The sequence below is a fragment of the Rhodamnia argentea genome, chromosome 5 (assembly GCF_020921035.1).
Source record: "Rhodamnia argentea isolate NSW1041297 chromosome 5, ASM2092103v1, whole genome shotgun sequence".
Lineage (NCBI taxonomy): Eukaryota > Viridiplantae > Streptophyta > Magnoliopsida > Myrtales > Myrtaceae > Rhodamnia > Rhodamnia argentea.
In genome coordinates, this window is record NC_063154.1 from 6,656,563 (window position 1) to 6,793,885 (window position 137,323).

Consider the following 137,323-nt stretch of genomic DNA (forward strand, 5'->3'; position numbering starts at 1 on the left):
TGGAGGGTCTTCCCACCCTCCTGTTTGGGATCTAGACAGCTTGTGGCCAGCGACTTGTCCAGGTTCATAATCGCCCTCTTGTTTGCCGTAGTAGACCCAAGTGATCAAGATGACAATCTCCTGGTTGGCGGGATCGAATCCGGTGGCACAGAACCGCTTGAACAAATCCTCCGTATACTGGAACCAAGTGCGCAAAGGTTGGGAACTCTCTAGGATAGGTAATGGAGAGGATCTTGCAAGTAAGAGTGGTCGGGTTGAATAACGTTGTGTGGTGGTTGTTATCGTCGCCGTCGATGTCATGGTGGTGGTTGAGATAGTAGAAGATCAGGCGCTCCACGCTCTGGGTACACTCATTTTCGCACAATCTATCAAAGGAGCGCACCCAATAGGTTTGGCCAGCTACATCCAACAAGGCAAGGTAATAGTAGTCAGAACCGTAGTATTCGCCGTCCGCCAGATTTTTATCCAGAAATTCGTTGTCGAAACGGAAGCATTCGCCATTCTCAAAAATTTCGCCGACCTCGAAAGGGAGGAGGAAAGCGGATGCGAGGTATAAAGCAAAGCTTTGAACCCCTAGTGAACTCTGCGCCGTCGATGTGGGAGGCGCGCCAGAAATGACCGAGGCGATCGAGCGGCATTTTGAGAAGAATTCTAGAGAAAAGGATGCTATCATCCAAGGGGAAAGTATTTCCTCTCCGGCCATGGTGAAACAATGCAGCCTTCGGTAGCACCTTAGTCAAGGGATCAGCCACAGCTTTGCTGGCCAATAATGTACATCCTTTTCTTGGCGGACGTCCCAAGTACACTACTTAGTGTTGCTAAACTTAGGTTGTGTTTCTTCGTCGCAGCACTGTTTGCAAGTCATGAACATGGGCAATAGCGAACGGTCGCTGCTCCAAGAATACGATTTCAATTGTCCATATCGGCTCGCTGGGATCGGCACAGCTAAAAGAAGTTGAATTTATTTCAGATGGAGATTTCCGTTAGAAAAGTTCACGTAGCTTGTTCAATATGTACTGAGATTATCGAGCAGCTTTATCGTCGATACATGTAGCGACAAGACGTAGTAGCCTTTTGTTTATCCATGAATCTTTACGCATTTTTATATTGACTAATCGCGTACATGTCCAAATCAAAGCGCAACGCAACTAAGCAGCTCTCCGAGCCGACTCCAATTTTGTGTGAATGTCCAAAGCTACAACGAGGGGGCATCCTCGCGGCTGGGACGGACGAGTTGTTCGACAACATGATCGTGTATACCGCAAATAAGATTGAGGCTGGTGGAGACGAGAACTTGACCGTGTCAATTCCATCTAGGGACACTTTAATCTTACTCTTCTCCTTCTCAACTGCCCTAGCTTCCCCAACCCCATCCTCACATTCCCTGGCCACCAATTTCTTAATCGCCCTGCGTCCTCTTACCCAGCTTCCCCATTTCTTGATTCCCCTTGCCTTGCTTGGTCGTGACCGAGCAAGAAGAGAACTTGGAAGACTCAAAGTCTGCAGGCCCTGGCTGCGAGCCTCTGGCCGGCAAGGTCGCCATCCTTCGCCGAGGGGCTTGCCGATGCCCCACCAATGGTGGGGCAGCAGCCACAGGCCGAGAGCTCCACTCCCGCCTTCGTGTGTGTGTGTGTGTTTTTTTTTTTTTGTGAATTCTTAAAAAACAGAAAAGGAAAAAAAAATTAAACAAATAGAAATGATAAAAATGCCCTTGAGACTATATCTTTTTTTTAGACTTCATAGCAACTTCAGGCCCTTATTCGAAATAATATTAACTTCAAGCTCTTGTTTGAGAAAATAAGAGTACTTCGGACTCTTATTATGAATAAGGTGCACTTTATGCTCTTATTGAAGAAAATCAAAATATTTCAGGTTCTTATTTGAAATTTTCTATTAATGTGATTCATTAATTGCTCTGATGGCCCCGTTTCATGCGCTTAGAATTAGTCCCATTCACGTTTGGCTAAGTGTTTTATGAATGGATGGTCTTCTACTAGTCAAGGGCAGTTTTGTTTCTTCTTCTCATAGGCAAGATGATGAGGAGGATAAGGGAAGGATTCAGACTCATCGGTATGAGAAATTACTAAACCACACTGCTATACGTGCTAAAATGAATTTATCAAGTGGAACTTGCCATGTTCAACGAGCCAAATTTAATACAGCTTAAATGATGTGCTCACGTAATAATTTCTCGGGTGAGTACACATTATATTCGAAGGAGGAGGGGGTAACATATACCGCCGCGGACATGATTTTCTGAAGCTCATTAAAACTCCGTCTACTTATTCCATAATCGAATTATTTCCAACATTTCATATTGATTAAAACTCAAAGGCCGAATTTTGCTACTTGTTTTGTTTTGAAGTTATCTCGGATGTATTTTGATTGCAGATAAATTGTGATATTTTTCTTTTGTATCATGAGGAGGTGAATGACATGAAATATTACTTTTGACAAAACAAGAAAGAATTGCTGCTTAAAATCGGCAACAAAGGATTGGCCTACCTCATATCGTTGGAATACCGCCAAAATCAGTTGGATATTTTTGCCTTTGGAATATCTCTCTCTCTCTCTCTCTCTCTCTCTCTCTGCGCCTATCTTATCCTGGTAATAGTCTGATGAGCACTTAATCGCACGCCGTTCCTTTGATCTTTTTGCACCAATCTGAACCGAATCAAGACCATGGCGCGTTCCCCGACACCAATCTCTGCACTCTCCTTCAATACCCGGAGTCCTCCGAACTTGCCATCCTCGTACACAAGCCCAGCATCGACTCCCAAAGCCGCTGCCAAAGAGCTCTACTTCAACCGAGATGGTTCCGCCACCAAGAGACTCCTGGTTCGGACTCTCAACTCTTGAAATTTCATTCAACACACCCCGAAATCGAGAAAACCCATTTCCTTTTCTCCTCCTCTTTTCGCCTTGTCTGAGCCCACAATGCGTGATTAGCTTTGAAGTTCTTTCTTTTATTCCCCTCTTTTGGGTGCAGGCTGGCGTCAACTTGGTGGCAGAGCTGGTGGGGTTGACATTGGGACCGAGAGGACGGAATGTGATCTTGCAGAACAAGTATGGGCCTCCCAAGATTGTCAATGATGGCGAGACTGTTCTCAAAGAGGTATTGCCTTGTTCTACCTGTTGCTTGTCTTCCTCATGTTTGCTTTGAATCCTGTTTTGTTTTGGCAATTGTCAGACTCCGCGCATGATGTTGTCTTAATTCGACCGTGCGTTGGGATCGGTTCGATCCTGTGTGCTTATTGGTGCCTTCAAATAAATCGAGGGAAAAAAATTCTTGCTTCTTCTAACGGAGGATGAATGTGCAAGAAAAGTCACTGGTGTGGCGGTGCTTAAAGGGATTTCTTAGGAGTTAGTTGACAGATGTTATAAATTAATTGATCAGACTCGTGTTTTCATAGTTCAACTTTGATAAATTTAGCTTCACTGGTGGTACGGTTCCTTGTGTGGTGATGGATCACGCGATTTGTAGAAGCTTTCAATTGTGTTTGGATGCTTATAGGATTATCCCTGATGTGATATGAAAATGTAGATAGAGTTGGAGGATCCTCTGGAGAATGTCGGGGTGAAATTGGTGAGGCAAGCTGGCGCAAGAACAAATGAACTTGCTGGTGATGGGTCCACTACCTCCGTGGTTCTTGCTCATGGCCTGATCTCCGAGGGTGTGAAGGTATGTTTCATCCATTCTTTTGGATAGCCTATTGACTCCCTTTTGCTTGGAGAGAAACATACCTTTCATCAGTGGCCAATTATCTTTGGATGGCCCATGCTTTTCTCCTCTCATTTTAGATCTTTTAGTGAACTCTTTGACTCGATCAAGCCTCACTAATTGGGACTCATGCAAATTCTCGTTGCATTGCACCAACTTCTTCGATTTAACTTTAAACTCGCAAAGGTTGTTGCAGCTGGCGTTAATCCTGTTCAAGTTTCTCGTGGGATTGTAAAGACTGCAAAGGCCCTTGTCACAGAGCTGAAGAAGATGTCCAGAGAGGTAATAGATTTTTTTCTCCTTCTCCGAGTTATTATCAGAGTTAGCCAACGTAATACAGTAAATGATGACATACAGCGAAGGCTTTGAGCAGGGAGTGATGATAAATCTTGCAAACTAGCTGAAGAGTTTGCATAATCTTGGTGCTTACTTCTCATGAAGTACAGAAATGTCCACGATACAGGTCGAGGACGATGAACTCGTACATGTTGCTGCAGTTAGCGCGGGGAATGATCATGTGGTGGGAAGCATGATAGCTGACGCACTTCGGCAAGTGGGTCGGAGAGGCGTTGTCACAATAGAGAAGGGGAAGTGTCGCCAAAGCAGCCTACAAATCGTTGAAGGCATGCAATTTGACCGTGGATATCTGTCTTCTTACTTTGTGAACGACAGAAAGAAGATGACAGTGGAATTTCACAATTGCAAGGTAGAAATCTATAATTTTACCTCCATCTGTTATTTGGTTGAATGATAAGGGGTACGGATTTTCTTTACAGTTACTTTTGGTTGACAAGAAAATCACAAACCCGAAGGACATGTTTAAGATTATGGATAGTGCTGTTAAAGAGAAGTATCCAATCCTCGTAGTCGCGGAAGGTATTGAGCAGGAAGCTCTGGCTCCTCTAATAAGGAACAAGCTCAGAGGCGTGCTGAAGGTAGCAGCTATTAAGGCTCCTGCATTTGGTGAACGCAAGAGCCATTGCTTAGATGATATTGCCATATTAACAGGAGGTACCATATCCCGCATCATACTAAAATCTTCAGTCTCATTGCGTGTTGTACTTCAGAGCTCAGACTAATTCTTTCACTTTTGAATGTTTCCTTTACTCGTCTTACAGGCACTGTCATCAGAGACGATGTGGGGTTGACTCTGGAAAAAGCCACAAAGGAAGTACTGGGAACAGCTGCGAAGGTTGTGATAACCAAAAATTCAACATTGATAGTTACAGATGGAAGCACAAGAAAGGCTGTTGAGGAGAGAGTTTCTCAAATCCGAGGCCTTGTCAAGGTGCTTCTCCGTCCTAACAAGAATAATTAGCTGATGACTTTTGCTTCTTTGCATATTTTTTTCCTCGACACAGAGAAATTCATTGCAAAAATCTGGGGTAAAAAATCATTATATGTGAAATAGAACTCGGCGTTCAGCTCAGACTAGAAAATATTGAACTTTGAGGTTAAATTTGGGCGAAATATTACAAGATGATGACAGCCCACAGTCATGCATTTTCTAGTGACTTAACACTTTTGACATGGCCCTAACTCCTAATAGTAGCTACTCTGATACACCTAATGCGTTACCTTTTTTCTTTTGGCAGAACACTGATGAAAATTTTCAACAGAAGATACTGTATGAAAGAATAGCAAGGTTATCGGGAGGAATTGCTATTCTTCAAGTAATTTGAGTATATCTCCTTGTTGGCTTCTTGGTTTAATATAAATTCTGAGACCACTAACTTCCATTCAAACTGATGAATTATATGGGTTATATTAAAGGTGGGAGCTCAAACGCAAGTGGAGTTGAAGGATAAACAGCTGAGAGTTGAAGATGCCTTGAATGCAACGAAGGTATATAATCATATCCTTAGATCTCTGACCAACTCCAGTTTTCTAGTACCAATGTCACAGCCAGTAAATTAGCGTATTGCAGGCAGCAATTGAGGAAGGTGTTGTAGTTGGTGGTGGCTGTAGTCTTTTGAGACTGTCTACAAAGGTTGATTGCATCAAAGAATATCTAGATAATGAAGAGCAGAAGGTAAGTTTTTTCTTAGATATCTAATTGAATACCTGTATTTGTATAAAAGGATAACGTGATACTTTAAGAGGATTTTTGGACAATAAATGTCCTATGAAGATCATATTGATGCTCTACACGTGTTCTTTATTCCTTATTGTCCAAAAAAATATAATAAAGAGAACCAGTCGCTCAAAATGAAATGAACAATAGTGTTCACTATCCAAGTAAAATAAGATCCCTTCTTCTTTCCAGATTTTTTTTCTCCTTACAATTATTCAAACTAAACATCTTAACTTGTTTAGCCTGTAAACTTAAATGCAGATAGGAGCAGAGATTTTCAAGAAAGCTCTAAGCTACCCTGCAAGGCAGATAGCCAAGAATGCTGGTGTCAATGGAAGTGTGGTAGTGGAGAAGGTACTTCCTTAGAGATGCATCATTTTGTTACCAGTATTTTAATTGCAAATCATGCCTTCTAGTGCTTTGTCAACTAATTTTGCTTGACGTTGTGTTTTGACCACAATTCTCCACACGGTCCGCATTTTTGCAGGTCCTATCGAGTAACATCATGAACTACGGATATAATGCTGCAAGGTACTGCTATGAGGATTTACTGGCAGCTGGAATAATGGATCCGACGAAGGTACATAATCTTATAGATGTAACTTGTGTGCAAAGCATGATCTCTCCAGTTTTAAGCAAGGCTGATCAGCAAGTGATATGTAGGAGGTTAAATTGTAGTAGCTTGAGGTGTTAAATGTTGAATTGGCTGACTACCAGAAAAGTTATTCTTCAATCTGCCTGAGTATCAGGACACTCTTGACACTGATTTGATACTATTGATATTGAACTCAGAAGAAGTGTTTGTAGACAATCCTGAAGCAAATGGTTGGAAACAGTTTTCCTTCTTTAAATGAAAATATTCCCTCACAGCTAGATATAGCTGATGCATGTGCCCTTTGGCATTCTACTCTGTATCCAAATATACACGTAATATTCGTCTTGCTTATTTTGCTTAGGTTTGATTAGGCTTATGGTTCAAAGTGTAAATGACATGCAGGTGGTAAGATGTTCTTTGGAGCACGCGGCATCTGTGGCAACAACTTTTCTAAGCTCCGATGCAGTTGTCGTCGACATTAAGGAAGTAGAGCTGCCTGTACGGATGCCGATGCCGATAAGAAAGCCTCTTAGAAAGCCAGGTAATGTTTCTTTTTCTCTGTCTTCACCTGATCGTTCACACAAATATAATCACTTTCTGCTATGATTCACTGGATACTAGTTTATCATTCTGCAGGTATTCCCCAAGCAGGCATGCCACTTATTGTGTAGAGATAAAAGCCGTTCCGGACTCGGATTACTCGTAAATGCTCGAAGTACCGCACCTCTAAAAGGAGATGCCCGTTTTCCTTGTAGCACTTCAGTGGCTGTAACATACTAGACTTACTAGTCATACAACTGCTCTTGGTTTTGCTCGAGTTAGAAGCTAACACAGGAAACTTGTCAACAAAAATTTGTATCTACAGCGGAACAGATATCAATGGAGAGATGGTCAGTACACGGCTTCTTACCTCGGAAGAGAGTGATCAAATGCCTACATATAACTGGAAGCATAGATGTCAACTTCAAACACTACTTTTACGGGGTCAGAATTCATCTGTTGGGACCATCTCGACTCTTTTCAATGGAAGCTCGCTCTCATCTCACAATTTACACGAATAAACACTTGCTTACAAGCACATTCTATGCGCTGCTAAAGTTCGGAAAGAAGAAACTGGGGTAGATAAAGGCTTGATGAAGTACTCAGATTCATTCACAATCTCCGTTCTTTTGCCTCACAGCATGCCTGTCTGCGGTCCTTACATCTGTTGGCATTGGAGCAATGCTGTGATTATTCTGAATGGACATAGTAATCTGTTGGAGGGTTCATGGGACACTGATGTATCATGACCATTTGTTTTTGTGGGTCCTATGTAGGATCCAGATCGATCTAACGGTTGTCATGCACTACGCCGACATGAGCCCTTTGCACCCAATAATTACTATCATAAAACCAGATGTGCCGACAATGCCAAGACAATTCTGCTATTATCTCTGCGAGCCTTCTTTCGTCTGCTTTAAAGTTTGCGCCTTTCCTTATCTTCTGCTGTTCTTTTGGATACTCTGTTCTTCCTCGAGCTTATCATGTATGGACATGACAGTAACGCCACAACACACCGCACTAGAAAAAGCTCGAGAACCGTGTCCCCGGAATGAAGTATCCTTAAGAAAGAAACAAGCTTCCTGTATGACTTTTAAGACACAGATTCGTGTAGTTGAGAGAGATTCCACAAAAAACTTGAGCAGAGCAGCAAAAGGAAAATGCTGGGCTTGAGACGGATGATGGGGTTCAGCGTGAGAGGCGCTTTGGATGTGATCGTCGCCGGGGTTTCTCTGGTGATCGGGTTAGGGTTCTGGGTTCTCGTCACCTCCATTCTCTGCTCTGTTGCTTTCATTCGATGCGCCAAGCTTCCTTCTTGATCAATGGTACGTCATGATCCAACTCTCCACTCTATTCTTCCTCAGCTTGGCTTGCGTTTCAAAGCAACTTACGTTTATCCCTTTCCAGGGTCTCTGTCTTTGATTGGGATATGAACTTGGTAAAGATTTTCTTGGTCACGTATCTTACTAATTTCGTGTTTTTATTCTCGTTTCTCTTTTTCTGGTCCACCGGCTATACGCTTGGAGAAGAGCTGTCATAAGTCGCGGGATTAGCGTCCCGGGTATGTCATCGGCTCGTGCCGGCAGCCTACTTCGATCCAAGCCCAGAGGGATTACTTCGGAGCTCGTACTTGTGAGATGATCGATATGCCGGGTGGTCTGAGATTGCCGGGAGGTCCAAAATTTAGGATCATGCTATGATTTGTGCATTTTCTGCAGAAGGATAATCAGATTTTGGATTGATGTTTATATTAAAGAGGAGAGAGCAGTGTGCATGTATGATCTTTCCATTAAGCGCTGAAGCTAGCTAGATGCATTTAAGTTTTACAGGTTTGGAACTTGAAAAAAGCCTAAAAAGTCCGTAACTTTCTTCTAACTATCATGGCTCGGCGCAGTGCGGTTCATCGATTCGGATCGAATGCTTAATTTCAATCAGAACTACTACATTTGACGTGGCGGCCTTCCTAACATCGAATGATGTGATGTCACAGGCGAATCGGGCATTTTCAGTGCTTGAGGAGTCTAGCTTGTTCTCTCTCACTGCATAGAAGTCATGCGTGTCGCTCGACAAAACTTAGATTTCGCAGACCACGGAAATTCAAATCGAATGATCTAGTAATGTTGCGGCCGAGGTTCGCCCTCCCCTCAAAGGGGCGAGGCGGGACCTTCTTCTGCTTACGAACAGGAAGGAGCAAGTGGAGAAGAAATGAGTAACCATCTCACCCTTCCTCTGCCCCGTTTTCTAAACACCCCAGAAGTTCTCTCCGCCATGGTTGCAGGAACTGCAAGGAGAGAGACAGAGGAAGTACATTCAACCGAAACATAAGCTCCAATGTATCTTCTTCTGTTTTTTGGGTCTGAGCTCCAATGTACTTCAAAGCGTCCACCCTGATTAACTAATCAACCACTGACATAATATAAAAATAAAAATTATAATGTAATACATCAGGGACAACATTGTCACTCTGCGTTAAGAATCCACCTTAAAACATTGAAGAAACATCAAGCACGTCACGGGACATTAAATATGAGTCGCTTATTAAGTGTTCTTTGTAATTCATAACATCATTTAATATGTTTAATATTGCCTATTTTTTTTTAAGTTTGCTTCAGTATCGATTTATCTTTCGTGTAAAAAATCTACTCGTGATTACATAATTTTCTTAATTTTTTACGTAACGAAAGTACGGTGAGTTACAAATTTCTCGAGAGAAAGAATATCGATAAGGTTTTCATGCAACTCATGTTTGATTATTTTCCAAAGCCATGCATGTAAATTCTTCACGAAACGACTTAAATTTACGCTTTTTCCCCGAAACTAGAAAATCGAACGACCTTATTTTTCCCGAAAGGAGAGGGGAGAGAGAGAGAGAGAAGCAGAGTTCATCGTGGCAGTATTGTAGCGTCGGCACGGCGTTGACCAAATAAAAAGCGTTTTCCCTGCTCTTCTTCTACGTCTTATTTTTTCTGTTCTTGCCTCTTGGACGCACAATTATATATAATTCCATTCCAGGTCGACATCGATCTCGAACTCATCCACTCGTTCTTGAGCCTATCGAGGATCCGGGTCCTCTCAGTTCCAGGAGGCATCCCCACTGCGTGCGTCTGTTCGACGAACCTCCCACGGTGCAGCATCGCTCGCTATGATCGTCTTGTTCCACTTCCAGAATCAGGAGCTTGGAATCTGGTCGTGAGTAATTTGTTCGAGAAAAGTCATGGGGTTGATCCAAGAAGCTCTGTCCGTGGAATGGGAGCGAGAATCTTATCCGGAGTACGCGGATTTCGCTCTCCTCCCTCTCTTCGCCCTCTTCTTCCCTTCCGTCCGGTTCGTCCTCGACCGATTCGTGTTCGAGGTATCGCATGTCGCTGCACCGTGCCGTGATTTGGCTTCTTCATCGATGCCTCCTTCTCTTTTTTGTGAATGGGGATCTTCCCTTCCTTTTCTGAGCTGATTAGTGGTCGGACTCCCTTCGCTGTTTCGGTAGTAACTGTGTCCGTGAGTTAGTTGATTTTCTATTTAGCTGGAAAGGTGCAGAGAGAGATGTCGTCTTATGATGCTTGCAATAGTCTGATGGTGTTTGTCCAATGGGACAAGAGAGAGAAGTGTCGTGTCGATTACTATGAGATGTGCAGTTGCATGGATGCTCTAATGGTGTGGTATTGCAGAAGCTAGATTGCAAAGTTTGGGACTGTGTATTAGATGCTTGTTTGCCATTTACAATTCCTCGGGAAAATGTTCTCCTTGGTGCTATTGCGAAATTTCCGAGCATTTTACGGCACTGAAAGTGGAGAATTTGTCTTGTAAAAGTCTGACATCTCTTGCAAAAAAATGGGAAATAAAATGCGATCATGAGCTCTATGGTCTCATGGATTGGGAAATGATCAATTGAAGGTCTTTATGAATCTCAAATGTATGTGGCATTCATGTAACTTATGCATGTCTCCAGCCGATTACTTACGTATTCCCTATTCAGAATTCCAGAAATGTACTTTGTTAGTTCTGGATTATGTTTTAGCAGCTGGTTGTGTGAGTATGTTTGCACTCAATCAACTTGCAAGAACTTTCTTCTTTAATCTCTTCTGTCATCCCTTTTACCCGTGAGATGAATATACTGCAAGGAAGTACTACCATTAAATCTGGGAAGCTTCAGTCATCTTCTTTTCTTTTTCTTTTTTCATAATACAAGAAACTTAGAATTATGTGTCATCTGTAAGATATCTATTTTGCTCCCTTTCTACATGGATGCTGCATCCTTTTTGTCACCACCATTTGCTCTTCTGTCATCCCTTTCATCCGTGAGGTGAATATACTGCAAGGAAGTACTACCATTAAATCTGGGAAGCTTCAGTCATCTTCTTTTCTTTTTTATTTTTTCATAATACAAGAAACTTAGAATTATGTGTCATCTGTAAGATATCTGTTATGCTCCCTTTCTACGTGGATGGTGCATCCTTTCTGTCACCACCATTTGCTCTTGATATATACTTCTTTGGGGTTTCTCCTTGAATTCCTCATAACGTCTGCATCCAACTTTGCAGAAAGCAGGCAGAAGGTTAATCTTTGGAAAGGGGTATCAGAGAATGGATCTTGAGACAGATGACAGAAAGAGGAGGATAAGGAAATTCAAAGAATCAGCATGGAAATGTATTTACTATCTTTCAGCTGAAGTGTTGGCTCTCTTTGTCACTTATGATGAGCCTTGGTTCTCTAATACGATGAACTTTTGGGTAGGACCAGGAAACCAGGCTTGGCCTGACCAGAAAATTAAGTGAGATTCTGAACATCATGTCTGGCTGTTTCATTTCATGAAGGCAATTTCCTGACTGGTTTTTGCACCTCAGGTTCAAACTGAAGGGATTGTACATGTATGTAGCTGGATTTTATGCATATTCCATATTTGCTTTGATCTTTTGGGAAACAAGGCGATCTGACTTTGGGGTGTCAATGAGTCATCATGTAGCAACTCTCACTCTTATAGTGTTGTCTTACATATTAAGGTAACTTTCTACTTATTTCCGGATTCCTTTTCTTCTCTTAATAGTTATTCTAGTATATGTTACCACTATAGAGTGCAAAGTCGTATAGTACCTTGAATATTCACTATTAGCGAGTTTTATGTCCAAATGAGGTAACAAAAATAAATTAACCAAGAAGGCCTCTACAGTAGACTTGAACAAACAAGCAAACAAAAGATGAAAAATGGAACTTGATAAATTGAGAGAGATCTTTCAACAAAATTCAGGATGGAAATTCCGGAATAAAGCACACTATATATGCTTCCAATTAGTTTGAAGGTGCCTTTTTGTCTGGGAAAGGTGTGCTCAGGGTCCTTACGAGAATCGCTGTTCAAGATGTCTAATTAATAGTTCCATATCAAACTTTGGCATAACTGGACCTGGGAAACCAATCGTATGTTCAATATTTTCTTTTAAGCAACTTCAGCATTTTCCCCGGAAAGCTTTTTCCTTTTTTGTGATGTATTTTGTCTTAATTGCATGTATGCGGATTGAATGTATAAAGTTCTACAAGATCTGGCTGTTCACCTTCATTCACTATCTTCAATAAGCAAAATCAAAATTTTTCTAAAAGTGTTATGAGGAAAGCTAATGACAATGTAGCCGCTTTACTATCCTTCACAGTGAACCCTAGGAATTATAAACAGTGAACCTAGGCATTATAAACAGTAATTCATAGGATCAGATCCTTAAGAGTTGAGTAGGGAATGCTAGAAACTTCAGTCTGCATTTATCAGCCGTTTCATCTGTTTGTGTGTGCTTTTTTGTCTTAATTAATTTGGATGCGTAAGACAATGGTAAGGTCGCAACAGTGCATTATTCCATCGGTCGGATTTGTTTGTGTTTGCTATCCCTTCGTTGTTAATCTAGATGCATAAGATAATTTTAGCGGCCTAGCATGATCAGTGGAGAATTTTTTCTGAAGATTAGGTGTAAATGGTCTCCTAAAACACTTATTGTTATGTTCTCCTTTAATCTTTACTGGCAGGTTTGCTCGAGTTGGGTCAGTTGTTTTGGCTCTTCATGACGCCAGTGATGTCTTTTTGGAGGTAGGGAAGATGTCCAAATACGGTGGTGCTGAGAACTTAGCAAGCTTCTCTTTTGTACTCTTTGTCTTGTCTTGGATAATATTGCGCCTCATTTACTACCCTTTCTGGATCCTTTGGAGTACAAGGTGAGTCTCAGTTCCAAGATGGCTTGTACATGGATTTGGCAGATTCTTTCTGAAATTGTGGTTTTAAAAACCTGTTTTCAAAATGAAAAGAAAACCAATTCTGGGTTATCTCTTGGTGCAAATTTTGTTTGGCTGCTTGCTAGAACAGATTTGGGACATGACTAAAAGTCTGTGTCCGGAATTCCTAATGTTCGCTCCACATAGTACATAAGAAAATGCGAGCTTCACCAAATGATTGCTCTTGAAACCTACATGTTCAACTGCAAATCTAGGACAAAGTATGTTTGCATCGTGGATATGCCTATGTAAGTCCATATAGACAAAAGGTGGTAGGGAAATTTGTCCAGAAATCATTCTGGCTGTTGGCACGTACACATGCACCTGGGGGAGAGAGAGAGAGAGACTGGTTGTAAGAGTTTGTGTTTTTCTCAGTCATAAGCCAGAGCAGATACCCCACGTTTCTTTCTGGTTCATAAGAAACAAACCTTTCAGAAAAACAAAGTCTTTCTAGTTGCCTAAAACTGGTTTTTGCTGATGCCAAAGCTCCACTCTCAAACGAGCTTCCAAAAGACGCCAACTTTTATTTCTCCCAATGAAGCACTTCCATTTTAGTAAACTTTTGGCTCAGTCCCAGGTTTCATAAATTCTGCCAATAAGTTTTGCAATTGAATAAGTAAAGAGTCCAGAGCTTCTTACAGAAAAATCATCCTTCATGACTCTTCTTGCTAGTTTGTGAGCAAAGAGTCTGTGATTTTCACCCTTGTTTTATAATAGTTATTTTCTCATATTCTTAATACTGTTGTTCATGGAGTTCTTATTTCCTTTTTTTTTCTAATAATTTTGTGGACAAGTAGTTGCTGTCCATTCTTTGACCCTGAATATCCTTATTCTTCATGCAGCTATGAGGCTCTTCTTACATTGGACAAGGAAAAACACCGAGTAGATGGACCGCTCTACTACTATATTTTCAACTCTCTGTTGTACTGCTTGCTTGTCCTTCATATATATTGGTGGGTCTTGATGTATAGAATGCTCGTTAAGCAAATTCAAGCAAGAGGGAAAGTCAGTGATGACGTTAGATCTGGTGAGTATATCATTAGTTTCCCAGATATCAGTCTTTGATACCTGCAATCATCATGTGAAGACAAGAATTCTGTAAAGTGTACCCTGCCATGGATTCTTGATGGTAGTCAAGGAGGCTAAAACATTTTCCACTTCTTCTTCCCTCACTTCGTCCTATTAACTTGCATGGCACTTCTGTAAACTTGACCTGATCAACATTTTACTCAGTGGATGGACCTTTTTTCCTTTGAAACATGAAAAGAAAACCGTAACTGAAACAAAAAGGAGGCAATTAGATAATGTGCTTTGTCCACTCTGTCATTCGTGTTATGATGTACACCAGACTTTTCTAATTAGTCATTGTGTTTATGAATTATTTTCCCCATACACAGATTCTGAAGGTGAAGATGATCATGAAGATTGAGCAGCGAGAGAAAATTTATGGAGATACTGCCACAAGGAGGTAAAAAGAGATTTTGAAAATTTACCTGGACATTTAGGCTGCTTAAAAGCTTTTGTTTCTTATTTTGCTTTAAACCACCCAGAACAGGAAGCACCTTTTAAAGGGAAGGCTGCATGAATAATTTGTTCTCGACAAGACACGCGTGAATAGAAAACTTCCCTACTGTTTAATTGTTCTACTGTAGTCAAACAGCTCAAAAAAATAGCCCGAGCATGTTGCCTTCTGCATATCTCCTACATTAAGCATTAGTGAATATTCTAAACCGAGCCTTTTACTTTTGGCATTCAGCCTGATAGATCGCTTTTCGTCGTGCAGGCTGTGATGTACTAAAATGTACATTGCTGAGAGGTTGCTGCACTACTGTTCTTTCGAAGCTAATACCCAATTGCTGGGATTTGTCTGTCATTCAATCATGTGTTACAGTAATTAGAAGATGTGATGATTAGGTGGACATGGTGGTTATTATGAGACTTTGGCATTATGATTCGGTACCTTGATTAGATCACCATCTCATATGGAATTGTTCGTGGAACTCTCCCGGAAGCACATCCTCGGAATGGGCAGGTCTTTGAATGGCTGGGTGTCTGAAAGTGTTAGAACTCAGATATGATTCTTATTCTCCCGAGAAACATGTTACTTATGAACATTGGGGTGTTACTAGATTTTGGTTAGAGAAGATGTAGTTCTTCTGGAAGATAAGATGACTGTGTTTTGGTTGCTTGTGTACAATAAGAAAGCCAATTTGTTTCGTATAAACTTGCTGTTTCCCCTAAAATAGAAAAGATCATTCATGCATAGCATAGTTCGAGGAGAGCCTTTCCAAATTAGTTAATCATCTTAATCCGCACTCGTTGCTAATGGATAGAGGTGATTATCAGGTAGGCTCGGGCCAAGGCAGGCTTGAAAGTCAGGCTTAATGTACTGCCGAAGCATGCCCGTTATGCAAAATTTATTTAGTACTTTCCAGGCTCGGCCGAAGATGGGCGGGCCTGTTCTTGTAAGAGCATTGTCGAAACCCGCCCGTTTACGTCTCGGCGCCTCGGCGGGCTTGGGCGGCCACCTACCCTTGATCAACCCTGCTAATAAATTTGTTGCTTAAGAGACTTACACATGTTTTGTGAACCAAAACGTGAGAAACTCTGTTCAACACGAGAAGCTAAAACAATTTTCTCCACTAATGGCAGCTGTAATGCGTTTGGTTTGGTGACTTGCCCAAATCTAAAACATTAAAACTCTTGAGCCACAGCCACATGTGCACGTCTCTCTCTCTCTCTCTCTCAAGAAGAAGAAGAAGAAGTCTTGGTAATTTTAGTCTGATGTTACCCACCAAACGGAACAGCATTGGTTGCATCCCCTCTTGACTTTTTGAGAAAACTTCACGCAAAATATTCAAGCAGCCATGCAGGAACTCAAGTGGACCTTCTCCATGTATGCTCGTGTATATGTATCTGCACAGTTCCAGGAAGTGCATGTCAGCCAAAGAACCAAAAATGGCAGCTTCGATTCATCTGAGAGTCCTCGCGATGCAGTTCTTGGGCGCGATCGCCTTCGTTTCTGGTGTTATCCAGTCTGGCGCAAGCGACCCTCCGCTGACGCTTGATTATTATGCATCTTCGTGCCCGACCGTGTTCGACGTCACCCACAAAGAAATGGAATGTGCAGTGCTTTCAGATCCGCGCAACGCTGCGTTAGTAGTCCGGCTGCACTTTCATGACTGCTTCGTTCAGGTGCATTGTCTATATCGTGATTCTATGCAACTTTCCATTCTCTCGCCGTTAAACTGAACATGGTACTTGGGAATGAAGCGTTTGGCAGTGGTGACATTAATCATGAAGCATAGATCAAACTGCAAAGGGAGAATTGTTTCCTTATCTTTTGGTTGCGATTTTTACCAGGGATGCGACGGTTCGGTTCTGCTAGACGATACTATCACTCTGCAAGGAGAGAAGACAGCGTCCCCCAGTATAAACTCTCTACAAGGTTTTGAAATCATCGATAGGATCAAGAACAAGGTTGAATCCGACTGCCCCGGAATCGTCTCGTGTGCTGATATATTGACGATTGCTGCTAGGGATGCTGTCATTCTGGTAGATAGATTGTCCTGTCTCTCTGAAGTCCTCATTTCCTCAGTCAGATAATGTTCTGAATCATAACCTATGTGGTTGTACTTCTTAACCAAGGAGGAATATCAGAACATCAATGTCATTAATATCGATTGTGTTTCGTACTTTATAGGTGGGCGGACCGTATTGGGATGTTCAGGTGGGGAGGAAGGACTCAAGAAGTGCAAGCTACGAGCTCGCAAACACCGACATACCAACCGCGAACGAAGGTCTCGTTTCCATCATTTCCAAGTTCCTTAACCTCGGCCTCTCTGTCACCGACACCATTGCGCTTTCTGGTAATTATTTAAGTTCCTATTCCTCTTAAGCGGTTGATCAAATTACTCACCCAAGGTGAGCTCATTGCCACAGAGAAAAGAGCGCAATGATTCAGGCCTGTATATGGTAAATTAACGTCAGATTTTCCTTAATTGTGTGCACATACGAATCGCTAGGGGCTCACACAATCGGCATGGCACGCTGTGAGAACTACCGCGCGAGAATATACGGGGACTACGAATCGACATCGGGTGGTAGTCCGTCATCCGAAGCGCGCCTCAGCAAATTGAAGTCCACGTGCCCCGCAGCAGGAGGGGGAGAGGACAACATTGCACCGATGGACTACGAGACGCCCAATGTTTTCGACAACTCCTACTACCATCTGCTCCTGAACGGAGAGGGATTACTCAACTCTGATCAGGAACTGTACTCGAGTGTATTGGCCATCCAGACCAAGAAGCTTGCAGAACAGTACGCGCACGACATGGCGGCTTTCTTTCAGCAGTTCTCCGAGTCCATGGTGAAGATGGGGAACATCACGAATTCGGACAGCTTCGTCAATGGAGAAGTGAGGAAGAATTGCAGATTTATCAATACATGATCATTGGAAAAACTTCAGGGCAAACCTATCATAATGTGCAATAAAGAAGTGTACCTACCTGCCTGGTAGCTGAATTTCTACGCCGTATGAGCTTTTGTACATCTTTGTCTGTAATGAGCAAAGAGTTGCTCCCGATTATGGACTTCTTCTTACACAAATCCTCTTCATAATTATGGGAAAACATAGCAGAAATCGAGATTATTTTGATGTAGTTAATCCGTTACGACGTGGCCGAAGTTTTTTTTTTTTTTTTTTAATAGCTCATGCAACCAATTGAAGGAAGAAACATTTAAGGTCTGGAAATTGCGGTGCACTAATGCATGACATACATCCTTGATTTTAAGGCCACGTAAAGTGTGAAACAAGAATCGAATGTATAGCAAACTTAGAAAAGATGACCGAATTACAGAGAAGACGAAGTTCGCGATGGAAAAGGAAATGTCCACGGTCCATGAACTTCCCGTGCCGAGATGGACCGTAAACCAGGCCATGAACCAGGCAGCCGGGAGTACGGACAGGCATGACCCCTAGCGTTCTGAAACACTCCAAGCTCATCCTAGCCCCTAGGGGCGGCCGAAGTAATGATCTAACCTTTCCTAGAGAATCCTATAAAATGAGGGACGTGAAAGTCTCACGAGGGACAATCTAGGTAAGACAAAACATAGGAATCCAAACATGCAAGACAAGACATGCAAAACAAAGGAGGAAAAGGCAAGGGTTCGGAAAACAAGGGGTCTCTCACATGAGTATATAAAGGGGTGCGCTGGCCTTGTTTGTAATGACCCAACAATAGTAGTACATTATCTCCCTACTTTCTTTCTCTTCGGTTCGAGTGAGCCAGTGAATGATCAATCCCGGGGAAGGCTTGGCTTAGGCGATCGATCGATCCAAAGAGCCAAAGTCGTTGCCCGGTCTCGATCCAAAGCATCAGCCCATGACACATGCATGCGAGAATGTCGTGCAAGGAACAAAATTAGGGTTTTGGTGGAGATGAAAGGCATGCCTGGGCGGCGTAGGAGGCACGGAAAACTCCCTCCACCCGAGGCCAGACCCTTCCATACATTTTCACATTCTTTTTCTTCTGGTACACTTCAAGAATCAGTGACAAGGAACGTTGCTTTTCTAGTTGATGACTCAAACTTTTGAGGATGCGTACAATGCAGCAACTGTGATGGAAATTCTAGTCTGTTTGGAGTGGGATAAGTGTCAAAAAAGTCCTAAACCTATTGCATTAGTGCCAATTCAGTCCTAAATCTTTTTTTGGTATCAATTCAGTCCTAAACCTTTTGCATTTGTGCCAATTAAGTCCTAAACTTTTTATTGGTGCGAATTTAGTCCTAAACCTTCTATATTGTTGCCAATTCAATCCTAAATCTTTTATATTTATACCAATTGAGTTAATTCAGCAATTTTGATCGAAAATCGCTGACATAGACATCGATTATCCTACATGGCACTGCTAGCGCTAACTTGGACATTTTTTAATGTTATTTTAATATTTTAAATAATTTTTTAAGCATTTTTTTGGTTTTTTTCAAAATTATTTTTAAAAATTATTTAAATTATCAAAAAAATATTTAAAAAATCCACATTAGTGCCAACCGTGCCACGTAGGATAATTGGCGTCCATGCCGGTGGTTTCCAATCAAAATTGACCGAATTGACTCAATTAGCATAAATGCAAAATTTTTAGGACTAAATCGGCATTATTGTAAAAGGTTTAGGACCGAATTGGCACTAATAAAAGGTTTAGGACTTAAATGGCACCAATACAAAAGGTTTATGACTGAATTGGCACCAAAAAAAGGTTTAAGACTGAATTGACACTAATGCAATAGATTTAAGACTTTTTTGACACTTTTCCTATTTGGAATAAAGGTTGGTTGTTCAATAAATCCCACGCTGAAGAGCTGCTTAAATCAATTAGTTATCTCAACCCATACCAGCTACTATTGAATAGAGTCGATCATCAGATTGGGGTCGGGTCAGGCCAGGTCGAGCCCTAACGTTGGGGCTTAATATGTCGCCGGAGCCTGCCCATCACATAAAATTCATGCAGCAACTTTCGGGCCCGCCAGATGTGCGCGGGTCGGGCCTTCTCATATAAGAGCATTCTCCAAGCCCGCCCATTTACCTCTCTGGTCTAGGCGGGGCTTGGGCGGCCATCCCGCCGGTAGAGAACACTTTTCAGGCTTGACCTGGCCGGAGCCTGACCATCCCACAAAATTCATGCAGCAACTTTCGGGCCAACAAGTATGGGCTGGTCGGGCCTTCTCATGTAAGAGCATTCCCCAAGCCCGCCCATTTACCTCTCGGGTCTAGGCGGGCTAGGGTGGCCACCCCGCCCGCAGAAAACTCTGTACAAAACAAGAAGGCTAAAACGATTACACTGATAGCAGCTATAATCGCGATTGGTTTGGTGACTTCCCAAAGCTAAAACAATTACAAACATGTGCACGTCTCTCCCTCTTATCTCTCACAGAAGTCACAACACTTAAAAGTAATTTAGTCTCGGTATTACCCACCAAACAGAACAACATTAGTTGCATCCCCTCTTGACTATAAGGAAACTTCATGCAAGAATCCTCGATCAGCCATGCAAGAACTGAAGTTGTACTTGTCTACGTTTGTACTTCTCTCCTCCGTTCGTTCCTTTATAAATTGCACACAGTTTCAGGAAATGATGTGAGGCAAAGAACCAAGAATGGCAGCTCCGATTCGTCCGAGAATCCCCGCGACTCAGTTCTTGGCCGCGATCGCCTTCGTTTCTGCTATACTACGTTCCGGCGCAAGTGACCCTCCGCTGACACTTGATCACTATGCATCCTCATGCCCGACAGTATTTGAAAACATCCGCAAAGAAATGGAACGCGAGGTGCTCTCGGATCCGCGCAGCGCTGCTTTAGTAGTCCGCCTACACTTTCATGACTGCTTCGTTCAGGTGCTTCGCGAATGTCGTAATTCTATGCAATTTTCCATTCCGTCATAGTTAAATTGAACATGTACTTTGGAATGAAGGCCATGTGTTAGTAGTGACAAACATCATGAAGACAGCTTCCCCAAATGTTTGTTTCTAAATGTTTTGGTTGCGATGTTTTATTAGGGATGCGACGGCTCGGTTCTGTTGGACGATACAGTCATGCTACAAGGGGAGAAGACGGCTTCCCCAAATATAAACTCTCTAAAAGGTTTCGAAATCATCGATAGGATCAAGAGCAAGATTGAATCCGACTGCCCCAGAATTGTCTCATGCGCTGATATATTGACCATTGCTGCTAGAGATGCTGTCATTCTGGTATAGATTAGATTGTCTCCTCTCTCTAATTCTCTGAATTCCTCATTTACATGTCAAATGATGTTCTGAATTATAACCTCTGTAGTTCTTACTTGCTTACCAAGGAGAAATTTCAGAAAATCAATGTGATTAGTGTCGATCCTCTTTCGTACTTCCTAGGTCGGCGGACCATATTGGGATGTTCCGGTGGGGAGGAAGGACTCGAGAAGTGCAAGCTACGAGCTTGCAAACACCAACATACCTACGCCGAATCAAGGTCTCATTTCCGTCATTTCCAAGTTCCTTTACCTCGGCCTCTCTATCACCGACACCGTTGCGCTTTCCGGTAAGTATTAAGTTCCTACTCCTCTTAAGTGATTGATCAATTTACTCACCCAAGGTGAGCTTATTGCCACAGAAGAAAGCGCACTGATTAAGACGTGTATATAGTAAATTGCACGAGATTTTCCCTAACTATATGCGCATTCGAAACTAGGAGCTCACACAATCGGCATGGCACGCTGCGAGAACTTCCGTGCGAGAATATATGGGGACTACGAATTGACATCAGGCGGCAGTCCATTATCTGAGGTGCACCTCAGCAAATTAAAGTCCGCATGCCCGGCTGCCGGAGGGGGAGAGGACAACATCGAGCCGTTGGACTATGCAACGCCCTACACATTCGACAACTCCTACTACCATTTGCTCCTGAACGGAGAGGGATTGCTGAACTCTGACCAGGAACTGTATTCCAGTATATTGGCCATTCAGACCAAGAAGCTTGTGGAACAGTATGCTTTTGACACGGGGGCTTTCTTTCGGCAGTTCTCCGATTCCATGGTAAAGATGGGAAACCTCACGAATCCGGATAGCTTTCTCCAAGGAGAAGTGAGGAAGAATTGCAGACTCATCAATGCATGATCGATATGATGTCCAGACTTGTTCGATTTCTTAGTTTCTGTTGGTTATCTTGTAGGAGTCGGCCACAGGCAATCTAATTATGATTACCGAATTCATTCGGAAGTCAGAAACTCCTCTTGTAACGGAGACGTGGATTTGTCTCCCCACAGCCATTAGTAATGGTGTGCCTGTTCCCAAATATTGTGTGCGATTATTATGAAGTTAAGATTGACAAGCATGACGCATACAGAACAGTCTGAGATGTCGCCTTGCGCCGAGCTGCAGAAAGGCGAAAAAATTGTAGGACTACATTGAACGATACAGAACCAGAACATTGAACACTCACACTTGTTTGGCCAAACCAGAAAAGGAATCAACGCCCAACAGAAGCCTTAATACGCCTTGAACTTACCCACATAAGGCATCGTCACAGACCCGATCCACAGTGTGCCCGCGAACTCTTCGACCTCGCTCACCGCCTCGAACGTCCTCCCAAACCCCCCGTCCAGCACTTCCACAACTCTCCCTTGTTCGCTGAATTTGATTGCCACAGGGTCTTTGGTGAACCAAGGAATCTCATTGCCATCACGATCACCGTGAGCTCGGCCCCGCACTGATGAGCCCCGATGAGGACCCTCCTCCGTCTTGGGAAAAACCAGTCCTCTTCCACTGTTGAGGGCAACCCAGAACTCGCCCTTGTCGTTCCTCTTGATGTTGTCCGGGTACCTTGAGAGCTGAGGGTAGAAAACCTGCGCAGGAGTCGCATGGCGTCCTGTCCCTGAGGGCGAGAGAGGGATCCTAAGCAGCTGGAGGTTGCCAGTTTCGGCCACCACAAGGAAAGAGCCGTCCTTGCTTAGGGCCAGTCCGTTGGGGAAGGACAGCCCGTTGAGCAGGACCGTCACTCTCTTCGTGCGGGGGTCGTACTTGAGTACTCTCCCTGTCTTGTCTCCATTCTCTATGGACAACATGTAGTTCCTGATTACGATCATGCACAAACCCAGATGAGCCATTCATGCGAAGGGTTTCCTTTATCAAGTTCAGACGTCATTGCTTCCAAAAATGGAGCCTCAATCATCACAATGACAAACTCATTCATAGAAACACATGAACGGGTCTTAATTTAGGCACGTTGGACATTAACGTGAACTCATTTTTGTATGGCCGGGCGAGTGCAAGTAACGGTATATGTAGAAGCCATCAGCGTGAGTTTCGAGTCACTTCATTATCAGAGCATTTCCCTAGTTCGAAGGATTTTCTCATCGCAAAAAGGACGTAAATGACACATGTATAGACATACATGAGAACTTATATAAGAGACAGAGTCATGCTAGCATGACAGTATGATATGATGGTGGAATGTTAGGCATAAGATTAGAGATGAATTATGAACTTCCGCCATGATTGCTAAATATTTTTTTGTCATCCATAACACTTGCGTTTGAGGTTACACCGTTATTCTGTTATACCATGAGCTTCTCAAATCCGTAAGTGATAGAACTAGCTGGGCTCTTTAACGAGGAGCGTAGAGATTTCCCCACTTAGGCAATTATCGGAGAACATGGCATGGGGCAGCAACCCGCGCGCGAGCTGCAACTCCAAAGAGTAAAGAGATGCTGACAAATGTGGTTGCAACTCAGAATGCAGGGGCCATTTCCTATCTGTCGTAGCGCAAGTTGCAAGTCCAAAGAGTAAAGAGACGCTGACAAATGTGGTCGCAACTCAGAATGCAGCGGACAATTCCTGTCTGTCGTTCATGTCAATGTCGCCCCAAAAGAGATGGCCCGTAATCTTAGAAACTACACATATTCTCCCTCGTGGCTGCACTTTAATCTTGCACCGTGAGATCTTAGAAACTAATCTTTGCAAAGTTGCCGGTCAAAATGATAGATCCACGGACTTAGCCTAGACACCCGATACAGATTCGATTTTCCCATATCATTGTCGCCAGTCGAGTAGCGTCGTGCCGGATCTACCCATTTGGGGTTTTCAAACTCCGCCTCTATTGCGATCCACAAGATTAACCAAATAGGTATGTCGGGGATTCTGAGTTTAGATTCAGAAAATAGGAGCGGACACAAAAGGGCCTAATCATGTTGAGAAATGAATATGATGAATGTACCTTCTTTGGTAGAAAATGGAGCTGTCCGTGAAGTAAACGGCCCCCGTCCGAGCGTCAATGTCGAGCGCGTTGGTGAGGTTGAACCGGACCCCGCCGCCGGAAGTCGCGAGCTGCTCCGCGACACCGCCGCGTGGCCCGACCTTCAGGAGGCCGTAATAGGCGTCCGCCACATAGAGATCGCATGTCGCGCCGTTGAACTTGAGCCCCAGCGGCCTGCCACATATCTGCTCCTTGTTAGGGTCCTTCGAGCCATCGCACAATTTCCTGTCCCTGATGACGAACGAGAGGAACTTGTCTCAGATTGTCACCATCATGCCTTCGAGATCGTCCATGATCTTATACTCATCTTTCACTCACATAGGAATGTGGGAAGAAAATGCCACGATATGAAACTTATATCAGTATAATTTAGCAGTTAGTTATGGACACACACATCTGGAATTGCCAACTATATCTCAGAAAATAGAGAATATTTGCAGATGAACAGCTTTCGGACATCCTCGACATTGACCTCGACTCGAACCGGACAGATCGCCGTGACTATTTGCGTTCGTCGTCGTCGGAAAACTTCAGGACATGTCCATCATGACGTGCATTAGATAGAGTACCTAAAAACTGCAGAAAGAAGACGAGAAGGAAGAAGAAGAAGTGTACCTACCCTCTCGGTAACTGAAGTTCTACCCAGTATGAGACTTTGGTAAACGTCACATGCGTGACAAGTAAAAGAGTTTTAATCCATGAATTTGAACTTTTTACCAATAAAACAGAAATTGAGATCATTAAGTACAATCCCTCCACGCTCGGAGGCGCTCTCTCTCTCTCTCTCTCTCTCTCTCTCTCTCTCTCTCTAGAATTTTCCTTCTATTTATTTACTTCACAAGAAACAGTTCAACGACATATTCCATCGGTTTTAAGCTCTCGTAAGACGTCGAACCGAAATCCGGATGCATGTATGGTGGGAGAAGATGAAGCTCATGAAGGGAAAGGACGTGCCTAAAGCACCATGCCAGCATGCAAGAACGTTGTGCATGGAGCTAAAATTTAGGGTTTGCTTTTGTTTCCCCGGAGATGGAAAGACTTAAGACATGCCTGTGCGCAGTGGGCACGGAGAACTCCCTCCACCTGCGGCGTGGCCCTTCCCACTTGAGGATCCTCCCGTCCGAGACGCCGACGTACGGGCCTCGCCCTCTGCAGTCGAAGGCGACGCTCTCGGGCCCGGTGGCCTCCGCGAGAGCCAGCTGGTGGTACTTGCTCCCGACCCGGCCCATGGACACCATCTCAAACGGCGAAACCAGACCAAGGGAGGCGACGAACAACACGGAGAAGATCAAGAGAGGGAGAGAGAGAGGAGTGCGTTTGAGGAGTGGGCTCATGGTGTGTGGTCTCTCTTTTGCGAGGATACTTTGCTGTCGAGATATATTCATGATGGGGATTCAGACGCTCTTCTCTGATTTATAAGCTCCCTCCAACTGGCTGGCCGCGACGGAACTGCGCCATCTTAAATGATCGCCGTTAATGGCATTGGAAGCCATAGCCCCTCCCTCTACTCGTATGTATTCTTTTTTGGCCGGAGAATAATATCTACTATTTTAAACGTTGTAACTTATTATTTGAATATTATCAATTGGATATTTTCCTCTTATAATTTTGTTTTTTAATTTTAACTTACAATTAAAAAAAAAGAATTGGAAGTTGACAAGGGTGAAAAACTTTTGTGGACAGAATTAGACCGTCCCATTGTCAGAAATGATGGTAATTCACCATCATACCGTTATACTGCTATGCTAGCAAGACCCGTCTTTCTTCATTTGGCTTTCACATTGAAAGCGAGAGATGAGCCTTTCGAAAGAAGTTCACATCAAGAGCGGAGGAAAATGTTTCCATTATATCCGTATCAATTTACTTCTCGGACGTCGTTCATTTCTGTATGTATGCGAGCGTTCGTTCCGAAGAGAATGCCTTCCACGACGATGCACGAAGTTGGGGTTTCCCCTACGCATTTATGTCTCTTTGCTCTCCTCAACCATTTCTCATTTATGTGTCGTTGCTCCCCTCAACCATTTCTTTTTGTCCTTCTTTTCATCGGATTGTTATCTCCCTTTGCTTTGACGTTGTGGAGGGAGGCCACAGAATGGCTGTCAGTGCTTGGCCCTGTTTGGCCCCCTCTGTAACTGCAAAGCATACCTAAATTCAAAGAGGGGATGAGTGAACAAAAAAAAAAAAAAAAACCACGTTCTAAATATTTTGCTTTTGTATAAATTTCGCCGATCTGGCCAATTTTGGCTGGAAATCGCTGACGAGGACGCTAGTCATCATATGTGGCACGATCGGCGCTGACTTGGATTTTTTTTTTTAACTTCTTTTAGAATGAATTAAATTTATTTTCTTTTTCTTTACTTCCTTTTTCCTTTCACCCGAGGGTCGTGGCCCTCATCGACCACAAAAGAGAAAATATTAACATATTATTAAAAATGTCAACGTTGGCGCCGGTCATGCCACGGAAGATGTTGGCCCCATATGAATGATTTTCGACCAAAATTAGCCGGATGTAGATAATTGGTTAAAATGTAAAAGTTTAGGACTAAATGGATTCGATTGAAAGTTTTAAGGCTAAATTGATATCGATGCAATAAGTTTAGAACTTTTTATGTACTCTTCCAACGGAGGAGGGACACTAGCCGGAATGAACCTTTTCTTTCTTTGCATTATTTTTCCCTTCATTGCTCTGTTCCATCCTGCGATTAACTTGCAGCCCAACGTGGTATTGAACTATCTTGTTGCACTAATAATTTTCCACCTTCAGTGAAAAAGTTGTCGAATTCCCATGTCAAACCTTGTTGAGGCCCTGTTCTTTTTTCCTTTGTTTGGCTTTCACAATTTTTATTTAAATGCCAACGGTACATGTTCTCATATCTACCAAAAATTTAATAAATGAGCGACTCACCTAGATCTTTGCGTACATATTATGGTCATCTAGGCAAATTTCCTATCCAAACAAATATCGGATTCCGCATCTCTGATATTTACACATATTGTGGTAATAAATTTACAATTGGGTCCACTTTTGGAATAGTTATAGGCCGAAACTTTTAGTCGATGGAACAAATTTTTTGCATTTACGTTATAGAAAAGAACTAATATTGTATGACTGTGCATATACTGCATTTACAATCATTAGCATTATGATTTTCCAAGTTGATGAGAACAAAGTCTTGCATCTAAGTTATACACATGCTGCATTTTAAAGTCACTATAAGAAAATGTGGAACAATTCCCTACATATAAGTACAGAAAGAAAAATTAAAAACTTTGAAAGTTAGATCTCGTGACAAAAGTTATACCCCATAATTGCGCATATTCTGCAACTACGGGCATTGCAACAGTATTCGAAATCGACTCTTATGCATAATTTGTAAATTTAAGTTCCTATTTTGCATTTGGGTAATAAGAGATAGGCATCGCTCTGGAGTAGGTTGAATTAGAAAATGGGCACTAAATGTCAACTACTTTTCGAGTTATTCAAAGGATTTCGAGAGACGTAACAATAGGCAAAGCTCTATCAAGCTACCCTACGGTGTTAAAAATAAGGGAAAACACCATAAAAAAAAATCATAAACTATGCTCACTGTGACACATTTATCTTAAAAAAATTTTTGTGACATCAAAAATCTCAAACTTGTATTCGTGTGACATATTTACTCCAAATATTTTTTTATGACACAAAAAAATTCAAACTTATATTAATGTCACACATTTACCTCAATTTTTTTTGTGACACAAAAAACTCCAAACTTATAAGCTTGTGACATATTTGCTCGAAATTTTGAGGTAAATGTATCATACGGATACAAGTTTAGGATTTTTAGTGTCACAATAAAAAGTTTTGGATAAATATATCACATTAGTATAAGTTTGGGGTAAATATGTCACATGGATAAAAGTTTAAGGTTTTTTGTGACACACAGAAAAGTTTAGGGTAAATGTGTCATAATGGATATAATTTGGAATTTTTTGTGGCTTTTTCCCTAAAAAAATCCATCAAGCTTATTAAGACTTGCTAGTTACCGCATCAAATTGGATGAGACCCTTTCCCATTCCCACGTGTTTTAATTGGTGCATTGTTCAGCGATCACGACTAGAAATTCAAGAGATTTATTACCATTTTGATAGGATAGATGTCACATCACAGTGATAATTCAGCGATCGCCACTAGAAATTTAAAAAAGTTATTACCATTTTGATAGGATAGATGTCACATCATGTCGATGATTCAGTGATCGCCATTAGAAATTTAAGAGAGTTATTACCATTTTGGTAGGGTAGATGTCACATCACGATACAACAAATATCTACCCTATTGAAATGGTAATAATTCTCTTGCATTTCTAGTCGTGATCGCTGAACAGTGCATCAAGACCCAGTCGAAGGACAACTTGCTCTTGAGCACGTCCCCAGCCCATTTCTTGCTCATCGCAGAGTGATGGCATTCATTGCGACCTCTTTTGGAATAATTAATGAAACAGTTGGATATAGAACGAGCTTTTTATTTTTATTTTTATTTTTTTGGGGGGTCAGAGATATAGAACGAGTTGAAATGACACATAGTCACCCCACATCCGACAGTGTCTTTTCCCTCTCCCCCACGTGACAGGGTGGAAGAATTGCAGAAGAGGGGCCATTTTGAGGGGGGGAAAATCTACAAAATATAAGGCTAAATCCCCCAAAATGAAGCTTCAACTTTTGCAAATGATCATAACCTTTTTAAACAACTAAAAAGTGCTTACGGAAAGTTTACTCGAGAGCGACCAAAGTACCCATCACAAATTTGCTTGGATCGGAAAAAAAAACTCCGTTGGTACTCTAACCATGTAAATCCAAATCAAAGGAATTAGAAACAACGACGAGGTAGAGGAGAAAATATTGCATACTCCCTTAATACCCCGTATGGATCACCTGCCATAAGTGACGTACCCCACCCTCCATAATACTTTTCCTCATGTAAAAAGAGGATGGAGGGTGGGGATTCAATGTTTTTACCCATATCCATTCATTGAATGACACGTGTTTGATGGGCCCACCTTTCAGCTTTTCAGAAATCTCTTTCTCCCTCACTTTCTATCTTCCGTAAACGCCCCTCCACCTCTCTCTTCTGCAACGCTCCTCCCCCTTTCTTCTTCCTCTGTCTTCACTCGTCCTCTCTCTCTCTCTCTCAACCTTCAAATTCAACAAGCATACAGTGAGTGAGAAATGGGTCACTTAAAATATCTAGACCTATCAAAATGGGTCTAAAACCCACTTATCAATCCAAATTTATTGACATGTGTAATAAATGGGTCACTTAAAATATGCAGGCCAATCATAAATGGGTGTTAAATGGGTTCATAACAAAACCCATTTACAACCTATTTAATTCTTAACCAATTTACAATTAAAAGCCTTACTCTCACATTTCACTCCGTTCCCATGCACGGCTTCTTCTTCTTCTTCTTCTTCTTCTTCTTCTTCTTCTTCTTCACCTCACTCTTCATTCAACACGGATCTCATTCACTGTCGCCCCACCGCATTCATCGCTGCCAACCACCGTTGCAGAGATTGTTTCCGATTGGTCATTAAAGAAATCCCAAAACTTGTCAAGGAATGGTCCATTCATCTCTCTCTCGTCAAGGAAGTCCCGAGCCTCAAGATCGGCCGAAAGCTAGAGAGCTCGAGGCTCGACCGATCCAAGCAAGCTCGAGCTTGCCCTAGGCAGGCGAGCCTAGGGGAGCTCGAAGTTGGCTTGGATCTAACCTCGAGCTTATCAAGCGGGAACTGTCGAGCCCCGAGATTGTGAGCCTCGGGTGAGCTCGAGACTTGCCAGGACGCGACTGATTGCCGAGCTCCCCGCTGTTGTGGAAGCCCGACAATTGGCGAACGAAGGAGGGAGAAAGAAAAAAGAAAAAGAAAAAAAATAAAAGAGAAATAAAAAATAAAAGTGTTTTATACAAATTAAAAAATTTAAAAGATCCACTAAATTTACAGAAATTAAAAAATGTTTAAAAAATTAAATATATAAATGTTTAGTAATATGGGTTTGGTATGGGCTGGGTATGGGTCGGGTCGAGTACAAGTCAAGAAATTTGTACTATGCATAAATGGGTCATAAAACTGATTAATGAGTATTTTTGGTTGGACCATTTAAGACTCAACTCAACTCAACCCAACTGTTTAAAATGCTTAACATGGAGGTCAAACTGATATCATTTTCGCCCACTTGCTTTCTATTCCTTTTTGTTTCATTTTGGACGCCTTCCCCTTCCCCTACGTCTTTTTTTTTTTTTTTAACTTGTAAGAGGAGAAGTTATTCCCTTAGATTGGAATTCATCCTCTATTTTAAGCAATTAAAGTTTGGCTTAGGACATAATTTTTGTGATGGGATTACCTATTGGTAGTCGGGTTACATTTAGAACATAAATATTCTTCCTGAAAATTTTAAAACATTGTTGTACTTGGTCGAGCATGAGCTTTAAGAAAACAATCTCGCGTTAAGTATGTCTCAAATTTTTAAATTACAACGAGTTTGATTGGCTGGAATAGATTTTACTGGTTGGTCGGCATCGTAGTCGGACATGTGATTGACGTGCCGTAGTCGTAACGAAGTGAAAATCATGCTGACCTAATTATTAAAACCTAAGTTTCATTGCACCGTCAAATTGTAATCTTTAGTTGCATCCAAGACTATGAAAATCATCGAAAGATCCCACGGCCCATAACTCATGTGAATGGGCCTCTTCTGTAAACCCTTTTGGTCTCCATCCCTTACAACATCACTCTGGCCTAAGTTTCTTGATGAGGAAGAAAATTTTCAACCAACGATTTCTTATAGATAAGAATGATACTACCTTTAGAAGAGACACTTTCCTTAAATATTTCTCTCTCGTGTCATCTCCGGTGGCGCGGACCCGTACCGCCCAACCATCATCGGATGAGCGAAAAAGGAAAATCTCCGACAAACGGGCAAGGGAACCGACTAATCAGAACGCTTAACGAACTCGAACACTATTCCATTGTCGTTCGAAAAAGGAAAAGAAAAATTAAGCGAAGGTATACATCATCGAATAGGACATAGATACCTAAAAATATGCTAAGTTTGCGCCTTTGCGGATCTGAATCATGCTATGCACGTTTAAATAATTTGCATGCATAAGCACGTATAATAAAAAATAGAAGGTGCACATTGAAGTGCGTGCTACGGTCGGCCCATATGGATGGCCGTTCCCTATAATTATTGGTATAAATTTGAGGCACTATGTCAACTTGCTATCGACAGCTTTTGATATGGTCAAAATAACTAGGCAAGTTTTTTTTTTTTTGGTCGAAAGAGCTGGGCAAGTTTTAATTGGCGTATGAACATGTTCCGGACAAATGCAAACTTCCATTTAAAACTGCATGATTTCCGAGGTGACGAACAACACAAGTCAACCTAATCTATTTTTTGACCATACACTCGCATCAAAGCCCCTTGCTTTAATAATCATGCAGGCCAATCACGTCAATATTAGGTTAAAATTCAGAAACTCTCTGCGGTGCGCCGACCGCATTTAACCCTAGGGCATTCTAGTTCTCAGACCACATAGATCCCACGTTGGACTCGCCAAGTTTAAGGGCTCGGATGCTTGATCTCGTATGCACCGAGATCATTCGAGAATTTTTTCGACCTTTCGCGTCGCTTCCTGTCTCGACGGTCCATCAACTTTCCCGTGTTTTAAAGCATGAGGTAGAAGTATCCCATCTTCCGCATGGTAATAACTTTTTCAATATATATGTAACAACTTTCCGATGTCGAAGCACGACTTTTTGAATGGATACCGATGAAGCTACTCAACTGGAGGGAGAGTTGAAAAGTTTTTTTGTTTCTTTTTTCCAAAGATCTCGAGCGATATCCCATGATTTGAAAAGTTGTTTAGTTTTAGGGTTGAAATAAGACTCTTGCTTGATACTGGCCCCGTTGGTTCTTCAACAAACGTTTGAATGACAAATGATCTGTTGCCTAAGCTTTGTTGGTGGGAGTGAAAGAGACTTGTCGGACAGTTTAAAGCCAATTCAACGGTTTTTTTTTTTTTTGGATCGAAAGCCAATTCAACGTTCGAACCTCTAATGTCCAATGGGGCATTGGACGAATTAATTGAACTTCATGAGCCTGAGACAATTAAACCGATGAGATCACTGATTCGACTCCTAATGACCACATCTTAGGGACTTACCCGGTAGCATTGGCATACTCCCACCACTTCAAGGAATAATCTATTGTACGTGAGAAATCTAGGTTATAAAAAAAAAAATGTTCAAACCGCTTGATTAGTCAAAATTCTCTAGCGCAATAAAGCAGTGAGGTCGAAAGCCGGCCTTTCATCACTGGTGCTACATTTTTTATTGCCATTGGTTCTGATTTCTGTTTTTTTTAATCAATTTACATAAAAATTATATCAAAAATCAATTTTAATCAAAACGACGTCGTTTTAGCCACGTAGAAGAAAGAAAATATTAAAAAAAAGTCACGTCAGTATTTTCGGTCGACCAAATTAGACAGAGAACTAACGGAAGGACTCAATTGGACCAATTTAACAAGGTTTTAAGATTCGATTGTACTTTCTGTAAATTTTATGTCTCACTTACAATTTCACGATAAGTTTCGAGATTTCCGATAAACATATCTCAAGCAAAAAATAATAATAATAACTTAGCCATACCCGGGTTGACCAGACAAGTATTTTTTTTATTTTATTTTTTGGTCGGACAGGACAAGTATACTCACTCCAAATAGATGTGACATAATAGAAAATTCTAATGGAGAGAATGCACGTGGCTCGATATAAGGTATAATCTACGGAATACATAACTTTTTGCTCCTTTTCTAAAAGGGTTTACGCGAATTTGTTCGTTGGTCTAACTTTTTTTATTAAAGTACGTAAAGAAAGCAAGGACTCGTGGGACTAGCGTACGTGAAATCATGGACAAATGCATGTCGAATCAAATTAAAGATATATAGAGATATTATATGGAGAGATTCTCTAAGGCCGTGAGATGCCTAGTTAAGAACTTGCATTAGGCGAGAAGCTCTTGGCTTTATGATCAATTACGACAAGTTTTTCACTCTCGAAGTTATTGGAGAAATCGGTTCTTGTCGATCCAACGGTGGAGAAAAAAAATTTCTGAATAACTTATTTTAGCAAATGAACTTGACATAAAAAAAAAATAATCTAGAATGAGAAAGATTGTACAACAATCTTGAATTTAGTGGAATGTTTTACGCAATCAAAAATGAGATTTTAGACAGAAAAAATTTCGAGTCATTTCTCAATAGACCCACTTAAATCATACCATATGATCAAATTTCTACTCTTAATATCTTTTTTCTTTAATAAAGAGTGTGCCTTTTCTTTTTTCTTTTCAAATATCTTCGATTATTGGATTTTACGTTTCGCATCCATCGGAAGTTGCACAACAATTGTATTTTGTCTGTCACGTTTTTCCTCGCTAGATTTTGTATATTTTCTCATCTTCGATGCACAACAATTGTATTTTGTCTGCCACCTCAGAAAATCAATGTGATTAGTGTCGATTCTCTTTCGTACTTCCTAGGTTGGTGGACCATATTGGGATGTTCCGGTGGGGAGGAAGGACTCGAGAAGTGCAAGCTACGAGCTTGCAAACACCAACATACCTACGCCGAATCAAGGTCTAATTTCCGTCATTTCCAAGTTCCTTTACCTCGGCCTCTCTATCACCGACACCATTGCGCTTTCCGGAAAGTATTAAGTTCCTACTCCTCTTAAGTGATTGATCAATTTACTCACCCAAGGTGAGCTTATTGCCACAGAAGAAAGCGCGATTAAGACGTGTATATAGTAAATTGCACGAGATTTTCCCTAACTATATGAGCATTCGATACTAGGAGCTCACACAATCGGCATGGCACGCTGCGAGAACTTCCGTGCGAGAATATATGGGGACTACGAATTGACATCGGGCAGCAGTCCATTATCTGAGGTTCACCTTAGTAAAATTAAAGTCCGCATGCCCGGCTGCCGGAGGGGGAAAGGACAACATCGAGCCGTTGGACTATGCAACGCCCTACACATTCGACAACTCCTACTACCATTTGCTCCTGAACGGAGAGGGATTGCTGAACTCTGACCAGGAACTGTATTCCAGTATATTGGCCATTCAGACCAAGAAGCTTGTGGAACAGTATGCTTTTGACATGGCGGCTTTCTTTCGGCAGTTCTTCGATTCCATGGTAAAGATGGGGAACCTCACGAATCCGGATAGCTTTGTACATGGAGAAGTGAGGAAGAATTGCAGACTCATCAATGCATGATCGATATGATGTCCAGACTTGTTCGATTTCTTAGTTTCTGTTGGTTATCTTGTAGGAGTCGGCCACAGGCAATCTAATTATGATTACCGAATTCATTCGGAAGTCAGAAACTACTCTTGTAACGGAGACGTGGATTTGTCTCCCCACAGCCATTAGTAATGGTGTGCCTGTTCCCAAATATTGTGTGCGATTATTATGAAGTTAAGATTGACAAGCATGACGCATACAGAACAGTCTGAGATGTCGCCTTGCGCCGAGCTGCAGAAAGGCGAAAAAATTGTAGGACTACATTGAACGATACAGAACCAGAACACTCACACTTGTTTGGCCAAACCAGAAAAGGAATCAACGCCCAACAGAAGCCTTAATACGCCTTGAACTTACCCACATAAGGCATCGTCCCAGACCCGATCCACAGTGTGCCCGCGAACTCTACGACCTCGCTCACCGCCTCGAACGTCCTCCCAAATCCCCCGTCCAGCACTTCCACAACTCTCCCTTGTTCGCTGAATTTGATTGCCACAGGGTCTTTGGTGAACCAAGGAATCTCATTGCCATCACGATCACCGTGAGCTCGGCCCCGCACTGATGAGCCCCGATGAGGACCCTCCTCCGTCTTGGGAAAAACCAGTCCTCTTCCACTGTTGAGGGCAACCCAGAACTCGCCCTTGTCGTTCCTCTTGATGTTGTCCGGGTACCTTGAGAGCTGAGGGTAGAAAACCTGCGCAGGAGTCGCATGGCGTCCTGTCCTGGAGGGCGAGAGAGGGATCCTAAGCAGCTGGAAGTTGCCAGTTTCGACCACCACAAGGAAAGAGCCGTCCTTGCTTAGGGCCAGTCCGTTGGGGAAGTACAGCCCGTTGAGCAGGACCGTCACTCTCTTCGTGCGGGGGTCGTACTTGAGTACTCTCCCTGTCTTGTCTCCATTCTCTATGGACAACATGTAGTCCCTGATTACGATCATGCGCAAACCCAGATGAGCCATTCATGCGAAGGGTTTCCTTATCAAGTTCAGACGTCATTGCTTCCAAAAATGGAGGCTCAATCATCACATTGACAAACTCATTCATAGAAATACATGAACGGGTCTTAATTTAGGCACGTTGGACATTAACGTGAACTCATTTTTGTACGGCCGAGCGAATGCAAGCAACGGTATATGTAGAAGCCATCGGCGTGAGTTTTGAGTCACTTCGTTATCAAAGCATTTCCCTAGTTCGAAGCTTTTTCTCGTCGCGAAAAGAACATAAACAACACATGTACAGACATACATGAGAGTTTGTATAAGCGATAGGGTCATGCTGGCATGACAGTATGATATGATGGTGGAATGTTAGGCATAAGATCAGAGATGAGTTCTGAACTTCCGCCATGATTGTTAAATATTTTTTTGTCATCCATAACACTTGCGTTTGAGGTTACACCGTTATTCTGTTATACCATGAGCTTCTCAAATCCGTAAGTGATAGAACTAGCTGGGCTCTTTAATGAGGAACGTAGAGATTTCCCCTCCGAGGCAATTATCGGAGAACATGGCATGGGGCAGCAACCCGCGCGAGCTGCAACTCCAAAGAGTAAAGAGATGCTGACAAATGTGGTTGCAACTCAGAATGCAGGGGTCAATTCCTATCTGTCGTTCATGTCAATGTCGCCTCAAAAGAGATGGCCCGTAATCTTAGAAACTACACATATTCTCCCTCGTGGCTGCACCTTAATCTTGCACCGTAAGATCTTAGTCAAAATGATAGATCCACGGACTTAGCCTAGACACCCGATATAGATTCAATTTTCCCATATTGTCGTCGCCGTTCGTGTAGCGTCGTGCCCGATCTACCCATTTGGGGTTTTCTAACTCCGCCTCTATCGCTATCCACAAGAATAATCAGATAAGTATGTCGGGGATTCTGAGTTTAGATTCAGAAAATAGGAGCGGACACAAAAGGGCCTAATCATGTTGAGAAATGAATATGATGAATGTACCTTCTCTGGTAGACAATGGAGCTGTCCGTGAAGTAAACGGCTCCCGTCCGAGCGTCAATGTCGACCGCGTTGGTGAGGTTGAATGGCACCCCACCGCCGGAAGTCGCGAGCTGCTCGGCGACACCGCCGCGTGGCCCGACCTTCAGGAGGCCATAATAGGCGTCCGCCACGTAGAGATCGCACGTCGCGCTGTTGAACTTGAGCCCCAGCGGCCTGCCGCATATCTGCTCCTTGTTGGGGTCCTTCGAGCCGTCGCACAATTTCCTGTCCCTGATGACGAACGAGAGGAACTTGTCTCAGATGGTCACCATCATGCCTTCGAGATCGTCCATGATCTTATACTCTCCTTTCACTCACATAGGAATGTGGGAAGAAAATGCCACGATATGAAACTTATATCAGTATAATTTAGCAGTTAGTGACGGGCACACACATCTGGAATTGCCAACTATATCTCAGAAAATAGAGAGTATTTGCAAATGAACAGCTTTCGGACGTCCTCAACATTGACCTCGACTCGAACCGGACAGATCGCCGTGACTATTTGCGTTCGTGGTCGCCGCAAAACTTCGGGACATGTCCATCATGACGTGCATTAGATAGAGTACCTAAAAACTGCAGAAAGAAGACGAGAAGGAAGAAGAAGAAGTGTACCTACCCTCTCGGTAACTGAAGTTCTACCCAGTATGAGACTTTGGTAAACGTTACATGCGTGACACGTAAAAGAGTTTTAATCCATGAATTTGAACTTTTTACCAATAAAACAGAAATTGAGATCATTAAGTACAATCCCTCCACGCTCGGAGGCTCTCTCTCTCTCTCTAGAATTTTCCTTCTATTTATTTTCTTCCCAAGAAACAGTTCAACGACATATTCCATCGGTTTTAAGCTCTCGTAAGACGTCGAACCGAAATCCGGATGCATGTACGGTGGGAGAAGATGAAGCTCATGAAGGGAAAGGACGTGCCTAAAGCACCATGCCTGCATGCAAGAACGTTGTGCATGGAGCTAAAATTTAGGGTTTGCTTTTGTTTCCCCGGAGATGGAAAGACTTAAGACATGCCTGTGCGCGGTGGGCACGGAGAACTCCCTCCACCTGCGGCGTGGCCCTTCCCACCTGAGGATCCTCCCGTCCGCGACGCCGATGTACGGGCCTCGCCCTCTGCAGTCGAAGGCAACGCTCTCGGGCCCGGTGGCCTCCGTGAGAGCCAGCTGGTGGTACTTGCTCCCGACCCGGCCCATGGACACCATCTCAAACGGCGAAACCAGACCCGGGGAGGCGACGAACAACACGGAGAAGATCAAGAGAGGGAGAGAGAGAGGAGTGCGTTTGAGGAGTGAGCTCATGGTGTGTGGTCTCTCTTTTGCGAGGATACGTTGCTGTCGAGATATATTCATGGTGGGGATTCAGACGCTCTTCTCTGATTTGTAAGCTCCCTCCAACTGGCTGGAACTGCGCCATCTTAAATGATCGTCGCTAATGTTGTTGGAAGCTATAGCCCCTCCCTCTACTTGTATGTATTCTTATTTGGCCAGAGAATAATATCTACTATTTTAAACGTTGTAACTTATCATTTGAATATTATCAATTAGATATTTTCCTCTTATAACTTTGTTTTTTTAATTTTAACTTACAATTAAAAAAAAAAGAATTGGAAGTTCAAAAGGGTGAAAAACTTTTGTGTACAGAACTAGACCGTCCCATCGTCAAAAATGTTGGTAATTCACTGTCATACTGTTATATTGTCATACTAGTAAGACCCGTCTTTCTTCGTTTGGCTTTCGCATTGAAAGCGAGAGATGAGCCTTTCGAAAGAAGTTGACATCAAGAGCGGAGGGAAATGTTTCCATTATGTCCGTATCAATTTGCTTCTCGGGAGTCGTTCATTTCTGTATGTATGCGAGCGCTCGTTCCGAAGAGAATGCCTTCCACGACTATGCACGAAGTTGGGGTTTCCCCTACACACTTATGTCTCTCTCTGCTCTCCTCAACCATTTCTCATTTATGTGTCGTCGCTCTCCTCAACCATTTCTTTTTGTCCTTCTTTTCATCGGATTCTTATCTCCCTTTGCTTTGACAATTGTGGAGGGAGGCCACAGAATGGCTGTCAGTGCTGGGCCTCGTTTGGGCCCCTCTGTACCTGCAAAGCACACCTAAATTCAAAGAGGGGACAACTGGAAAAAAAAAAAAAAGCCATGTTTTAAATATTTTGCATTTGTACAAATTTCATCAATCCGGCCAATTTCGACTAAAAATCGCTGACGAGAACGCCGGTCATCATACGTGGCACAATCGGCGCTAACTTGGATTTTTTTTTTTTTTTAACTTCTTTGAGAATGAATTAAATTTATTTTCTTTTTCTTTCCTCCCTTTTTCCTTTCACCCAAGGGTCGCTTCCTCGCCGACCACAAAAGAGAAAATATTAAGATATTATCAAGAATGTCGGCGTCAACGCCGGTCGTGCCGCGGAGGATGTTGGCCCCACGTCAATGATTTTCGATCAAAATTAGCCGGATGTAGAGAATTGGTTAAAATGCAAAAGTTTATGACTAAATAGGTCCAATTGAAAGTTTTAAGGCTGAATTGATATCAATGCAATAGGTTTAGAACTTTTTATGTACTCTTCCAATGGAGGAGGGACACTAGCCGGAATGAACCGTTTCTTTCTTTGCATTATTTTTCCCTTCATTGTTCTGGTCCATCCTGGGATTAACTTGCAGCCCAACGTGGTATTGAACTATCTTGTCGCACTAATAATTTTCCACCGTCAGTGAAAAAGTTGTCGAATTCCCATGTCAAACCTTGTTGACGCATCTCAGGCTCTGTTCTTTTTTCCTTTGTTTGGCTTTCGCAATTTTTATTTAAATGCCAACGGTACATGTTCTCATATCTACCAAAAATTTAATAAATGAGCGACTCACCTAGATCTTTGCGTACATATTATGGTCATCTAGGCAAATTTCCTATCCAAACAAATATCGGATTCCGCATCTCTGATATTTATACATATTGTGGTAATAAATTTACAATTGGGTCCAATTTTGGAATAGTTATAGGCCGAAACTTTTAGTTGATGGAACAAAACTTTTGCATTTACGTTATAGAAAAGAACTAATATTGTATGACTGTGCATACACTGCATTTACAATCATTAGCATTATGATTTTCCAAGTTGATGAGAACAAAGTCTTGCATCTAAGTTATACACATGCTGCATTTCAAAGTCACTATAAGAAAATGTGGAACAATTCCCTACATATAAGTACAGAAAGAAAAATTAAATACTTTGAAAGTTAGATCCCGTGACAAAAGTTATACCCCATAATTGCGCATATTCTGCAACTACGAGCATCGCGACAGTATTCGAAATCGACTCTTATGCATAATTTGTAAATTTAAGTTCCTATTTTATATTTTGGTAATAAGAGATAGGCATCGCTCTAGAGTAGGTTGAATTAGAAAATGGGCACTAAATGTCAACTACTTTTCGAGTTATTCAAACGATTTCGAGAGATGTAACGATAGGCAAAACTCTATCAAGCAACCCTACGGTGTTCAAAATAAGGGAAAACACCGAAAAAAAAAAATCATAAACTATGCTCACTGTGACACATTTATCTTAAAAAAAATTTTGTGACATCAAAAATCTCAAACTTGTATCCGTGTGACATATTTACTCCAAATATTTTTTTATGACACAAAAAAATTCAAACTTATATCAATGTGACACATTTACCTCAATTTTTTTTTGTGGCACAAAAAACTCCAAACTTGTAGGCTTGTGATATATTTGCCCTAAATTTTGAGGTAAATGTGTCATACGGATACAAGTTTATGATTTTTAGTGTCACAAGAAAAAAATTTCGGTAAATGTATTACACTAGTATAAGTTTGGGGTAAATATGTCATATGGATAAAAGTTTGAGGTTTTTTGCGACACACAGAAAAGTTTAGGGTAAATATGTCATAATGGATATAATTTGAAATTTTTTGTGGCTTTTGCCCTAAAAAAATCCATCAAGCTTATTAAGACTTGCTAGTTACCGCATCAAATTGGATGAGACCCTTTCCTATTCCCACGTGTTTTAATTGGTGCACTGTTCAGCGATCGCAACTAGAAATTCAAGAGATTTATTACCATTTTGGTGGGATAGATGTCACATCACATCGATAATTCAGCGATCACCACTAGAACTATTTTGGTAGGATATATGTCACATCACGTCGATGATTCAATGATCGCCATAAGAAATTCAAGAGAGTTATTACCATTTTAGTAGGGTAGATGTCACATCACGATACAACAAATATCTACCCTATTGAAATGGTAATAATTCTCACGCATTTCTAGTCGGGATCGCTGAACGGTGCATCAAAACCCAGTCGAAGGACAACTTGCTCTTGAGCATGTCCCCAGCCCATTTCTTGCTCATCGCAGAGTGACGGCATTCATTGCGACCTCTTTTGGAATAATTAATGAAACAGTTGGATATGGAACGAGCTTTTTATTTTTATTTTTTGGGGGGGGTCAGAGAGATAGAACGTGTTGAAATGACACAGTCACCCCATATCGGACAGTGTCTTTTTCCTCTCCCCTACGTGACAGGGTGGAAGAATTGCAGAAGAGGGGCCATTTTGAGGGGAAAAAAATCTACAAAATATAAGGCTAAATCCCCCAAAATGAAGCTTCAACTTTTGCAAATGATCATAACCTTTTTAAACAACTAAAAAGAGCTTACGGAAAGTTTACTCGAGAGCGACCAAAGTACCCATCACAAATTTGCTTGGATCGAAAAAAAAAACTTCGTTGTAATGTGAAGTAGATGGCTCCAAATCACAAAGGCCGGTACTCAAACCATGTAAATCCAAGTCAAAGGAATCAGAAACGACGACGTCGTAGAGGAGAAAATATTGCATACCCCCTTAGTACCCCCCGTATGGGTCACCTGCCATAAAAGCAGGTGACATACCTCCATGCCCCCCTTCATAATACTTTTCCTCTTGTAAAAAGTGGATGGAGGGTGGGGATTCAATGTTTTTACCCGTATCCATTCATTGAATGACACGTATTTGATGGGCCCCACCTTTCAGCTTTTCAAAAATCTCTTTCTCCCTCACTTTCTATCTTCCGTAAAAGCCCCTCCACCCTCTCTCTTCTGCAACGCTCCTCCCCCTTTCTTCTTCCTCTGTCTTCACTCGTCCTCTCTCTCTCTCTCTCTCTCTCTCTCTCTCAACCTTCAAATTCAACAAGCATACGGTGAGCGAGAAGGTCTATCCCAGTTTTTTGTTCAGCAAGAAAATGCACAAAGCCCCGCCAGCTTCCTATCTCGGCCCCGGCTGCCGCCGAGCTGGCCCTCATTGATGCCAAGCCCCACAAGCTCCGCAGTGAGATGCTCGACCTCCAGCATGCCGGCGCCTTCCTCCCCCGCGCCAAGATCTCATCGACTACTCCATCGCCGGCCGGTCGACGGAGGCCGAGACCTTGGAGAAGGAAAAACCGACTTCCATAACCCATATAAACCAAGAATTAAATCGCACAGAAATTGTGAATACATTCATATGTGGCAACGAAAATCAAAGAAAAGATGAAATATTATGTGTTCTTCTTTCATGAATGGGCCAGACAAAAAAAAAAAGTCATTATTTCTGAAGGAAAGGGAGAGAGAGCGCATTGCAGAACAGAGACAGAGCAAAGAGAAAGGTGGATGGGTGTTTAAGGAAAAGAGAAAGTGGGTGAGAAAGAGATTTTCGAAAGATCCGAAATGTGGGGCCCATTAGACGCGTGTCATTCAGTGAATGAATATGAGTAAAAATGAGGTGGCGCCGAGGGGTTATGCAATATTTTCTCGTCCATGGAGAAGCAATGTTGCCTGATTTTTGCTGACGCATCCCACAACATCTTTTTTGGCTTTTGTTGAAGTGACTTTTTATACAGGTTAGTCCCATTGAATAAATTATTTGCGACAAGAGCCTGTGCAGGCGAAAAATTTAAGCAAGGGTAGTAAAAGTTTGTGAGTTTTTTTCGAGTGGTTTTAAAAGCAAGGGGTTTTTTCTTAACCTATGGGTGAAAGTTCATGATTCTTTTGAGATCTTGTTATTTTATTGTTATGTCACTTGTTAGTTGATATAATCTTAGTCAATAGGCATCTAAATGTAATGATATTACTCAACTGATTGGTGATATCTAGGCTTGTCAAAATGAGTCTAAAACCCACTTCTCAACCCAAATTTATTGACATGGTAATAAATGGGTCGCTTAAAATGTGCAGGCCAACCATAAATGGGTTGTAGGTGTATAAGCCAAAATAAATGGGTCTTAAAGGGGTTTTGTTATGAATCCATTTACAACCTATTCAAGTCTTAACTCATTTACAATTAAAAGCCTTACTCCCACGCTTCACACCATTCCCACGCACGGTATCTTCTTCTTCTTCTTCTTCTTCTTCTTCACCTTACTCTTCATTCAACACGGATCTCGTTCACTGCTGCCCCCACCGCCTTCACCGCCGCGAACTCCCGATGGGAAGATTATTTCCGATTAGTTGTCAAGGAAATCCCAAAACTCGTCAAGGAAGGGTCTGTTCATCTCTCTCTCTCGTCAAGGAAGTCCCGAGCCTCGAGATTAGCCGAACGCCGGAGAGGTCAAGGCTCGGCCGATCTAGGCAAGCCCGAGCTCGCCCTAAGCGGGCGAGCCTAGGTGAGCTCGAAGGCGGCCGGGATTTGGCCTCGAGCTCGCCCGCTAGGAATTGGTCAACCCCGATATTACAAGCATCAGGCGAGCTCGAGGCTCGCCGAGATGCGGTCGGTTGTTGGGCTTCTTGCCGTCGCAGAAGCCCTGCAACCGGCAGACGGAGGAGGGAGAAGGAAAAAAGGAAAAGAAAAAACAGAAAAGATAAAATAAAAAATAAAAACATTTTATAAGAATTAAAAAAATAAAAATCCACTAAATTTTAAAAAAATTAAAAAAATTAAATATATAAGACTACGTTTGGTCGTCGGGATTTCTGGTCGGGATAAGATTGGATAGGATAGGATATGATAAGAAATCTAAGGATTTGGCCATATCCTATCCACTGTTTGGTGAACTGCGGATTTAAAGTCGGATATTCTCATATCCTATTTTATCTTGCATTTGGTAAAAACCGTATATCAATATAAAGGACATATATGTTCTTACGTGATGCTCATGAAATATTCCAATCTTATTACTATAAAAAAAACGTTCTCCTACACAAAAAAACTTCAAAATATACACATTTTATTATATTTTCAAACCTCTTTGCAAAAAAGAAGAAGAAGATGAAAATATAAATAAATGAGACAAGAAAGTTGTCATAATTCTAAAAGTTAGCTTTTATATGACAGAGAAGAGAAATCCTATCCGACCTTATCCTACCTCCTCCCCTCGGATTTTTTTATCCGGGTTATATCCCCTCTATATCCGAGATGCCTACCAAACACGGGATAAGATAAAGCATATCATATCCCAAATTTTATACGGACGACCAAACGCAACCTAAGTGTTTAGTAATATGGGTCGGGTATGAGTCAAGAAATTCGTACTACACATAAATGGGTCATAAAACAAGTTAATGGGTCGCTTTAGATCGGACCATTTCAGACCCGACCCGACCTGACCCACCCATTTAAAATGCTTAACATGGAAGTCAAACTGATATCATCATTGTCTCCCACTAGCTTTCTATTCCTTTTTGTTGCATTTTGGACGCCTTCCCCTTCGTATTTTTTTTTTTTTTAAACTTGTAAGAGTAGGAGTTATTCCCTTAGATTGGAATTCATCCTCTATTTTGAGCAATTAAAGTTTGGCTTAGGACATAATTTTTGTGGTGGGATTACGTATTGGTAGTCGGGTTACATTTAGAACATAAATATTCTACCTGAAAATTTTAAAACATTGTTGTACTTGGTCGGGCAAAAGCTTTAAGAAAACAACCTCGCGTTAAGGATGTCTCAAATTTTCAAATTACAACGAGTTTGATTGGCCGCGATCGACGTGCCTTAGTTGTAACGAAATGAAAATCATGTGAAAAGTTTAGAGACCTGATTATTAAAACCTAAGGTTCATTGGACTGTCAAATTGTAACCTTTTGTTGCATCCAAGACTATGAAAATCATCGAAAGATCCCACGGCCCATGACTCATGTGAATGGGCCTCTTCTGTAAACCCTTTCGGCCTCCATCCCTTACAACGTCACTCCGGCCTAAGTTTCTCGATGAGGAAGAAAATTTTCAACCAACAATTTCTTATAGATAAGAATGATACTACCTTCAGAAGAGACGCCGTCCTTAACTATTTCTCTCTCGCGTCATCTCCATTGGCGCGGACCCGTACCGTCCAACCATCATCCGATGCGCGAAAAAGGGAAATCTCCAACAAACGGGCGAGGGAACCGACTAATCAAAACGCTCGGCGAACTCGAACACTACTCCATTGTCGTTTGAAAAAGGAAAAGAAAAATTAAGTGAATGTATACTTCATCAAATAGGCAATAGATACCTAAAAATATGCTAAGTTTGCGGATCTGAATCATGCGATGCACGTTTAAATAATTCGCATGCATAAGCACGTATAATAAAAAATAAAAGGTGCACATTGAAGTGCGTGCTACGGTCGGCCCATATGGATGGCCATTCCCTATAATTATTGGTATAAATTTGAGGCACTATGTCAACTTGCTATCGACAGCTTTGATATGGTCAAAATAGCTAGGCAAGTTTTTTTTTTTTTTTTTCGTCGAAAGAGCTGGGCAAGTTTTAATTGGCGTATGAACATGTTCCGGACAAATGCAAACTTCCATTTAAAACTGCATGATTTCCGAGGTGACAAACAACACAAGTCAACCTAATCTATTTTTTGACCATACACTCGCATCAAAGCTCCTTGCTTTAATAATCATGTAGGCCAATCACGTCAATATTACTATATTAGGTTAAAATAAGACTCTTGCTTGATATTGGCCTCGTTGGTTCTTCAACAAACGTTTGAATAACAAATGATTTGATGCCTAAGCTTTGTTGGTGGGAGTGAAGGAGATTTGTCGGACAGTTTAAAGCCAATTCAACGTTCGAAATGCTTGATTAGTCAAAATTCTCTAGCGCTATAAAGCAACGAGGTCGAAAGCCGGCCTTTCATCGCTGGTGCTACATTGTAATCTACCTTAATTCATCGATTAATTTGAATCGTATCCATTCGAAGACCACATATACGAGATTCGTCTAGTTTGGGAGCTCGAAAGGAGAAAACAAGTGAGTGTACATGGGTCGGTCAAGTTGAGGAGAAGCTTCTAGAAAGAGTCAAAAGTCAACAAAATCTCGGGGGTGAAGAAGAATTCAACGATCGCGCGACGCTGACATGGCGTGGACTCTTCGTGGGGCCCCCGCGTGCAAATTTGCGCGGTGAAGGGGAAGAGAGGTCTCGTCGAAATCAAAGTCGTCGGGGCGGCACGCGTATGGGAAACGGTCCGAAACCGAATATGATGTTTAGATGCGGCGGATTATTCTCCACCTTTTGCTTTCTATCGCCTTTTGAAAGTCTTGGGGTACGCGATTCCAAAGACGAACGTCGGCATCTTTGATTCGCACACGAGGCGGCAAAGTTAGGAGTCGCTCCACGGAGTCTAAATCGGATTGATTTAGAATCATCCTCGAAGGTTGGTGGGGTCGATTTGGGTGTCGGTCCGAGAATTCGAAGGACTGGCGTGCACATCGCTCGCGGTCAAGGACTCTCCACGGGGTAGAAGGCTTAGGTTTTGATCTGTCCGTGATGTTGCGGGCACATCCCATTGGGTTTCCAGGTAATAGGCCATCGAATTTAAACGAAAGATCTAACAAAAAAAAAAAAAGATATTCACTATAAGTTCTAAAACTTGTCACGAAAGTATAGTGGAGTTTTACAACTTACAAAAAGTACAATCAAATCATAAAACTTGTCAAATTGGTTCAATCGGGTCTTTTCATTAATTTCGATAAATTTAGCTAACGGAAAATGCCGACGTGACTTTTTCTAATATTTCTCTATTCTATATGGCGATGACGTGGCTAAAATGTGGTCCAAATCTCTTTTTTTTATATTTTTCAAATTAATTTTAAAAAAACAAGGTTTAAATTTTATAATAAAAAAAAAGGAACCCAGAATTAGCGGGAGAGCTCTGCATCCCTTGCCACTGGGCCTTGGCCAAGGGCTGCGGCCCTCATCAGAACGACTCGACCTTGTCGATCAGATCCATTAGAGAACAAATCACAAGTGACTCCATCGCAAAATCAGAACCGGATAGCGAGAGGCAAACGCGTAATTGGCGAGAGTTGAATGGAGAGTGAAGCACATAATAGAGAGACAACGACAACGAGTGCGGAAACTATCGGCAACCCCAGATGAGGGTCGTGACTTGACCTCACCAATCAGATCTAGGCGAAGGTTGCCGACCCCCGGCCAGGACCTAATGGCTCTTGCCGACCACTTCCCCACCATCGCTAGCCCTTCTCGGTGATGGTGGGCCGGTGGCGATGAGAGCTTTGCATCTCTCGCCACTGGTTTTGATTTCTGGTTTTTTTAATCAATTTTCATAAAAATTGTATCAAAAATCAATTATGGATCAAAACGACACCGTTTTAGCCATGAGGAAGAGAGAAAATATTTAAAAAAAGTCACGTCGGTATTTTCGATTAGTCAAACTGGACAGAGAACTAATGGAAGGACTCAATTGAACCAATTTGACAAGCTTTTAAGACTCGATTGTACTTTCTGTAAATTTTATGACTCAATTACAATTTCACAACAAGTTTCGGGATTTTCGATAGACATATCTCAAGCAAAAAATAATAATAATAACTTAGCCATACCCAGGTTGACCGGACGAGTATTTTTTTATTTTATTTTTTGGTCGGACTAGACAAGTATACTCACTCCAAATAGATGTGATATAATAGAAAATTCTAATGAAGAGAATGCGCGTGGCTCGATATAAGGTATAATCAACGGAATATGTAACTTTTTGCTTCTTTTCTAAAAGGGTTTATGCGAATTTGTTCGTTGGTCTAACTTTTTTATTAAAGTACGCAAAGAAAGCAAGGACTCGTGGGACTAGCGTACGTGAAATCATGGATAAATTCATGTCGAATCAAATTAAAGATATGGAGAGATTGTATGGAGAGATTCTCTAAGGCCGTGAGATGCCTAGTTAAGAACTTGCATTAGGCGAGAAGCTCTTGGCTTTATGATCAATTACGATAAGTTTTTCATTCTCGAGTTATTGGAGAAATCGGTTCTTGTCGATCCTACGGTGGAGAAAAAAGTTTTCCGAATAACTTAATTTAGGGAATGAACTTGAAATAAATAAATAAAAAAACAATCTAGAATGAGAAAGATTGAACAACAATCTTGAATTTAGTGGAACGTTTTACGCAATCAAAAATGAGATTTTAGACAGAAAAAATTTCGAGTCATTTCTTAAGATACCCACTTAAATCATACCATGTGATCAAATTTCTATTCTTAATATCTTTTTTCTTTAGTAAAAAGTGTGCCTTTTCTTTTTTCTTTTCAAATATCTTCGATTATTGGATTTTACGTTCTCATCCATCCACATATACGATTTCTTCACACGGTATATTCTTCCAATAAATCCTTTTCATTATCTAATGATTCATATACTTGGGATTTAGTATAGATTTAGTCCGTTAGGTTTCAGCATTCATTAGGTTTGGTCCTCTAACTTTTACATTGTTAAATCAAATCATCCAACTTTCCGAATTTATGCTAAGTCGGTTTAGTAAATTTTATCACCGGCAATCAAGTCCTCTCGGTCAACTACTTTAATTGAATCGTCAGATTAATTAATAACACGACGCTACTTATCCAACAAAAAAGCTACACGTGAAACTAATTCGACTGTAAATGAGCAGAAAAACAAATGGGGAAAAAAACTTTGGTTGTACAATGCGAATCGCGATGAGTAAACAAAACATCATACCGCAAAAACAAAAAGAGAGTCGGAAGGTTTGATTAGACAAGACAAAATTAAGAGAATCAAGTTGAGCATATCTTAAAAGTCCAAGGATTTGAGAGATATTTAAAAAAAAATTGATTAATTTTTTTTGAATGTCGATTCCGTTTTTTTTTTTTTTTGGGAGATGCATGTAGGGTTTAGTATCTAATAAAATAAAAAAGAAAATGGTAGCGGCCAGCACCACTTGGAAAAAGCTGTCGTTCTTCCCCAATCTATTCTTCAGCTTTTAGGGCGGGAGATATAACGCAACTTTGCGCCCCCCCCTTCTCGCTCTCGTTGTTGCTTTGTTTCTTCTGCTAAAGAAAGAAGAGTTGATCCTCGACCTTCAGGAAGAGAAGGTAATTTCTTCTCCCCAACGCCTTCCCATCTTCTCTGTCGAGTCTCCTGCCTTTGTCTGCGTTTTCTCCGTTCCTCTCAGATCTTTGCGCTCCTGCCTCTCCCTCTCTTCCAATCACCCCCTGCGACCAGATCCATGCCGGCCCAATTGCGCACCGGTTTCGATTCGCCTGCCCATTTGCCGTCGTGGGTTCGCGCCAAGTTCGGGCATTTTGGCTTCCATTGTCGATCTGTTCGATTAATTGCCCACTTCGGTTGTAGGGGCGGGTTCGGTCATATCGACCCTGAATCGAAGTTTTAGGGCTATGGATAGTTGTTTTCGGGCTTGTTTTGACCTGTGAATTGAAATGCTAAAGCGAGCTGCTTTGCTGATTTCTGGTCGGTTGTGTGCTTCCTCAAGGCAGGTGTCAAGAGGAGTCTTTTTTAAGTGCATACTCTGAAGGGACGAGAATGGGTTATGTTGGATCACATGGAGTGGCCGCTTTGCATAGATACAAGTACAGCGGCGTGGACCATTCTTATGTTGCGAAATACATACTGCAACCTTTCTGGAGTCGTTGCGTCAACTTCTTTCCGCTATGGATGCCGTAAGTGCTTCTGACCACCGAAATTGTTAACAAGCATCGTTGCCCATGGGAAAGAGATATTTGTCGGGATCTAAAGCTAGACTTAGGAGTATGTAAAAGCATAATTTCCGTTCTCCATTTTTTCAAGTGTTAGTTACACAGAAAGAGCATAACTTCCTTGCTCACCTCCGCTTTCCGATCTTGGATTTGGAAATGCCTTTTCCTTTCTCAGTAATCCGTATCGGTATAATCATTAAGACAAGGGTAAATAGTTTATGTGTGCATGGGATTACGTTTGCAATGCTTTAATTGTGCTGCCATTACATACTAATTTTCCTATTGCTGGTAATTGCTGACGCTCTGAGCCTGTTGCTGTGCATGGTTTTCTGCGTCATCTCCAGGCCAAACATGGTGAGACATTCTATGTTGCACTTGAGTATTTCCACTGGAGTTTCTTGAGAGTAATTCCTATTTGTTCGATGAAATTGACTTCTCCATTTCTTTTCTCAGATTACACTGACCGGATTTTTGTTCCTCTTGATCTCTGCCTTGCTTGGCTATGTGAGTGACTTCTCCTTAAAGATGACCATTGCGGGACATAACTCATTAGCTGAAACATTAGTGTGGTTCCTTTGTTGCCAGTGACTATAATAAATTTGCATTATCAATTATTGATAGCCGTGTCTCCAGAGGTCAACTAGGTTTACTCTGAATCTGATTATATCTTGATGTATAGAATCTTGTGCATGTAACTGAAGTTAGAATTGGTCTACAGCCAGTTATACCCTTAAGGATTTAGACCCGAATTCTCACTTCTTTGAAGATACAAACCGGTGAAAATACAAAAGACGTTTTTTGTATTTGAAGGGTGATCAAGATATTCCTCGAAATTGTCATTGATGGTTTTCTTTTATTGTCTCTCATTTAAGATGTTTGAAGATACACTTTTTCTGTTTGTTGGTTTAGTGCAGAGACCTAGCTTTGCTTTTGTGGCTAGTGCCATAAATATTTTACCTTACAAAGCAGTCTCCAGTATAAAGTTGTCTTGCATACATCTCCGCTTCCTTACAAAATTGATGCTGGATATTTGTTTCTGAAAGAAATCCACGGGAGAGTGACCTAAACACAATGAGAGGTGCTCGAAGCTTTTATACCTGAGAAAAGGACAAATGATGCTAGAAGCAGTTTTCCTATATTAATTGCCATGCTTATTTTTGCGATGAAGCTTGTAAGATTCTTCGAAGGCTTTGCTTATTTGGGTAAGCATCTGAAGATCAGTCTTTCTGCTGCATTTTACTTTTGCTATGTCTTTCCTCCAGATATATTCTCCTCAATTGGATTCACCTCCTCCTAGATGGGTTCATTTTGCTCATGGACTACTTTTATTTCTCTACCAGGTATGCTCATGTATATGAAAATCACTTTGCTCGCAAGTATGTGTTAGCGCACAATCTATTCTTGCATCTTGAACTGTATTTAAGTTGTCTCTTATGAAAAGATTTTACTTTCTCATGATATTTATTGTTCCTTGTGTAAGAACTGTCTCAATCAATCCTGTCATCTCTCCCTTTTCAGTTGAGAGAGTATAAGAATCTGGGACAAATGTGATACCATGTTTACAGCGTAGGCATTTTGTCATGCAGCATTCTTTTAGATTTTTTAAGTACTTTTTCTCTCTTTTGTTTCCCTATTTTGAAAAGATAGTTATAAATACATGCAGATGTTAACTCTCCTTTTTTCTCTTTGAGTTTTTAAATTAGACCAACTTTTACATTGTACATTTATTGATATGGGGGAATTAGATGTGATGGACGCACTGAGAATGAATGCACACATTGCGCCAAAAGAAGTTGCTAGTAACGATTCGAATAAAGTCTACTGCTAAGGTTACTCTGAGTGTTGCCAAACAAACGTCAGATCTCTTCTGTTTAATCTTTTGATGAAGAGTCTTCCTCTTTAATCATGTTGTAAGCATGATTTTTCACCTCCTATAGGTTGTGAGAACTCTCTTGGATCTTAAACATTTTTCACTATCGTAAAGCAAGAAATGAGATGCCCATACAAAAAATCACCTATTTAACTTCTGATGTCGCCAGACATTTGATGCTGTTGATGGGAAGCAAGCTCGACGGACAAATTCTTCTAGTCCACTTGGGGAGCTTTTTGATCATGGTGATTCCCTTTTCATGTATTAGACAACTATATGCCAGTTAACACTTGTTGTGGAAGTATGATGAACTGATTCCTTTTATTGCCAACTTCTTGCAGGATGCGATGCACTTGCATGTGCGGTATGTTTTGGCATTTTCTTTGGAACACTGGTTACCCTTTGCAAGATAAATTCACCCAAGTTCTGCTTGCTATTGTGCAGTTTGAAGCCTTGGCTTTCGGGAGCACTGGCATGTGTGGAAGATACACTTTTTGGTTCTGGGTGATTTCAGCTGTACCATTTTATTGTGCTACATGGGAGCAGTAAGTACTCAAAAATATATCTTTACTCATTATATTTAATTCAAAATATATATCTTTATTCTCATTTTTATAATTACAGTTAGTAGAGTTGGTTATTTAAATTGTGGTTGTGGACCGTGTTATCTGAATGTTACATCGCAGTGTGTAATGCAGTCGTCATTCCTCTATATATCTCAGTATCTTTTGTTTTTGCTACTGTGACTACTTGGTTGGGCCTTTAGGTTGAGAAACTTTTCTTGGTTAAATGTAATGCCTTCTGTATTCCCCTGGATATGTGCTTTTTTATTTGTAAGTTAATGTCTTTTCTTGCCTGTGTAGATATGAGTGGTCTTAGTGGTTCTCTTAGTATGTGGACACGTAAGAAGTTTTGTTGTCTTTGTTATTAGTACTATGGACAATTGGAAGAAGTTACTGAAAGAGGACCCTCATTGTCTTTTGGGTGCAGCTATTTTACCAATACTCTTATTCTTCCGGCAATTAATGGACCAACAGAGGGTCTCATGATGATTTACTTGGGCCATTTTTTCACGGCTATTGTTGGTATGATCTTTCAGCAGCTGATACTTACTTGAGCTCGAGTTGTCCTTGTACTTTAATTTCAACACTAGGTTTTGTTTCTATATGTTAATAGATTTTGCATATATCTTTCTCATTCAGGTGCTGAGTGGTGGGCCCAACAATTTGGGAAATCTATTCCGCTTTTTGGTTGGGTGCCCTTCCTAAGTGGTAAGACTGCAGTAGTTCATCATGGATCTTTTATTGTGTGTGCATGAATAGTGATATCAATATTTTTCGAGATTAATCAGCATATGAGTCCTTTAGGAACCGTCCTTCGATTTCTGAATTTTTATTCGTTGCCAAATTGTTTCGTTTGTTTGGGTGCACAGCAGGAAGTTATTGTTGCACCTGCTGCTTTATGTATGTTGCTATCAAACTTGCCGTCAGGTTCCAAGAGAAGCCTTTTGTTGCTTGATGTGCATGACATATAGCAGAAAAGGCTTGATATGTCTGTTTCATCCATTCAGCACATTAAGGATGATTTAACAATATTTATGTGAGCCTATGATGGTTTCATGCTTTAAATTGGAGGTGTTTGTTTTATTTACTACACATCTGGGATAAATTACTAGACATAAAATTTTTAAAATGGTTTTTGCGTTGTATGATTTTCTAGATGCAGCCTTATTTTCTGTTTTAGGTTTCATCAACGTTTACTTTTATTCCTTACTAAAATCTGTTTTCTGTGCAATTTTTCTTTTTGTCTGGCTGATGCGTTTCTTTGAGATTTTGATATTTGACATCATCTATTTCTTCTCTATATTTACGTAGCACTTTTTCCCTTTTGGCTTCAGAAGTTCCTACCTTTAAAGCTGTGCTGTATTTGATGATAGCTTTTGCTGTCATACCCACAGTTGCATTCAAGTAAGCAAAATTTGTGTTTTTACTTTTCCTTGGCAGCATTTATTTGTATTACAGTTTATATTATTGATCTCAGCATCACTGCCCCTCTTGGAGGTGTTATACTAGCAGTTCATTGCTGAGCTTGTCAGTACAGGCTATATCTTGAAAATTTAAGCCGAACACACTACCATATGAAATCACGGTGTTTAGTGCTTTAGAGAGTACTTAAAATAAGGATAATTTGTACCTCGCCTTTCATCATCATTGGAGAAAGAGATGAACTCTATGCTCTTCCTGTACGTCATATGTTTTAACTTCATCTTTGTTATGGTCTTTGTAGTGTCTCAAATGTTTATAAGGTAGTTCAGGCAAGGAAAGGAAACATGTTGCTGGCACTAGCAATGGTACTGACGTGACCTGCTCTTTTGTTCTCTCAGTCTGCGACTTGTTTTGCGAGCATAAAGTTGCTTGACTGACCTGTTTTGTTTTCCCCGCAGCTTTACCCTTTTGTTGTTCTCCTGGCAGGAGTGCTCGCATGGTATGGCTTAACCATCATGCATTTTACAAACTCTTTTGTGGTGTAACAGCCCTTCTTATGGCTACTTCTTGAACCGCGCAGGGATTATTTGTCCCCATCAGATATAATGAGTAGATATCCTCATTTGGTTGTCGTGGGAACTGGACTTGCCTTTGGGTTCCTTGTGGTAAGTAACTTGATTTGGGGCTGTGTATTTCTCTAGTCTTCTTGTTTTTTGAGAATTTGCAGGAAAATACTATGTAAAGAAGATTGAGGTGATTAATTGTTCTTGGCTGTATCAGCATGGTTAAATCTTCACTAGAAAACCACATGGAAATTTAAGTTGATGTTAGGGTAAGAGAGTAATCCTATTTTATCTACCTTAAGTGGTGGAGCTCCATTGTGAAGAGGAAAACTGCATTTTTTCTGTTATGTTGAACAACACGCTGGTACATATAGGTATCAGTAATTAGTTTGAAAAATTTTGGCGTGTTTTTTTTAGAGCATTTGTAATGCTTGCCTCCTGTTCCTTTCCATTTGGGAATCTTTCTAGGAAAAGTCATCCGGAATTACTGGTTGCCATTCTTCTCGTAATTGCTTGCCAGCCAGTTTCACTTTGTCAAAGAATAGTATGATATGTGTCCTAAGTGCTTCAAGGTTGGCAAGGATGAGGAAATGTGCCAACAGATACTTGCTTCATACATAGGACAATTCCACCTGTAGACAGCAATGCGTTCCATGTATCTGTGAAGAATTGGATATTTACAAATGATTCTTCTCTAGAAGAAGGGTGGTCCTAATAAGAATTATCATGTCTTGCATTCAGCCGTTTGTCAACATTTCCTTTTCCCTTTTTCTTTTCCAAATGGCTCCAACTCCTTTTTGCTGTGGAGTACTGCTTTCTGGCCTTTAGACATTAAAGCTGTATTTTCTTCTCCTTCAGTTGGTTACACCTTTCCCTCGATGAATGAGGCAAAGGTGAAATTTAGTGAGTTCTCCAGGGTCCTTAGGATTAATAATCTGCACTTCCCTATTAGAATTCATGGACAGCATGGTTTTGATGAGTATTTTTCATGAGTTAAACATCTTGAAAATATTGTGTTTTGAGTTTTTTAGATATTTAGTTTTTAGTATGTTTTATTTCCTATACATAGGCTGAAAGACAGCGGCATTTATGGGATGTTTTATAGTTACATGTAATTTGAAGCACATTGTTATTGCTCTTGCAGTGTCAAATTTGTGCAATAAGTTTTTTTAAACTAGTGCTTGTCTGCACATTGATTCCTTTTCTCTTTCTACATTATTTCTTGACATAAGATATTTTGACAGGGAAGGATGATTTTGGCCCATTTGTGCGATGAACCCAAGGGTTTAAAAACTAATATGTGCATGGTAAGAAGCATTTCATTGCTGAGATGACTAGTTTGGACATGTTATTCTTTTCTCCTTGCCAGGATTTGTAGTATAGGTATGTTCAGAGGAAAATATGCTCCTTTATTTGATGCTTTAGGTTCTTATTTGAGACTAGGTATCTTTCACTTGGCAATTTCAGTGAGGAAAGACTTTGATCCTTTCTCTGGGAGAGAACTTGTTATGGACATAGAACATCCCAGAATTTAACTCAAATGAGTGATTCTAGACAGAACTCCCAACTTGATTTCCGAAGCTGTAAATGTTTGATCTTTTTCATACAGCCCACAGTTTACTCACCCCTAAAAAGGGGATCTCTTTTTCTTTCATTTTTTGGTTTTTGGTGATAAAAGCAGATCTCATGTTGGCTGGTGTTGGGCTTATTAAGGATGTGCCTCTGAGAAGTTAGTGGAGTGTCACTGCTCCAGCATGTTTTTTCTCAGACGTTATTGATAGTCATCACAAGGGAAAACTATTTGACAAGTGAAAAGCGCGATCTCTTTGGCTGGTGTTGGGCTTGTAATGATGTGGCTCATGGACATTGTTGACATACTTCACGGCTATGTAGCACCGACACGATACGTGACACGCGATACGACACTAAACACCGACACATGATTTCTAAAAAAATAGAGAATTCCGACACGTATATTAAATGTATGTTGTATATATAAAAATATCGGTGATGAGTTTTTTCTTCTTCTATTAGGAATTCACTATTAGTTTTTTTTTTTTTTTTGGTTGGTTAGGTATATTAATTTTAATGTGATTGGGTATGACTTAAGTACGTGTATTTTTCGATAAATTTATATAGACTCCTAATTTATTGAAAATGCTCAAAATTGTTCCCGTGCGTGTCGAAATGGTGTGTCGGGATGTTGGACTCGCGTGTCTGGAATGCTGATCACATGTCGGCTGCATGCCGGAGAGTGTCCAAGAATGTCGGAGTGTTGGACATGACATGAAGGCCTCCGGAGAGTATCAGTGCTACATAGCTTCACAGTGAGGGAAAATCTGATTTATTTCTAGCATACTTTGGAAATGGGAAAATACGCTTGAAGTTCAGCAAAATTAAGCGAGGAATAACTTGTGTACTGAGTTTTGTCTACACAAGCTCGCTAATATCTATAATGTGTGTGACCCGGGAAGCAAACTTTGTCCAATCCGATGAGGAGGTATATGAGAGATGATTTAGCATCTTTTGGGGGAATGGTTGGTAGATTCCTTGGAATTTATTATACTCGTCGGTTGCTTGAGAATCTAATTTTTGAGAGTTATTGAGTCAATTTATGGAAAACAGAATTACTAATATCTGTCTTTACTTTGGTGTAGTCTCTGTTGTACCTTCCTTTTGCCATTGCCAATGCCCTGACTGCTAAACTGAATGACGGGTATGTCATATTGTTCACTTTATTAATGTTTCTCTTTCAAATGTTTTGGTAATGAGATACCACTGCTGACATTCACCGTCATATCGCAGAATTCCTTTAGTGGATGAGTTCTGGGTTCTTCTGGGTTACTGTATTTACACAGGTACATAACTTGCTTTCTTAAACACGACTTTTCATTTTAATTGATGCAATAATCTATTTCTGATGATGACTAACATGATAAAGTCTGGGTGTCATTACAAGAAACTTGTTGCTGCAATATGCATTTATTTGTTTTGGCATTAGGACAATTTGTTGGATGCTGTAAGAAAACTCGTTTTTTATTGCCCATATAAGAGTTTCATGTTTCATAAGCTAACTTTTTTATGCTCTTTTGTTTGAATACAGCGGGGCTCTACCTACATTTTGCTACAGCCGTTATACATGAAATTACAACAGCCTTGGGAATCTACTGCTTCAGGTATGGATGCAATGTATTCAAGAAAGTATGCAACGTGCTCCTTATCTTGGTTATGTTCTTCCCGGATGAGCAAATATTAGATCTGTTGAGTGGAATTACTGGTACTGGGGACAGACAAGTCTGTGAAAACTCTGATGCTTATTTTGTATATGATTTATGGAGATCTTAATCTGAGGTCTGGTAATTCGCTATATTCACATGTATTTTTTTAATGTCGACATACTCGGACATCCACATTTCTGTGCCTTGTTTGGTTATGAGTCACAAGATTTCAGTGGTTTTGATTGCGTCTGTTGATTTTTTCTCTTACTTTCCAGCATCACTTCTCTCTGTTAATTCGGTCAGTTTCAGTGTATATACTCTAATGCGCATTAACAGTTTTGGTAATCTCAAGTTGCATAATAGAATGTTGACGTGCCTCCAGTTCCTAGCGACTACATTTTCTGCCTTCAGACTATTTGTCACATCTTGTTCACATCATTGTGTTGATATTCATACAATATGCCATTATTCATGACTGACTCATCGATGTTTCTCAACCTACAGGATAACTAGGAAGGAAGCTTAGACTCTTGATGCGGTTGGCTTTTGGGTATATATCCATTCATTGAGTTGTTCCTTTTTTTTCCTCTTTTTCTGTCTTTTATGGTGATGAAATTAAAGTTTTCAGTTTTCAGTTATGCTTTACAGAGTTAAGTTTATTAATAACGCGTTCTTTCTTTTTACTGTCATTTGCCTTGTCGAAATCATGCAGCGGATCAAGAAGCTCCGATGAAGAAAACTGGAGGAAGCGGCTCATCGTTTTTGTCCAGTCACAGTTGCTAAGCTGTGGCATGAGGGTGTAGCTCGACAACACATAGGACTGTACTTTTTTAATGATAGAATTTGGGGTTTTAGGCATGTAAAATATCCTAAAACAGTGTACTGTATTGGCTTTTTACCAAGAGCGCTGTTCGAGCTGAGAGGGGGTTTTTATAGCTTTTGTTTTTGAGGGCATCAGTTATGAACTGCGAAAGTATCCCTTTACTGCTAATTCCCAATTTTTGCACAACCATTCTGTATTTTTTCGAAATACATATTCAAAGCATTTGATAATATTGTTTTTAAGATGGTGAATTGTTAAACAGAAGACATGTTGCCACGGGTGTCATTTGATCACCATGCTCAATGTGTTTGGGCCTCTGATTGTGCTCGCGCCTGTGTCTATACTTTGGCTTTGCGCGTGGAGGGAAACACAACGATGTTTGGATGCCCCATGCTTAAGATGCGCTTGATACATGAGCCTACTGACTCCATGTGAAGAGATCATTATATTGTTCCAGCAATCTTAGCTGCCGTTTACGATTTGATATATTGATTTATGTTCTGGGCCACTTTAATGTAATGCGTGAGAGACTTGTCTCTGAGTTCTTCAGCTGTATACGGTCAGTGAGAGATGAAAATAAGCTCTTGCCGGGGCGCTAAAGAAGGCGATCTCCGTGCTCATTCACCAACGATACTATCATGATTCGAGGGAATTAAACTATTTTGATTCGTGGAGATTGAAGGTAGCAATGCCAACTCTTTGTTTTTGTTCTTTTGGAATTTCGTAACCAGTTATTATAACCCCATTAAAGAGGTTTTCCTCATGATGCACAAAGAAGACTTTAAAAAATGTAGTTGAATAGGCGCTGACTACATCCTCAAGGGACAACTTGAATAAGTGTTTTTGTGCAGCAGCCATACCACGTGACAGTGGCAAGTGGAGAAGCCATCCAAAATGAAATGAGAGTTTTGAAATTCTACTGCAAAAGCTGACTATATTTATGACAACTACGAGTAATTTTCCAACTTATACATGATATCAACAGCTTGTCAAAGAGTCTTGAACAATCTTTGATCCTAATTGCGGTACTATCTGGCATTGCAGGATGGGAGTTTGAAGGAAAAATGAATGCATCCAAACTATTACACCCGAGTCACTTGAGGGGTCGGCAACTTTAAGCCCGGTCCACTGGCCAATATATCTTCTTCTCAACTTTCCAAATCAACGCACCAAGGTACCGGCACCGGTGCTATATGGTTGCATTGTGCAATCAGTATTCAAGAACACCAACCTGGTGGAGGGCAATTGATAGCGAATGGGGAGACGATGCAGCTTGCAGAGGTGATTGCAAGAGCGTCGGGCTCCAATGATGTGCACTTAGGAGTTGCATCTGTTCCACTCGATATCATACAACGGTTATTGTATTTGACCCACACAAAAAAACAGATGTGACATCTCTATAATGCCTTCTCTAGCCATCTTGGAAGTTTCAGCGAAGTTCTCATTCCAAGCCTTGAAAGGAACACCGAGTACAGTAGGTGTAGCAGGAAAGCTAGAAATATGGAGTTCAGCAGAAGCTGTTGAACATAGTAGCAAGCCCGTCAGATATTTTCATGCATGAAATCAATGGACGGCCAGGAAAGACAATCTACGATGGGAGGAATTGAAAGAGAGAAAAAGATATACCACGCCTCCGAATATCGCATATATGAGATTCATTGATGGAACTGTGTTGATGCCTGAAGCAGTGAACAAGAAGGAAATGGAAGCATGGAGGTTTATGGTGATCTACAGGAATAGAGTATGTTGTCAGTAAACTGGTGCATGTAAAATAGTCAAAATTACTTACTATGTAGGGCATAAGGATTTACTAGATCAAGAATATTTTCTCTTATTAAGAATGAGGATATCAAAACATAACCCATGGCACACAGCGCTCGAACCTGCATGTCAAACAGACATGAGTCAGAATAATACATGGAAACAGCTATATAACACCACAGCTTTGGAAAGATGGTAAGAACTCAGGGAATAACTAGCACTTATACAAGTGTGCTGATGAAGATTGAAGCACCCCAACTGGCTCCCAACCTGCTTACATTCCAAATGTGAAGCTCGAGTTAGTTAATCAATCACATTTGGTTCACCGGGGTAACACGTAAAATCATATTTGGTTCACCAGGGTAACACGCAAACTGTCGAGCAAGTTGAGAAAGCATGCATTAAGAAGCAGACTCCATGATAAATATAAAAAAAAAGTGTTAAGCCTGTCAGCTCAATGACTTCAATTCCATGTACTCGCAAAATGAAAGCTCTCAATTCAGATTCCAGTTGACTGCAACATGTTGAGAACTAAAAGCACTGGTCAGTATTTTCGTGAACATACTCCAGACAGTTATGTATCAGTTATATCTTTGTGCTGAATTCTTTTGTTTCCAGAAAATGAAACAAGTCTCTGTGCACAATAAATATCTAATAGAAGTATAACAACTTAATTGGGCAGTTCAAGCATCCAAATTTCAATGGATGTGGAAAACTGGGGCTAAGGACTGTATCAATTTATGTACTTGCAGAAGATGGTGGATAGTCACAGTAGTACGTGTGAAAGCACAGTGGTTGAAATAGCATGAAGATGTTTACACATGATCAACAACTTGACTAGAGAGAAGCAAAAACTCCTAGCAATTACGTTCTTACCTCCATAAAGAACCGATTGTGAGACCAAGTAGCCCATGCATAAGCTGCAACACAGAATTTTGCTTGAGCAAAGTATGCTACGAATATTTTGCCGACTGTAAAGTCTGAACTAAAATGTCAGAGAAGTATATAAAGTGTCGAAACCACTTTCTTTAGTGACAAACATGTCTGAGCAGATAAACAAGACCAGTCTCTCGGTGATGACCACAACACTATTCACACAATGACAAATTTGGTACTACCAGAAAAACTGCCTCAACAAGCCTAGGAAGAAAACCGATTATCGGCAAGATATGTGAACAAGTACATGACAAGATCCACATGGTCTATAAGCATTGAGTTTACTATCAAGCAATACCATGAGGGATGATACTCTCCTTTGGGCCCAAAGAGTATGAGCCCACGGAATCACCTTGTGGCTCAACCATTAATAGAGTAACCAAGCACACATAAGTAATGACAAATATATTCACGCTATCCAGAATTAGCACAATCATGCGAAGACATATATGCTCATCAGGCAGAGCATCCTGAAAGGGAACTGACCAGATAAGTTAATGCTTTTAATGGACCAGAGAGGACAAGTAACAGCACAGCTGTCGCAACCTGTGGAGTCAAACAATGAGTTTGCCAATACGATCAGTCACAACTCGACTCAAAAAAGACGAAAACTTTTTAACAACTCATAGGATTCCAACCATAGTTTTCCTCCCAGCTGCAATGCCCCATCTCATTGAGGAGATTACTATCGGCAATCCGAAAAAGCAACCAAAGTAATTCTGTCCGAAGTGAAATACTGCTCAGTAGACCATAAAGCAAAATGACAATCGCTAAATAGACATCAAGAAATTTGCACCGAACCAGCCTCAAACAATATCCGAGTAGCCCGGCAAAAACCACCCACCAAGACCAATGTTTCACGATCAACCACAACGCATTGCAACCGAAACTCTAAACTTTGAGGCATGAGTCGAGAGCTAAACTCATTTAACGAGGACCCATAATCATATTCACCCAAACCAACCTCAATCGAGAGCGAATTGCTGAGGAAGTACACTAAGCCAGAGAGCGCCGCGAACATGGAGCATTCCACCAATCTCAACGTGTTCTGATACACGACGCCGTCGACGGACAAGTCCTCCTCCATCTCCACAGCCTCGCCGTCCAGGCTCTCGCCTTTTTCATCGCCATATGCCGTTGCAGCGTGTTTCGAGAAGCCGTGAGCTCCGAAGCTGCAGGTCCTGGAGGGCGACAAGGAGACGGAGATGGGGTGCGGGTGCAATTTGGGTGGCCGAGGAAATGGAGGCGCCGGAAGAGGGAGGCGACGAGGGGCGGTGCGGTGTAGGAGAAAGGAAGTGCGGTCGTGGTGAATTCTCAGGAGATTCATGGGGAAGACCAGAGCGAGAGTCAACCAACTCGCAATGGGAAAGAGAGGAGAGGGAAAGGAGGAGAGGAAGAGAGAGAGAGAGAAGAGAATGACTGGGCCAAGCTGAAAGAACTAGTTGAAATCGTGGGCCTAAAGCTTACACGCTCAGGCAAACTGGTCCGAGCTACACGTTGAATCCATGGGCTTGAAGATGAAGAGTCGTCGCCAGGAACCAGCATTTCCGACAGTTTTTATTTTTTATTTTTGTACGTGTCCTATTTTTAACTCTCTTTTAATTTTTGCTCTATCTTTTTGTAGAGCACAAGAGTCGAACCCCGCACCTATGGAGATGCTAGCAAGGCTGCATGCCTATCGACAACATTTCGACAGTTGATTCACATGAAATTGTTTGATTCTGTCCAAACACGCATAGTTACCGTAGGTTCAGAATCTGTAATTGCCGATCGACTTTCCGAGTGAATGGCATTGAAAGGTCGAGTTCGAAAGAGTTTTTAGCTTTCGAAACGAGAAATCATATTTCATTTTCAAACGCTCTTTCTCCAATCGATCCGGCTACGAACAAAAGAGATGGCATAGCACGTTAATCGTTGACCAAAACGCTAAGCTCCATGCTCAGGCTCAGGCTAAAGAGCCTGCTTGTAATGCTTTGTTACACCAAGACAAATCAGGTACGCTAGACTTGACTTACAAAATACCAAGCGACGTGACGAACTTGTGTGTGAATGTTTGGACGATCTTCCACATTGCACGCCTCATAGGTTATAAAATTGCTCTAAGACTCTTGTCTTTTCACCTATGTCCATAAGAAGACGAAATGCCGGGATGGAAAATTCCTTTACAAGGGAAACTAATGCCTATGCCGAGCGAGCGGGCATGAGTAAACTTTTTATTTCGAGAGCGAACGTGGATCATGTCGAGTCGAACCGAGTTTAGCCATGTCTACTGGGATTTTTGAAATGCCAAAAGAAAACTTTCCATTCCCACTCGTTTGCATTCTGGGATGGAGGCTTTGGCTTTGGCTTTGGCTTCAGCAAAATGCCAGTGATGACCCACACGAAGCACCCGCGGACCGTTGTGGCACGGCGGAGGAAAAGAAGGAAAAGAGGGAGGTGGGCTGGGAGGAACCCACAAAAAGTGGCGTCGTGTATTTATGCGTCCTTCCTTAAATGTGTCGGCCAAGCTGTCTGTAATCATGACTGTCCTCCATGCCCTTAATTAATTATCCATTATTTTATTATTTCTCCCTTATAATATTATGGGATAATAATATAAAACGGTCCATAGATTTTAATCCAACCTAACCCAATTCCTGAATTTTAATCCAATTTATAATTTTTTTATGGTCTTTGAATTTTTGGTAAATATTCAACTCAGTAATAATTGCACATTGGGTTAAATCGAATCAAAATTGATAGATTATTCGTCTCATCTGCTCTACATTATTAAAAAAAAAAAGAAAGGAAAAAACAAAGTCATCAGATGGGAAAAGGGGTGGGGGGGCGGTTAAAAGCTAGGAGGCATTAATGGCAGTAGCAACAAAATAATTAGTGGAGATTAGACGAGCCGCCGCGACATCATGATGATGTTGATGATGATGGCGGGTGAGCTCACCTTACGTTTTTCGAAGAACTTGCAATAATCTTCGGACAGACGCGCAATCGCAAGACGCTGTTTTAACGCATTTAATTCCATTAAACAGGGGATTAGTTTAATCCACGTGTGGGACCCGTCGAATGATGATTTGGTGGGCATGATTTTTGGGCCATGCGAGCCGGCCCAATCATGCCATTTTACATTACGCCGCCCCCCCGGGGAGACGTGCTTTTCGAACCTCCGGATGTTGTTGTATTCCCTACGTTTCCGACTTCCTCGTCTTTTTCGTCTTTTCGGACAGTCTTGACGTGAACATTATATCCTCGGCCGACCCATCGTCTTGTATTTGTACTGTCGGACGTAGCGCGATGGTCGTTTTAACCTTGGCCTTCGTGTTTTCGCAGTCCCGTCGTAACGGTTCATCCTAAATAATCGTCGAAGTAAAAGGATAAAGAGAGAAAATCGAGGAGCTTTGTCGTCATAATTTCTCTTTCGATTTTTCGTTTCTCGTCTCCTATGTTTTTCTTTCGCCCTTCCTCTCCCCGTTCTTCTCACCGCTGCTGACCCACCTCCGTCCCCCCACCGCCGCCGCCGCGTCCGATGCTCCGCTGCTTTCTCAAACCCACCCTCTGGAGGTCAAGTTATTTGGGTCCAACAGATTTGCGTGCAAAACCGCAACACACGACCAAGGGATGGGAAAAAAAACACGGAACTTCCTACTTTCACCGGTCCACCACGACACGCTAGCGAGAACTCCTCCACTATCTGGCTCTGATTCGAATCTGTCCCTGATCCTAATTTCAAATCGAGTGTTGTCTGTGTGTTTGTGTTGATTTGAATGGTTTGTAGTGTAGATGGTCTATCGAGCGAGCAAGCAATCAATCTATGCCGTTGAATCCGTATGTCCTCAGTTGATCTCAATGATGAACTCCAATTGCTCTAAACGGGGAAAAGTGTCAAAAAAAAAAAAATCCTAAATCTTTTGCATTGATGCCGATTCAATTATAGACCTTTTATTGATACCAATTCGGTTCTAAATCGCTCAATTGAAATAGTACAAATACAAAAGGTTTAGGAATGAATTAGCATCAATAAAAGATTTATGATTGAATTGGCATCAATGCAAAAGGTTTAAGATTGAATTAGTACCAATCTAATAAGTTTATGACTTTTTTTACACTTCCCCTGCTCTAAATGTGTCGTGGAGTACATTGACCAAGCTATTCCAATTGGTGATGCAAAACCCATGTTTAGACCGGTCAAAATGGATCATAAACTTATTTATTAAACCATGTATGATAGATTGAATAATAATATAATATGGATCTTAAATAAGTCATAAATTGATCGTAAATTGGTTTATAACTTATTTAGTTTCAACCCATTTCTATGACTTTCTTTTCATTCTCTCTCTCTCCATCACTCTATCTCATGTTCACTTATTTCGTACTATTGTGTTAATTTGGCTAGAAGTTTCGAAATTATTTTAACAATATGAGCCGAGTCGGATATGAGTTGAAAACAAGTCAGGACGGGTATCGGTCTATTTGACCGGGCTATTTTCCGACCCGACCCATTCATTTGATGGGTCTACGTCTATCCATGCTTCTTTTTTTTTTGATAAAAAAAAAATTTCACGTGGATATTGGTACTGCACTGGCGTGATCCAATGCGAAACGCTCCTGCCGCGCAGCGTGATCCGACGTGGGGGGCATGCCTTGAAAGTTAGAAAGCTATCATGCCGCTCATCACTGCCTCTCCGGTTCATGGTCCCTGCCAGCACTCCTCCTATGGCTCGATTTTGGCCTCCATTTGAAAGATGGTCCCCCCTATCTAAGTGGCAATGCGTTAAAATAATCTAACTCGATCCTCTCGCGACTTCGCTTCGAAACTGGCGATCGATTCATCGACTTCTCTTGAAAACATCGACAGGGAGGACACAATATTTGCCTGCTGGTGGCCCTCATCGATCGTGGCCGGGTGGGCGGGCGGGCGGGCGAGCTTGAAGTGTTTCCGGAGAGAGCAAAATTAAGTAGGATGAACACGTACGACAATCTTATGACGAAAGTCAATGGTCGGAGCACCAGTTCACTCGAACCATCGAAATGAAATCTTTGTAAATCCGAGGAAACACTTCAATTTCCAGAGAGACGCAGATGCAGAAGGGCGAAATTCAAGAGCGACCCACGCAAGCACGGCGCACCGTCCCCGAGGGAGGGGGGGTTGGGGACGCTCGCGGCGGAAGATGATCCACCGGGTAAACGACACTCGTGTCGACGTTCCATCATCTCTTGTCGAGCGCAAAAGCGATCAGACAGGACAGGAGGGGAAACAAAACGTATGCGTGTTCCTCATGCTCATGCGCCTCCTCCCGACGGGTTAATTTCAAATCCCAACAACCGAACAATGACTGCCAAAAAAAGTTACACGCAGAGAAAGAGATGCACGTCTTCTTTCACAAGAAAGTCAAACAGGAACACACGGAGGAATCGACAGATACGAGACCCCACGTTCCTTCGAATCATTGAAAAGGAAAAAAAAAATGGTCTAATTGATTGAATTCCTCACGGAAAGGAGAAAAGCTTCTTTTACGAAATCGTAGATGGTGGGGTACATCGGCGAAGGACGACGATGGATCGTTCGTGAGCCGAGGAGCCTCCTAATGCGCTAACACAATAATAAACCTGCAGAGCAGGAACAGCGACAATGCGACAGTGGCCCCCTTTTTCGATCATCTTTCGGCTTCGTCACTGGGCACTGTTCTGGTACTCGCAGCTGAAAAAAGTTAACGTAAAGTTGACGCCTTTGTTTCTGTCTGTCTGCCTGTCACTCCTCAGTCCCACTCCAATCTGGGAGTCATTTTACCTCGCGCACCCCCCCTTTTTGTCATCAAGAAAAGCTCTCGTTCTATACCCTGTTTTTCAATTTCAAACTTTTCGGCTCTCTCTGTCTCTTCTTGAATCGTAGTGTCTTCGGCTGTGTCTGTCTTCTTGATGTTGATTAGCTGAAGTTCTTGAAATTGTGGTTGAGAGTCGAGCATTTTTCCCTTGTTTGCATCAGAGAGTGAGTGAAGCTATGAAAGACAGAGGCAAAGCTGTGGAAGCGTACAAGGGAGGCGACGGCGACGGCGATGGATTCTTCGCCGGCGACAACTACTACTCGTCGTCCTCGGAGAACCCGTGCCGAAAACACCCCGGCGCCTCCTCTGTCGGGGTCTGCGCCCAGTGCCTTAAGGACCGCCTCGCGAGGCTCGTCTGCTCCGAGTGCGGCGAGCAACGCCTCTCCTCCTGCTCCTGCTCCTCCGACATCTCCTCCAACCGCAACTCTTGCACCGTCGAGGTCGGCAGCGTCGGCCGCATCTCCTTCTTGCTTGAGAGCGACAAAAGCGAGCTTTTGCTCTCGCGCCAGATCAGTACGTCCTCGAAGCCCAGAGTCGGTGGTACAGAGTATAGTAGCAGCAAAGCAGGGGAAGCTACGGTGTTCAAGAGGAGCAGTAGCAGTTGCGTGGAGATGAAGAGGGGTCACGGGATTTGGAGGATCGGGAAGCTCTTCAGGAAGAAGAAGGATCGCAAGAAGAGCGTCGATAACGGGTTCGATGCGAAAAGCGAGATGTGGGTCGTTGATCACCAATTGGGCGTGTCCAGATCGAGATCCCTCAGCAGCTTCAGGGGAGGCAGGAACTGTTACGGCTCAGAGGATGGGGGGGATCACTGGACGTTTTCAGGGGCTAGGAGCTCCATTTCAGGGGCTAGGACCTCTAGCGTCAACGGCGGTCTCCTTCTTGATCCCGAGAGGAAGAGTTGCTTCAGCGAAGTGGAGTTCAGGAGGAGCGGGTTCAGCGAATCGGAGACGATCAGGAGGAGCTGCTTCAGCGAGGCGGAGCCTAGGAGGAGCGGGTTCAGCGAGGCCGAGCCTAGGAAGAGCGGCTTCGACGGCGGCGAGAGGAAGGAGAATGGGTTGCCCCTCGAGCACCACGTCGCTCCTAGCTTGGACTCCACGGGCAATAAACCCGCCACCAGGAGGATTTTCTCTCTCAAGGAAGGCGACTTCAGCGCCGGGGATGACACGGGGTTCATCGACTTGAAGTTCTTCTCGACCGAGGCCAGGCAGGATCCAAAGATGGGCCCCCTAGGGAATTCGAGATCAGCTTTCGCGAGCATAAGAGGAGGCGGCGGCGAGGGCAGCGGCATCGCGCAGGGGGGCGATTTCAGGAGCGGGTCGTGTCGGGTTACAGTGGGCGAGAAGGAGGTGAAGGTGAAGCAGGGCAGGAGGAGCTTCATGGGGTGGAGGTGGGGTTTCAGGCATCACCAGCACCCGAATTGGATGATGGCAGCTAAGAAGAGAGACGAAGCCGTGCTGTGTAAAGAATGAAAGGACGAGACAGGTTTCGAGGACAATGCCGCGTCAAGTGAAGATGGATCGGATCGGATCCATCTCTCTGGAATACTATGGTCCTTTCGGGTTAAATTGGAGTTGATGACTTCACTGCTTTTCCATATTTTTGCCAGTCCAGCTCTTGTATCTGATATTTGTTTCGGTTTTAAGCGACAGCGTTGGATCGTCATCATCGAAAGACGAAATGAAAGACAAATAGTAAGTAAGAACAAACAATAACAGTCCTGGCTCTCTGTTCTCTCCTTTATTCAAACGCACAGGAATTGCTTGATTGCGCTGTAGGCTGAACAAAGAGATTGTGCTTAAACGGACAGCCATGGAGGAAATAAAATCTGCTTCCCTCTGCTTTCTCCTCGTGTTCTTATTCTCGTACTGAAAGTTACTGTCTTTAGAGGATCCTGCTGCGGCGGGGTCGATCTATACGGTTGTCCTGGTCTGGCTCTCGCAGTCTGCACGGAGCGGGGAGAAACAGAGGAAGGAAATGATCTGATTTACCAGTAAGTTGACAGATTGATTCTCCTGTATGCATCTTCTCTGCCCTCTGCATTGCTCGCTTTAGTATCACTAGGAGTCTCCGACAGGGCGATTAAGCTGTGGAGGCGAGGATACATAATCTAATCCCGCCACCTTCTCTTGCCGCCGCACGCATCGTGGCACTGCAAGTTTCTTTACCATAATCCTTGCTCCTTCGAGTATGTCGATTCCTTCGCCCCATTTTGCCCCATCTAATTCAAACTCGAAGTTTAGAAAACTCAATGAGCACGGTTTGACATTACATGATAGACCTTGACAAGGAATACCAACCCTCATGGTAGCAAAATAATTTGAAGATTTATAACGAAAAAGCTAGGGGTGCCCTAGCTGGCCATGTCTTTCCCCATGTGAATTGTTATACAGACGTAAGATCAATTCGACTCTAAAAGTGAGCGACGATATGATTGGGCTTCAAACCTCTAGGCCCAGGTTAAGGCCCAACTAGTGTTTTAGGCCCTTCGTATGCTTATAGCCACTCTAATTCTGTTACGTGGGCAAGCGTAGCGGCCGGGTTTGCACATCAACAGTTAACTCGTCTTCGAAGTTGACGTAAACCCATCTTATGTATTAGAAAGTAACGAAAATGGACCGGCTAGGGATGTCGGTCCTAAGCCCATTTACGCGGTACTTCCGGCCCATGTATGGGCCCATATCTTCTTTAGCTTTCTTTCCAGATGCGTGTGCGTTGGTTTCGACTGACAGTGTAATGGAGGCACGAGGCGGCCCGACCCTAGATCATGTATTCCAAGGTTAAGGCCCGATAGACTGGCCTTTTTGATTTTGTGCGTTACTTGATGTGGTTGGAACTTCTATCCCCCTTCGTGGCCATGACTACGAAACTAATGACAGCCTTGTCGCGGGTCAATAATACTTAGGCTGTATTTGGTTATCCGAATTTCTAATCAGAATAAGACTGAATACGATATGATAAGAATTCTAAAGATTTTGTCATATTATCCACTATTTGATTAACTATGAATTTAAAATCGGATACGCAGAGGCAATCCGCAATTGAGATCAATTCCATTTTGATGAAACATCATGATGCTTTGAAAATTATTCGGTGATAAGTCATAACAAGTGAGTTCTTGTTAAGCAAAGATTTGTACCATCCGAATTCAAGCACAACATCGATAGAGTAGACCCTGTAGAATCGGAGGGTCTTGGTTTGGAGTCGAATCCTTTGAGAATAACTCTCCGGCCTTACTCGTTGTCTCGTCGAATGAATATCTAAATGGTTTCTTTTCACAAGTTGAAGATACACTCATGCGGGTCGTCCAAGAGACCTACCTTGCAAGTCAATGATCAACCTTGAGTTCTTCATAACATGTCAAAATTTCGATTGTTGAAAACGTTCAAGCAGTTAAAGAACGAGGGACGTGATCTCATATCATGCCAAACAATCGATTAAAGAACAAGGTTGTCAAGATACCCTGAATTTGTGATTAGAAACCCTAGCGCGGCGCCGCCAAAGAGGTGGCTCGATGAGGCCGAGAGGCGACCTGATGCGGAGGAGAGACAGCGGTGGGAAAAACATGATTCTCCTCATGTTCGCTCTCTTGTTATCCGAGCTATATCCCTATTTATCCTATCATGGACAAGTACAGGACACGGGATATGATAAAATATATCATATCCCAACTTATATCCCAACGACCAAAACGTAGCTTTAATTATCACCTCTCGCCAATCTTTCTTGTACTCTAATTGCATAGAAGCAGAGACGGGAAGCTTTGTGGTTGTTCTCGACAATAGTACGACGCCAACACGCTCGGGGGAAATAAATCGGAATGAGAAGGCAACTTCAAGTTTCGACAAGTAGCATCAAGGATTATGTAAATTAACATGCAATATTCACTTATTCGACGTATTTTCTTAGAAGTTTAAGCCTTGTGAACATTGGTTTGTCGAATACGGCATTGAAATGCATGTTACCAGTGTGAACCCCGACAAGCCCTCTTGTATTTGTCGACGTGTCTATAGCTCTCGCTACTTATCCGGTTAATTTTCATGATTGTCTGTTCAACGTGGTTACGTCACTTCCGATCTGTTGCACTTACGCGGCCCGACTATTACCCGCGAAAGGGGTGCAACTAGTTTAGTGGAATGTTTCATTTGTACTAGCACTTGGACCTCGCACATGGCAATGACGGGGGGCTACCATACTCGATAGCGGTGATCGTCGGGCTCGGATCAGGCCTAACGTGTTGCCCGAGCCTATCCATATCGTAAAATTTCCAAAGGAATTATCGAGAACAACCAGGACCGGACCCAAGATGGGCAAGCGGAACTTTCTCAAGTAAGACCTTTGCCCTAAGTTCTGCCCATTTATCTTCTGGGACTGGGTAGATCAAGCCGACCACCTGCCCGAGTCTGACAGATGGATGGAGCAATTATACTCAAATAGATCATTTTGCAACGGATAAGAAATTATTATTGTTGGAGATGATAATATGTTTGTGATTTCTTATATATCTTAGAATTGCGCATCAGCTTTCTCGATTGATCTTAATTGATTGTAATTGGCATCGTGATGTTCAGTTCCTCTAAATAGTCATATAAATCGTGTTTCTCAGCAATGATGGTCATGACGCCTGCTACATAGGCTGCGTTGCTCTTATTTCTTTACCAAGTCCCACAGCTTTAGTTGGTGTTCGAGACTCTTTCGCTGCTCATTTCGATGCATAGGCCAGGCCGTATCGCTATCGATATCCCGACTAGACTCGCCAGTCGCCACCCTGATGGAGAAAACCCATACCCTGAAATTTCGCTGACCGCAACATCGTGCTCTGCGGCAGCCTCGTGTAGCCAACATCGAATTGCTTCGGCTAATCCACCCATGCACTGTTCAGATCTTTTCATTTAGATATTTTGAGTTTGGGGAACGCCATAGGTATTTAAGATACTTTCTAGATAGGGTTAAGATATTTTCCGTATTTCTTGCTATCGTGATATATTTGGAAGATTCTCCGTATCCCCATTGGGACAAGTACGTCGGAAGTCCTAAAACTTGTCACGAGAGTACGTTTTAGATCCTAAAACTTTCAAAAAGTACAATTAAGTCTTAAAATTTGTTAGAAAATGCAATTGAACTCTAAAACTTTCAAAAGGAGCAATCAAGTCTTAAAACTTGTTAAATTGGTGAAATTAAGCCCTTTCGCTATCTGTACTTTTTTGAGAATTTTAGGAATCAATTTCATTTGCATGACAAGTTTTAGGATTTGATTGCGCCCTTAAAAGTTTTAGGACTCGATTGTACTTTTGTGACAAATTTTAAAATTTTCGGTGCACTCATCCCTATCCCCATTTGTGCATATCATTGGTCGCGCTTTGTTATTTCACTCACTTATCTCATGGCATAGCAAGAAACATGCTGTCGTTACTTAATTTTGCACGAAAACAGAATATTGTGCTATGCTCTTGTTGATACGACATATGGTATTAGAAGACCTAGGCGTCCGTCTTATGACGAATGCATGTGAATTCGCTTTATCTTCCTCGATTGATCTGATTGAAATATACAAGTTAGCGTTATCTATTATAAAGATGTTGGAACAAAAGAATTATGATGACTAACATAATTTGGAACAAGAGCATAAATAAAGAGCGGATGGAGGATTTCTTAGGGAAATGCAAATGCTTTTGCTTCAGGCGTGTGTCTAAAAATCTGAACTTCCCAACCTTTTATAGTGGCTAGATGCACACAACGTAGCAGTCGGCACAAAAGTCCTAACAACGTTAAACGAAGAAAAACCAGAAAGTCCACAAAGCTGCAAAAGCATACAAACGAAGTCAATACAATAAATGCATGGGAAACTAAAATAAATGGCCTCTAAACTTTAACCTAACGTGTAATATGGTTCCTAAATTTTTAATTTGTTCAATGTGATAACTAAACTATTGCCGAAGGTCCAATGTGATTCATGAGCTTTTAATTTATTTAATGTAGTTCCTGAACTTTTGATATATGTTTAATTTAGTCTCTAAACTAAATGAATATGTTCGATATTTATCGTGGACTTAAATTAATGGAAGGATAATATTTAACAATTTCATATCATTCATGGACTATTAAAAATATACCAAAAGTATAGGGATTACACAAATCAAATATTCAGGGACCATATTATATATTGACTCAAAGTTCAATGACCATTTATGTCATTACCTCTAAATGCATTGGAAAGCAAGTGTAGCAATCCGTGACGAAATCTTCAATAACCTTTGTTGGCATTCTCTGTCTTCATGCTCCCGCAGCTCTTCTTCATTAAATTTTTGCAGCTTTTTGTCTTCATTCTTCTTTGGGCGGCTACCATGAATCGAGACTTTCTTCGAAGAACACCAACAATCAAATCTGCAAACCAGCAACCAACATGCTCAAGTCCAATTAATAAATTTTATAAAGGATTTTGCTAGCATAACAATATTTTGATGGCTGTGAGATTAACAGTACATTGTAAGCTACAAATTCTTAAAGGACTGAACCTCGCAACAAGTTTTGATTAATTGTTGTTAATTACCTTGTGGCTCAAACGAGGCTGTTAATCTAAAAAGTCACCCAAACATTGGTACCTAATCAATTCTCTTTTACAACATTCAAACACCACGTGCTACGAACGCCGGCTACTCGCCCCCATCCTTGCATCCTCGAAAGCCGCATGAGCTGGTTACTGCCGTTCATCGATTCACCCACCACTGAACTTACATGTCAAGGGCTGACTAATCAAGTTTTCACCAAAAGTGAAAATACAAAAGCGGCTGCCGTATTAAACAGCGGCGAAAGAACTACTGTTCTTTACCTTGTTCGTTCTTGGGTCCCCAGGAGGTGGCCCCACGAGAATCAATGTGGCTCCTGCTGTGGCTGAAACAATCCAGCCATTTATGTCTCTACTGATGTGCCTCCACGCCACCGCAGTTCCATCACATTAACTACTGCGGTCGGCCGGGACCGCGGACCACCGGGTGGTTGAGTTGCATCGGTGAAGTCCAGCTTTCGGTCAAAGATCGCGCGACCCGTCCCGAGATGGCAATCTGATCGACGCTGCGCCTCCTAATTTCGGCTCCGAATGCGTCAGAGCCTTTAAGACCCCCTCATTCATGGGCTTCACCTACATTTGATGGGGGAAAGAGACGGATACACTGTGGGGGAGAGTCCCTACAGCAGTAGCTCATGCAAGAAGATAGAACGGAACTGCCGGCCGAGATGGAGATGAGGGCGAAATAAACTACGACCCCTCGTGAGGATCATCCTTTAACGAGTTAATTTCAGATTCGCATGAGTGAAACTCTAAAAAGTGTTAGGATCCGGCGCATAGCAGAAACAAAATAGAGATTAAAAGCGGGCTACATCCAGCAGAGTATTCATTATAAGTAGTTTCCCGCTCTTCGGTTACATTATCCGCCCGTTCACAGGTAGCGAACCCCGTGCTTTTCCTTTCGATGGAAATTAAATTACGAATCATACAAAAAATAAATAAATGAAAGAGTGTGCTAAGCCTAAGATGCGGCCTCAAAGGCCTAGGAAAAGCCGCCCTTACTGTCTGAACTTTCTGAACATCTACGCATGTGAGGCTGCAGAGTTCATGTCTTTTAAAGACGATAGACGTGAAAAACAGAAGGCGATATGACAATGTGGTGGCATTCAAGTCGTCGGGGGAGAAAAGGCAGGACATGGAAAAATCAGGCCATCCGCAATTTAATGGCGCACTACCCTTTGTCCGTTCAGAATGAAAATTGTTGGACGGGTGCTGCGACAACCGTGAAAAAATCCATCCCTTTGCGATCGAACCGCGTGGGACACGCCAACATCAAACATGCTTGCAGCTGGGTTGAAACCTTGGGGGGTGATAATGGCCTTCTTTGGTGGAAAGACTCTTCGATTTTGGGGGCATTTTTTGCGCGAAGAACTCGACATCCCTGTTCGCACAAACGGATCACGGCGTGAAAAGTGCGATGAATAACTTGATCGGGTTCGGTGAAGCTCGGGGCCGATCTCCTAAAATCAGATTGAATGTTTAGCTCTGTTGAAATATCCTACGTTCTTTGCCAACGAGGCTTATATGTCTTTTTATATACATTGACATTCCTTCATCTATTAACTTAAGCTTTTAAATTAGATCTTTTGACAAAATCAATGTTTGATTAATTAGTTGGTCGATTGAGAAAACCATACATAATTAAGGATAGTCATATTAACATATATTATCACACATCACTTCCACATTTTGCAGAAGAAATCTTATAGAAAGTGAAGATGTACTTACATTGATATATTGTTGCGCTCTATCTCAAAAAAATTCGAGAACGGACCGGACCAAATGTTTTCTTTTTTCTTTTTTCCATTCGAAACGTTCTGGGCTTTTGAGCAAGCCGTTTTTCCTTTCTCATGCTTAAGATGGGCAAGGCTTGAATAAGTAAATCAGATTGTATGGTAGGTGGGATGCTTCATCTGTTCGCAAACAGTTCATCGGAAGTATATTTTCATGAGCCGAAGCCGCAAGCGTACATTGCTTTCCATAACTTAGAATGACAGAGATTAATCTAGGAACATGTTAATCTTTGTCTGAAGTCCACGTGGAGTAATAGCTTCAGAAGTCATCTCCGAGAGGTTCGCGTGCCGCGGACGGACACCCGCAGTCATCGTAGCCACCACTCCTCGCGGTCGCCGCCGGAGCCGAGGTCGCAGAACGCCAAGGATATGACCTCCGCTCCGAACTCGGTGACGACGCTCACGCTCGTCCGGCGAGCCACGAACCTGCGGCACAGAGGGCACGTCGCGTTCTTGTAGCTGAGCCACCGGTCCAAGCAGGTCCTGTGGAACACATGGTCGCAGCACTCCAGCTCCCTCACCTCTTCTCCAACCCCGACCTCGCACAGGCACACCGCGCACTCCGCGGGCGTTGCGCCGCCGTACCGGGCCGTGCCGAGTCCGCGGGCCACTCCGAAAGCTCCTGGCTCGCCATGGCCGGGCGAGTGGCCGAGGACGGAGGACCTCAGGGAGCAGTCGAAGGCCCATTTGAGCGGCCCGACGAGGGCGGACAGGCGATCTGCGGCGGCGGCGGAGAGAGGGAGGAGCTTGGGGACGCTGCGAGCGAGGAAGGAGGAGATCGCGAAGAGCGCGGCGAGGAGGGCGAGGGGAGAGAGAGTGAAGGTGAGTGAAGAAGACATGGTTCAGAGGGAAGCTTAAGCAGGGATGGGGGTCAGTGGTCACTTCTGTCGTTGAAGATGCAATGCGCGTGGTTTTTATAGACGGAGATCGCACGGTGATGGATTGGGAAAATAGAGTAATGTTGGACGGACATCATAACTCATATGCTGAAAGGGAATGTTAAGTGACGTGACAGATTATAAATAGATTTTTAAGTGCGTATTATATTCAACATTAAATGATAAAATAATATAGCCATAAATTTTTTTTAAAAATAAATCCCATAATAATTCTTAATTAATATTTATTTACTTTTTTGAAAAAAGAAACGGTCATCCAAAAACCGTTACATAATCAATTCTCTATACGATGAGCTAAGTTGTTATATGTGTTAGTTAGTATACGATTAAATGGGTTTTAAACATATTGTGTGTGTGTGTTAAACGAGTCAAATGAGTTTACAACTTATGTAGATTCAACCCACCTCGACGACTCTTTCTAAGTTCTCTCTCGCCATCGCTTGATCTCGCGCTTATGTACTATGTACTCTTACAACAGTTTGAACGTGAGCTTTCCTATATTGGGGGCCACATGTAAAAGTGTTTCAACAATACTGATCAAATTGAGTACGAGTCATTAGATTTACATTGTGTTGAAATGGGTCAAGATAGTTTGATTGAACCTATTCGCGTCGGAACATTTTGTATCCACTCTTTTGTCGTAGATCGCGTGAGCCGCGCCATCCTTTAATGTGTGGGGCTAACCAGATATTTGACTTTAGGACCGCGGTGGTCCAGGCAAACTTTTACCGGAGAATAGAGTGAGAAGCATTTGTGCTATAGCTCAATTTTATTGACAGATTTTGAACCAAAAAAAAAAAAATTCTATTAATGGATTCTAGCGAACAGTATAGTACACATGAGGAAGATTTTTTTTTGTTTTTTTGCGTCAAATATACGAGGAAGATCTAAAGTACGTCACGTATCCATATTTTAACTCATATTTATTGAAAAAAAACTATGAATTAAAAAAAGAGAAAAAATCATATTTATTATAGCAAGTTTCTAAACGAGTTATCTTGGTTATGAAATATGAATCAAAATAGGGTGGAAAAAAAAAAAAAGAGAGGGCAAATTTAGTGGGTCCAAGATAAACCCTTTTTCAACCCACGTGCTAAATCAGTCTTAGCCCGCCTCGAGCGTCTCTCCCTACTGATGGGCGTCGCCGCCGCCTGCTTCGCCTATCTTCGGCGTCACCCCGACGTGCTCACAAAAGCACCTGTTGGGATTCTTAGAGGACACGGCGGAGCTGAAGGCAAGGGGCGTTGAAGGAGAGCCTGGGTGTGCTACTCTTTGAGTTTAACCGAGAGAGTCCTGGCGTTTTGATTATATGTTGATTGGCCTCAGATTCGTCAATTTTTCTTTGGTAATGCTTGGTTGAGTGCCTCGCGATGTCTATGTTTCTATTCGTGTTGTTTCTCGGGACCGTAAGTTCACATCCATACATGTCAAGTGTTGGACAAAATGTCCATCCAAATTTTCTATGTCGATTCCGTCGTTACTTGCTTGCCGCCATAAGGTTGGGTTCCGTGCTATTGGCTTTATACTAGATTGGATTAATTATCGACGTGTTTTATTAATATGGATCGGATATGGATTGGATCAGTTATTAATCACTAAATTCACATTACATGAAAATGGATCAAAAGATTTAAATGAGTTAATATGAATCGAACCATTTTTAGCCTGATCCAATAATTTGACGCCCTAGTACGTAAGGGAGAAGCAAGTTAAGTGACAGGTCAGAGTGGCGAGTCCTAGAATTCGTTCACTCGCAGCGGAGAGCAATCTTCTTCCTTAATCTTGCTAGTTCCACGTGTTTCACCCACACATGAATAACGAGGATGCTGCGACAGAAAAGGAGTCTACCGTCGGGTCCCTCCTCGGCCAGGTGCATGGTTGTGCCGATTCCTGGACGAGATCCCGTCGTACGTATCCAAATTGTGGCCGGCGTCGAACCGGATCTCGCTTTCAGAGACTTCGTTTCTTGTCCGCCTCGGGACAAGGGTGTCGCTCTTCGCGGGCCGCCACTCTGAAACACGTTCTAGTCTGTTGGGATTGATTGTTTCTAAAGACCTCCCCACTTTGTTGGATTGGGGGGTTGCGAGTCTTTGCGAATTTGATAGCTACAGTAGCATCGTTTTCACTTAGTACAAGGTTACATCATGCCTGGAACACGTGTTGCACCACACACTCGTGTAATGTTTTAAAGCTCGTTGGAGAATCGCTCCTTCGCTAATTGTCCAATCGCGCTTTGTCAGCAAGGACTATGGCCTGGGATTCCTTCTGCATTATTGGCCAAATGAGGCTAAACCAAGCAAGTTCACGTCACTCCGTTCGCGGACAAGGCATCGAGTCGCGAGTTCCAGTCAACTAAACGGCACATGTAACTGTGTGACGTGCTGACCAATCTCGGGCTTTCCAGTTGCGAGTAGTCGTAGTTCAGACCGAATATCGTAGCTAGCCGTTGTGAAACTGTTGGGGTAATGCCTAGAGTAGAGGGATCCATTAGTGCTGATCACCCCTTTCCAACTCGATTCACTTTTTAAAAAAGAAGCTACAGTTTCAAAACATGGATTTAATTACTAAGGCTTCATGTTGAAGGAAAATACTTTTCATTTGTTTGGCAATGTATAATCGAAAGTTTTTCCGGTGTTTAGATCTCAATTGAAAAATGATTTCAATCTCATGATTTCATATCCGGCAAAAAAAAAAATTTCGAGTTTTTAAATTATTTTTTAGTTTCTTTTTTTTTATTTCTTTTCCTTTCTTCCTCCACCGCAACCTATCGGTGGCGGCCACGGGGGAGTTCAAGGCTCGCCATATCGACGGCCTCTAGGCCGTTGGCGAGCCTCGAGCTCACCCGGTCTCGACGAGCTCGTCGGCCTCCGGTGAGCCGCTCGGTAGGTCCCGGCGAGCTCAAGCTCATCCATGGCCGCCTCCGGCCGGTCGAGGTGGAGGAAGAAGGAAAAAGAAAAAGAAGAATAAGATTAAGTAAAAAATATAGCATTAAAATTTAAAAAAGAATTGAGAGGAATAATTTTAGAAAGTCTTTTCACCTCTTTAGATTTAGGAAATTTTTTTTGGTCGAAACTTTAGGTTTAGGAATTCAATTTCCTAATTTTGTGGAAGAATTTTTCGTTGATCGGAAAATGTTTTCTTTTGACTAAGTCGTTTTCACCAAATGGAAATGGGTGAAAGTTCAGAAAATTAATTTCCCAAAAACACTTCCGCTCAAACAAACGCACCCTAATGTTTTGTTTGGTTCATTGATAATGGAGTTTTGATATGGAAAGCTTGTCCCATTCTCAAAACAGTTGTGAGCCCATCGCCAGAGGAGCTCAAATGAGCAATACTACCTGCAAGCCACAAATTTTCGTGGTGTTGCTGCACATCATGTGAATTTTTGTTTTGAATCTAAATCGATCTCCGACAAATTTGACAAACAAACGATTGGGAAAACAAATACAACCTTGTTCTTTGGTTCTAGTTCAACCATAAAGTGATCGAGCTTCCACAGAACAAGTTTTCTCACAGATCAGGAAGTTCATTTTTTTTCTTATTTGAAGCGTGACTATTTTCTTTGACCGTAAATGGTTTATCGTTTGACTTAATCATTTCCGGCAAACCAGACGGTTGAAAGTCTGGAAAGCTATTTCGCAAAAAATTGCTTAACTCAAACGAACACATCCCCACTTGCAAACCTCGGAAACAAAATCGCCGAGAAGTAAACTTCATCGGAATTAAAACTCACTTGAAAGTTATAAATAGACCAACCCTCAAATGAGTACATTGAAACGACCCCACGAACACAACACTAGAGACTTGGTGGAGATAGAGAAGGCGAGGAGTGAGACACACGGGTTGGAGAATTTCGTCTTTTCCACCTTCTACGTGGGCGAATTTTCAGTCACCCGGAAAGAATATCTCTCGAATTTTCCAGACAAGCTAAGAAAAAAAAATCTCTAAGAGTCAATGGAGAATGACCGAGCTTGGTTGCCTGAATCTCTCGAGTCTCGATTATTGATGTGACGAGTTTCGTATGACCCCTACGTTAAGACTCATTCGACGGTCATTGTCATCGAGTCTGTAAAGTCGGAGTCGTATGACGATTAACCACTCTTGAATTTCGATTATTGATGTGACGAGTTTCGCAGGAGCCCTACAAAAATATTGCCATATCAATAATTTTGTCAGGTTCTTAGACAACCTAGGCATCATCGTACGTAAGCAAAGTCTGGGGTGGTCCTGCTGGGGATCTTCTTCGGGCATTTCCCAGGAAACGCAAGAGACCGCTGCGAATGGAGGGGGAATTCTCGAGTATGATAAGAATCAAGAAAGGCCCAAGCCATTTTCTTTTGAACGGGCTAGGCCCACACAATCGCCTTGGAAGAACAGTTTGGGCCCCGTTCGTTGTTTGTTTTATTTGGGCCAGGCCCAAATAATCGCCGTGGAAGAACAGTTTGGGATTTTCCCTTAAATCTAGGAGAAGGGATTTCTTTACAGACTTATGAATTGGATGCTTCTGCTTCACCCTTTTAAACTATTTCTTTTTGCTCAAGCGCTGCATTTTGTCTTTCTCGAAACACTTCAAATTTTTCACGAACACGTAAAAATAAGGAAAAAGCTATGATGGCCGTTCCGCCAAGTCTGATAGTGGGACGGTCCAATTCCGACCTCAAATTTTTTCGGCGTTTCGTCATTTTCAATTCCAATTTTTTTTGCTCAATTGTAAGCTAAAATTAAAAGACAAAATTATAAGAGGGTCAACACCATTAAAGATAAAAATGGCAAAACAACACGCATTAAATATCTGCGTGATATCTTTGTCACCAAAAGTCTACGTTTGATATATATGCACCACATATCCACATGATATGCTTGTTAGCCAAGAGTCCACGTCTAACATGTACGCATCACATATTCGCGTGATATGTTTGTCAGTCAAAATTTAATGTCTTATAAATTTGTCTTCTCATTTTAGCTTATAATAATAATAATAAAAAAAAAACAGTCAAATTGATGAAACTGGATTAGCAAGTGATCGGGTTTTGCCAAGAGGAACTTGTGGTCCAAATTTGACTGTCCCACCATCAAAATTGGTGGGACGGTCATCCTAGCTTAATCATTTTTAACACATGGATTCTCCTATGATTTCTTCTGGAGAAATTTCGAGAAATAATAATTAGGTTTGACATGAGCAGCATTAATTGTTGAGCGATGGAGCAGTCTCGTGATCGCTGCGAGTTAATCCCGATCTTGTAATAAGCGAGTCTCACCCACTTCAAAATTTGAAGCTTCGATCAATAATTTGCCTGCAAAAGAAATTCTAAACAAAAGGGGAAAATTATTTTGCGTAAGGGCTGGCTTAAGAACTCACTTTTTGATAGTCTATCCAAAAACCGATGCTATCGTAAGGGATCCTTACTCACAATGTTCATCATTGTACCGATCTTGAGTTTGAAAGACCATCGATTCCATCATTCCATGTACTAATGAATAGGAGTGATCGGTTTCTGATCCGGTTCGATCCATCCAAGAATTGAGAATCGGACTGGTAAGGTCGGTTCTCAGGTTTTGGGATTAAGAGTTAGATTGGATGGTTGTGGGATCAGACCGGTCCGTACTAATCCGGTCCGATTTTTAGGCAGTCCAATAAAACCGGTGGAGTGCCCCCTCCTTGAGGTGAATTGGGCTATGTTCTTTGCTTTTCGTATGCTTGGATTTCTGTTTGTTTCTTGCACGAATGAGACAAGAGGGGAAAACAGATAAATTTTCTTAAGTGAATTAAGTAGTAATGAGTGCACGAGTCGGTGGAATTAACTCCTTTAGTCTGTTTGAGAGAGGCCGACAATTTGTTCTTCTTGCAAAGTTATCATGGATATTGGCGGTGTTGTGGCACTCAAAATTGATAGTTCTTAGGAAGTTGCATAGGAATGCGTAACATAGATTTTAATTTTAATATATTAATTACAATTATATTATATTTTAAAAAAATGATAATTGATTTGGCTTGGATGATCCGGTTCTCTCTAGAATCGGGTAGAAAATCATCGGTTTGTTGTAAAAGTAAATGGCGATCTTTGGAATCAACTCAGAAACATAACACCAACTTGAAATATGAGAGAAGAGATAAGAGAGAAGTGGAGAGCAAATGTTAACTCTTTTCATTACCTCAACAAGTTTACAAAAGCCTCTATTTATAGGCTAGAGGGTACATTACATTGGGAGAGAAAAACCGCTCATGGAATGTGAAAGGTGCAACATCAATCCATATCAATGTACATCAATCCATATCATTGTATTTGTAACATACATTGGAAGATGAAATGGTGAAATGTGAAGCATCCACCTATAATTAATATATTTATAACACTCCCCCTTGGATGTTCACCATTTTTATTATACACTGTTTAAACCGCCTCATTAAAAACCTTGCCAAGAAAAACCCAGTAGGACAAAAAACTCGGCGAAGGGAAAAAGAGTACAGTGTGTATAATACTCCCCCTCATTGTAATAATCATTGCACGTAGGCTGCCTCATTAAAAACCTTTGGCAAGTAAAAACCCTATGGGAAAAAAACTTACAAAGGGAAAAAGAGTACAGCCATAAACCTTATGGGTTCTATCCTTCGAGGATGGTTAATTCGCTCCCCCCGATTGAAGTAGTCGCCTAAGTCGACGCATCTCTATTCCATATACAAGTTTTTCAAATGTGGAAGTAAGTAGGGATTTAGTGAACAAATCTGCAAGATTGTCACTAGAGCGAATTTGATGAATATCTATTTCACCTTTTTCTTGAAGCTCATGTGGATAAAATAACTTAGGTGAAATATGTTTAGTTCTATCACTTTTGACAAATCCATCACGTACTTGTGCAATACAAGCCGCATTATCCTCAAAAAGTATAGTGGGGGCATCATGAACTGAGGATAAGCCACATGAATCTTGAATGTGGTGTATCAAAGTTCTTAAACAAACATATTCTTTGGCGGTTTCAAATAATGCAATAATCTCATAATGATTTGAGGAAGTGACAACTACACTTTGTTTTCTCGACTTCCATGAAATTGCCGTACCTCCACAGAGGAACACATAACCAGTCTGTGACTTGGCATTATGAGGATCGGACATATATCCAGCATCCGAATATCCCACCAATGTTAAATCTTTGTTTCTTTGGTAAAATAAACCAAGATCAACAGTTCCTTGAAGGTAACGTAGGATATGTTTAACGCCATTCCAATGTCTTCTGGTTGGATTGGCACTATGTCTAGCTAGGACATTTTTTGCAAATGCAATATCGGATCTGGTGCAATTTGCAAGATATAACAGTGCTCCTATAACGCTAAGGTAAGGAACTTCGGGTCCTAACCTATCATCGCTTTCCTCTTTTGGTCTAAATGGGTCTTTGTCCACTTCAAGTGAACGTACCACCATTGGTGTGCTAAGAGGATGGGATCTATCCATGTAAAATGTCTCCAATATCCTCTTTGTATAATTAGACTGGTGCAATAAAATTCCTTACGGGATATGCTCGATCTCTAGGCTAAGACAATACTTGGTTTGACCCAAGTCTTTCATTTCAAATTCCTTCTTTAGGCGAGAACGAGCTTCTTCGAGCTCTTTTGGGGTTCCAATTATATTCAGGTCATCCACATATACGGATATGATGGCAAAGCCATTTGATGACCTTTTTATGAACACACAAGGATATATTACATTATTCACATATCCTCGCTTCGGGAGGTAATCAGTTAACCGATTGTACCACATACGACCCGATTGTTTAAAACCATATAATGATATTTGTAATTTGATACTATACATGTTACGATTTTCATTCTTTCCCATCTGGGGAATCGAAAATCCTTCGGGGACTTTCATATATATATATATATATATATATATATATATATATATATATATATCGGTGTCAAGTGACCCATATAAATATGCAATCACAACATCCATTAAATGCATATCTAGATTCATACTTACTGCCATACCGATCAAATAACGGAACGTAATATTATCCATTACGGGAGAATAAGTGACATCAAAGTCTATACCGGGTCTCTGCGAAAACCCTTGGGCAACTAGTCTCGCTTTATATCTTACCACCTCATTCTTTTCATTGTATTTTCTTACAAACACCCATTTATATCCAACGGGGATAACATCTTTGGGTGTTCGGACAACGAGTCCAAAAACACAACGTTTATTAAGCGAGTCTAGTTACGCCTTAATTGCCTCCTTCCATGTATTCCAATCTGAACGCTTCTGGCATTCAAGAATGGATTTTGGTTCTAGATCCAGATTATCTTTTGAGACAGTTAGCACTGCTGAGGAGGCAAAGCGATCATCGACGACGGTTGTAATTCTATCATATCTCACTCCCGTGTTTATATAATTTACTGCAACCTCTATATTAACATCAACCAAATCCTCATCGTTTCCCAAATCAATAGGATTTGGCCGTTCCGTATTCCCGGAATTGTTATTTGGGGCAGCTGCACTAATTTCACCGGGATTGCTTTCCTCTGCAGGAGGCGTATTGGGTGACTGAATGTTTTTTTCTTTTCGCGGATTTATGTCTTTAGCCCTCGTGGGTCGTCCACGCTTCCGGCGTTGACTAGGCTCATCGGACATTTTTGGTCCCAAGGGGATCTCCACTCTAGGTGTGCGTTTTCTGCGGGAATATGGGACTTAGTCACCCCTTTATGATCAGTAAATGCATCGCGCAGTTTACTTGCTAAATGTTGCAAGTTAATAATCTTCTGAACTTCAAGTTCAGTCATGCTTGTACGCGGATCAAGATAATTCAATTGATCTTCCTTCTAGGAAATTTCACGGCATTCTTTAAGCTTCAGGCCTTCTCCCCCTAATGCCGGGAAATGTGCCTCATCAAATATACAATCAGCGAACCGGGCAGTAAACAAGTCGCCCGTTTGGGGCTCCAAGTATTTTATAATAGATGGAGATTCATATCCCACATAAATACCAAGTTGACGTTGAGGCCCCATTTTGGAACGCTGTGGAGGTGGTATAGGAACATATACGGTACAACCAAATATTCGCAGATGGGAAACATCGGGTTCACATCCACGTACAAGTTGAATCGGGAAGTATTCATAATATGCAGTAGGTCGAATTCTAATCAATGATGCAGCGTGCAATATCGCATGTCCCCATAAACTAAAGGGTAATTTAGCTCTCAACAGCAACGGTCTAGCAATCATTCTCGGGCGTTTGATTAAAGATTCCGCTAAGCCGTTCTATGTATGAGTATGTGGCACAGGATGCTCCACGTCTATCCCAATAGCTATGCAATAGTCATCAAAGGCTTTAGACGTAAATTCACCAGCATTATCTAACCGGATCTTCTGGATCGGGTAATTAGGGAATTGTGCACTTAATTTAATTAGCTGAATGAGTAATTTTGCGAATGCCATATTACGTGTTGACAACAGGTCAACGTATGTCCATGGTGTTGAAGCATCAATCGGGACTATGAAGTACCCGAAAGGTCCACATGCGGGGCGGATAGTGTTGACGCCTAAATTTTGATTAATCTATTTTTTGCATAAAAATTATAAAAAATCATCTCACATATTTATTTTTAGTGTACATTGCATTGGCATATAATCGGGCAAGCAGAACACTTAATTTAGCATGCGTCTAGACTAGGCACGGGATGGAAAAATACACCGAGAAGATTTGAAACTTCAAGGACTGTATTGCAAATACTTAAAATTTCGGGACCTGTATTGCAAATACTTGGAACTTCGGGGACTGTATTGCAAATACCAAAAGAAGATGAAGAAGGGAAGATGATGAAGGGAAGATAATGAAAAGAAGATGAAGAAGGGAAGATGATGAAGGGAAGATAATGAAGGGAAGATGAAAATGGAAGGTGAAGAAATGAAGATGAAGAAGGGAAGATGAAAATGGAAGGTGAAGAAATGAAGATGAAGAAGAGAAGATGAAGATGGAAGGTGAAGAAATGAAGGTGAAGAATGAAGGATGAAGAACTTTGCCTATAAAAGAGAGAGCTCTTGAGAAGAGTTTTAGAAGAGGGAAGTGGAAGAGAATTGAGAGAGAGAGTAGAAGAGAATTGAGAGAGTTTTTTAGGGAGGTGGAAGAGAATTGAGAGAGTTTTGAGAGAGTTTTTGAAAGGAATTTTTAGAGAGGAAAAAGAGAGTTCTTGAGAAAAATCAGAAGAGAAAATTCGAGAGTGAAGAAAAGAGTTTTAGTCGAGCATCATCTTCGACGAGTCCCGACACATATTTCGCCCCTTGCAACCCAACAACGCCATTGCTTGCCATTTTCGACGACAACCGCGTTCTTCCAGCTCCGAGATCTTGAAGGGAACTATAACGTGTATGTGAGTAAGATTTTGTGTAATAGAAGGTAATCCTTTCCATCTCGATCTACAAAAATGTAATCGTTTGGTTTGAACATTTGTTTGTTTATTTTAGACATGCCACGTGTTCCAAATTTTAGCATTATTACATGTTAATTTATTTTTATAAATACTCGTGACTAGCTGCGTTTTCTTTCTTTCTAAATCACCCATGGTGTATATCGTACAAAGTTCAATGTTTTACATCCCCATAAAAAAGAAGAAAAAACCAAAAAATTGCATCTTTGAATTTCAAGCAAAATCCATCAAAATAGCCAAATCAAATATTTTTCATGAAAATGGTACCGAAAGGGCGTTAGAGAAATCGACGTAACCAAATCCCCCGAATTCAAAATCTCCGGTTCGCGGAAATAAGATAGTTTTCTCCCGCTATTTTATTTAGGTTTCTAATCAACCTACCAAAAATGATTAGTGGCGGCTCCAAAAAATGAAAAATCTTTTGCAAGATAATCACATGAACCATAAGTTGCGATTTGGTATGGACTTGGGAGAGTTCGAGTTAGGTTAGTTAATTAATTAACCTGATAATCCATTAGCCCGAAAATTAACCCGTTTATTTTTTTTAGGTCGCGACAGCCTTGGCGACTCACTGGGAATTTAAGAGGACTTAGGCCAGATAATTTCATGAAAAAGGAATCACTTGATTTGGCAAACTTTGGTTGAATTCTCATTCTTAGGTGTTAAATGCTTTTGCAGATTGGGAGTTATAAGGGGAGGAGTGATTGGCTAACCCTTTGTTTTGCGGCTTGGTGAATTGGAATTGTGATTTAACTTTTGAATCATTGAAGCGGTGTTTGCTTTTAATTGTTGTGCATGATTTATCGTCTTTGCACTACACCGCACACAACCCGTGACCGGACTCGAGTCACACTAATAGTTTTAAGATGGTATTTAGATGGTCCTTTAACCTTGGCGGTAAGGCTTCGCTAAAGGTTATCCCATCCGGATCCCGAAATTTTTTTCAAAAAATGGCTCAAGGGTCGTTCTTATGCACGTGAGGCTACGATGCATGAGAATTGCCCTTGTCGACCGAACCAAGCCGAAGTGATTGAACCCGACTAGTCATGACTATTGTACGCGAGGCTGCGACTAGTCATGATGATTGCGTGCGAGGCTGCGACATGTCGTTTCGTTCATCATTTCACTTTGCAAAAGCCTTTTGGATAGATAGAATAAGATTTAAACTCACAATTCATGCGCATGTCTTTGTGATTGACATTTTCTTCGTATGAGAGGTAATTTCTTGTCTCTTGTACCCTATTATCTCATTTTTATTTTGAGCTGGTCCATGGTTTAGGAGTATCGTTGTCTTATTTCCAATTTCGCACTTTTCTTCCGTAGCTTTTACAATTTCATCAGTTGTCCTCATTTCTGATTTGGCTTGTTCTTGTTGTGCGATTTTTACTAAATTCTACGATCGAGCTTTGAGTAAGTGCCAAACACGAAAGTTGTAGACCTATGTTTCAACTAATATCCTACAAAATTTCAGAATTAAATTCATAATTTAAGATGGCCTTTCGTTTTTTCAACTACCTGCGGTTATAACAGTTTTCTGAATGTGATTTTTTGGAAAAACACATTAAACTGATTTGACCCGTGCATTTCTAGTCCGATTGGCCAACATAAAAGTTGTTCATCATCTTCTCAACTACAAGCTCGTAAAATTTGGACATGTTTTGATCAACGTACGAATTAATATGAATTTTTTCGTAAAAGCGGATAAACTGAAAATTACATGTTTCAATCCTTTGGTCATAATCACTTTGTTCGTTTGAGTCTAGAGGGATGCCATGGGCCGGCTCGCTATTCTTGCTCCCTGTACTCATTTTGGGTTTGTTACGTGTACGAGGTAATTTATCACGGATCCTCCACATATCACCCGATCGGTAGCAAAAAGGATGGCCGACATCAACGCCACCGTTAGTGCTGCCCTGGATGAGAAACTTGGCTCCTTGACCGAGCGCTTTGAAGGGATGATGTCCCGAAAGATGGAGGAAATGATGGCCGCCTTTGCCGCCAAACTTCAATCATCCACCTCCAGCCCGCCGCTAACCATTCCTCGCTCTAATTCCTCCTACGGACAACGTCGGTAAAGCCCTAGAAGCTACTCCCTATCCGACAATGCCGCTAGAGGATGTGATCATCACAGGCGTGAACTCGAGCACGCCGCCCGTAGTCCCAATCCCTCAAGCCAACCCCGTGGCCCCTGGGTTGAATGGTGATACGGTCAAACTGTTGGCCCAAATGGAACAGAGGATCCGAGAGGTTGAGGGGACTCACAACATACCCCGGATTGACCTGTCTGTTTTTTCAAAGGTCACGGTGCCGGAAAAGTTCAAGATGCCCGACTTTGAGAAGTATGATGGAACTTCCAACCCGGTTCAGCACGTCCGGATGTACCAGGCAAGAATGAATAAGCATGCGACCAACGGTCCCTTAATGGTTCGGACCTTCCAGGCTAGTTTAAAAGAAGCTGCCATGAGATGGTATACGAGACTACGAGATCTACCGGATGGATGATTGGGAGAAGGCAGCTAATGCTTTCATCAAACATTTCAGCTTTAACTTGGACGTGCTCACCACCGGGAGAGGACCTTGAGCAGCTTGAGATGAAAAAGGAAGAAACAATCAAGCAATATGCCACCCAGGTGGAGGAACGTGGCATCTCGCCTGAAAACCAGTCCCTCCCGAAAGGGAACTCATGAAATTGTTTGTTTCCACCCCGCCGCCGTTATGAGAACTCGAATTTTGGGATCTGCTTGCCACTTCATTCAGCCATCTCATCGCAATGGCTGAAGAAATCGAGAACGGCATGAAGAAAGGTTGGTACGGTGATGTCGCCATGACGACTAAGAGGTTTGTGGTAAGGAAAGACAAGGAGTCGGCCCCACGAGTCAACATGACCTACGAAAAAAAACCCACGACCCGGACGCCGGTCGTGCAGATTCCTAATCACAGGAGGCTAATTTCGGCATGCAACGACAAAAAGGGAATCAACGGTCTCCTCGGCGGTTTACCCCTCTACCGGGAACCCCGTCGCAGTACTTGCGGTTCTGCGTAAGAGAGGTTTGCGACTTCCGAGCCTCTACGACCCAATGAATACGAGCTTGCCGAGATATGATCCATCGAAGAAATGTGATTACCACTTGGGGGAGCTTGGACATGACACCGATGGCTGTTTTGTATCTTGAAGCATCGGATTCAAGATCTCCTGGATTCTAAAGCATTCTCATTCCAAGACAACAAACAGCCAAATGTCCGGAATAATCCTTTGCCGGATCATTCCGGTAAAGTTAATGCTGTATTCGGGCTGGGAATCGGACAGGTTGGTGCTAGTAAGGATGAAGGAGTCTTCGATATCGCCGGTTGTTTTGATGATGTAACCATTGCTGCTATATCCGAAGACGGAGCGCATAAGGAGGAACCTTACCCGGCGCCTAAACCTTCCAAACCATTCATTAATGCCATATGTGATGATCCATTGGAGGGTTTAGATTCGGAGTAACATCTTTATGTTTATGCAATCCCCTACGTGGGACATTTTCTGTTTCCTTTAGGTTTTGGATCGCATTTGGATTTCTATTCTGTCTTGCACTCTTGGATTTTCTTTCCTAGAAGATGTAATTTCATATCAATAAAATTGCACCATTTTTCGAATCTTGTTGAAGTATCCCAAACCAACCCGATGACGATAACCAACGACCAACAAGTTTGTCATCATGGTAAGAACCGAGGGTTGGGCTTCTTCAAGAATTCATGTCCCACGGTTTTGAAAAAATAAAAATAAAAAAAGTTCTTCAAAAAAATCATACCGCAATTAAGCCCCTGTTTGTCCTTTTGATTTTGTTACTTTATGTTTCAAGGGGAGGGAACTTAGTCGATTCGAAGTATACGACCTAGATGAGTCCAAATCCAGATTATGAGGAAATTCGTCGGGATTTCGAACGACATGAGGAGATCAAGCCCTTGACCGGTGAACAAACCGTCTCGGTCGACCTAGGCGATGCGGAAAACCCTAAAGATGTTAAGATCGGGGCAAACCTTTCCAAAGAGATGACCGAGCGCTTGACTAAGCTCCCGAAGGATTACCAGGACATTTTCGCCTGGTCCTATGCAGATATGCCCGGTCTTGACCGTTCCATTGTCGAGCATTGTTTGCCGACAGATCTTTCGGCTAAGCCGGTGGTGCAAAAGTCAAGGAGGGCCGGACTAGAATTGGTCCGAAGATCAAAGAGGAAGTCATGAAGGTGCTTGACGTCGGATTCCTTGAGACTACGAGAATATTCGATTGGTTGCCAATATAGTCCCAGTCATAAAGAAGGATGGGCGTATTCGATCTGCGGGGTTTGAATTGTTCTCATTCATGGACGGTTTCTCCGGTACAATCAGATCCCGATGAATGTCAATGACAAGTTGAAAATCACCAACACCACGACTTAGTGGTCGGGGGAATGATAGTGGTCCGAGGCGTCTCGGGTTCGATCCTAGGATTTGGCGTCAATGTACAAAGATTAATAAAAATCTTTTTACTTCGCAGTTCAATGCCGATTGAAGCTCAGCCCAAATGGTTACAAAACCGGAGAGATAACATCACAAACATACAATCCGATCCGGATGAATCGATCTTTTCAATTCAAAGTTCGCAAGGAATACGTACAAGGGTAAAGCAAGATCGTTTCAACTCGTTTAGAACATGAGAACGTACATTGACGCTTTCCCTTTTGATTTTTACAGGGGTCACTGCCTTTTCAGATAGGAAAGTATCCATTCTCCCCGAAAAATTAATGAAATGAGAAATTCCTGGAGCCTTTGACAATCTCATGTCTTGAACCGGATAATGAAGTTTTGCAACTCATTTGCATGAGCGGGGGCAACTCCCGATCCACGCCCCTAAGAAGTTTCTTATGTGCTTGCGAATTCTGTCCACCAAGATAAAAAGTTGATGCATTTTATATACTCAAAAACACTCATACATTGCATAGTTTGCGCATGACTGTTCCTCATGTTTAATTTACCAACTCTGAATAAGGAACATGAACTACATAAGATACATCGAATGTATGGAATGGGGCGGGGCGGGATGATGAAAGGCAATCCTTTCCCAAACACGTCCCATTTTTTCGGGAGAGTTGAACGGTGGCCAAATTCCGCATTCCCCGAGGTAAAGAGTTTTCTCGCAAAGGTACGATAACCGAAGTGACGGAGGCGTTCATTTCTCTATCCTAAACACTACGGGTTATCCATTGATTACCCCTTTTGAGCGGTGGTTTCATTTCTTTACCCCCGTCAAGAACCACCCTACATCGGGGTCCAGACGAGTTAATTCTAACAAAGAACACGAGGTAAATGGTTAGAAATTTTCTTGCTCGGACTAACATTAATCTGCGGGTGTTTCTTTGCATTTATACTCGAATTTTAATTCAAGTGCCTTAGGATGATGAAGAGCATTCACTTCTCTATCCTATACACTTCATTCTTTGCATAGCCCACTTGAGCCTCGCAAATTCATTTCTTAAACCCCCGTTGGTGATCATTTGCTCATTCCAAAGGCGAAGATAGCATTTTCCCAAGGATTAGAATTGGAGATGGTCGAGTCAACAGAGAATTCCCGAATGATCATTATGCTTGTTGTAATTCCTGGTTCAAAGTCATGGGATTGTAAAAAAAGGAGAGGCAAACTCAGCTTAAAGGAGAAGGGCCCGCTCTAAAAAAAAAAAAAACCAAAAAAACAAAAAAAGCAAAATAAAGAGATGTCGAAGGGCTCTCAAAGAAAAAGGAAAAGAAATCTTTTCTCCAAAAAAAGAAGAAAAAAGAAAAATGAGAGTCGGGAGTAAGAAAAGCAAAGGCCGATCTCATATGAAAATTTCAAGCATAGGAAAAGCAAAGTGCCTACCAAAAGTAAGGCCAATGCACATTCATTTGTAAAGTACTTCTGAATTTTGAATGTACATTTTTGCATGTTAAGTTGTAAATTCCATGTACATGTTTGCATTGTGTCTCTTGCAAATCCTTGGATGACACTTGTTGTGAAGAAGACTCCCCAAGAAATCGGTTTGTAAAGTGCAATTTTCAGTAGAAAGCTACCATCCCTCATTCAATGATGGTATTCTTTTCAAGACATTTCCGGAAGACCAAGATCGGTGACTAGTCGGCGATGATCACCAACGTCAAGCCCCTTCTCATTTAATTTCGAGCCAAAACGAGCCTTTTCGTTCCTCGGTCCCCAATCCTAGCCTACGTTATAACCCTCCAAAGTCTCTTTCGATTATGGCACTTGAGTTAACGTAGAGTTAAATGATTTTAAGCATCACTCGAAGAAGTTCGAGCAAGATTATTTCTCTCTCATTTTTGCAGGGCTCTTGACTTGTAAATCTGGAGCAGATTATGAAGAAATTCATTTCAGCAGCCTTGCCTCAACTAGAGTCCCCTTTGTCAACCTTTGACCTAGCTCTCATTACGGTCCTAATCAAGACCTCCGGATCGGCTCGGTCGTATCAATTGCGAGATTACTTAGATCCTTATCGAATGTGATGATGGAAAGATTGAGTGATTTCTCTTGAATCCTGCAGATAGGATAAATAGCTTTTCTCGAGAGTGAGAGAAAGCCCTTTCTGACCGAAGTCCCCCCATTCAGCTCACATTCGAGGTATTCGTAATGTGAGAATCTCCCTGGACAAAATTGGTAATGCAAACTTGACTGAATGATTATGCATGAACCATAGTATGAGTGATTGCATTATACTCATTGTTGAATATGTTTGTGTGTGTTACCTCTGACATTCTATGATAGGTAATACATTCCCGATGTTCGAGTTCCCTCCCAAGGTCTCGAAATTCATCCAAAGATTATTGAATGAGCAAGTTTTGCTGGCAAATGCCTACCAGGTGCCGATACAGCAATCTGTTTCGTTCCTTGATTAATCGTTTGGAGAACCCGGGTAAGTTTTCTCGAACCCCTTTTCAAATTAACAACTCCTCCGATGATAGTTGTTATGATTCAATTCGGGCAATATGCCCCTTTTGTACTTATCGATTCCATTCGATGGTGCTCCTATCAAATATTGTTCAATTCGGGCAATATGCCTCTTTCCGTCAGTCGTGAAGACATATGCACTCGGCGATCTTGACATCTTATCAAATCATAACGACGTAGCTCTTATGATTTCGGTCTCGAATCATGAAGACGTATGCACTGGTGATCTTGACCTTTAGTCGGCTCATAATGACATAGCTCTTATGATTTTCGGCTCCTTTATCAAATCATGAAGACATAAGCACCCATGGTTTTGATCCAAACCAAATCATAATGACGTAGCTCTTATGATTTTGTTTCCCCTTTGTCGAATCGTGAAGACATATGCACTGGCGATTTCAACATTTAATCAACTCACAACGACGTAGCTCTTGTGAACTTGATTTCACTTCTTTCGACTCACAACGACGTAGCTCTTGTGATCTCAAACGACACACATATCTTGCGTTGTCTTGCATTAGGGAGAAGTCTCTGATAACAGATAGGCCAAATACCTTAAAATCCTTGCATCTACAAAAAGAAGCTTGGAAATTAAGGGAATCGTCAGCTTACGAGGTATTTGGTAAAACAGGTATTCTTGTATGCGATCCATGTGCAGGTTTCTCTAACATGAAAAAGGGAAATTATGACACATGTTATTTACAGTCTTGCATATCATGCATCACTTCATTACATAAAAAATGGGATTAAAACTCCCGCCAAAAAGTTCATCCATAATTTGCCTTGTCAAAATTTAGGATTCAATTTTGTCTTTGAGCGGAACCTCTACGAGCCTCCACTCAAAGAGGGGCAGCTGTTGACGCCTAAATTTTGATTAATCTATTTTTTGCATAAAAATTATAAAAAATCATCTCACATATTTATTTTTAGTGTACATTGCATTGGCATATAATCGGGCAAGCAGAACACTTAATTTAGCATGCGTCTAGACTAGGCACGGGATGGAAAAATACACCGAGAAGATTTGAAACTTCAAGGACTGTATTGCAAATACTTAAAATTTCGGGGACTCGTATTGCAAATACTTGGAACTTCGGGGACTCGTATTGCAAATACCAAAAGAAGATGAAGAAGGGAAGATGATGAAGGGAAGATAATGAAAAGAAGATGAAGAAGGGAAGATGATGAAGGGAAGATAATGAAGGGAAGATGAAAATGGAAGGTGAAGAAATGAAGATGAAGAAGGGAAGATGAAAATGGAAGGTGAAGAAATGAAGATGAAGAAGAGAAGATGAAGATGGAAGGTGAAGAAATGAAGGTGAAGAATGAAGGATGAAGAACTTTGCCTATAAAAGAGAGAGCTCTTGAGAAGAGTTTTAGAAGAGGGAAGTGGAAGAGAATTGAGAGAGAGAGTAGAAGAGAATTGAGAGAGTTTTTTAGGGAGGTGGAAGAGAATTGAGAGAGTTTTGAGAGAGTTTTTGAAAGGAATTTTTAGAGAGGAAAAAGAGAGTTCTTGAGAAAAATCAGAAGAGAAAATTCGAGAGTGAAGAAAAGAGTTTTAGTCGAGCATCATCTTCGACGAGTCCCGACACATATTTCGCCCCTTGCAACCCAACAACGCCATTGCTTGCCATTTTCGACGACAACCGCGTTCTTCCAGCTCCGAGATCTTGAAGGGAACTATAACGTGTATGTGAGTAAGATTTTGTGTAATAGAAGGTAATCCTTTCCATCTCGATCTACAAAAATGTAATCGTTTGGTTTGAACATTTGTTTGTTTATTTTAGACATGCCACGTGTTCCAAATTTTAGCATTATTACATGTTAATTTATTTTTATAAATACTCGTGACTAGCTGCGTTTTCTTTCTTTCTAAATCACCCATGGTGTATATCGTACAAAGTTCAATGTTTTACATCCCCATAAAAAAGAAGAAAAAACCAAAAAAATTGCATCTTTGAATTTCAAGCAAAATCCATCAAAATAGCCAAATCAAATATTTTTCATGAAAATGGTACCGAAAGGGCGTTAGAGAAATCTGACGTAACCAAATCCCCGAATTCAAAATCTCCGGTTCGCGGAAATAAGATAGTTTTCTCCCGCTATTTTATTTAGGTTTCTAATCAACCTACCAAAAATGATTAGTGGCGGCTCCAAAAAATGAAAAATCTTTTGCAAGATAATCACATGAACCATAAGTTGCGATTTGGTATGGACTTGGGAGAGTTCGAGTTAGGTTAGTTAATTAATTAACCTGATAATCCATTAGCCCGAAAATTAACCCGTTTATTTTTTTTAGGTCGCGACAGATAGGCCCATAGATATCTCCTTGAATTCTATGCAAAAATGTAGGAGATTCCACCCTTACTTTAGTAAGAGATGACCGTACAATTAATTTACCCTTAGTGCACGCATCGCATACATAATCGGTGGATGAAGGGAGCCCACGATTTGTTAATGAATGTCCAACTGAATGTGTTAATATTCGGCGCATCATATTCGACCGTGGGTGACCCAAACGGTCATGCCATGATTGAAAACCTTATGGGTTTGTGAACTTCAGGTTCATCACAACATGTTTATTACTCACATTTATGTAAGTATAATATAACCCGGAGGAGAATGATGGTAACTTTTCCATAATTTGTTTTCTGTATCCACTCATCTGAGTTAGATACAAGTATTCTTTACCACCTTCGGTCTCGGTTTCAACGTGAAACCCATTGGAACGAATATCTTTAAAGCTAAGTAGGTTCCTTTTAGACCGTGGGCAAAATAAAGCATCATTAATAAAAATTTCTGTGCCCATTGGTAATATTACACGAGCTCTTCCGGAGCCTGTAATTATATTACTATTGCTTGAAATAGTGGTAATATTCCCTTCGCATTTTTTTAATGCCTCAAAGAACTTCATATGCTGGAGGATAGTATGTGTAGTACCACTGTCTACAAGACAAAGAATACCAATGTTCTCCTCGAGATAATTGCTCAGCATCATTGATGACTAACATAAAAGAGTAAGAAATGAAATTATAATATTAAACGTGAATATTATTCAAAAACTAATAGAATACATGTGAATAAACATAAACTTATATATATTGCTTAATCTAAATCCAAAAAATGATCAATATCAAAAGATGTATTGTCAAGAGATGATTCTTTATCCTCTATAAAGGGCTTGGTTGCAACATTGGCTTCCATTTTTCTCTCATCTTGTTCCCTTTGATAGAGGTCAACCGGGTGCTTTGGGGTGCGACAAGTGCGAGACCAATGGCCTGTAGAACCACATCTATGACAAACATTGGCACCAACCTGGTTAGGTACTTCCGGACCTTCTTTTCTTTGTGGACCACGTTTAAGTCCTTGTAAACCTCTATCTCGGCTATTATAAGGCTGATTTTTCAAGTTACGCCATTTGCCCTTCCAATGCCGGTGACTCTTGTTTTTATGACGTGCGACATGTGCTTCGGGCACAGGTGCGGATCCGAGAAGACGGGAATTATGATTTTGCATCAACAACTGGTTGTGCTTTTCTGCTACAAGTAATGCAGAAATTAATTTCGAATGTTTTGAATAATTCTTTGCCCTATACCGCTGCTGGAGTACAAGGTTATTAGCATGGAAGGTAGATAATGTTTTTTTCCAACATTTCAATCTCTGTGATCTGCTGGCCACGTAGTCTTAATTGTGATACAATTCGGTGAATAGCAGAATTATATTCTGCTACGGACTTAAAGTCCCGAAAGCGTAAATTGATCCATTGAAACCTGGCATGAGGAAGGACCACTTCTTGTTGATGATCAAAGCGATCCTTCGGGGATTGCCATAGAATTGCAGGGTCCTCCTCGGTCGGATACTCGGCCTTCAAATCTTCATGTAAATGGTGGCGAATGAAGATAAGAGCCTTAGCCTTCTGGGCCGGGGTATAATTAGATTTTGGGATAATAGATCGACTAAGATCTAATGATGTTAAGTGTATCTTGACATCAAAAACCCATGTTAGATAATTACTTCCGGTAATATCTAATGTTGCAAACTCTCTCTTGGTAATGTTTGACATACTTAAAAAGAAAATGTAGAGATGTTAGATAACGAAGAGGTAAAGATGTGTTACATTGAGTGATATCCAAGATTCTAACCGGCTCGTGCCGATAACGTGTTGTAAAAGTAAATGACGATCTTTGGAATCAACTCAGAAACATAACACCAACTTGAAATATGAGAGAAGAGATAAGAGAGAAGTGAAGAGCAAATGTTAACTCTTTTCATTACCTCAACAAGTTTACAAAAGCCTCTATTTATAGGCTAGAGGGTACATTACATTGGGAGAGAAAAACCGCTCATGGAATGTGAAAGGTGCAACATCAATCCATATCAATGTACATCAATCCATATCAATGTATTTGTAACATACATTGGAAGATGAAATGGTGAAAGGTGAAGCATCCACCTATAATTAATATATTTATAACACGGTTCTAATTTTATGAAATCGAAAACCCAGCCAAAGGTTCGAGCGATTTTCAGTCCGATTAGTCCGTGTCACTTGCCCTACTAACGGAGCCACGAGATTAATTATGTTGCAAAGAATTAAATAAAAAAAGAGAAAAATAGGTTTTTTGTCCTTCTCCCACCAATCCATCGTATCACGAACGCTTTTGGTGAAGTGGCTTGTAATGAGAACATATCGTGGGATTTTACCACCAATAGCTCTTGAATCCACGTGGAGCACGCTCATTGGCCTGGTCACTGGGGAAAAGTTCTTCCATGCAATACCCGCCCCTGCCCCTCCGGGGTTCCGACGCAGGCGTTGCCTGCGTTTGCGCTGACTGCAATATCTGTCGATCCCTCACAGTGACACCGACCCTCCTCCCCATCACGCGCTCCCTTCTCCTCTTTCGCTCAGCTCTCTCTCTCTCTCTCCCTCTCTCCCTCTCTCTCTCCCCATGAAAAATGGTGGTGCAAGGTGGTGGTGGCGGTGGTGGCGAATCTGGTGGTGATGAACGCACTCAAAACTCGGGAGGCACTCTGGGCTCGGAATCGCTTCGCATTCCACAGGTACGAACCATGTCACGAGCTCTCTCGAGCTCTGTTTTATCGCTGCCGATAGCCGTTAGTTCTTTCCCCTGCTTGCTCTCTTTCCATTAGCGAATATCACCGGCGCAGTAGATGCTCCGCGAACCAAGACTTGTGTCGTGTGCCTGTCTGAGACCTCCTAACTCCTCCTTTCTTTCTTTCTTTTTCTGTTCTTCTCCTGCGTTCAACGGGAAACAGAGGATGGAATAACTTTTCCGCTCGTTTTGCTTAACGATGTACTGAGACGAAATGGATCACCCCGTTGTTCTTGTTCTTCGCTGGCATTGTTGATGGTCGATTACTTAGGGCAAATCGCATATCCCATTTGTGTTTTTGCGCCTGATCGACATTTTCTTCTTGATCATCTTTTATAAAAGGAGCTCCTTTTTTGTTGTTGTTGTAATTTCACCGGAACAGAGGTTCCAAGCCGCTATCGTACTGTCAGGTCGGGTTGTGTTTATGGGTTTTCTTCTTTGTCTGGGTTCGAAATTTTGCAAGCCCCATCAAGAAACAGAGAATATGATGCACTGGAATGAAAAAAAGGGTTAATCTATTGATGAGGTTCGCTTTCACAGGCTCCGGAGGAGAAGCGCCTAAGAATTCAAGAAGGGGAGGTTGCCGGAGAAAATGCGGGCTTGACAGAGTTGCCCACTGACATAATCTCCAACATACTGTCAAGACTGCCAGTGAAGACGCTTTTGCGATTCAAGTGCGTTTCCAAGTCCTGGTGCTCCATCATCGACCACAGGTCGTTCGCTGATTTAGTCTTAGCTCAGTCACTCGGTCGCTCCGACGTCACCTCGCTCATATCCATCATTGGCAACATCGAGCCGCGTGGCTTTGGACGCTGGTTCTTCAGCTTAGACCATCAAACTGGATTGGCCACTCCCTTGCGCCAACTTCACCACAATATCAACTCGAAAGGGGAGGATTCGCAGAGTGTCAACGGCTTAATTTGCTTCGACGTCGGGGATCTTACGTACCTATGCAACCTCAGCACCAGAGAGGTCAGGGCCCTTCCGCCTACTTATCCTGATTTTCCTGTCCATTTGCACCGTGGCATCCACAGCTTCAGTGCCTTGGGTTTTGATCCTGTTGCGATGCAGTACAAAGTCATGAAGACATGGGTTCTGAATGCCGTGAACCATTCGGGTGAAGTTATCACCGCGCACAAGATTCTGACATTGGGAACCAGTTCGTGGAGGAAAATCGATAGCGGCCCTATTGATTTTCCCTGGGGAGGCAGCGTTTGCATCAATGGAGCCATTCATTTCCTGACACTTGACCTTATGAGCAACAAAATAATCGTGGCTTTCGATGTCGGGACCGAGAAGTTTAGGACGTTAACATTGCCGGATGGTGCCTTGAATCAGGTGCATAAGATGAAGTTAATTCCATTTGGAGACCGTTTGACAGTATTAGACTATGAGCATCTAGAGGATGAAAACATCATGCTAATGTACATACTAGAGGATGACAAAAATCAAGTTTGGACAGAACGCCGCATCGTGCTACCCCTTAGTTGGAGAGAATATCCATTGCATTCCGAGCGGTTTCTCGTCGGTAGCGTCCGCGCCGGAGAGATCTTGCTCGCTCCAAAGGTAACGACTGGTGAAGTGTACTTCCTGTCTTATGATGTGGAGAATGGGACTCTGAAGAAGGTTCAAGTCCGTGGTCTCCCCCCATCTCTTTTGAGGAGTCCTGTGATCATCGCCTGTGCACCGATTGGATACGTGCATAGCATTTTGGCTCTGAGCGAGGATTACTCGTGAAGTTGTCGCACAAAGCCTTCTTTTGGATAGCAGCAGTGCAGGCAAATAGCATTACTGCACATATAACTTACATGTTTACTTTGACACTGGCAGCTGGTTTACATCTCTCAGGATTGTGCTGTAGCCAATTGGTTCTTTTGGGCACCTTCTGTTTCATCAAGCATTACTTTCCATGTCTATAGGCATCACCAGTTGTTCATATTGTGCTCAATTGGTTCTTTTGGGCACCTTTTGTTTCATCAAGCATCATCTATCTGCACAATGTGACCTGATTATCAAGCATTGAACTTTGTTATTCTTCTGTTATTCCTTGCTCTCTGGAAAGATTACTGCAAGTTTTCTGCTGATTGTTGTTCTTGCCATTACCTGTTCAGCTATTATATTCATGAACGGTGTTTGCATCTGTCGGTGTTCTTTGTTTAGAATCAGGGAGTGAACAGCCTCCATCATGTATTCTTAAGTGTGTAGGTTGAGTTTTATCACTGCTAGGCACTAAGCTGATATATAGATACTCGTCTGCATCATCTTTGGTGTCTTATTTCATTACCAGACTAAGTAAAATTTCTTTTTTCCTCTAAGCTCTTCTTGAGGTGTGTTTGTCTACAGTTATCGCATCGGGGCGATCTGGAAGCCAGAGTTCTCCCCCTAGCTAATCTTGTGTAACTTGTATTAGTCGCTCGCATCCAAGTTATAGGGGTAAAAAAAGCCACCGACATAAGCAGATGCAATTAGATGTTCTTATAGGATTGGTGGATAGATGATTAGCAGAGAAGAAATCGGCGACTTCCCGCTGCGATTACGTGGCCGCATTGTGCGACCCTCAATCGATGTCACTTCCTATCATGTGCAGCGCCTTGCATAACTGTTTCATTGTGCGTAGATTCGGTGATCCATGCCAATGAAATAACCTGTTCTATGTCCCCATCTGCAGAATTTATACTTCTTGTGGAGCCAAAAAAGACATTTTTAAGCAGCTGTGCCAGATGACTTTCACCATTTGCTCTGAAGCACTCCTTTTTCCAATCGTCGAGCCTCGTCGAGCACACTTTCTTTAGTATAATCGGTACGATTATCGCGCCTCCTATCGCCAAAATCATCGTACATACTTTGTTTTAGCTTATTACACATCTAATAAAGCCAGGCGCCTTGGCGCTTTGGCATCGTACCCTCCTAAAGTGGGAATTCTACATGGTGTGAGAGAGAGAGAGAGAGCACGAGGTTCCTCATAATCCAATTCAAAATCGTGGTATGTTACTTTCAATTATTAAAGGACGTCTGACGGAGTTATATGATGTTCTGTGGTACTGAGGCAAATCGCCTAACGTTTTTGTTTCAATATCATCTGACGTTTTGCCAAGGCGTATGGCATTCGATCAAAACTTAAGGCGCACATCGTTGGTCATGGTTTTCTAATATGAGGAGACATCTTACAAAAGAGTTAGACATCCTATCGTACTTAAGGCTAATCATCGTATGCCTCTTCTCACACACATTTGATATTGGCCGAGGCATATGATATTAGTCAGTACTTAAAGCCAAAATCGTCGTGCATTCGCCGCCGCTGCCAGCAGTTGCTGAGGCCAGTCATTGATCGCTGCTGTCGGTTGCGATCGCCACCAGTCGCCGAATGTGCTGGTTGCCGGTCTCCACCGCCGCCATCGCTGGTCGCCGATTGCCGTAGCCGGTTGTCGATCGCCACCGCCGGTGTCCATCTATCGTCGGTTCTTGCCACCTTCACTCACATTTTTATAATTAAATAAAAAAATTAAGAATAAATTTTTTTAGAATCGTACGAAATGCATTTTTTAATAGCAATGTTTTTAAGGTTATCAAATGCGTTCTTTGGCTCTGGAATTGGTTTTGAAAGCAGAATCGGAAAAATCTATTTTATATCGAAAACTGTATTCGAAAAAGGAATTGTTACCAGAACTATAGACGAACTCAGACTGATATCCCAAAGAAGAAAAGGGAAATCCAGAAAGCACATGCTCTGTATCCCCTCAAAGTCTCATCTCAACCAAACCCTCCTTCTGCATATCTACCCATGCAACATGGGTATCTAAATCATTTCTCAGGTTGGTGTTGGATGCAACAGAGTTAAAAGAAAAAATCGAGAAGCACCCCTTCATCAGAGAGTAAAGATCTTCTGTCAGACTCCACCCCAAGCCGAAGCAGCCTGCAATGGCCTGCCCTGTTTGTTCGGCATTTCGCAGGGTAAGAGCTAACGTGAGTGAACTACTTATTGCCACATCCATCCCTGCATCATCTTGAAAGGGTTGATCTTTGCTCCTGAAATTCCCTTGTGGTTAGGGCGTCTTAGAAGAAACCCATGTCTTGTTGATTCGAGAAACTCATCTGATTCTGGGTTATGCTCAGTCCGCAGAGCGCTTTTAGGTCTATACTAGTACAACCCGCCTTTGCTCAGTGGATGCAAAACATCCATGCTTTGGCGCCTCGCGCAACAGCAACGCTGTCTTCACAATTTTCGGCTGTTTAGTATGATTGATTTTGCGTCTCATCTAGTGTAGAACGCTGTGAGTTTTAGCTCTGGAGCTTACTGAGTGAGTGTTCTTCCCTCAGTTTAAAAGCTGTCCTTTAGGTGAGACTCTCTGTTTGCTCAGATAAGGTGATATTAGAGTCTTCTGCGGAAATAGCGGATCAGAGCGAGAAGCAGAAGTAGATGAGAACTCAGGAGCAGGACGACGAGGTGAATGGGAGAGATGGCGGGGCATTTTCGCGGGAATTGCCTGTCGACATCATCCGCGACATACTTGTGAGGCTGCCTGTGAAGACGCTGCTACGATTCAAGTGTGCCTCCAAGCCCTGGCGTTCCATTATTTCCGACCCTTCCTTCGCCAATTCGGTCCTGGCTCGTTCCCTCGCTCGCCCTGCCGTCACCTCCCTCGTTTCCATCTACGACCCGCTCCAGCGGGGGTCGTTGCGTTGCCAATTCTTCTGGTTGGACCACCAGACAGGGCTTTCCACTCCCATACCTCTACCGGACATGCCTACTGGGTCGCGCGTGGAGATCTTAGGAAGCATCAATGGCTTCTTTTGCCTCAGTGGCCCAGATCTCACTCGCGTGTGTAACCCCAGCACCAGGGAAGTCGCAGCCCTTCCTCCCACTGGCCCTGATTTCCCCGCGAATCTCGAAGGCGAGATCGAAAGCTTTGCTGCGTTGGGTTATGATCCAGCCTCGAAACAGTACAAGGTCCTCAAAACGTGGATTCTGTTCGTCAATTCTGGTGGTGTATTTGCTGCTCATAAGGTTCTGACCCTAGGTACTAATTCATGGAGGACAGTGGATGATTGCCCTATTGAGTTTCCCTGGGATGATTGCATCTGTGCAGCAGGAGCTATACATATCCGGACATATAACTTCATGGAGGAGAACATTGTTGTGACATTCGATGTCGCGAGCGAGGAGTTCAGGCTGTTATCGCCTCCTGGAGGTGCCGTCGGCAGCGCGAGAAAGATTAAGTTGAAGCTATTTAGAGAGCATCTAGCCTTGTTAGAGTATCAACACCTTTGGGACGACGACACGATAACGATGTATGTTCTGGATGATTATGGGAGTCAGGCTTGGAAGGAGATAAGAATGGTGCTGCCCCATAGTTGGAAAGAGGGCATAGGGCATTGTAAAACATTTGGCATTAGCATTACACGCAGCGGTGACATTTTGCTCATCCCCACCCTTACACACAGGCGGTCTGGGACATATTTGGTCTCTTACAATGTTGAAAGCAAGAGGATGAAGAAGGTTCCAATACATGGCCCCCCTTTTCACCAGTTTAAGGCTCGACGATTGAACTGCGAACCTTTTGATTTCGTGGACAACATTTTGTCATTGAATCATCTCAACTCATGAAACAGATCCAGTTGAAACTTCACTCTATTATATCCTGGTGGTATACTATGAGCTATCGGTAGGTAAGTTGCATTAGTGATCCTGTATCATTATGGTGGTCTGAAGTTTGATGAGCATCCCTCGTATTCTTCCTCTACAGCACATGTGATTCAACTTGCAGCATCTAAAGTGTGCTATATACTTTTGTAGATGCAGATTACTTTAAGTTGTGACTGTTCTATCTTGAATTTTTCATTTCTTTAGCAGTCATGAACTATGTCCCTGTCCAGTATATTGTCGAGATTCTATGAACATGTACAATCCGTGTTCAATCCATTCGCTCTCGCGCAAGTATCGAAACATATTTGCTAATATTAGTACTTCACTTGTTTGTGTTCACTCGTTAGCTTTCAAATGGTATTTGATTTTCTGCCGAAGGGGCTTCTCAAAGTTGGATTTGTGTCTGTTTAAAATCAGTAGGTGGATGATAAAAGATCGTGGCCGAGAGTTCGACCCCCTTGTGCTGTTGCATTTTAGGAGTTCTTTTTAGTGTCATCTCATTGAATCCATTCATTTGTGATGAACATTCTTCTAGCCCGTTGACAAGTTCTTTCATCTGTTTTTGAATGGAAGAGAGACAGTTCACAGGTTCTTTCTCTCTGTTTTTGGAATGAAAGAGCGATTGCTGTTTCATTTTATGCCTTGCAATTAGATAAAAGCTGACGTCGTAGGTACACAAAGCATAAAAAGGAAAAAGAATGCCATGTGATATTTTCCATGGCACTAAGCTGATATATAGATAATCGTCTGCATCATCTTAGGTGTCGATTTCATTACCAGACAAGTAAATTTTTTTCTTTTCCTCTAAGCTCTTGTTGAGGTGTGTTTGTCTACAGTTGTCCATCGTGGCAATCCGGAAGCCAGAGTTCTCTCCCTAGCTAATCTTGTGTGACTTGTATTAGTCGCTCCCATCCAAGTTACAGGGGACAAAGAGCACCAACATAAGCAGACGCAATTAGATGTTCTTATAGCTTGGTTCGATAGATGATTAGCAGAGAAGGAATCGACGGCTTCCGCTGCGATTAAGCGGCCGCGTTGCGAGACCCTCAATTTGATGTCACTTCCCATCATGTGCAGCGCCTTGCGTAACTGTTTCATTATGTATAGATCCGGTCATCGATACCAGTGAAATAACCTGTTCTATGTCCCCATCTGCAGAATTTATACTTCATGTGGAGCCAAAAAAAAAAAGAAGCCATTTTTAGCAGCTGTACCAGATGACTTTCACCATTTGCTCTGAAGCACTACCTTTTCCAATCGTCAAGCATACTTTCTTTAGATGGTGTTAATTTCGTCTCTTCGCTAAAGCGAAAATCTCCTGTATGCCATGGAGAAAGCCTGGATGCATGACGCACGGAGTTCAGAATCAAACTCATCATTCATATACATGAAAAGCAGTCAAATACATTCTTGAAAGAGCTCATACTCTCAAAATTTGCCATCAACACGATCTGATCAGTCAGAGGAAATTGCGAACTCTAGTGCAAAAATTGCTCTGTTTTGAGCTTTTTGCTGAAGTCTCTCAGAACTTGATCAAAAAGCACCTCCAAATGATCCGCCCATGTTTTTCGAGCTCATGAAGAGTGGTCAGCACGGCGGAGTCGAAGGAGCTTTTCTTTATCGGCTTTAGGATCTCCGGTAGATACCATGTCGCCATGTCCGGGTATGTGCAAGATGATTTTCGATGTAAAAGCTGTTGAAGCCCCATTCTCTTCTTCTCGGCACCTTCGCAAAAATTCAATCGGGGTCCTGCAGCTGCAGGCTATTCACATCGATTAGGCCAGACCAAGCACGGAGCAGAAAGAGGTAAATAGTATTACGGACTTTGAATTTTGTCCGGTTGTTTTGAACTTCGGCATCGGCCACTGGAGTTTCCCGAGGCCCGTCTTTCTTCATGTTGATCCGTTAGGAGAAGTGCAAATGGTAAGGACCAGATCAATGCTAACGCTGACGAAAATGCAAACACATGCAGCTCAACATTAGCAAATTCGAGCTTCTCGGGCTTGACAAGTTGCTTCTACAGAACATGAAGCTGCAAGAATTCAGAAGTCCTGAATTTAATGACCATCTTGTGATCAGCAAAAAGATTTACCGTCGCAAATAAGACACCGTGCAAGAAGGCGCTGGCCTTGCCCCAACCAAATACAAATTTCATCCACTAGATAATGTATTTGGCATCTCAGTGACGTCATTTACATTTTACTACGCATTGCAATTACAACAAAAATTTAAACCATGGCTCCGTCTGTTTCACGAAAAATATGTGATGATTTTGAAAAATGTTTTACGAAAAGTCATTTTCCAGGAAAATGACCATATTTTCCAGTGTTTGGTTGAGACTTAAAAATGATATGGAAAACGATTTCCCTCGTTTGGGTATGAATTGATTTTCCTAGAAAAATTATTAAATCATTCAAAATTTTCAATATTCTTTTAATTTTTTTCGAATTAAAAATTAATTTTTAATTATTTTTGAGTATTTTATTTTTAATTACTTTCTTTAATTTTTTCTTCTCTTTTTTTTCTTCCTTATTTCTTGTTCAGCCGATTGCTCGCCACGGCAAAGGCCAGAGGCCGACGGGGCTCGGCCTCTAGCCTCGCTTGTGGCCAATAAGGCTTGGCCTAAGCTCGCCGGCCTCCGGCGAGGCCGAGGTGAGGCCAAGCCTTGCTTGTGGTGCGACCGGCTAAACAAGGAAAAAAAACAAGAAAAAGCATTAAAGAATGTAAGTAAAAAATAATTAAAAAAATAAAAAAACTCATTTTTCTCGAAAAATAAAAAAAATTGAGTTTTAAAAAATAATTAAAAAATGAATAAAAAGAAAGAAGATGTGAAATATAGGAGTAAAGAAAGATGACAAAAATAGGAAAACATTTTCCTCATTTTTTAAGAAGGCTTTTCCATAGAGGAAAATATTTTTCGGGACTAGCTTACTTTCTGCCCCCCAAATGCCGAAAAAAAAAAACACCGAAAAATCAGAAAAATATTTTTTTGAAAGTTATTTTTCACGAAATAAATGGCACCTAATAAACAAGAAAGGTTCCCCACTTCCGCAGCTCACTATTCCATCATATGCTCTCCTGTTCCTTTCTCTCTCTCCAGATCAAGTAAAGAGTCGCTAAAGATATCTCTGCCTTGAATATAAGGTCTATGAAGTAGAATCTATATCTCTCCATCAGCAAGAAAAACCAGAACACACAAATGGGTTATTAGGCAGGTGCTAGAGGATCAATTTGTTCTGGCTCTTCAGTTCTGCAATAACTAGAGACAAATAATAAACAGTGCTCACCTAATTTTGTCGGTCCCCGTTGGATTTAATTTATTTTCTCCTAAACGCTTAAAATAGGGAAAGGCGAATTGGATTTGCCTATCCTTCGTTTTATTTGCTAATTAGGAAAATCTAAATATAGTGCGCTAGCTATCTTATACTTTAAAACACTCGTAAGAAAATGAAGTAAAGATCATCTCGTCCAATTCTTACGATATGAACATCATACGGTTTCAATCTGTGATCATAACACTTGAAACTGCACATTTGAGATCCCATGGACAACAGTACCTACGCCCGCAACTGCACTTGCACCTGCAGATGATTCTTTGCCTTTAGAAGTAGCGGCCTTTTTCTGAGGTCTCCTCGATGCAGGGAAGAAGGCGATCGCCTAAAGCATCCATTTGATGCTGCTTCTTACAAGCTTCCAAGCATGTTCGTTGCTTGGCTAAATGACAGATTCCTGCTCAAGGGACATATTAATAATGTCTGAAAGGCTGCATTAGGCGGCAATGTCAGAGCGCGCTCACAAGATCCACCCGAAAATGAAAACAGATGGAAAGAGAAAGGTGCCAGCAGGAGTTCTGCAGAGCCCGTCTTGGGCATTTTCCTCTTTCTGATCTTACTGGTCTTTCAGTTTGCTTCATATCATCAGAAGAAGGTGTTGCATTGTAGGAAGTCGAAGTTGGGTCGTTCGACCAAAAGACAACAAAATGTTGGATCGAAGATTCATCCAATAGGGTTCAATTTCTTTTTTTTTTTTATGTTGGGGTTCATTTCTCTGAGTCCTTTTGTTGTTTGAAATCTGCTTGTAATTTCCTTCCGTAATCAGTGGAGTTATGTTTAAACGGCTGTGTCAATTTGCTCTTTGAGGTGGAACATCCAGAAGTTTAGTTTTCACTGTAGAACTTTGTATTATGAGAAAGCTCTCTGATTTAGGGTTCAAATCGAAAATTCCTTATCATCCACGAATGGACAGAACATCCTCTCTTTTTTTTTTTAATATTTTTTTTAGGTCTTCTGAATGTAATTTACTCAAGTTTAAGATATGGAAAGCATTTTCTAAAAAATAATTGACCTTATCGCTCACAAAAATGAATAATTTTTAAAAAATTCATTATCTATGGAAATAGTTGGATGTAAATTAATGTCAACAATGAAAATAGTTTTCATGGATTGATTTTTTTTTTAAGTGATGATTATCTTTTCAAAAATGTTTTCCATATCTCGAGTTTTCCGTGGATCAAAGGTACCCATTAGGTTATAATGCAAAGCCATCGATTACCCATTAGGTTACGGAATTGGTTCGTAGATGTGATTATTGTGAGTTTCGGTATATTGTTTCAACTTCGATTTGGATAGATGTATTCTTCAATTTAGGCTTTTCTTTTTTCGTGTTATTATTTTTATCTTTTTAATAATGTTTTATTTATTTATTTTTTCTTTTCTTTTTTTCTATTTTTCCTTCCTCCGCTAGTTGCCGACAACCGGCCATAGACAAGGCTTGACCTCGCGGGGCTGAGCATTGCCGGATCTGGCGAGGTGAGGACTAGAGCTCGCCCAACCTTGCCTAGCAAGATTTGGCGATGCTCGGCCTCGTTCGAGACCGGCGAGGTGAGCCTTGACCTTGCTTGAGGATAGCGAGCTGGAGGCTCGCATAACCGGTCGCGCGCCCTCGCCTTGCCTGCGGTGGGTCGTTGGTCATCCCCGTGGCTGGTGATTGACTAAAGAAGAAAGGAAAAGAAAAAAACAATAGAAGAAAAAATTAAAAATAAAAATAAATGAGAAAATGAAAATAAATGAAAATTGGATTTTTTTAAAAAAAAAATGAAAAAAGTAAAAACTAATAATAGAAAATTATTAAACAGAGTGCAAGGAGGAAATTGATTTTCCTTACCGAACGGTAAAAGTTATTTTCTACTTCATTTTTAGGTTTCATTTGAATACTGAAAAATAATATCATTTTTTTTTTTGGAAAATGACCTTTTGGAAAACATTTTCCGGACACACTTCATTTTCTAATGGAGCCTTAGTGTAAGAGAATTACTTCTAATTAATGCCCACGGGCTATAGCCTACTTTTATTATGAAACAAGTTCCCTTGTCTATGCTTTGAATGGATTTTTTTTTTTTAAGTCAAATCATATCATGGATGATATATATGATAACAGCTTTAAATAAACTGAATGTAGGTATGAACCTTAGAAAAGAAAAATAATCTTATATCCACTTCATCAAATTTCCATTTAGTTTTGGCCGATGATAATACCACGATGGAAGACTGAAGATGGCATCAAAATTCCTTTCGGTCCAAAAATCATGGAACAGTGAATTAATCTAAAGGGGTTGAACGAAGTATGGTAACGATTTGTTCTTTTAAATTAAGAGGCCACAAATGTCCGCGAAGTAATGCGTGTTTGCCATTTTCGTTCTACTGAAAATGCATGCTTGCTATTTGTCGGGCATGCCATGATCACATCGATGTAAATGGAGTTGAGGAGGGTCCTATGACCTTGTGGGTCATCAATTTGTTGTTTTAAATAGCGACGACTCCGAGCAAAGACTATTGACCTTAACCGTTTCCGGCAATGGCACTGGACTAGGTGGTGGCGAGAAAGCGCTCCTTCCATCGCAAGAGGCGATTTTAGGAGGACTCTTCGTCCTCACAAGCTTTCGTTCGATGCTGAGGGCGAAATCCTAGAGTCATGAATCCGAAGGCCCTTTATCGTATCGCGCGCGCGTAGTGCCATCCCAAATCAAGCCTTGGAATAAAGGAAATGAGAGAACCGTCCGTAGTTCGCGTTGACGGTGACATTATTCACAGCGCTCGACTTTCTGCAATTGAAAGCAGCATGCGTCATCGTCTTCAAATGTCTACCGTACTTTTCCGTGAAATAATGCATGTTTTCCATTTCATTTCTAATGAAAATGCATGCTTGCCATTTGTCTTTCCATGCATGCTTGCGTTTGAGCCCTACTGTAAGAGTGTGTAGAGTTTCCCTAAATTACAAAGAGCGGCCACGCAAAGGGGAAGGAAAAAAAAAAAAAACTTTGTTGCTTATAAATAGACATAACCTAAACACTATGCAACACCATTTCGAAACTTCAAAAATCATTACACAAGCGAGAATGGAACTTGCATTTATCTTGTTGCTTGTTTTCTCTAGTGTTTCGACGTATGGGATGGCAAGCATCTCTGAAGATGACCATCGAGATTTGGAAAGACAAGTTCAGATGATGACCAAGTCACCCATGAAGTCTTTTGTGGTGATTAATCTTTCAAAATTCACAGAGATTTTCTCCTTTCGAAATTTATGCTGCGTCCTGCAATCTATCATATCTTGTTCGGCAGCGGTCTTTGTTTGACGAATCACTTATTATACTCGGTATTTTTCATGAAGACCAAGGAAGGGGACACCATCGATTGTGTCGCAATTGACAAGCAACCGGCACTTGATCATCCACTGCTGAAAAACCACAAAATACAGGCAACCGTTTATCATTTTCTCCCTTTAATCCTATTTAGGAAGAAAACCGTGTTTGGCCAAACTATCATTTCCCTTGGATTAACTTGCTCTATCTGATGATATTATCACCATCATTTTTGCAGACTAAGCCGGATATAAGCTTCGTTCGTTCTCACGCTCCTTCAAAGGTTAAATCTGTACAGTTCGAATCGAGAGAACCTTGCCCTGTTGGAACAGTACCAATTCCTAGAATGACAAAGGAAGACTTGATAAGGGCAAAATCCGTAGGCAAGATGCCATCCTCTAAGAGTCAGAATACTCTTTCTCAACATGTATGGTGTGCGCTCGCTCGCTCTCTCTCTCTCTCTCTCTCAACCTGCACCCAGACACACGCACGTTCACATAGATTGAGGTTTATAAGATTTCTGTTCATTGAAAACCTGTAGATAACCTAAGAAAACATTAAGGTTCATAGGTTGTATGTAATGCATGACCTACATTCTTGTCACAGCAACCTCTGATATGCCCAAAAGTTTCTTGACATAAGAAAATACTGGTCTGGCTATATGGGAGAAATCGTAAAAATTGATCTTTTCATAAGCAGTACAAAAAAAAGAAAAAAACCCAAATGGTTGTGTTGCCCGTCCGCTCGAACGAAAATAAAAATACAATTTTGAAAAATTGTGCTATCGCCCTTTAGAAACTAAACTCTCATATCCAAATTGCATGTATGATTTTGAAGCGTAATCACCACCGCACCTCCGTAGTCGAACCCCTTCTATAACTTTGATGCAGGTAGTTTCTTTGAGAGACGACATGACGGAAAATATCAAATATGGAGGTTATGGGAGATCTAATGTCTACAAACTGGCCGTAACTAATGACCAAGTTAGCTCACATAACATGTGGATTGAAACTGGTCCTCCCGACCATATAAGTATGATTGTTGCGGGCTGGCAGGTACGTCAAGTCGCCGGTATATGTAGCGAAGTTTCGAGATGAAAGATAAAATATCTTCTGTTTTGACTAGGTTGCTCCACGACTATACGGCGATATTCGTCCTCGATTTTTCACATATTGGACGGTTAGTTAGAAGCTAGTTGATTTATTCTCCCAACGGATTTTGAATTCCCGACGATGAAGTTGGATCCTTGGCTTATTTTGTTGACTGAAGCATCATTTTTATAGGGTAATGGCTACCGTGACGGATGTTACAACATGCTATACCAAGGTTTTGTCCAGGTTGATAGGTTAATAACTCCCGGTTTTCCATTCCGTGATGCTTCCACTTTTGACGGACCTCAATTTGAGTTTTTTGTCCAAGTCTTCCAGGTGAGCATGACTTTGATTTGAGGACATGTCCATTTACTTTCAAGACATAATTAACGTTTATCAAATATGAATTATTGCATCTAGTTTCTCTTGGGCAATCAATTATGCGATAGATGTGTGACGGGACGTATCCAGGAAGAGAGTTTTCGGGGTACATAAGTTAGGTAAAATATTGATAAAAAAAAGTTAGGGAAAAAAGACGCGCGCGCACACACGAAAAAAAAAGGGAGATTTTGATGGGTAAGTATTGTCGATCCACTTCTTTAAATTTTATTAGCCATTTTTACAATGCATAAGAAATTTCTAAAGTTGTATGTATATATACACACACACACACACACAAATATAAAATGACTATATGTATATATGTTATGAAAACTGTTAATAATTTAATGGAACCAGTGGCAAGAATCATCACAATGTTCATTGTGTGGTAACAATTGGTTCAGTTCAATGTTGGTTGAAAGCTAATCTATATGTTTAATTGAGATTTTATATGTCTCAATAGATAAAACGTTTTAAATACACTCGCGAATTAGCTACTCGTCTTAAAGTAGAGCAAAATTATGTCCTTTTCGCACTCGAAGCCAATGTGCACTCGTAACAGAGAATTGGGAGACACCCAGAATAGCGGGGATTGCACAATTCATCTTTTTAACCTTTTAGAAGTCATGAAATTAATCTCAAATGTGTGAAAGAACTTAAAAACTTACGGACACTTTTGCTTGCACGCAGGATCCAGGTGGAAAGAGTTGGTGGCTGGTCGTGGGTGATCCACCCACCACGATTGGCTATTGGCCCAGCGAACTGTTCTTATATTTACGCAATGGTTCGCTACATACCGGCTGGGGAGGAGTGGGTCTGGCCGGGAGAGACGGAGTTTGTCCGCCGATGGGAAGTGGTCACAGGCCTGATGGTAGTTATACGCGTGCCACGTTCTTCCGACAGCTTCAATGGATCGACAAGGACGGTACTTTCCGGCGCCCTTCACCAAAAACAGTCAAGTGGGTGGATAAATCCAATGTCTATGATCTGAAGAACTATGGCTATGGTAGCAGGCGAAAATTCGGGTATTGGATTAGCTTTGGTGGTCCGGGAGGCTATTGTGGGGGAGGGATGGATGGTTTGTAATGGGGAGCTATCTTGAGAAACTCAATAAGCGAGGCTTCCGACTTTGTCAATTTTCAGTTTGAGTTTTTAATTAGTGTTCATCTTTATCTCCCTTTTTCTTGAGGCTGCGATCGGAATATCATGGGCGAATTCCCATAGGCAAAGGTAGACCCCGTCAAATAGGTGAGTCTGATTGAGTTTGGGTTGGGTCGAAAACTTTCCAATCCAAATTGTTGACACCTAAATTTCTCAATCCAAATTGTTGGAAATTGTTCAATTAATTCTAAGCCTATTGCACGGATGTCAACTCAATCATAAATTTTTCAATCTTGCTAATTTAGTCCTAAAATTATGTGTGCAATTCCAATATGGTCATTTCGGCCAATTTTCGCTGAAAATCGCTGACGTACTTTGCGCAAAGATATATGACTAAATTGGCAAAATTTAAAAGTTTAAAGTTTCGTACAATAAATTTAAAAACGATTGGGTAATTTCCCAAATATGTTCACTACGAGTATGCGCTGCGCTCGTTATAACTTATAAGTCCCGTTTGTTTCTCCCTTATTGTAGTTAAAAAAATGCACAAAAAGATATGCCTGACTTTAAATGATTCTAAATGTTGAAACTCATGTATTCCAAATATTTGAGCTATTAGCTAGTTGATGCAAGTCCGATTTCGTTCGATTAGTAAACTCTGAAGTTTAAAAATGAATGTTAATTATTTTTATATAAACTGATTGCCTTCTTTTACCTCACACATAATCAAATTGACCAAGTAACACTATGCAATTTTGATTAAATGTGTATAGGATGTGGATCATATCCATAGCTTGCATCCCAATTGCGACCTCTCTTTTCGCCAGAATTAATATCGTTCGGACCATGTCCGAGGGGTGAATTTCTATCCTTATGTTATGGCATCTAGCTAGTACAAGGTTTGAGGAGATGTCCCAAGAGTGATTTGGCAAAATGGACTTATCAACAGTTATCCGAATTCGGACAAAGCCGGAGACCTTTCAACCAGAATGAAAGGATGGTGTGGAAAAACCTGGTCCTATATTTCCTCGGACTCTTCACATTCGACTTTCCGAATAAGCTCTTCTTAACTTATCCGCCCGGCAAATAGTAGTCCGGCTCGCGATGTCCGGCGCGTCGAACTATAGATCTTTTCGCGCCGTCCTATAGTTATTATCGACCCGCATCGTGGATGAGACGTAAGACCACTTGTTCAGCCTCACAGTCCGGCTTTCAATAGCCTCCGAAATTGGAAGTTTCACCACAGTTTGGGCCACTTGGATGAGTGAGAGAATCCTGGAAAGTCAACGGAATCCTACATGCCAGCAAAACAAACACGACCCGCATTCTGGTTTGAACCATTCTCTAACAAGGAACATTCAGCCCTTAAAACAAGCACGCCCACCTTCCATCATTGTTCAGGCATCATCCAATTTCCAGCGTCCCCAATGGCTGCCGCCGCTTCTGCTGCCCTCCAATCCGAGCAGCTGAAGCAGCTCAGGGACATCTTCGCCCGCTTCGACATGGACGCCGACGGCAGCCTCACCCAGCTCGAGCTCGCCGCCCTCCTCCGCTCCCTCGGCCTCAAGCCCACGGGCGACCAGATCCACGCCATGCTCGCCGACATGGACTCCAACGGGAACGGCTCGGTCGAGTTCGACGAGCTGGTGGCCGCCCTCCTGCCCGACATGACCGAGCAGGTCCTCGTCAACCAGGAGCAGCTGGCGGAGGTGTTCCGGCTGTTCGACCGCGACGGCAACGGCTACATCACCCCGGCCGAGCTGGCCGGGTCGATGGCCAAGATGGGCCACCCCCTGACGTACCGCGAGCTGTCGGAGATGATGAGGGAGGCCGACACCAACGGCGACGGCGTCATCAGCTTCCAGGAGTTCGCCACCATCATGGCCCGGTCCGCCGTAGATTTCCTTGGCCTGCGTTAGCTTTAGGAGGCGGCGATTCGTGACGATTCAGTTTCGGCGGGCAACCATGAATCGAGATCCGCCCAAGGATGATGGTGAATGAGTTGACTTGGTCGTGTTTGACCTTTAGGTTGTAGCTTGAACTTGTCTGGGGCCTGCAAGGCTGTGTCCAGGAAGGAGAAGGTAGAGTTTTGTACAAAGAAAAAAATATATTAAATTTATCAGTTGCATTCTAAACATTTGCGCGTTTTACCGATTGCTAATATTCTTATGGATTAGAACCTCCATGTATTTAGTCAATAATTGAAATTGTCGTCTAACGTCAAATATTTAGTCCACTATAGATAGTGAAGATGTGGACTTAATTTCGAGATTACAGAAACTTTATTGTACTTTAGATGAGATTATAAGGATCACGCTAATTTGACACTCTAAATAGCTACAACGCTCCCTACCTTACCGAGTTGATGAAAAGAACCTCAAGAAAATTCACTAATAAAAATCACAAAATGGAAAGTTGCTATTTATTGAACATGCACAAGACGCACGTTGTCATGAAAATTCAAAATTGTCCGTACTAATCACAACAACGATGCTTTATTGCACCATTTCACGTTGTTTTCCTTTCATCCGTGTACAAACTTTATTTCCTTTCTTCTGCTTACTAATGTGTTCAAGCAGATTTTTATAATGTTGGTCAACTTCGTTAATGAACATATCTTATATATAGATTATAAACATAAAGAGTTTGCAACTTTAACCAAAGAACCCCTCCAAAAAAGATTGAACTAAAGAGCTGTATATCACAAGAAGTTATTAAAAATTAAACATCAAAGGGACATTATACATATAATACATACGTATATATGCGTGTGTACGCTCAAAGATTCTCGTAAAAGAGCAACTAGAATGTAAACTCATTCGATTTGAACGCAAAAGAGGAAACAAAACTTTAAGAAATGTTGATAAAATCATTAGATTTTTTTTTTGGTAAAAAAAATCATTAGATTAACTGATCTAGTGATTGTTAGAGCCGTCAATATGGGTCAATGACCCATTTTTACCCATATTTTATTCAATGGATTGCATATGGGTTTTAAGTTTTTCAAGGGCCGAATGAAAATGGGTCCAAAAAATTTAAGTTGAATTAAATGGGTTAAAAATGGATTACACACTTAAACCCATTTTCGACCCATATTAGACCCATTTTCGATCCATGAGGGCAGATCCCACAAACAAGTTGCAAATGAGCCCAAGGCCTCAAAGGCTTAACTTGGTTATTTTTTTTAAATTTTCTATTTTTATAAGTGAATGAAAGAAATCAAAAAAGAAAAATAAAATAAAATATATAAATATTTTTTTGTTGTACTGCCACTGCCGGTTGCCGGCGGCGGTCATCACCGTCCATTGGTCCACGAGAAAAAAGAAAGAAAAAAATAAAAAAATCCATAAAAATTAGAAAAATAGGAAAAAATTTCTCTAGATATTTTATTGCATGAATGCATTTTAGTAATATCATTTTTATTTTATTTAATATTTATTATTATTATATTTGGTTTTTTTTTATTTGATGTGAATTTTTTATCTAGTAACATATACATGTGAAGAGTTTAAAATATGTTAAATGAATTATATATGTTTTCTTGGAATATTAGTGTGGTTTGATAATATGGATCAAAACTTGTAGGGTTGGGTATGGGTCATTGAATATCGGTGAAAACGGATTAGACGAGTCAATATGGGTCGTATCATATTCGATCCAACCTAATGCCGTTCCGATCACCCATTTGACACCTCTACTGATTGCATATATGTCATCTTTCATCAATCTTACCATTAATGAATTCCCAATGAGGACTATTTTGGATCATTTAAAGTTCAGGTTTTGTCCAAAGTTATCGAGAGGTGAAAATAGAGGAAATCTAAAGATAATATTAGTTGAACCTTGAAAGTTAAGGGTGCGTATCATAATACTTCTGGAAGTTGATTTTTGCTTCAGAAGTGCTTTTGGAGCAGAAATCCGTTTGGTAATATAACTTCTGAAGAAAAAAATTTGTTTGATAAAAATTTTTACTTCTGAAAGAAATTTTCACTTCTAAAGTTTTGTCCCCAATTTGAAAAGTTAAAAAAAATAATTTCTCCAACTTAAAAAGTACTTCTCGCATCACCTTGTTTTTTTTACGCCATCACCCTCTTTTCGATAATACCCACCTTCGCTAACCTCCATCGTCACGGACCGTCGCCGGCCGCCGCCCATCGCTAACCTCCACCGGCCGTCATCCACGACCACTGCTAACCGCCGACCATCGCCTGGTCCCGCCTACCGCAGACCTTCGCCGGCCACCACCCGTCGACCGTCCCCGATAACCAACCACCCCCGATCTCCGCCTGGTGCAGCCCATCGCCGCTCGCAACCATTGACCACCGTGGCTGCAGTCGCCGAGTCGCCATCTCCGGCCGATGGAGTAAAAAATAAATAATATTTTAATAATAACAATTATTTAAAAATAAATTTAAAAAGTTAAAAAATGAAGTATAAATTTTTTGGCCACCAATAATAACTTTTTATAGAATATTTTGTGTTAATAATGTTCCAGAAACAGAAGTTTTCAACCATTATCAAACGAATTTCTATGATCAGAAATAACTTCTAGAATAGAAGTAAAAAATTCAACTTTTGCTTTTGAGAAGAAGTAGGAAAATCAACTTCTGACCGGAAGTTGATTTCTGAAGCGTAAATGTTATCATGCGCGCCCAAGTAAACAAGTTTGTTTTTATGATTTTTATTATTTAAGTAAACGAAAGTATTGAGAAAATAAAACTCATTTGTTCAAAATAAGTTACGAAATTTAGAGATTAATACCAACCTTTGATTTAAATCAGTTATGAACAAAAGCAATTAAATATGTCAGATGTGACAATTAAATACAGTCTACACATAGGTATTCGAATGTGACTAGCACAATAGAAATGAGGCATTTTGTTGGTAAACATTGCCACAATAAATCCATTGTTTAGGATTCATTTGTTTCGAGAAAAATAAATAATCTAAAAAATATTTTCCTAAAAATGATCACTTGTATCGCTTGAAGAATGAATAAACTTAAAATATTTTCATCGACTATTTATTTCAATTAATGCAAGCGATCATTTTTGAGAACATATTTTTTTCCAAAATAAACAGAGAGAAGACTTTTCTAACAAACTACAATCCTACTATTATCGCCATAGAAAATTCTTAAGAGACATTTATAATAATAACCCTATTTGACTTAAAATAATTCAAATTTTCAGGATACTCGAACACAATCAGTGCATTGAAATAGTTTCCTTAACTGGTTGTTTTACAAACATTCCCGGACACTCATCAGCAAAATACATCATCTACTATAATCTATATACAGATATCCAAAAAGGCTACACAACCTGAATCGACAATGTATATATCTGCCATAATTCATTACAAAGAGAAGAGATTGTGTGCAGTGTATGTCTCCTATAATTTGAAAATCTACAGAATCTACAGCAAAGCTAACATATGGTACAGCTTTTTCTCTCTACTTTTTTTTTCCACATCTAGAGCTTGATACTAAGTAAAATTGCAAAACATATCTGGGCTGTCTACGACATCCGGAGAGTGATTCGGCTTATGCAGAGCCGGTGGATCCCCATGCTCGTAAAATCGTATACTCTTAAGGATTCTTCGAAATTAGACAGGTCTGCAGGAATAAGTGTGTTCCTGGACTGCAAGATTTACAGGATGAACTAAGCCGTAAGCCGTAAGCCATATGTCGGTCATACTCACATCCGCCTCAACATATCGCGCTACTGAGGATCACTCAATCCTCCTTTGTGCCTGATCCACTGGATCCTTTCATGGTACATGGGGAAAAACTCCATCTGAATCGCGGAGTAAGTGAAATATGGGATAAGGGTGCAGATCGTCACGAAAAGCGTCACAACCCAAAAGGCCGGCGATGGTGCGAGGGCTTCAACAAGGAGCTTGTAGGCAGTAGTGGATAGAGTTGGAGACATGGCTCCATATGCTAAACAGAAGAGGTACCAAAATATGATCGAGCCCCAGATGAGTATGTGCTGTATTAAGGTGAAGTACCTAATGGTTATCGCCATCTGCAGATTCACCGCCCATACGACGCAGGTGTACATTGTTGTACCCAAGATGTCCCTCCCAGCAACATGTCCATCGCTGTTGAATGCTTGGTGCTCCAGTGTGCTTGTGCAGAGGAAGAAAATTATGGTTGCACTAAGGAACCCATTAAACATCCAGCCAAGTATCCAACCCCAGCGGAAGAGGACATTTTGAGCCCCTCCTTGGTATAGCAAGGGGAACTGCCACACGAAAGTTGAAGATGAGTCGAACTAAACAAAAATAATCCCAAGAAAATCAAATTACTGGTTCTAGCTGTCCTCAATAGCTTCAAAATGCAAAGCAGACAGGCCCCTGTGATCAATGACCCTGCTAGGATGCTGAGATTATTGTTGACACAAGATTTAAAGATGATCCAAAGCTTCTAGCTAAATACAATAAGCAAATCCAATGACATTCAGGGAGCTAAAAAAGCTGAAGTCTTAAAATTCGCAAGATGCTCGAATCATGCCCATGTATTCGCATTTATTCTGTGGAGGATCATGAGACATGAGATTCACAATATGAATAGTTTGGACACAAAATGTTTTCAAGAGTAATAAAAGATGCATATTATGAAGACGGATATACCTTTAGACAGAGCCGTGCTGATACATCCTGATCAAAAACTCCCAGAGCAACCACAGGAAGTGATGAGAAGAAGACGTTATAAAGTGACAAAAACCAGTCATTGTATGCAGGTTGCCCTGAAAAGGCTGCATGTGCCTCATATAAGAAGAGGGAGAAACCAAACGTGATGTTCTTGAAGAAAAAGTAGCATATCTGGCAGAAAAAACAGAGCAACATCACCACATGAAGCTTTACTCAATGAGAACAACATTTGTCTTCATCCTATGAATTGTATGCTTGTCCCTCATTTAAAAGACAAATATATTCATTTATTTATTGGTTCATCCTGTTTTTCCAAAGAGATAAAAACACGCCTATAAATGATCATGTCCTTATCTTCAAATCAATATGTAGAAGGTCTTTACCATCATTGAAATCCTTCTGTAACACCAATGCCCATGGACGAGTAGCAGGCGTTCTAGGTGTCGAAACTGTGCAATTGCAATATCACTGGCCATGACTGCCTGAAGAGTTTACATAACAACAATGAGAAACATAAAAGGCGTTAGAAAAAAACACAACTGTTGCGGGTGGATAATATAATTCTGAAGGTCTTAAAACTGCATGTTAAGCACCTGCATTCCTTCGACACCACTAATTCCAATTCCAATATCTGCTTCTTGAAGCATTCCTACATCATTGGCACCGTCACCTATTGCCAATGTTACTTTCCCAGTTCCTGACTTGACCAGTCTTGTGACCTATGTTTTACCAGTTCAGGCAATGAAATCATGTTATTTCACTGGATCATTTGTTTAGTAACCATATTACGGCAAAAAAACTCATGCTATCGAGGTACCCCATCATGGAAAAGTTTGAAAAGAATATTATGACTCACCAGGGCCTTCTGTTTTGGTGATGAACGACAGCAAATAACCGATGCACAGCCCATTGCAAGCTCTAGAAACATGTTTTTCATGTCATCTTCCAGAGCATAACCAAGTGATTTTCCGTCAATGATTAAAGCAACTTCTTTGAGAGGACCACTTGATGTAGCCAATGAAACCTTCCCTCTCGTAATCTGATCGCGAATACTCGCCTTTGATGCCTAAAAGACAACCATCACTTCATTTAGTATCCACATGGATTATCTTAAATATGGATTTACCCACTGCCAACATAAAGTCTGCAACTGCCTTCTATTGGCATTCCAAAGAGTCATCAGCCAGAGCCAAGGAGCAGCACACATCGCATTCTGTAAACCGCTGGATACTTTATCAGGTGTCATTAACAATGATCCCACACAAATCCAATTGGATTACAATATTGTATTACGAGTTAGAAATTGATTTTACAAGAGGATTGCCAGCCACAGTTTTGAGTCAGCATGCATGACTAGCACTTGAGGAGGAAGCTAGATGTTTCTGTGCTTACATTGTCGATGCATCTTTTCAACTCATTTAGAACTGAAGATGCCCTCTCCCATGGTTTCTTAGGAAATTAGGCTCAATATATATTTCTTGCAACCAACGAAAATTCCATTTTTTGCTGTTTTCAAAATTTCTCTTCAAAACCACGTTTGATGAGGAGCCATTCTAGCATCACTACTGAGACCAAGTTAAAGTAGACAAGAGTTTCTCACTAATCGCAAGTCATGCAAAATCCCAGAGCAAATAAGGTGGCCTGATTTTTACGTAGTTCAGTGGACTTCTCACTATACTCCCAAACAATTTAAAAACAGGTGAGAGCATGTATAGTTTGCTGGATGTACCAATTTAAAAGAAAATCATAAATGATTTACTGTCCAAAGAGATACCTCAATAATAGCAGACTTATCTTGCAACTTTTCTAGAGCCTGAATATGTGAAGTTTCTAAACTGATTATGAACTGCTCCATCCCTCGTCTGAGCAGACTGCAAGCAAACCTGCAAATTTATATTTCCAAGTGAGGAAAACAGACATGAAAATATAGATAGCTTCGTCTTCAAACTATGACATCTCTGTGTACCCAATGTTAATAGCAGTCTCCATCTTGTCTCCAGTCAAAACCCAAATCTTAATTCCAGCTTGGGCAAGCTTGTAAATGCAATCTGGTACCTGACAGGAAGGAAAGACGAAAACTTATTCTTGAGCTCCAAAGCATTTTCCAAGGCCGACTGACATTCCTCTGACAGAATTAGGCATATAGGAAACTCACCCCATTCTGCAGTTTGTCCTCAACAGCAGTGGCACCGAGAAGAGTCAATTCTTTCTCAATCATCTCTGTCGCTTCAGCAATCAAATCATCATGATCGGCACTAACCGAATTCTTCGCCTCATTGAATTTTTTGTTGAACTTGCGGTATTCTTCCTCATCGAGTTCACGATAAGCAAGTATCAATGTCCTCAAGCCTGCATCGGCATATTCATTCACATGTTTCCTCGTATCCTCTTCAAAATCACTGCTGTCCTTGGAAAGCCTTTCAAACATGACACTGCATTGTATATGCACTAATCATGGTTTAGAACACAACAAAGACGAATATTAGAACCTTCAAGTCATGATGCTAAATACAAACCTGTCAGCACCTTTACAGAGCAGTAATATTTTTCCTTCCTCATCTCTTACAATAACAGACATCCGCTTTCTTGAGCTGTTAAATTCTAAGACATTTAGAACCTGATATACCCTGCAAACAGGAAGTTTTGCATACAAAGAATATATTAGAGATTAAGAATGAAAATAAGCAACTCGAATGTTAAAAATTCAGATATGCACCAAAAGAAATACAAACAGATTAAGCAATTCAGAACTTGAAATTAATAGCAAAACTAGATCTTTCCAGTTAAAAAGAGAAGAAAAAAGGAAAGATCCTTTATGCAGCTAATTCTTATTCTAGAGCAAAGCACTAAATATCGAGACAAATTGCACATTGCAATCCAGCAAGGGAAGTTTATCCAATATCACAAACAATCATTTTTTACTTCCATTTACCTATCAACTATCCTTTTAGATTCTGGATCCAGCTCACGTAGTGAGATACTCGTCTGTTTCCTCTCGTAGAACTCAAACCCGAGTTCTCTTGCTGCAACAACAAAAGCAGCTTCATCTGGTGATTCGGCTTCATATGAGACTTCTCCTGTAGTTTCTTCCACTTCAGGTATGGCAGTATGGCAAAGTGCCAGCAAACGAAAGAACTTCCGAATGACATCTGCATGAGGCTCTTTTACCCAATTTCCATTCATGATCCTCCCATCATAAAAATTGAAGCCTTTAATATGTGACTCTTTAACAGGTAAACACTCGATCTGGTCACAGCCATTCAGCTTGTCATGAGCTAAAGGTAAGCCATTCCTCCTCTTCATGGCCCTCTCTACCTCTGTGACATTGGTTCCATAAGCTGTCCCGGCAATCGAACACTTGATGAATTCCATTTTATTGCAGGTCAGAGTTCCTGTCTTGTCTGAAAGAACTGTATCAACTTGGCCAAGTTCCTCATTCAAGTTTGATGTGCGAGCATGAGCTGGTTTGTCGGCTTCTTCATAGTACATTTCTTTGTCTCGATTAATGAAAATGCATTGAACAATTTTGACAATTTCTATAGACACGTACAAGGAAATTGGGATGAAATAGCCAAACAACATCAACCCCGTCAAGAAGTGATAGATGGCAGCTGCAGGAGCTCTTTTAGGGTCAAAGAAAATGGTGGAGTGGTCCGGCCTAAGATACCACCTTTTCATCCTATCACTTTCTAGGTCGTCTTTAGTCCAAATGCCAAAGAAGATAGATCCAACAAGAGACATAGAGAATACTATTAAGAACAGAAGATAGATGATCTTATCCATCTTCCTCTCAATTTTACTCCTCTTTGAAGGGGGGTCAGTTGCATTTTGAATGACTTTGGTGTCGTGACCCGTGAATATGACAGCCCCATATATATAATCCGTGTTTCGCAGTTTGGAGTCTCGGAGGAGAAGTTGTTGTGGAGAAAGGGGATACTGATTTGCTTCAAACTCCATGCTTCCAATGAAAGAATACAAATGTGCATTGGGGTCTTCACATCTGACAGATGCCTTGAAGTCCCGGAAGCTTGAGTCCGAACAATAGCTAGAGGTTGCCTCCAAACCTTGTTTCAGTTTCAAATTCGTCTCCCCATCAAGGTTCATGGTCTCAACATAACAAACAGCATCTGCATAAGTAGATGAAAGCAAAAGAAGGTCTGCAGGGAAGAATTCATCCTTCTCTACCTTCACTAAATCTCCCACTCTCAGATTCTTCCATTCGGTGTAATCAAATACTCCATTATGCTTATGCACTTTCACCTTTCTATTGTTTACCTCAATATCCTGACAAATAAATCACAGGCAAACTTACAGATTTAAAAGGGCTCGATTTGACAACTTAAATGAATGAACAGTAATCATCAGCAGCACATACAATCTGCCCTGAGGTCATTCAAAAACAGCCTACTTTATCAATTCAATGAATAAGCATCTCCGTCTTTGTTAGTCTGAGATTTGCACATAAGTAGTCCAACAGAATCTAACAACCCAATGATCCTTAAACCTAGTTTATCATTTTAACAGCTCTTTGGCCAACGAAATCTGTTGTTAAAGTTCATCTCTCCTTGCAATTTAATAGGACCAAAATTTATGGGCATGCATGTAAGCAGACAAACCACATGAATCAGGGCACACTGAAAGTCTGTCTGATTCATTATGATAACATCCTAAGCATCACACATGATATCTTTACTGGGTTTCTTCTTTAGATGAAAACACTCGCAGATTGCTGTCTCTCATGAAGTTTCAACTGCCTGATAGAATGGAAGTACTTCATTTGTTTCACATCTTAATCAGATGATTGCCAAATGCTTAATTAGATTCATCACTCAAATTTAAGATGCCACCAAGCATGTCTCTTCCCAGTGGTTTCGACATCTATGGCGTTCAGCTACTATATTTTTTTCGATATTAAACTATCACACAGGTCCTAAGATACCAAGTATATAACACAATACGAAACTTCACAAGCAAGTCAAATTGAGAAAGCATAATGAGCACCTGCAGTTTACGCCGCCAGTCTTCAATGCCTTCCTTGATCATGCTTGCCCCTATAACAATGAAAAGAGGGATAATGGCACTAACAGCTGTATATGGCGCCAGTGGAGTGAAGGCCAGGGTACCGGTAACGAGGAAGTAAAAATTGGCCACTCTTCTGAACTGCTCAAACAATGATTTAGGCAAGAAAGTTGCAACTGTGTACTTTGTAGTCCTAACATAATTGGTCCCGTAATGTCTAATGCTAGACTCAAAAGACTCTGGTTCGTTGCAGTAAACCACCCTCGAAAATCCCGGCCTTCCAATTCGCGAATGATCTTCTTGCAAAGAAGCTTTCCAACATCCGAAGGAGTAGATTTTGCTCAGACGAAGCTTCCTTCTTGTTTCACCGGCCATCAATTACTTCTTTCTCGGACCGGCACAACCAAGTACTGCGACAGAAACCACAAAGAACAACCCCAGCCAGAGAGACCCAATTGCCAAAATTGAACAATGCTCCTTCCTGGCTGATTACCCCCACAAAAACACGGCTTAGAAGGCATCAGATAGATCCTACAACAGAGACCGAAGGACAACACCCGTATTCAACGCACTGATCGCACCTCAGATCGGGAAGAGAAACCCAGAAAAGAGAAGGGGCGCAGAAGACGACCCGAGTGAATGTCGCAAGCAACAATGCCAAGGAAGGGGAGAGAAGAAAGAACTCGGAAAAGCGAGGCGTCTCCAAGAAAAAGCCTCAAGAAAAGAATAACCTTGGAGGGGTGAAAATAAGGAGCGAAGCAGAATAAAATAATCGGGTCAAGCGTCTCGCGACAAACGACCATGTTCGCTCGTACGGCCAACAACCGATACCGAGCTACAGAGAAGCTCCGAATGTAATCTCCGTCCCCAGAAAGAACCGCCAATTCACCCCAAAAAAATAAAAAAAGACCAAATCTTTCTGCTTCGGAGAACCGAGTCGAAGCAACAAAATTATACAACACAGCGAGCGACGACCAAGAACGTGGGGTGAATGAATATTCTCTGCCTCCCTCTCAACCATGGCGTAAGCGCGAGACTTTGAATGCGTTTTCTCTCTCTCGCAGACCCCTCTTGGGGTCTTGACTTCGCATCGCGCCGTCTCATCCTCGTTTCTTGATTTTTCTATTTTCTCTCTCTTGCTACGCGTATCTCTTGCTACGCGTATTTCGCTTTAACTATTCCTCGTATTCATACTAGGAAAAAATCTGTCAGATTCAGCAAGGAATGTGAAGTGATAATGACGATCTATCTCTCTCACTGAATAGAATTTTGTCTTCTTCATCTAGAACAAATCGGAAAATTCGTTGTTCTTGAGATGGCAAGGTTTCCCGAACTTCGTGGGAATCAATAACATCCGTCGGATCAGAAAAGATCAGAGAAAAGGGTCGCTTCTTGAAATTACAGACGGCGAAGATACAGGGAAGACGCGAACAAAAGAGCAGAAATTTTTCCAATGGGGGGACTCGCTGGTGGGTTGGTTACGCTTCAGGTTATAGAACCGAGGGGGGGCGGGGCCGCGGGGGGTTTTAATTTTTTTTCTCTTTTGGTCGAAATGTTATCGGACCGAGTTAAGGTTGCATTTTTTTTTCCTCCTGTCCGTTGCTTATTTTCGGAAATTTTAAAATACTAGGCCCTTGGTTAACTGCAAAAAAAAAAAAAAAAAGGTTGTAAATGATAATGGTGGTTTGTCGGCTGGATAGAATAAATAACTGGTTGCCAATTTGCCATTTTTGCTTGAAATCTACGATGTGGCTAGCGATGAGCGAATCGTCACATCGCCGATTTCCAATGAGAAAAATTAAAAGAAAGGGTTACGGTGAAATTTCGTAAAGATTTAAGATTGAATATGTAAAATTAAGAAGTTTTAGGCTGAATTGGCATTCCTACGTTATGTACATATCAAATAATTTTCTCGAAAAAAAATATTGGAATAGTCTCGTCAAAAGATGACACGTGATACGATTGGTCTCGTACATTAATTTTCCAAAATTGTGGGTACACAAACCTAGACCAATTACCTATTTCCTTTCCAATTGGCATTTCCAACTTACCAAAAAAAAAACAACGACAAAAAAAAAAAAAAAAAACCCCCAAGAGGTGTTTTGGAGAAGTCGCATTCAATTGCAATGTCATTATCATTATCGCAAACATAAATTTCTCCGCAACTGATCGAATTGGTCATAAAACGGTTGGCGGAAAGAAATCACAAACGGTTGGCTTTCACGTTAACTTCGCACAGAAGGTTGACACTTCTCGTACTTTTGTCCTTTTCACATGAGAGGTGTTCACTATTCATGTCCATTTTATTCCTGGGTCTTCTAGCTTTGGTCCATTAGTAGATACCCCGTGCCATTGACGACTCTCTCTCTCTCCCCTTCTCTCTCGAAAAGAGACTAGCATGCACGAATCCGAAGCGGATCGCCACACCGGGGAAGTTTGGTCACCTAACATTGGTGAAAATGTAAGGATGTTTGGTGGAAGGCCGGCCAAAAACGGTCGATCTTATTAAATAGCGGGTTGACGTTCTATTTTTCTAATGTGAGTGAGGCGATGTATATTAAGTGAGGGATTGATATACTATCTATAGAGGCTCGAACCAAAACTCGAAAACACGTTATGATGAATCACTAAACATCACAAATTCACATTCCCAGCTCCGATCTAATTCGTCCTCTTACTTTATTGTAAAAATTCAAGATGAAGCCACCCGTCCGCGTCATTCCTATGTTCTTTACTCAATGCGGGAGTGCTTCTCTTTCCTTATTTGGCGCGTTGGGAACCTTTTTTTTTTTTTAATCAAAAACGCGTTTGGATTGTCTTTTTTTTTTTTTTTGGGATCGAATGTTTGGATTGTTGATGTGTTAGGAATGTAGCTTGATTAGTTGAGACGATTCGCATATTTTACTCTTTTTTTTGTGATAAGCCATCCAAGTTTCTATCGTGTCGACGAAGTTCCGTCCCCAGATGACCGGAAAGGCTCAAAAAGCCGACCATTGCTGCGATGAACGTGTGGCTACTGTGAGATATTTACTCATGAGTGGGGTTAGTATTGCTCTTTTGACTTGTGGTCGGTTGATCATTAACCAAATGAAATTAACTATTTGGATAGATACATGCTTCACTGGTTATATACTCTCTCTCTCTCTCTCTCTCTCTCTCTCTCTCTCCCGTATTACACCGAAACCCTAAAAACAAAATAAAAAAAGTATAAAAAAAAGTCTTAAACCTATTGCATTGTACCAATTCAATTTTAAACATTTTAATTGGACCAATTTAGTCCTAAACCTTTTTGCATTATACCATTTTGGTCCATTCGACCAATTTTATTCGAAAATCGCTAATGTGGATGTCAGAGGTGCCGTTTAGGATGGTCGATCTTGGCTTGGATGCTTTTAACAATTTTTTTTTGGAAAATTACTTTTTAGTTATCTTATTCTTAAACTTTGGCTTTAGCTAGTAAGAGTTCACTCGGAGAGGGCCTGCTGGCCCTCCTTAGCGGCTGGTGAGGGCCCTCCAATGCTCATTAGCCACCGGCAAGGGCTAGCAAACCCTTGACGGTCGATGTTGAGGGCAACCTTGCGCCCGATCGATGAGGTCACAATGTCCCTAGGTGAGGGCCACGACCCTTGCCAGGGGCTGCGAGGGCTCGTTAGCCCTCGCTAGTAGCCGACGAGGGTTGTCGGCGACCCTCGCCCGCCAAAGCTAAAGTTTAAGTGAAAAAAGAAAAAAAATAATTAAAAAATAATTTATCCAAAGAATATGTCCATGACAACGCCAGCCAACTCTACATGGGACTGCTAGGCGTCCACGTCAACGATTTCTAATCAAAATTGGTCGAATAGACCGAATATAACATAGGGTTCAAATGCGATATCGAAAGAACTATTTGAAACTTTTTTTTTCAACACAAGTGAAGAAGATAGGACTCGGGGGAGTCTTTAAGGATGTGCATGACAACACTTCTACTTCGTAAATCAACTTTTGTCCTAAAGTTGATCTTCCTACTTCCGCTCCATAGGTTGCTTTTTTTATCGGGAAAATTCGTTTAGTAACGGTTGAAAATTTCTACTACTATAATATTATTCACATAAAATTTTCTATAAAAAATTATTATCGGTGGTCGAAAAGTTTCTAATTCATTTTTTAAAATTTTTAAAATTCTTTAAAAAATAATTTTATTATTAAAAAATATTATTTATTTTTTTACTCTAGCGGTCAGAGACGATGACTTGGCCGCGGCGGCTAGCAATGGGCAGTGGTTGGTAACGGGGCAAGCGGTCGTGGCCGGCGATGGGCGGCGGCCGGGGGAGATCGGTGGTGACCGGCGGCGGAGGTGGTCGCGGGCAATGATGGGTAGTGGCCGGAGGAGGTAGGAGGTGGGCGATGATTGGCGGTGGGGGATGGTCGGCGGGTGGTTGCGGCTAGTGGAGGTTTGCAGAGGGTGGCGACATGCAATGGTCACGGGCGGCCCGCGGTGGTCAGCTGCGACGGCGGTCGGCGGGTCGTGGTGGCGAAGATGAGCATGGTCGAAAAGACGGTGAGAGTATAATGAAAGAAGGGTGAGGCGAGAAGCATTTTTTGAGATCTTTTTTTGTTGAAAAGCACTTCCCGAGTTGAGAAGCAATTTTTTTTAACTTATCAAATTATAAGAAAAATAATTTTTGAAGCAAAAATTCACTTCAGAAGTAGAAATTTCTTTCAGAAGTAAATTTTTTTTACTAAATAGATTTCTGCTTCAAAAGTTACATTACCAAAAGAATTTCTGCTCCAGTTTCACTTTTAAAAGTGCTACCATGAGCACTCTTAGACACTACATTGTACGCGTGGGATGGCATTGTCAACTTCTTAGTTGTCCGGCAACAGCTGATCACCACTGTGGAAACTATCCTTTATTTTTATTACTAGCATCATTCCTTTTAAGACATTTTGGTTATGAGAATACACCCAAGAGAAGAGAAAGGGAACCCAAACAGACATTGTAAAAATCATTATCAACCGCTGCTAATAAAGTAATACTGAAGCCATCTCGGTCGCCTTATTCAATTTGGCGGCTTCGTCGGGTCATCGACCCGACGTCCGAAGAACGCACATGGCGCGAAACCAAACGCACACCATCTTTTGTTCGTGCTTTCCTAAGCGCGTCGCTGCAAAGAAACGAAAACAAAAACTTATGATATGACGAACGATGGTCATCTTAATTCGTTCAGTCGGGCACTCTCGCACAAAGCTTTTTGGGACTTAGCGAGAAGAGAAAGCCGAGTCAACGACTCTGGAGCAGAATTGGGCCTATACCTGCACGATCGGCTTCGAAGTTTTTGTATGTGAGTGCTGAATCAACACGTCGCGATCAGTGGTGGGGAGTCGTGGCGGACAATGGACGGATCGAGAATCTTTCTGACGTGCTTCGACGATAAAGCGGAGCCTTCTTGTCGGCGAATCGCCGATCACTTCGACGTCAAAAAGTCTCGAAACATTGTCAATTCCAAAAGCTTACAAAATGATACACGTGGTGCGGGGTGAATCACCATGCATCCGGATGGTGCGATAGAGATCCCGACTCATGCGTTTAGCTTTCGTGCCGGGCGAATCGTCGAACGTCACAAGCGTTCAATTCGAATTTGCTCGGAGTCTTAGGAGAAGATGTCGAGTCTTGGGAGGAGGCCCGAGCTCGCCTCAAACTCTTTTGCGGTCCGTCGATGCATAAACTCTTCGTGCATCTTCGATTGATAATTGCATAGAACTTTAATCTCAATATGATTTAGATAGAACTGTGTAGATAAGTATACCGGACATTGCAATGGCCGACGGTGACGATGCCGGCCATGGAATGTCACCGATGGGCAGGATTGGGCTCGCACTGAGCAGTGGCTCTTGGCTCTTGACCCAAGCTTGAAATGATTTTGGCCACTAATTAGGGCCTATGTGTCCTCGTGACCCGCTTATGTCACAGGCTGGCAGATTTCAACCTTGAATCGGCCCGCGTGGAGCCCGACGAGCCGAAAATCTTAGAATTTTCTTAATGTGAGCTTATATTATTTGAGATTGTAATTACTGTTTTACATGATTAATTTACCCTTTACGGGGTTAGTCTAATAAAATAAGATATAAGAATTCTTAACTAGTCTAATATGAACCTGGCATTGTGTGAGCCTAGCATTGTGTGAGCCTAGTTGAGCTCTGCTCGTGATGAAAAGGCCTGGCTAGAAATTCTATGAATAGCGCTCTAGTCCCTTCTCTAACCCTAACGAACTCGTAACAACCTCATGTAAGAAATGCATATAGATTGATATCGTTGAGAGGTTATCTCATTAAGCCGAGGATACACTCATACATATGATTATAGAGGAGAACATCTCGAGCTTTGGATCATCGTTATTCCCCATCAAGAATGATGAAATCTTAATAAGTTTTATAGCAACTTATAGGGAACCGCCAACTCAACCTTCCTTCTTATGTTGCTCCCAAGAACAGTACAGTGAAGCATTCTCACATCAAATTGTACCACGTCTAGCTAAACCCAAGGATCCAGTCCATCGAGCAAGATGAACATAACACTTCATGCACCATTGCTGATTACGACTTGTTATGGCCTTATTAGAAGAGCGGCATCAACTTCCAATCAATTTGTACATAGGAGGCCAACCCCGCCTTTTGAGCTCCTTAGAGATGTAGTCTTTCTATCCTAAAACTCTTACTGTAAATTGTCCCGACGCCACACCACTCCCACAAATCAATTGCATCTTTCCCTCTATATCGATCATGCACTATGACTACACCAGCAAGCGCCACTCACAAAAGTTAGACGAATACAGGAGGAATTGGAACACAGGACTTTCGGTCCGTCACATTGTACAAGTGCATGGACGGTGACATGGAACATCCAGTTCGTGATACTTACCTCTCCGACATCAACTGTACCGTCGGAGTCCACTTTCGAAACTGGCGGACGGATCGGAGGGGTCAACAAGGAAAGGGCACATCGCGAGGACTGAGGGGGGCCTAATTGAATAGCCTTTCCAACTAACTACTCCACCTTTACCTAAACCATATCCCGATGGGGACACTGCTTCAATGCAACGATGTTCCCAATGCTTGTTTAGGATTGCTTAGTACCTCGTATTTGTCGCAAGCCTCGGAAGCGTCGAGGGACTTTTAGGTGCCTCCAAAATTAGATGTCGTGCTTCCCCAAGCCAAGCATCACGTCACAGGTGTTGTCATTTGAATGACAAGCTACAAAATTTGTGGCACTCGACACGCGATGATTAATCTGGATGGGCGAAAATACCGTAATGCAAAAGCAATAATAATAATAATAATAATAATAATAAAATACCCGTCATCTTATATATGATGGCCAGCCTCACTTATTGAAATGCTTCAATGCATATGGAAAAGGATTTTCTTTCCCCTTTGTTCCGGTCATCGAGATGGTTTAGGTTGCCTCAGCAAAATAAAATCTGAGTAAGTTCGCTAACCTAGCATACATTCTTGGCAAAATTGCTACTTTTAGTCCCTCGAACTTCTTATTTTTAGCGTGATTTTAGTCATCGACATCAGATCTAAGTTGGAAACCTTTCACCATGATATGTAGACGTCCTTTGACTGGTGCTAAATCATCGCGACCAAAATTCAATGCAAGGATTACGGTTGATAACATCATAAACACGAAATAGACTTCGGGCATAGGTTATATGCATCGGTGCGGATTTATGGAGTCGAAAGTTGATCATCCGATTTTATCTCGGGAAACCAAAGATCGATCCGAATCATGTCCGATTTTTTTTTGTCCATTTCATTGTCATGGAGCCCAATATGAGTCACCATCTCCATAGAATGGAGATGGCCCAATACTGGGGGAGTCCAAGCCTATATAAACTCAACCGAGTTCATCCAACTCGGCGACTCCCACTCAGCCAGACGTGACCATTCTTTCTCCAGCTGGTCCTGTCTTTTTCAACAGAATCTGTATACAATTCGATCTACAACACAGACCCGCAGATCACACGCTCATGGTGTTTTCAGCTTCAAAGTAGTGAAGCTAAGCTCCAGAATTTGCCTATCAAGGTGAGCCCTTTCTCTTCCTTTTTCACCGCACGCCGCGCAAATTCATGTATAGCTCGAACCTTCTGTGTTATAGGGGCAAAGGGCCTATTTCTTTCTCCTTCAATGACAATTCCTACTTGTCGACTGATCGATTTGACAAGTACCCATTAGCCCATTCGTCGTCATCGTTGTGTTGTTGTGGTTGTTCTTGTTGCTGTGCGCGTCCTGCTTGCTGTGGACATAGTAATTATAGGGTGTGTATAAGCCCTTCGTTGTTGTATGGGTTGAGGCAACCTTCTTTGCTTCAGTGGTCAGCTTCTAGGAGGCTGTACTTTGGCGGGGGTGAACGGTACAATTGTCGGCTTCCGGTTCACAGCATTGACCGGGAGGTCTCGGATTTGTATGAGGAAGGTTCTTGTGCTTTTAGGGAAAGAAGTGGCGAGAGAAGAAATGGGGGGAGAAGAAGGAGAATCAAGTGTATGGTTTCGGAGGAAAATAATCAAATTCGCCGGTTGAGCTGTTTTGAGGATGCGGATGCCGTGCTTAGTCTGTTGAGTGAAGAAGTGGATGAGGAGTGTTTTGATTCGAGAGGTAAACAGGGGAGCAGTTCGTTCAAGAGATATGAAGTGGAGAGGAAAAAGATTCACGGCAGTGAACATACCAGGGGTAGAAAAAAAAAGGGGTCAGTGTCTAAGGATAGTAATTCAAAATGCAAACTTGAGAGTAACGAGATTGAGTCGAGGGATGATGTTTGCTCACTGGACAAAGGACGAGGAGATTTTAGGGGAGAGGAGAATCGCAGGGCAAGGAAAGAGGTCTCTAGTTGTTCATCTTATCATTCATTTTCATCCTCTGGTGGTTTTGAGAGTGATGTAGAAGAGATTAAAGACGATGGATTTGTGGGAGAAACATCGAGTGGCCACTGTAAAGAATCAAGAAGGAGAGACGAGAGTAAAACTGACAATGAGATGTTAGAAGAAGACAGAATATATGGAGAAGAAAGGGAGGAAAATGAGACTTTGGAGAAGAAACAAGCCATGGCAAGGAGTAATGTAGAGTGGGATTGGAGAAAGAAGTCAGAAAAGAAACTCAATGAACTGTCGGTTGAAGGAGCACAATATCAGAAGGAATCCTTGGAAGGATGCAGTAAAACGTCGAGAACCCATTATAATGATGATAGAAAATCTTCCATTTCCCGCACCTCTGGTGCGAAAAAGAAATCGACTTTTTCTGTGAACTTGGATTCTAGAGCATCTATTAGTCATGGACAAAACGAAAATGAAGATGTTAACATCTTTCAATTGGAAAGGCAAAGCAAAAGGAATCAAGAAGTTTGTAGAGCCTGTGGCAGTGAGGTTAAAGTGTCACCCCAATCTGAAAAGCAGCTCAGTAGCAGGGAGGAGAAACTAATGGCTTCTTCTGGTTCTATCTTGAAGAACAGAAATGAAAGCAGGAAAACAGCTGGCCATGTTGCTGAAAGAGATGAATTTGCTGGAAATGCCCAGGAATTTTCTCGAAAGCTGGAAATCCAAGAGATAGACACTGAGGAGACTTCCAGCTTGCATGGAAAGTCTAGGAGGAATGATTGGGAGGTAAATGTGAATTTGGGCTCAAGCTCGGCTCAGAGGAGAGAAGAACAAAGCCACCGAGATGATCGGATCACCATAGAAGGTAGATTTGGAAAATCCCAACAGTTTACTGAGCCATCAGAAAGCAACCAGACAGCTGAGAGGATGTCCAGTATACAGTCTAATAGGATAAATCTGCAACAGAAAACAAATGCAGTTTCATACTCATATCCAAGTGAAAGGGAACAATATCACCATACAGATTCACAGGCCCTCCAACTGGCACACTCAAGTGGTAAATCCCAAGATGATGTGAATAAGTCAAAGTTTCGCGTTAATGATATGGAAACAGCTCGTAGCTCCCAGCGAACTTCTGAAAAAAGAATGGCTAGTCAAGATATGAATTTAACATCAGTTGTGACCCTGTCTGGGGAAGCCCAAGACAGACACAAGGAAAGCAGAGGAAAAGTCATGCAGTCCGAGTCAGATTCGGGCAGTACGCCTTCAGGACTTACTAAACAATCTACTTCTCATCAAAAAGTTGTAGAACAACTGTCTAGTAACCAGAATATTAATTTGGTTTACCAACAGAATATGCAAGTGATACACCAGGAGGTCAACACAGTAAATTCACAGTCTTTATTGATACCTCCGCCTTCTCAGTTGGTAGCCAGGGGCTCTTCTTATGCTGATAGGACAAGTGGGATGCCAACTAAAGAGAATTTCTTGGAAAGTGGTTCTAATACTGTAAGCGCACACAGAGAAACACAAACTTCTGCTTTGCATGCACAACTTGATAGTGGAGGCAGAGGAGATGGGAACCATGGGGAGCTTTTGTATGTTAGAACTCATGAAGATGCTCTTGGATCCGCTCTTCGTATGGAGGAATCATCTGGAAAGTTTGTTGGGGAGTATATTGAGAAGGCTAGGCACGAAATAAGTAGTGAGGCCGAAGTAGATACATCTGATGCCAAGTTAGGATACAGTAGTAAAGATAACATCCAATCTAGCTCCACTCAATATGGTTCACAAGATGTTAAGCCAAAGAATCATGACTCAAGGGATCCTTCTGGGAGTTCTGGATCAAAAGGCCTTTCTGATGAAATATGGCATGAAATTGATCCATCTCTTCATGAAGTTTTGAAGTTAGAAGAACCTGACAGCAGTACAACAAGTGGTCCTGCTGCTGTCAGGAGATCTGGCAGGTCCTTGTGGAATATCATGGCGGATATTGTTCGCCTGCATTGGCGTTCACGAGCTGAATCATCCACTTCAGCTGCACGTTCAGGTGGAAAGAGTACAATGAATGAGTCTGTTAGCAGTGACACATGGTTTTCTGGACATGAGCATGACGAAAACACTGGTGAGAATGTCAGGCAGGAAAGAAGCACGCCACAGAAAGTAACCTCTTCTGACCAGCTGCAGATATTGCATTCTCTAACTAGAAACCGTACGCATTCACCAAGAGGTGAAAAAGGAACACCATCTGAAGCTGAGGTTGTATCTCCTGTTAAATCAGGAAGCAGTACAGCAAAGACGGTCTGCTCAGGTTCAGCACAACAGGAAGAAGACTTTGGTTGGCATGAAGAAGTACAGGGCACCAATAGCCCTCCTCTTGCTTTGGAATTGGTGGAATCCACATTACCTCAGCCTCCAAAAGTAGCATCTCCTCCAAGAGGAGAAGCATCTCCAGATACTGGTAAGACCATTTTAGCTGGTGGTGGCCTACGTGAAGGGTTGGACCAAAATGCAGAAAAGTTAATTGAAGTTGGAGGAGTGGAGGTTACGAGTTCACCGCTGAAACAGAGGAAGTTCCAACGGGTCAAGCAAGTAACAAGAGATAGATTTGATGACTGGGAAGAGGCATACAGACTTGAAAGCGATCAGCGGAAGATTGATGAAATGTTCATGAGGGAAGCACTTGTGGAAGCAAAGAAAGCTGCTGAAAAGTGGGAAGTGCCCGTTGGAGCAGTGCTGGTGCAACATGGGAAGATTATTGCTCGTGGATTCAACCTGTGAGTCTTAGAACTTTAATGGCTTATGCTATGTGTTATCAATTGATGTTACTTCAGAATCACTTGACAAGGTAATATAACTTGTAGGGTGGAAGAGTTGAGGGACTCTACGGCTCATGCTGAAATGATATGTATAAAGGAGGCATCCAATGTTCTTCGGTCCTGGAGACTTCCGGTAGAACTCTCTGCTCCAAAGCTCATTAGTAATTGGTATCAAAGTTTTAGATGTACTCACTAGCTGTTTCTAGCATAAAACATACCCGATTTGAACGTCAGGATAGCACTTTTCATAATAAGTTTTAGATGCCAAAACCTGGAATTTTCTGGTACAATTTCTGTTGATAGCATGAAAAAGGGCAGGGAAAATGAAACCTAAGCATAAAAAATCTGATATTCGTCTCGAATATGCACATTTTGAGCCTCTTTTGTTGTCAAATAACTGAGTTCAGGCGAGACCACATCAAACTAAGTTTTTGCTGTGATGGCAGAACTATGTTCTAGTGAACTTAATATCTATTATTTCCCCAGGAGACAACATTATATGTGACATTGGAACCTTGTCCCATGTGTGCTGGAGCAATGCTCCAAGCTCGAGTCAACACTCTTGTATGGGGAGCTCCCAACAAGCTTCTTGGAGCCGATGGCAGCTGGGTTAGGTATGTTAAATTCATTGTGCTACTTTTTGATGTTTTCCACACCCCAACAGGGATTATCGTTCTATCTTTGTTTCAGTAATATTTTCTGGTTCCCAATTGGTTTTTTGTGGCTTGAATGATGGTTGCAAGATACTTTTCATGGTTCCACTTAGATTGCTATATTGGCTCGATAAAGGCAGATAACAATTTGGCTTCTGTTGCTATAGTGGTTATTGCAAGAATTGTTAGGTAGTAGCCGTCTAGCATCCATACTTTAAAGAATCTTATTGGCTAGTATGAGCATCACAAACACATGATGCTTTATCTACTACTTTCCTGAGAATATATATCTGGCGAAAAGTTCGCTGGGGCAGTTAATCCTGGAATATCCTAAAGACCCATCTTAAGGCAGCAACTTTGTACTAAGGTTTTCTTGGTCAATTATGCCCCATGTTGGAAAGGAGAGAAAGGGAAGGTGACTTAAATTAGGGTCGGAAATAGGAAAAAGTTTGAAATTTTTGCAAGATAGAGGGGGGAAAATTTGAAAGTTTCCTCCCCGAATCAATAAAT

At 41.6% G+C, this 137,323-nt stretch overlaps 16 protein-coding genes and 1 pseudogene across 24 annotated transcripts in view; 12 read left to right on the forward strand and 5 right to left on the reverse strand.

Moving 5' to 3' along the window:
- Positions 1 to 2,575: 2,575 nt before the first annotated feature.
- LOC115754170 (chaperonin 60 subunit beta 4, chloroplastic) lies at positions 2,576 to 7,466 on the forward strand. Of its 2 annotated transcripts, XM_030693140.2 has the most exons (14): positions 2,576 to 2,838; positions 2,990 to 3,115; positions 3,545 to 3,682; positions 3,908 to 4,003; positions 4,185 to 4,427; positions 4,498 to 4,732; positions 4,840 to 5,009; positions 5,317 to 5,394; positions 5,495 to 5,566; positions 5,649 to 5,753; positions 6,057 to 6,149; positions 6,283 to 6,375; positions 6,793 to 6,931; positions 7,027 to 7,466. In XM_030693140.2, the coding sequence occupies exons 1-14, from the start codon at positions 2,683 to 2,685 to the stop codon at positions 7,059 to 7,061; spliced, it is 1,779 nt and encodes a 592-aa protein (XP_030549000.2). In that variant the 5' UTR covers positions 2,576 to 2,682; the 3' UTR covers positions 7,062 to 7,466. The 2 variants fall into 2 exon arrangements, with proteins under 2 accessions (XP_030549000.2, XP_030548994.2); XM_030693134.2 differs by having other exon boundaries at positions 2,678 to 3,115.
- A 196-nt stretch (positions 7,467 to 7,662) lies between these two features.
- Positions 7,663 to 8,777, forward strand: LOC115753679. The gene is made up of 2 exons (XM_030692402.2): positions 7,663 to 8,255; positions 8,460 to 8,777. The coding sequence occupies exon 1, from the start codon at positions 8,091 to 8,093 to the stop codon at positions 8,247 to 8,249; it is 159 nt and encodes a 52-aa protein (XP_030548262.1). The 5' UTR covers positions 7,663 to 8,090; the 3' UTR covers positions 8,250 to 8,255; positions 8,460 to 8,777.
- A 1,041-nt stretch (positions 8,778 to 9,818) lies between these two features.
- On the forward strand, positions 9,819 to 15,400 carry LOC115754954 (ASC1-like protein). Of its 2 annotated transcripts, XM_030694154.2 has the most exons (7): positions 9,820 to 10,282; positions 11,469 to 11,698; positions 11,772 to 11,927; positions 12,934 to 13,119; positions 14,019 to 14,203; positions 14,574 to 14,644; positions 14,960 to 15,400. In XM_030694154.2, the coding sequence occupies exons 1-6, from the start codon at positions 10,145 to 10,147 to the stop codon at positions 14,603 to 14,605; spliced, it is 927 nt and encodes a 308-aa protein (XP_030550014.1). In that variant the 5' UTR covers positions 9,820 to 10,144; the 3' UTR covers positions 14,606 to 14,644; positions 14,960 to 15,400. The 2 variants fall into 2 exon arrangements, with proteins under 2 accessions (XP_048134748.1, XP_030550014.1); XM_048278791.1 differs by lacking the exon at positions 14,960 to 15,400 and having other exon boundaries at positions 9,819 to 10,282; positions 14,574 to 14,646.
- Positions 15,401 to 16,071: 671 nt separating this feature from the next.
- On the forward strand, positions 16,072 to 17,778 carry LOC115754934 (peroxidase 11-like). Its single transcript, XM_030694131.2, has 4 exons — positions 16,072 to 16,371; positions 16,540 to 16,731; positions 16,880 to 17,045; positions 17,202 to 17,778. The coding sequence occupies exons 1-4, from the start codon at positions 16,075 to 16,077 to the stop codon at positions 17,624 to 17,626; spliced, it is 1,080 nt and encodes a 359-aa protein (XP_030549991.2). The 5' UTR covers positions 16,072 to 16,074; the 3' UTR covers positions 17,627 to 17,778.
- A 2,514-nt stretch (positions 17,779 to 20,292) lies between these two features.
- On the forward strand, positions 20,293 to 21,924 carry LOC115754943 (peroxidase 11-like). The gene is made up of 4 exons (XM_030694142.2): positions 20,293 to 20,567; positions 20,730 to 20,921; positions 21,081 to 21,246; positions 21,397 to 21,924. Exons 1-4 carry the CDS (start codon positions 20,331 to 20,333, stop codon positions 21,819 to 21,821), a joined length of 1,020 nt encoding a protein of 339 aa, XP_030550002.1. The 5' UTR covers positions 20,293 to 20,330; the 3' UTR covers positions 21,822 to 21,924.
- A 162-nt stretch (positions 21,925 to 22,086) lies between these two features.
- On the reverse strand, positions 22,087 to 25,294 carry LOC115754917 (protein STRICTOSIDINE SYNTHASE-LIKE 10-like). The gene is made up of 3 exons (XM_030694105.1): positions 25,009 to 25,294; positions 23,920 to 24,189; positions 22,087 to 22,775 (listed from the first exon to the last, which is right to left on the reverse strand). Exons 1-3 carry the CDS (start codon positions 25,290 to 25,292, stop codon positions 22,193 to 22,195), a joined length of 1,137 nt encoding a protein of 378 aa, XP_030549965.1. The 5' UTR covers positions 25,293 to 25,294; the 3' UTR covers positions 22,087 to 22,192.
- Positions 25,295 to 34,348: 9,054 nt separating this feature from the next.
- Positions 34,349 to 37,616, reverse strand: LOC115754926 (protein STRICTOSIDINE SYNTHASE-LIKE 10-like). Its single transcript, XM_030694118.2, has 3 exons — positions 37,317 to 37,616; positions 36,254 to 36,523; positions 34,349 to 35,223 (listed from the first exon to the last, which is right to left on the reverse strand). Exons 1-3 carry the CDS (start codon positions 37,598 to 37,600, stop codon positions 34,641 to 34,643), a joined length of 1,137 nt encoding a protein of 378 aa, XP_030549978.1. The 5' UTR covers positions 37,601 to 37,616; the 3' UTR covers positions 34,349 to 34,640.
- Positions 37,617 to 48,453: 10,837 nt separating this feature from the next.
- On the forward strand, positions 48,454 to 57,969 carry LOC115754910 (choline/ethanolaminephosphotransferase 1). Of its 5 annotated transcripts, none has more exons than XM_048278530.1 (21): positions 48,454 to 48,549; positions 48,583 to 48,618; positions 49,021 to 49,203; positions 49,584 to 49,593; positions 49,693 to 49,743; positions 50,502 to 50,579; positions 51,279 to 51,354; positions 51,451 to 51,473; positions 51,554 to 51,654; positions 52,100 to 52,194; positions 52,312 to 52,380; positions 53,007 to 53,076; positions 53,396 to 53,459; positions 53,553 to 53,593; positions 53,675 to 53,759; positions 54,902 to 54,964; positions 56,315 to 56,373; positions 56,463 to 56,515; positions 56,761 to 56,833; positions 57,380 to 57,425; positions 57,511 to 57,969. In XM_048278530.1, exons 3-20 carry the CDS (start codon positions 49,067 to 49,069, stop codon positions 57,399 to 57,401), a joined length of 1,170 nt encoding a protein of 389 aa, XP_048134487.1. In that variant the 5' UTR covers positions 48,454 to 48,549; positions 48,583 to 48,618; positions 49,021 to 49,066; the 3' UTR covers positions 57,402 to 57,425; positions 57,511 to 57,969. The 5 variants fall into 5 exon arrangements, with proteins under 5 accessions (XP_048134487.1, XP_048134483.1, XP_048134486.1 ...); XM_048278526.1 differs by having other exon boundaries at positions 57,588 to 57,969; XM_048278529.1 differs by lacking the exon at positions 48,454 to 48,549 and having other exon boundaries at positions 48,586 to 48,618; positions 49,017 to 49,203; positions 57,588 to 57,969.
- Positions 57,970 to 58,478: 509 nt separating this feature from the next.
- LOC115754962 lies at positions 58,479 to 61,899 on the reverse strand. 2 transcript variants are annotated; one of them, XM_030694165.2, is made up of 8 exons: positions 61,360 to 61,896; positions 61,034 to 61,114; positions 60,882 to 60,941; positions 60,336 to 60,379; positions 59,687 to 59,729; positions 59,510 to 59,581; positions 59,325 to 59,426; positions 58,479 to 59,215 (listed from the first exon to the last, which is right to left on the reverse strand). In XM_030694165.2, the coding sequence occupies exons 1-8, from the start codon at positions 61,720 to 61,722 to the stop codon at positions 59,096 to 59,098; spliced, it is 885 nt and encodes a 294-aa protein (XP_030550025.1). In that variant the 5' UTR covers positions 61,723 to 61,896; the 3' UTR covers positions 58,479 to 59,095. The 2 variants fall into 2 exon arrangements, with proteins under 2 accessions (XP_030550025.1, XP_048135387.1); XM_048279430.1 differs by lacking the exon at positions 61,034 to 61,114 and having other exon boundaries at positions 61,360 to 61,899.
- Positions 61,900 to 66,271: 4,372 nt separating this feature from the next.
- On the forward strand, positions 66,272 to 68,059 carry LOC115754019. The gene has a single exon (XM_030692913.2). It carries the CDS (start codon positions 66,391 to 66,393, stop codon positions 67,684 to 67,686), a length of 1,296 nt encoding a protein of 431 aa, XP_030548773.1. The 5' UTR covers positions 66,272 to 66,390; the 3' UTR covers positions 67,687 to 68,059.
- A 6,634-nt stretch (positions 68,060 to 74,693) lies between these two features.
- On the reverse strand, positions 74,694 to 75,440 carry LOC115752751 (E3 ubiquitin-protein ligase Os03g0188200-like). Its single transcript, XM_030691096.2, has one exon. The coding sequence runs from the start codon at positions 75,409 to 75,411 to the stop codon at positions 74,881 to 74,883; it is 531 nt and encodes a 176-aa protein (XP_030546956.1). The 5' UTR covers positions 75,412 to 75,440; the 3' UTR covers positions 74,694 to 74,880.
- A 22,364-nt stretch (positions 75,441 to 97,804) lies between these two features.
- LOC115754281 (F-box protein At5g65850-like) lies at positions 97,805 to 99,994 on the forward strand. Its single transcript, XM_030693263.2, has 2 exons — positions 97,805 to 97,909; positions 98,503 to 99,994. The coding sequence occupies exons 1-2, from the start codon at positions 97,805 to 97,807 to the stop codon at positions 99,697 to 99,699; spliced, it is 1,302 nt and encodes a 433-aa protein (XP_030549123.1). The 3' UTR covers positions 99,700 to 99,994.
- Positions 99,995 to 102,140: 2,146 nt separating this feature from the next.
- On the forward strand, positions 102,141 to 103,809 carry LOC115754221 (annotated as a pseudogene).
- A 6,191-nt stretch (positions 103,810 to 110,000) lies between these two features.
- LOC125315075 lies at positions 110,001 to 112,801 on the forward strand. The gene is made up of 5 exons (XM_048279039.1): positions 110,001 to 110,138; positions 110,482 to 110,670; positions 111,134 to 111,298; positions 111,527 to 111,670; positions 112,406 to 112,801. The coding sequence occupies exons 1-5, from the start codon at positions 110,001 to 110,003 to the stop codon at positions 112,799 to 112,801; spliced, it is 1,032 nt and encodes a 343-aa protein (XP_048134996.1).
- Positions 112,802 to 114,157: 1,356 nt separating this feature from the next.
- LOC115752332 (probable calcium-binding protein CML15) lies at positions 114,158 to 114,919 on the forward strand. The gene has a single exon (XM_030690478.2). The coding sequence runs from the start codon at positions 114,244 to 114,246 to the stop codon at positions 114,733 to 114,735; it is 492 nt and encodes a 163-aa protein (XP_030546338.1). The 5' UTR covers positions 114,158 to 114,243; the 3' UTR covers positions 114,736 to 114,919.
- Positions 114,920 to 118,031: 3,112 nt separating this feature from the next.
- On the reverse strand, positions 118,032 to 125,690 carry LOC115749887 (putative phospholipid-transporting ATPase 9). Its single transcript, XM_030686903.2, has 11 exons — positions 124,475 to 125,690; positions 122,406 to 123,757; positions 121,990 to 122,100; positions 121,629 to 121,905; positions 121,440 to 121,528; positions 121,248 to 121,356; positions 120,330 to 120,539; positions 120,067 to 120,192; positions 119,857 to 119,955; positions 119,453 to 119,644; positions 118,032 to 119,064 (listed from the first exon to the last, which is right to left on the reverse strand). The coding sequence occupies exons 1-11, from the start codon at positions 124,865 to 124,867 to the stop codon at positions 118,540 to 118,542; spliced, it is 3,483 nt and encodes a 1,160-aa protein (XP_030542763.1). The 5' UTR covers positions 124,868 to 125,690; the 3' UTR covers positions 118,032 to 118,539.
- Positions 125,691 to 132,396: 6,706 nt separating this feature from the next.
- Positions 132,397 to 137,323, forward strand: part of LOC115749873 (tRNA(adenine(34)) deaminase, chloroplastic) — a 5,573-nt gene continuing 646 nt past the window's right edge. The window contains exons 1-3 of one of the 2 annotated variants that reach the window (XM_030686891.2): positions 132,397 to 136,118; positions 136,206 to 136,293; positions 136,607 to 136,774. In XM_030686891.2, coding sequence (XP_030542751.1) covers positions 132,601 to 136,118; positions 136,206 to 136,293; positions 136,607 to 136,774 — 3,774 coding nt within the window. In that variant the 5' untranslated portion in view covers positions 132,397 to 132,600. The remainder of the gene's footprint in view (positions 136,119 to 136,205; positions 136,294 to 136,606; positions 136,775 to 137,323) is intronic. The other variant, XM_030686884.2, reaches the window with a different exon arrangement.

Excerpts from the sequence above, each read along its gene's own strand:
- LOC115754170 (XM_030693134.2), top strand. The coding sequence starts at position 2,813 with ATGGTTCCGCCACCAAGAGACTCCTGGTTCGGACTCTCAACTCTTGAA. Across the intron at positions 3,683-3,907 it reads TGATCTCCGAGGGTGTGAAG|GTTGTTGCAGCTGGCGTTAA; the intron begins GTATGTTTCATC and ends AAACTCGCAAAG. Across the intron at positions 5,395-5,494 it reads GAGGAATTGCTATTCTTCAA|GTGGGAGCTCAAACGCAAGT; the intron begins GTAATTTGAGTA and ends GTTATATTAAAG.
- LOC115753679 (XM_030692402.2), top strand. The coding sequence starts at position 8,091 with ATGCTGGGCTTGAGACGGATGATGGGGTTCAGCGTGAGAGGCGCTTTG.
- LOC115754954 (XM_048278791.1), top strand. The coding sequence starts at position 10,145 with ATGGGGTTGATCCAAGAAGCTCTGTCCGTGGAATGGGAGCGAGAATCT. Across the intron at positions 10,283-11,468 it reads TCGACCGATTCGTGTTCGAG|AAAGCAGGCAGAAGGTTAAT; the intron begins GTATCGCATGTC and ends CCAACTTTGCAG. Across the intron at positions 13,120-14,018 it reads TGGATCCTTTGGAGTACAAG|CTATGAGGCTCTTCTTACAT; the intron begins GTGAGTCTCAGT and ends TTCTTCATGCAG.
- LOC115754934 (XM_030694131.2), top strand. The coding sequence starts at position 16,075 with ATGCTCGTGTATATGTATCTGCACAGTTCCAGGAAGTGCATGTCAGCC. Across the intron at positions 16,372-16,539 it reads TTCATGACTGCTTCGTTCAG|GGATGCGACGGTTCGGTTCT; the intron begins GTGCATTGTCTA and ends GATTTTTACCAG. Across the intron at positions 16,732-16,879 it reads CTAGGGATGCTGTCATTCTG|GTGGGCGGACCGTATTGGGA; the intron begins GTAGATAGATTG and ends CGTACTTTATAG.
- LOC115754943 (XM_030694142.2), top strand. The coding sequence starts at position 20,331 with ATGGCAGCTCCGATTCGTCCGAGAATCCCCGCGACTCAGTTCTTGGCC. Across the intron at positions 20,922-21,080 it reads CTAGAGATGCTGTCATTCTG|GTCGGCGGACCATATTGGGA; the intron begins GTATAGATTAGA and ends CGTACTTCCTAG. Across the intron at positions 21,247-21,396 it reads CGACACCGTTGCGCTTTCCG|GAGCTCACACAATCGGCATG; the intron begins GTAAGTATTAAG and ends ATTCGAAACTAG.
- LOC115754917 (XM_030694105.1), bottom strand. The coding sequence starts at position 25,292 with ATGAGCCCACTCCTCAAACGCACTCCTCTCTCTCTCCCTCTCTTGATC. Across the intron at positions 24,190-25,008 it reads TCCGTGCCCACTGCGCACAG|GGACAGGAAATTGTGCGATG; the intron begins GCATGTCTTAAG and ends GTTCGTCATCAG. Across the intron at positions 22,776-23,919 it reads TCCATTTTCTACCAAAGAAG|GAACTACATGTTGTCCATAG; the intron begins GTACATTCATCA and ends GATCGTAATCAG.
- LOC115754926 (XM_030694118.2), bottom strand. The coding sequence starts at position 37,600 with ATGAGCTCACTCCTCAAACGCACTCCTCTCTCTCTCCCTCTCTTGATC. Across the intron at positions 36,524-37,316 it reads TCCGTGCCCACCGCGCACAG|GGACAGGAAATTGTGCGACG; the intron begins GCATGTCTTAAG and ends GTTCGTCATCAG. Across the intron at positions 35,224-36,253 it reads TCCATTGTCTACCAGAGAAG|GGACTACATGTTGTCCATAG; the intron begins GTACATTCATCA and ends GATCGTAATCAG.
- LOC115754910 (XM_048278530.1), top strand. The coding sequence starts at position 49,067 with ATGGGTTATGTTGGATCACATGGAGTGGCCGCTTTGCATAGATACAAG. Across the intron at positions 54,965-56,314 it reads TAAAAACTAATATGTGCATG|TCTCTGTTGTACCTTCCTTT; the intron begins GTAAGAAGCATT and ends ACTTTGGTGTAG. Across the intron at positions 56,374-56,462 it reads ACTGCTAAACTGAATGACGG|AATTCCTTTAGTGGATGAGT; the intron begins GTATGTCATATT and ends GTCATATCGCAG.
- LOC115754962 (XM_030694165.2), bottom strand. The coding sequence starts at position 61,722 with ATGAATCTCCTGAGAATTCACCACGACCGCACTTCCTTTCTCCTACAC. Across the intron at positions 59,730-60,335 it reads ACAATCGGTTCTTTATGGAG|GTTGGGAGCCAGTTGGGGTG; the intron begins GTAAGAACGTAA and ends GAATGTAAGCAG. Across the intron at positions 59,216-59,324 it reads ATGCGATATTCGGAGGCGTG|CTTCTGCTGAACTCCATATT; the intron begins GTATATCTTTTT and ends TATGTTCAACAG.
- LOC115754019 (XM_030692913.2), top strand. The coding sequence starts at position 66,391 with ATGAAAGACAGAGGCAAAGCTGTGGAAGCGTACAAGGGAGGCGACGGC.
- LOC115752751 (XM_030691096.2), bottom strand. The coding sequence starts at position 75,411 with ATGTCTTCTTCACTCACCTTCACTCTCTCTCCCCTCGCCCTCCTCGCC.
- LOC115754281 (XM_030693263.2), top strand. The coding sequence starts at position 97,805 with ATGGTGGTGCAAGGTGGTGGTGGCGGTGGTGGCGAATCTGGTGGTGAT. Across the intron at positions 97,910-98,502 it reads AATCGCTTCGCATTCCACAG|GCTCCGGAGGAGAAGCGCCT; the intron begins GTACGAACCATG and ends TCGCTTTCACAG.
- LOC125315075 (XM_048279039.1), top strand. The coding sequence starts at position 110,001 with ATGGAACTTGCATTTATCTTGTTGCTTGTTTTCTCTAGTGTTTCGACG. Across the intron at positions 110,671-111,133 it reads AGAATACTCTTTCTCAACAT|GTAGTTTCTTTGAGAGACGA; the intron begins GTATGGTGTGCG and ends ACTTTGATGCAG. Across the intron at positions 111,299-111,526 it reads TGATTGTTGCGGGCTGGCAG|GGTAATGGCTACCGTGACGG; the intron begins GTACGTCAAGTC and ends TCATTTTTATAG.
- LOC115752332 (XM_030690478.2), top strand. The coding sequence starts at position 114,244 with ATGGCTGCCGCCGCTTCTGCTGCCCTCCAATCCGAGCAGCTGAAGCAG.
- LOC115749887 (XM_030686903.2), bottom strand. The coding sequence starts at position 124,867 with ATGGCCGGTGAAACAAGAAGGAAGCTTCGTCTGAGCAAAATCTACTCC. Across the intron at positions 120,193-120,329 it reads CACCAAAACAGAAGGCCCTG|GTCACAAGACTGGTCAAGTC; the intron begins GTGAGTCATAAT and ends GGTAAAACATAG. Across the intron at positions 119,956-120,066 it reads GTGGTGTCGAAGGAATGCAG|GCAGTCATGGCCAGTGATAT; the intron begins GTGCTTAACATG and ends TAAACTCTTCAG.